This window comes from Natator depressus, chromosome 15 (genome assembly GCF_965152275.1).
Source record: "Natator depressus isolate rNatDep1 chromosome 15, rNatDep2.hap1, whole genome shotgun sequence".
Lineage (NCBI taxonomy): Eukaryota > Metazoa > Chordata > Testudines > Cheloniidae > Natator > Natator depressus.
This window is the reverse complement of record NC_134248.1, coordinates 1,516,401-1,659,780: the sequence shown is the minus strand read 5'-3', so window position 1 is coordinate 1,659,780 and position 143,380 is coordinate 1,516,401. Positions and strand designations below refer to the sequence as shown.

The window sequence follows — 143,380 nt, the reverse complement described above, 5'->3', positions numbered from 1 at the left end:
GGGGCATTTGAATATTGTTATGTACTGTGCTCACGACATGGTTGGTGATTGGTGATTTAAACCACATTGCAGCCATCCCAACACGTCTTTTCACTGCCTAAAGGTTCAATGATTAGTAACATACACTAACTTACCTATTAAAACAGTTAGTTACAGCGTTTACATGGAAACAAAATGACCTTTTTCGACGTTATAACCCGACAGCGGTTGTTTGGAAAGTAATCCCCTTCTTCATGGTTACCCGCTTGGAGTGTGACATCATCAGTCTATTAAGCATTAACGCTGTTACTTTTCTTTTATGGACCTTATTTATTATATGTGAACCAGTTATAACAAAGAAGAGTTCATAATTATACAGCCCGATAATAACGCTAAGGTTTAATAACGCTTAAAGATGCTCACATTTTGGATTTATAATGCTGAAAGACGTTATTCTTTATTCTTTGGCACCAAGAAACACAATTTTCCACAGTATTTGCTCGATTCTTAACCATCTACCTGCGACGTGTGTTAAAATGACCGTTTGACATGTATCGACTCAGGATATCTCCCCTCTACAGGAATTTGCGGCTGTGCGACCTTGAGGTATAGTTGAGTTAGGTGTCACTAGCATTGCAGCGCTTGCCGCTGGCGGACGTGTGTCACTGTGGCTGAGTTATTGCTTATCAAAATTGCGCAGTGGGTCATCTTGACCCTATGTCGCAAATTGAAAAAAAAATTCGCTAAAATATTATTTATTTTTGCAGTAAACAAAAGATTTGACATATTAATAAATTCTCAGAAATGCAGAGAAATGAATTATAATTAATATTGCCTCCGTACGAGCACGGGAATTGAAATAATGACATCTTCATTATTTTATTTGTATTTTTTTCCTTCTTTTTCATTTTTTTTTAATTTGATTTTTTTCCTCGAATTTGGTGCCCCATTTAACTTGGCACCTTAGGCGACCGCCTAGTTCGCCTATATGGATGGGCCACCCTTATGTGCCTACCTAGTTGTGATTCCCATTGTAGTGTGTGTGTATGAGGCTCAAAGTAGCCTGTGTGATCACCTTGGTAGCATGTTTGTGTGTATTATTATTGTTCATTATAGTCCAGTAGTGCCCAGAGGCCCCAGTCAGGATCAGGGACCCTTTGTCCCAGGTGCTGTGGTAATAGAGAACAGCTCAGGCCTTATACCCTAATTACGCCCAGAAAGCCTGAAGAAAGGGTAAAGTACACCAGTCTAGGTTCCCTTGGGGTAACTTTCAGTCTCCCGTGAATGGGGCCCAGTGTCTGCCTGACTCCCACCAGTACACTGCGAGCCCCAGATGGGCAGGAGGGGCCTGGTGACTGAGACATGCCATCAATATGCACACAGCTGCTGTTGTTCCCTGAGCCAGGCCAGGCCAGTGGTTCTCCATCCAGGACAGTGAGATCTCCCTAAACCTCTCAGTCAAATGAGGAGACGGCAGCTACCAGCCTTTCAGCCAGGGGCAGGGAAAGAAACTCTAGGATTTCCCTGCGCTGGGTAAAAGGGTCAGCTCAGGGCTTTTCTCACCCTGCCTAGAGAGCCCTTTACAGCCTGCCACCAGCACTGAGTCCAATCACCAGGACTCCCTTCTCAGGCTGGTCTCAGGGAAATGCTGAAATAGATTCTGGTGCCTCAGCTGTATCAGGTCTCAGAGTAGCAGCCGTGTTAGTCTGTATTCGCAAAAAGAACAGGAGGACTTGTGGCACCTTAGAAACTAACCCATTTATTTGAGCATAAGCTTTTGTGAGCTACAGCTCACGTCACTCAAATTTGTTAGTCTCTAAGGTGCCACAAGTCCTCCTTTTCTTTCAGCTGTATCAGACGGTCACTGATCTGAAGCAGCAGGGAGCAGTATCAAGCTTGCATTAGCCTTTTTCCATGCATCCCCTTTGAGTTTCCTCACCTGCCTTCTTTCAGACAGCGAGCAGGGACAAGTCAGCCTCCCTTGCTAGCACTGACTTTCTGCAGCTGTTGATCAGAGCACTCCTGCCCTGTATGCGCAACCGTGGAACAACCAGCTGAGGCCAGGGCCACCCTACAAACTTTTGCCAATCAGGGGTGTGGCTCCCTTAGCAGATTTTGCACTGACAAAAGCTCTAGCGGAGAGACAGTTATATCAGCAAGAGTAGCTCATTTCAGTCAAGGAACCGGTCTAAGCGCTACCAGCAAAAGCGCCAGTTGCAGCTGCATCTGCACAAGGAGGGTTTGCCAATACAGCACCAGCGCTATAGCTACCCTGGCTTTACTAGCGTAGAGAATAGACCTGAGTCACTGACAAGAAAGAGGTCAATCCCCCCATCTCTCCCCCCAGAAAGGGACCAGAACTGTAGCTTTAATAACAGACTTTTTGGTTCACCGACAATTCTGAAAAATCTGGAAGAAAATTCAGCAAATCAAAGTCAAAACATTTCTTGGTTCAGGTCAAACAAAACATTTTGTTTTGATTTAGGTCATTTTAATATCTTTGCATTTTAAAAAAGTAAAAGGCAAGTTTGGAAGAAAAAGTAATTTCAAACCAAAAAATCAAAATGTTTTGGTTTCAGTTTTTTTTTTTTTTTACATGAGCAACTGGGAGAAACCAACACGGATTTGCAAAACATTTTGGTGTCAACAAAATCTGCATCTTTTGGCAAAAAATGTTTTGGCTGAAAAATTTTGCCCAACTCTGATCAGAATCCCTCCCCAAACACGCCCTTGGAGAGGCAGGTCTGCCGGCAAGTGCTCTGGCGTGGACAAGCCCTCCCTGAAAATACTACCCCCTCCAGATTAAACTGGGGACTGTTAGACCCTTAGTTCAGCTCATCTGCTGGCAAAAATAAATGTGAGTATGAAGCGGGACCAGTAACAATGGGAATGTTTACCTTAGAGAGGAAAGGAATAAGAGGGGAGCTGCTACAGGCATTCAAAATAAAGAATGGGACACAGAAGGAAGATTGGGCAATAGAAGACCACAGTCACAGAACAAGGCACTCAATGAAACCGACAGGTGGCACAGTCAAAACTGAGCAAAGCATTTACTTTCTAACACAATGAGCCTGTGGAACTCACAGCCACAAGGTATCACTTGGGGCAAGAGCTTAGCTGGATTCAGAAAAAGGTCTGACATGTGTAACTCCTGTAGAGCTTTCCTTGGTTCCTGGGTGTCTCTGAGCTAGTAACTCTGGGAGAGGCACTGTCCCCAAGGTGTGGGGGGACATGGGCAGATTCAGGGTCTGCAAGGCAACCAAGAGGAAGAGAGGAGAGATGCTAGTTCGACCAATAGAGGCTCATGTCACTCTGCGGGAGACAGCAGATCGGGGGAGGTCCTGGACAATTGGAAAAAGGCAAATATAGTGTCTATCTTTCAAAAAGGGAAGGAGAATCCGGGGAAATACAGACCGGTCAGTCTCACCTCAGTCCCTGGAAGAACCATGGAGCAGGTCCTCAAGGAATCCTTTTTGAACCTCTTGGAGGAGAGAAAGGTGACCAGGAACAGCCAACATGGATTCACCAAGGGCAAGTCATGCCTGACCAACCTGATTGCCTGCTATGATGAGATAACTGGCTCTGTGGATGAGGTGAAAGCAGTGGACATGATATATCTTGACTTTAGCAAAGCTTTTGATACAGTCTCCCACAGTATTCTTGCCAGCAAGTTCAAAAGGGTATGGATTGGATGAATGGACTATAAGGTGGATAGAAAGCTGGCTAGATCATCGGGCTCAACAGGTAGTGATCAAAGGCTCGATGTCTAGTTGGCAGCCAGTATCAAGAGGAGTGCCCCAGGGGTTGGTCCTGGGGCCAGTTTTGTTAAACATCTTCATTAATGATCTGGATGCTGGGATGGATTGCACCCTCAGCAAATTCGTGCATGACACTAAGCTGGGGGGAGAGGTAGATATGCTGGAGGGTAGGGATAGGGTCCAGAGTGATCTAGACAAATTGTAGGATTGGACCAAAAGAAACCTGATGAGTTTCAACAAGGACAAGTGCAGAGTCCTGCACTTAGGATGGAAGAATCCCATGCACCGCTACAGACTGGGGACCAACTGGCTAAGTGGCAGTTCTGCAAAAAAGGACCTAGGGATTACAGTGGATGAGAAGCTGGATATGAGTCAGCAGTGTGCCCTTGTTGCCAAGAAGGCTAATGGCATATTGGGCTGCATTAGTAGGAGCACTGCCAGCAGATCGAGGGAAGTGATTATTCCCCTCTATTCGGCACTGGTGAGGCCACATCTGGAGTACTGCATCCAGTTTTGGGCCCCACACTACAGAAAGGATGTGGACAAATTGGAAAGTGTCCAGCAGAGGACAACAAAAATGATTAGGGGGCTGGAGCACATGACTTATGAGGAGAGGCTGAGGGAACTGGGCTTATTTAGTCTGCAGAAGAGAAGAGTGAGGGGGGATTTGATAGCAGCCTTCAACTACCTGACGGAGCTCAGCTGTTCTCAGTGGTGGCAGATGACAGAACAAGGAGCAGTGGTCTCAAGTTGCAGTGGGGTAGTGTGACATATGTTTTATGCAAATATGCTAATGAGTGTGACTATAATGTAACTGGAATATGCTTTACGCAAAAGGTCTCTTGTAAGGTATTATTACAAAGCTTATAATCTAGTGAGGGTGTTCATACTATTTTTATGTATGTATCATTCTTGTATCTAAAACTAGAAATATGAAGTACAACTCTGAAGTTCTATTGTAATTATGCAAAGCGAGGGCCATTAATGGTGGCTTGGAATCTTGATGTCTCCCATTGATTAGGACAATTGACTGTAGATGGCTCTGTTTACCTGCAAGCCTCCACTGTATATGTGCGGGCCAACCCTGGAAGAATGGAAGGGGGCTCAAAGGACATGTGAACATGTCACACGATACTGGAATTCATCTTTAACCTAGTGCTTTTCCATTTAGAAGGAGGGATGGGAAACTAGAGAGAGAAAAAGGATTCCCACCTTGTGCCAAAGCTATAAAAGGGGGTGGAAGAGAACAAAGGAAGCAGCCAGTCATGAGAAATCCCCTAGTTACCACCTGAGCTGAAACTAACAAGGACTGTACCAGGGGAAAGGATTGGGCCCAGACTAGGAAGGAGTCTACTCTGTGAAAGGTTTCAGAGTAGCAGCCGTGTTAGTCTATAGCCACAAAAAGAAAAGGAGTACTTGTAGCACCTTAGAGACTAACAAATTTATTTGAGCATGAGCTTTCGTGAGCTACAGCTCACTTCATCGGATGCATGCAGTGGAAAATACAGTGGGGAGATTTTATATACACAGAGAACACGAAACAAGGGTGTTACCATACACACTGTAACAAGAGTGATCAGGTAAGGTGAGCTGTTACCAGCAGGAGAGCCGGGGGGGAGGGAACCTTTTGTAGTGATAATCAAGGTGGGCCATTTCCAGGAAGTTGACAAGAATGTGTGAGGAACTGTAAGGGGGGGGGAGAAATAAACATGGGGAAATAGTTTTACTTTGTGTAATGACACATCCACTCCCAATCTTTATTCAAGCTTAAGTTAATTGTATCCAGTTTGCAAATTAATTCCAATTAACTGGATACAATTAACTTAGGCTTGAATAAAGACTGGGAGTGGATGTGTCATTACACAAAGTAAAACTATTTCCCCATGTTTATTCCCCTCCCCCCCGCCCCCCCCGCCAACTGTTCCTCACATGTTCTTGTCAACTGCTGGAAATGGCCCACCTTGATTATCGCTAAAAAAGGTTCCTCCCTCCCGCCCTCCTGCTGGTAATAGCTCACCTTAAGTGATCACTCTGGTTACAGTGTGTATGGCAACACCCATTGTTTCATGTTCTCTGTGTATATAAATCTCCCCACTGTATTTTCCACTGCATGCATCCAATGAAGTGAGCTGTAGCTCACGAAAGCTCATGCTCAAATAAATTTGTTAGTCTCTAAGGTGCCACAAGTACTCCTTTTCTTTTAGTCTGTGAAAGAAGTTTATTGGAACATATGTAAGGGTGAGATTTACCTGTGTTCAGTTTCTTAATGTATTAGGCTTAGACTTGCGTGTTTTTGTTTTATTTTGCTTAGTAACTTACTTTGTTCTGTCTGTTATTACTTGAAACCACTTAAATCCTACTTTTTATACATAATAAAATCACTTTTGTTTATTAATTAACCCAGAGTAAGTGATTAATTCCTGGGGAAACAAACAACTGTGAATATCTCTCTATCAGTGTTATAGAGGACAGATAATTTATGAGTTTACCCTATATAAGCTTTGTACAGAGCAAAACGGATTTATTTGGGGTTTGGATCCCATTGGGAACTGGGTGTCTGGGCTCTGGAGACTGGAGTACTTGCTGAGCTGTTTTCAGTAAAGTCTGCAGCTTTGGGGGCGTGGTTCATACCCTGAATCTGTGTTGCAGCAGGCTAGCATGTCTGGCTCAACAAGACAAGGTTCTGGAGTCCCAAGCTGGCAAAGAAAATGGTCTCAGAGGTAGTTTCAGCACATCAGGTGAGAGTCCCAAGGGAGTCTCTGTGACCAAACCCATCACAGGGAGGTCTAGATAGGATATTAGGAAACACTACTTCACTAGGTGGGTGGTAAAGCACTGGAACGGGTTACCTCGGGAGGTGGTGGAATCTCCATCCTTAGAGGTTTTTAAGGCCCAGCTTGACAAAGCCGTGGATGGGATGATTTAGTTGGGGTTGGTCCTACTTTGAGCAGGGGGTTGGACTAGATGACCTCCTGATGTCTCTTCCAATGCTAATCTTCTAGGATAGCAGGTGCCTGGATGGCCACCAGGCCAGCATGCCTGCTCAGAGGAGGAGCAGCGTCTGAGAGAAAGGGGGGGGGTTCCAAAATAGTTGACAATTAAAAGTCTGGAAAAGCAGAGTTAGTCTGATGGAGAAGGAAGGTCCTCATGAAATGCCCACCCCCTAGAGCATTCTGAGAGGGGAGAAGCCAGGCCTGTTTTGGGAGAGGCAGGAGCCAGCCATGGCAAGGCTAGGACATGCTGTGTGGTGAGTGTACGAGTCCCAGGTCTGCATGCAGGGTTCCCCCGAGAACTGGCCTCTGGTTGCTGGAAGCAAGATCCCTCTGCTTGGTCCTTCCCTGTTCATTTTATAGGATTGCATTGGGAAAACTCCCTACCCAGCCAGGCTGAGCTAGTCTGTCAGCTCCCTAGCCAAACCAGTCACCACCTGGCAAGTACTATCCCAGCCGCTAACTCGGAGCTGCCCATCTCCTGTGATTATATTGGAGCTCTAGATCTGGAGTTAGGGTTTTAGGAGAGTTATTGTAATTTGAATCTTATCCTGGCATCCCTTTATGGGGAGGGGTCATCTTGGGCACAGAAGCAGCCTGATGCCTGTAAGCTCAGATGCGTGCTGGCTGCAACTGTCAGACCTGCTGCAGTGGCTAAGGAGCCCAGATACAGCCCTGAACCTGAGGATCACTCGCGGAGTTGTGCGTACGCCCTCTGATAGTCAGGAATAGTTTGGGAAACGCCCTAGTCCCTGAACTGTGTCCTCAAGCTGGGGAATCTCATTACCTACTGCCTGTTAAATCTCCTGGATGGATTTACCCCCTCGCCCCACCTGTGAGGTTTTGGGGCTGTACTGAGCTCAGCCAGCCAAATTGCTTATTGCTGCTACAGATGATGTCATTGTCACAGGCCATCGAGGGCCCCTACAAAGTATGCATGCCACAGGACACTACATTGTACTCCTGCTATCAGGACACATGACTGGGACTTTTGGGGAAATTCATGGGTATATCAATGTGGGGAGGGCTCTGGTGACCCTGACAGTTTTGGTTTACTCTGTTATCTCATATTTACTTCCTGTTTCGTACAATTACTCTACTGAGTATATTGGGTGTGGTTGTGTTATTCCTTGGGAGTCTCCAATTAGCTGGCAAGTAACTCAGGGCTACCCTGTGGTTAGAATGTTCCTTCCAAGCTGCCATGCTGACCCTGCCAGGAGGGTGGAGGCACCACCAAGTAAATGTATCTGGGAAGAGAGTAAGGACATTACACCCTGCTGAGTTGGAGGCAGGATCCAGATGAACCTAGGCCTGTCCATCAAAACCCATAAGGAGACTGGCTTTAAAGGAGGTAAGAGGGTGGATGGGGTGCTATACGTCGATATTGAGCATATCCAGATTTATAACAGTAAATGCTAAAAACATTAAAAAATTAAAAGCTGACAAGCATTTTGGAAGGGATATTCACGATCATGCTTCAGGGCTTATGCTGTTGTCTGTCTATGGGGTGAGGAGGGAACTTCCCAGGGAGCAGATTATCCCATAGCTGTCCATTGCAGGGTTTCTTGCACCTTCCTTTAAGGGATCTGGGTACTGGTTACTCTCAGAGACAGATCACTGAACTTAGGTATTCCACTCATATGATCCACTATTAAAGTTCCTACACATTCCTAAGAACTAACTCAGACCAATTCAAACTCAATCTTTCCCTGCAGCTTTGAGACAGTGCAGGGAATACTAATAATTAATGAATGAAAAATCAATTCAGATTTAAAATGAAATCAAACCACCATTTCATCCTCATTTGTGCTGCTCTACTTTTACAAAGAATTCCGTTTCATTGCACAGTTCCTTCCACCCTTCCTGGTTCTGGCCAGACTGAAAATACCACCTGGAAATACTGTTCCTGGGATACTTCTGGCCGCGTTCTGAAGGGAGAAGTAGCAGCAATCTTCTTTGTTTGAGATATCTGCAGTTGCAAGCAGCTCCTATTGTGCTTGTGCGGTCTATAAAAACTTTGTAACTATCATGCCTTAATTTTCGGCATAGTGCGCCTTTATGGTCCCTGCTCTCTGCCTCTAAAACTGGTCAAGAATTTTCTGACAAAACTTTTTCTGAACAACCACTTTCAGTCCTTCTGGGGTTTTATCCACTATAAAGAAGCAAAAAAGGGTGCAACCCAATATATAGAACGTCCTTTGGCAGATCAACTTTAAGGTTCCAGAGGCAACATACATTTAATACAACTGAGCTCAAGCTGAAACTGTGCAAGCGGGCTGCATTGAGAGAGAGAGAATTTCAGTGCTTTTGAGTTCTCCAGAAACTCCACTCTGAAAGTTTCCTTACATTACAATCTTGGTATCCTCAGACTGGCAAACTCATTCACCGATCAGCCCCTGGAGCCAGGGCACTGCCAACAGCTGTTTCTGGAAGCTAGGGCTCTGCAGAAACAAACACTTAGCATGGAGGCCACCTATTTACACCACCCACCTCCATTGGTGTGATTCTGATGAGCCAAATTGCTGATCCAAGATGGGCACAAACCAGAATCCCTATCCAAATTCCCTTGAACTTTGCATCTGCAGCTGGATCCAAACTTGGCCACTCGGGCTCATCTATGTGAAATGGATTCTCACCAGGACATCACATCCACCCCTCTTTGGATCCAAGCTTCAGGACTCAAGCCCATGGTTCGTGCTTACCTGGCCCAGACCTCCAGCCCACACAAAGTTCCCAGGGTTGATTATTGGCAGGCCTCAGCAGACAGTGGCAGCCCTTTCTTAGCTACTGCTGGATACTATGCAGCCAGGGGTGTGGAAAGAAGACCAATGTCAAGCTGCAGTCTGGTGGCTTCTGGACCCTGTGATCAGAGGTCATCGAAGAGGCCAACCGGCACCAGCAGGGCAATTCACAGGTCTCTGCACATGCCCATCCCTCAGTTTCCTTTGTCAAGGACAAAGTAAATGTATTAATATGCACTGTATCTCACCCTGGCTGTGGGCACGTGCCTGTGTTTTCCCTTTCTGTCTCATTCTTTTTCTACCTGCTTGAGTTTCCTTGGAGGTTCCTTCCTTCCACCAGCTGAGGCTGCTCCCCAGCTCAGAAATGCAGGAGGGACTCAGTGTTAATTCATTTTGTATGGGCCTTATTATTATTTACACATTTCGATTACAGGAGCACCTGGAGATTCTGACCACGAGTGGGGTCCTTTGTGCCAGGTGCTGTGCAAACCCAGTCTTAGCTTCAGAGTGTAAGGGCAGAAGGGACCATTAGATCATCTATATCACAGGCCATTAACTTTCACCCAAATACCCCTACATTGAGCTCAAGGACTTTAGTAAGACTCAAATATTTCAGCCTTCAGAGTATCCAGGAATCAGAGTAACAGCTGTGTTAGTCTATATTCGCAAAAAGAAAAAGGAGGACTTGTGGCACCTTAGAGACTAACCAATTTATTTGAGCATGAGCTTTCGTGAGCTACAGCTCACTTGAGCTGTAGCTCACGAAAGCTCATGCTCAAATAAATTGGTTAGTCTCTAAGGTGCCACAAGTCCTCCTTTTCTTTCCAGGAAGGAACCCAGGTGGCTGTATCAGCCAGAGTCAGCAGGGTGACCTGCATTTATGAGCAGGCCAGTTCAAGGCACTCCTCAGTTGTCCACCAGCTGCAGTCTCTCTTCAATTAAAGAGGGGCAGGAAATTCTGAGAGTGAGAGATCCAGACCACAGTCCATAAGTTGAAGTCTGGGAAGACACCAGGGGTTAACGTTGCCCTTAAATTGTTGAAGACAGTGAGAGTATTGTTGTACATTGGCTGCATAGGCTCTTCCAGACCAGGGGGCATGCTAATATTGTCCCCTCCCCGGACATGTGTATGGACAAGCATTAATAGCAAAGACAAGAACTGTCCCCTCCAAAATTTCCATCTAAACCTTGAACAAACCCAGACTGAACCTTTGCTAAGGCTTCAAAACAACCAGGCCCAGAAGCAGGGAGGGGAAAAACTCACCAGACCAAATGTAGAAACCCCCACAAATTCTAGATGCATAAGGAAGCTGAGAACATTTGAGGTGTGAGCTGTTGGACTCTGGCAGGGTCTGCTGTGATGGGATTCTCTTTATTTGTAATTGAATTCCCAGGTCATGCTGTGAGCCAGGGAGAATGACTTGCAAACAGGAATCACAGCCCAGGTTCTCATTTAGCTAGAAACACATTGTTTTGCAAATTAAATTTCCCTTGAATAACAATGGTTTATAGAGGACTCTGTCTGGTTAAAAATAATATATGTTTTAAAAGTCTTCACCTCTCTTGGTAATAACACCTTGGATTACTACAGCTGAAGGGATTTTAAGAATCTAATTCCCTTCTCATTATTTGTTTTCTTCTCTCTTTTCTTCTCAGTTTGAACAATGAAAATAGACTAAGCAGCTGATTCTAGTTAGTATTTAGATACCATGGTAATGTGGTCTTGTAAAAAAAATAAGAGAAATATATAGAATGGTATGTATAGCGATTAGATAAAATGGATAAGAAAGTGTGTTGCCAACTCTTGGAAGTCTCACTATATTTGGGGTTTTTCGTACCTCTTGGAGTTATGTGAGATTAAAAAAAAAACAAACAAACAAACCTGAAACTCTCAAAGTAAGTTTTCAGCCCTCATGGCTGTGGAGAAAATCTTGAAAACGTGTCCCAAAGGTATCCTAAAGCAGCAGCTTTCAACCTTTCCAGACTACTGTATCCCTTTCAGGAGTCTGATTTGTCTTGTGTACCCCAAGTTTCACCTCATCTAAAGACTACTTGCTTACAAAATTAGAAATAAAAAATACAAAAAAGTATCACAGCACACTGTTACTGAAAAATTACTTACATTCTGTTTTTACATGGTAAAAAACAGAATCAATTGGAATATAAATATTGTACTTACATTTCACTATATTATATAGAGCAGTATTAAAAAGTCATTGTCTATATGAAATTTTAGTTTGTACTGACTTTGCTAGTGCTTTTAATGCAGCCTGTTGTAAAACTAGGCAAATATCTAGATGAGTTGACGTACCCCCTGGAAGATCTCTGCATACCTCTCGGGGTTGAGAGCCCTGTCCTAAAGGTTCAAACATGAGAAGGCAAATAAAAACCAAAAATGTATATTTTAATCTTGTGATTTTTAAATCAATCTTGGGATTTCAGGGAGCAGATTAATTATATTTGGATGTGTGGGATTGGCAGCAGATAGACTGACAGAGATAGATCTGCCTGGAGGTTGGTGATAGATTTGAGTGGTCAAGTTTTTTGTCAATTTCACCCTCTGTTTCTCCTGTGTTAACACAGTTTTAACATAAGAACAGCCAGACTGGGTCAGACCAAAGGTCCATCTAGCCCAGTATCTTGTCTTCCAACAGTGGCCAATGCCAGGTGTCCCAGAGGGAATGAACAAAGCAGGGAATCAAGTGATCCATCCCCTGTCCCATTCCCAGCTTCTGGCAGTGGCTAGGGACACCATCCCTGCCCATCCTGGCTAATAGCCATTGATGGACCTATCCCCCATGGACTTATCTAGTTCTTTTTTGAACCCTTTTGGCTTGTTTTTGTTACCTCTGTTCCCCTAAAAAACCAACCCAGGGTCACACTTGTATTAGTTTTATTACAATGCTGCTGTTATGTCAGACAAAAAAGGGAAGGAGCTTATTTATACACCGCTTTCATATTCACATTCATACCCCCATGTTCCCACACACTTACACAGGCAGAGAGTTACCGGAGACAGCATGGGAAGCCAAGAAGCCGAAGTGGTGGTAGATCTGGTGTGTCTGTCTACGGTCACAGATCTGGGCTGGTGAGCAGGTCAAGGAGCAGCAGCTTGTGTGCGTGGCTGCTTCCTGTTATTTTGGAACTGGATGCTCCTGTCATGTACACCAAGTTTTTCTTCTGTGTCCATCATGGAGAAGCATCCCCAGTCCCTGTTCCTTTCAGGCATCTTTTCTTTACACTACGGCACTCCATGATTGCCTTCTCAGGGCAGATTATATCAGACACCTGGCTCCGGGCTCTTTTCTCCTTGCAGTTCCTCTCCGCCCAGTCCCCCATACTCTCCCTCGTTCACACCCCCTTATCTTCCACACACACTCCCTTGTTCACACTCTCTCTGATTGCATGATGGGATATTACAAAGCTTGGCAGTTCATACAAGTGGTAACTTGAAATGGTTACAGAGCTTGCAAAGGTTACAAAACTTAAAAGGCTATGCTAGCAGTAACTGAAGCATCCGATGAAGTGAGCTGTACCTCACGAAAGCTTATGCTCAGATAAATTGGTTAGTCTCTGAGGTGCCACAAGTACTCCTTTTCTTTTTGTGAAGTTAAAGTCTGCAACAAGGTTGCAGAACTTAATGATGCAAGTTACAGATCTTACAATTGCATTTGAGTGGGGGCTTTACTCAACAGGTTTATGTTTGTATTTTTTTTTCCAAAAGCATTTCACAGAAATCTTCCTTTTAGTTTTTTAAAATCATGAATCTTCAAACATCTGCAGGTTGGAGCCAACCTGGCCTGAGTTTTGGATTAAGGAGGAAAATATATATCATAAAATTCAAATCACACACAAAAATACCAGCACAAAATCCAAATTGCCACCAGGTTCTCCTCTATGAGAAGGAAGCCTTAGCCATATCCCTCCCAGGACATGGGGAGCACACATTAGAGCTGCCAGCCAGCCTAGAATTTCTGGAGTATTGGTTGACCACAGGATGACTGAGCCGCCAATGTGATATGTCCGTGAAAAAAGCAAATGTGGTCTTGGGATGCATTAGGCGAGGTGTTTCCAGTAGAGATAAGGAGGTGTTAGTACCGTTATACAAGGCACTGGTGAGACCTCACCTGGAATACTGTGTGCAGTTCTGGTCTCCGATGTTTAAGAAGGATGAATTCAAACTGGAACAGGTACAGAGAAGGGCTACTAGGATGATCTGAGGAATGGAAAACCTGCCTTATGAAAGGAGACTCAAGGAGCTTGGCTTGTTTAGCCTAAGCTAAAGAAGGCTGAGGGGAGATATGATTGCTCTCTATAAATATATCAGAGGGATAAATACCAGAGAAGGAGAGGAATTATTTAAGCTCAGTATCAATGTGGACACAAGAACAAATGGATATAAACTGGCCATCAGGAAGTTTAGACTTGAAATTAGACCAAGGTTTCTAACCATCAGAGGAGTGAAGTTCTGGCACAGCCTTCCAAGGGAAGCAGTGGGGGCAAAAGACCTATCTGGCTTCAAGATTAAACTCGATAAATTTGTGGAGGAGATGGTATAACATGATTTTGGCAATTAGTTGACCTTTAACTATTCATGGTAAATAGGCCCAATGGCCTGTGATGGGATGTTAGATGGGGTGGGATCTGAGTTACTACAGAGAATTCTTTCCTGGGTATCTGGCTGGTGAATCTTGCCCATATGCTCAGGGTTCAGCTGATCGCCATATTTGGGGTTGGGAAGGACTTTTCCTCCAGGACAGATTGGAAGAGGCCCTGGGGGTTTTTTGCCTTCCTCTGCAGTGTGGGGCATGGTTCACTTGCTGGAGGATTCTCTGCACCTTGAAGTCTTTAAACCATGATTTGAGGACTTCAATAACTCAGACATAGGTGAAACGTTTATTGCAGGAGTGGGTGGGCGAGATTCTATGGCCTGCATTGTGCAGGAGGTCAGACTAGATGATCATAATGGTCCCTTCTGACCTTAATATCTATGAGTCTATGATCCTGATTTAATCTGGTTCTGATACTGGTTCTGGCACATTTATGAAACTCAAAATTATTTTGGGGACCAATGGGTTGGGATTTTCTTAGATTCACAGATTCCAAGGCCAGACGGGACCACTGTGATGATCTAATCTGAGCTCCTTCATCACACAGGCCAGAGACCTGCCCTGAAATCATTCCTGTTTGAACTGAAGCAGATCTGTTAGAAAAAGACATCCAGTTTTGATTTTTTAAATGGACAGTGATGGAGAATCCCCCACAACTCATCGTAAATTGCTCTAATGGTGGCTTAACCTCACTTTGCCACATTTTCCCCTTATTTCCAGTCTGAATTTGTCTAGCTTCAACTTCCAGCCATTGGCCTGTGTTAGACCTTTGTCTGGGAGACTGAAAAGCCCAATATTAAATATTTGTTCCCCATGTAGGTACTTACAGATCGGGATCAAGTCACCCCTTTGCCTGCTCTTTGTTAAGCTAAATAGCTTGAGCTCCTGGAGCCTATCCCTATAAGGCAAGTTTTCTGAGCCTTTAATTATTCGCATGGTTCAGAAGTGCTTAAGGGATTTGGGTGCCTGAATCCCACTGAATTCCAGTGGATTAGGCACCTCACTCTCTTAGGCACCTTTGCAAATCTCAGGCTTGGAGCATCGCTATATTGTACCACGCTGTCTGCAGCAGGATTCACCCCATGATCTGCATGGCAAATATAGCAGGATTTCCCCAGAGGAAGCCTGTTCCTTGCCTCACCTATGCTGGAAGCTTCCTATTCCTCGCATCAGGGAAGCCAGGTTGCCAGCTGCTAGATCTCCCCATTTAGGGGTCAAGAGCTGGCCCAATGCCTACTCTGTGATCGCCAGGATAAGCCACCTGGCATGGGGTACATCTGACAGACTCACAGTAGTGCCTGTCGGACTGGTTCATGGCGAGGGAAAGGGATGGTGTGTGTGGGGATGGGGGGGGAAGGTTTTATTCCTAACCAGAGCACTCACGCAGCTCCAGCCACCTCCCTCTGGACAACGCAGACCAGCTTGGGGCAGCCTTCTGTCTGAAACTCCTCAGCAATGTCCCTTGGCTGCTGACGACTGTCAGGCGCTGTCATGGCAAAGGGGATGTCCCCATGCTGACACCCCTCGAGCAGAGCTAGAGCCTTCAGAATAGCAGAGGGAGAAAGGCCAGCCCAGAATGGCTCTGCTTTGGGGAGAGTTGCTCTGTTCATATTATTTGGTGGCCAACAAGGAGATTCTGCTCCCAGGAACAAGAGCTCCAGTGCCTGAGAGCCCCGTACCGGACATGGGGATCTGGCCATGAGATGTCCCAAGCCATCATGGTGACCATGTGCAGAGCTGCCGCACCACCAGCCAACTTAATATGTGGGGGGAGGGGTGTTGTGGGGAAGTGAACTCTGTTCCCCTTGGGTAGGGCACAGGCATTATAGCCCCATGGTTACATCTGCCTGACTCCCCTTACCTTCAAGGCAGTAGTGCCTAATGGCCAAAGTCTATACAACCACCCAAACTCGTGGGGCCAGGTGGCCAACATCACTATGTCTGCCCTCTCCCTCCGGGCAGAGTGGTCCAATGGCCAGAGTCAGTATGGCTGCCCTTCTCCACAAGGCTGTGTGGCCTACTTGCCGGAGTCAACAAAGCTGCCCTTCTCTACAGGGCGGTGTTGCCTAGTGGCCAGTCAGAGAAGTGGGCCACCACCTGGGGGGCATGGCAGCTGGGCTAGGGGGACCTGGGCCCTCTCTATTGCACTGCATCCCAGCCCAGAGCCCTGGCAGTAGTGAGTGAGCTCCAGTCAGAGGGGCTGAAACACGCTGATGCCACCCTGCACAATGACTAGTCTCCCTGGGATACTTCCTACCCTGTCTCTGATGCAGTGGTCCGGGCATCTCCAGGGACTCTGGGCTCCTCGGTGTGTGCAGCTCCCAGCAGCTACAATCTTACCTGGACATCCATGGCTGCTTGCACATCTGCCTGGGTCACAGCACCTCTGGCTTCCAGGTCAGGGGCTTCTGCAGCTCCCAGACTGGAGCCTGCCAGATGCATCCTCCCTCCTCAGCAGTCCACCCAGACTGAACTGAGTCACTCCCTTTTATACCAGTGCTCCGGTTGGAGAGTGCCCAACCGAGGCGAGGGGGTGGGGCTTCCTCTCCACAGAGTGTGGGGTTAACCCCTTTTTGGCCAGTGGGGGACAAGTGCACCCCATCACAGGAGTTCAGAGGGGCAAGTGTATGCCAGTGCCACTCTAGGGGCTCACCCCACTTACACCAGGCCTCAGTCTGGCCCAGAGGAGACAAAGTCCTAGCTCTGTCCTCATATTTCAGACCACAGGAGCATCCCAAAGTGATCTGGAAATGAGTAAGTTTTAACCTCCTAGTTGCTAGGAGCCACTCATGCAGGCTGTTACGATTAAAAGAACTCAGGAATGAAGGGGCTAGCAAGGTAGGGTAGTGACTGTGCAAAGATAAAAGCCGCTGATAGTGTGAGCTCAAAGAAATGCACAACCCCAGACATCGAAGGAGAAATCAGGAGAATCAGACCCAGGGACTCTTGTACTGAGGGAGGTCATGCCATCCAGAACATCAGACTCAGCCCCAGATCTTTGCAGCGTCTAACAGGCTCTTGGGAGGACTGGGGCTAGAGCACTGGACTGGGAAAAAGAGAAATTCTACTTCTGGCTCTGTCGCTGACCTGCTGTGTGACGCTGGGCAAGCCACGGCCCCACTCTGTGCCTCAGTTTCCCCAACTGTGACATGGAGGAAGTTCTTTTATAAAGCTCTTTGAGAGCAGCATCTTCAAGTCCTGTGAAACAGAGGTCCCTGCTGCTCAGTTCTGCTGAGCTGGAAGATTAAATAGGAGTCATTGTGGAGTATTTTAAGTCTCCTACAAAGGATGACATCTTTAAGGGGGGCCAATGCTAGGAGATGCTGAGTGACCCTCAACTTCAAAGGGAGTTGAGGAGGATTAGCACAGGTCAGAGGGGCTCAGCACCTGGCAGCACCCAGTTCACACTGCAGAGTCAACACTAGAGATGAGCTCAGGTCACAGACCAGCTAATTCATGTTTGCAAGGCACTTTCCAGACAAGAAGCACTCACTTATTATTGTAAGGGCAGAACTTGAACACACCATCTCTTGGCCTGGCAGCTGGCATTCTCCTGACTGCACAGTGAAGAACAGGGGAGCAGGAGATTTAAGGGGAGACAAGGACCCTGGGCTGAAGACAGTGCAAGCTCTGGCTGGATGCATCTTCAGCTGGGGGTGTGGGCTGGGGCTGTTGGCTTCAGCTAGGGGTGGGGCCAAGGGGTTTGGAGTGTGGGAGGGGGCTCAGGGCTAGGATAGGGGGTTGTGGTTGGGGGAGGGGTGCAGGTTCTGGGAGGGGATTTGGATGTGGGAGGGGGTTCTGACCTGGGGCAGGGGGTTTAGGGTGTGGGCTCTGGGAGGGAATTAGGGTGTGGGAGGAGTTCTGACATGGGGCAGGAGGTTTGGGCTCTGGCTGGGTGGTACTTACCTCAGGCAACTCCTGGTTGGTGGCGCAGCGGGGCTAAAGCAGGCTCCCTGCCTGCCATGGCTCTACACGGCTCCCAGAAGCAGCCGACATGTCAGGGAATCTCCATTTATAGATCCTCAATGTCCTAATAAGGAGGAGAGGATGGAAAATGATAAAATACAGGGAGGATCTGATGAGAAACAGTCAAATGAAAAAAAGTCCCATTCAATTACGTCACGCAATAGGGCACAGCCAAAAAATGACAAGTTTTTAAAGTGTTTATATACCAGTGCTAGAAGTCTAAATAATAAGATGGGTGAACTAAAGTGCCTCGTATTAAATGAGGATATTGATATAACAGGCATCACAGAAACCTGGTGGAATGAGGATAATCAATGGGAGATAAAAAGAAAAGGAGTACTTGTGGCACCTTAGAGACTAACCAATTTATTTGAGCATAAGCTTTCGTGAGCTACAGCTCACTTCATTAGATGCATAAAGTGGAAAATGCAGTGAGGATGTTTTATACACACAGACCATGAAAAAATGGGTGTTTATCACTACAAAAGGTTCTCTCTCCCCCCACCCCACTCTCCTGCTGGTAATAGCTTATCTAAAGTGATCACTCTCCTTACAATGTGTATGATAATCAAGGTGGGCCATTTCCAGCACAAATCCAGGGTTTAACAAGAACGTCTGAGGACGGGGGGGGGGGGAGGATAGGAAAAAACAAGGGGAAATAGGTTACCTTGCATAATGACTTAGCCACTCCCAGTCTCTATTCAAGCCTAAGTTAATTGTATCCAATTCGCAAATGAATTCCAATTCAACGGTTTCTCGCTGGAGTCTGGATTTGAAGTTTTTTTGTTGTAATATCACAACTTTCATGTCTGTAATCGCATGACCAGAGAGATTGAAGTGTTCTCTGACTGGTTTATGAATGTTATAATTCTTGACAGCTGATTTGTGTCCATTTATTCTTTTATGTAGAGACTGTCCAGTTTGACCAATGTACATGGCAGGGGGCATAGTAATACCAAGGTACAAAATATTTTGGAAGGACAGAACAGGTCATGCTGGTTGGGGAGTGGCACTATATGTGAAAGTATAAAGTAAAAATCTTAAATGAACCAAACTGTACCATAGAATCTCCACAGATAGTAATTCCATGCTTGAAAAATAAGAATAAAGTAGTAGGGCTATATTGCTGACCACCTGACCAGGATGGTGATAGTGACTGAAATGCTCAGGGAGATTAGAGAGGCTATTAAATTAAAAAACTCAATACTAATAATGGGGGATTTCAGCTATCCCCATATTGACTGGGTACATATCACCTCAGGAAGGGATGCTGAGATAAAGTTTCTTGACACCTTAAATGGCTGCTTCTTGGAGCAGCTAGTCCTGGAACCCACCAGAGGAGAGGCAATTCTTGATTTAGTCCTAAGTGGAGCACAGGATCAGGTCCAAGAGGTGAATATAGCTGGACCGCTTGGTAATAGAGACCATAATCTAATTAAATTTAACATCCCTGTGGCGGGGAAAACACCACAGCGGCACAACACTGTAGCATTTAATTTCAGAAAGGGGAACTACCCAAAAATGAGGAGGTTAGTGAAACAGAAATTAAAAGGTACAGCGCCAAAAGTGAAATCCCTGCAAGCTGAGTGGAAACTTTTTAAAGACACCATAATAGAAGCTCAACTTAAATGTATACCACAATTTAAAAAACATAGTAGGAGAAGCAAAAAAGAGCCACAGTGGTTAAACAAAGTAAAAGAAGCAGTGAGAGGCAAAAAGGCATCCTTTAAGAAGTGGAAGATAAATCCTAATGAGGAAAATAGAAAAGAGCATAAACTCTGGCAAATGGAGTGTAAAAGTATAATTAGAAAGACCAAAAAAGAATTTGAAGAACAGCTAGCCAAAGTCTCCAAAAGTAATAGCAAATTTTTTTAAAAAAAATACATCAGAAGCATAAAGCCTGCTAAACAACCAATGGGGCCACTGGACGATTGAGATGCTAAAGGAGCAGTCAAAGACGATAAGGCCATTGCGGAGAAACTAAATGAATTCTTCGCATCGGTCTTCACTGTTGAGGAAGTGAGGGAGATTCCCACACCTGAGCCATTCTTTTTGGGTGACAGATCTGAGGAACTGTCCCAAATTGAGGTGTCATTAGAGGAGGTTTTGGAACAAATTGATAAACTAAACAATAATAAGTCTCCAGGACCAGATGGTATCACCCAAGAGTTCTGAAGGAACTCAGATGTGAAATTGCAGAACTACTAAGTGTCATCTGTAACCTATCATTTAAAACAGCTTCTGTACCAAATGACTGGAGGATAGCTAATTGACACCAATTTTTAAAAAGGGCTCCAGAGGTGACCCTGGCAACTACAGGCCAGTAAGCCTCACTTCAGTACTGGGCAAATTGGTTGAAACTATCATAAAGAACAAAATTGTCAGACACGTAAATGGACATAATTTGTTCATAATTTACAACAACATGTTTTTTGTAAAGGGAAATCATGCCTCACCAATCTATTAGAATTCTTTGAGGGGGTCAACAAGCATGTGGACAAAGGAGATCCAGTGGATATAGTGTATTTAGATTTTCAGAAAGCCTTTGACAAGGTCCCTCACCAAAGGCTCTTAAGCAAAATAAGCAGTCATGGGACAAGAGGGAAGGTTCTCTCATGGATTGGTAACCGGTTAAAAGATAGGAAACAAAGGGTAGGAATAAATGGACGGTTTTCAGAATGGAGAGAGGTAAATAGTGGTGTCCCACAGGGATCTGTTCTGGGCCCAGTCCTATTCAACATATTCATAAACGATCTGGGAAAAGGGGTAAATAGTGAGGTGGCAAAATTTGCAGATGATACAAAACTACTCAAGATAGTTAAGTCCCAGGCAGACTGCGAAGAGCTACAAAAAGGATCTCACAAAACTGTGTGAATGGGCAACAAAATGGCAGATGAAATTTAATGTTGATAAATGCAAATTAATGCACATTGGAAAACTCAATCCTCACTATACATATAAAATGATGGTGTCTAAATTTGCCATTACCACTCAAGAAAGATCTTGGAGTCATTGTGGATAGTTCTCTGAAATCATTCACTCAGTGTGCAGCGGCAGTCAAAAAAGCTAACAAAATGTTGGGAATCATCAAGAAAGGGATAGATAATAAGACAGAAAATATCATATTGCCTCTATATAAATCCATGGTACGGTCACACCTTGAATACTGTGTGCAGATGTGGTCTCCCCATCTCAAAAAAGATTTTTTGGAATTGGAAAAGGTTCAGAAAAGGGCAACAAAAATGATTAGGGGTATCGAACGGCTTCCATATGAGGAGAGATTAATAAGGCTGGAACTTTTCAGCTTGGAAAAGAGGCTCCTAGGCAGGGATATGATAGAGGTCTATAAAATCCTGAGTGGTATAGGGAAAGTAAACAAGGAAGTGTTATTTACTCCTTCTCATAATACAAGAACAAGGGGCCACCAAATGAAATTAATAGGTAGCAGGTTTAAAACAAACACAAAAAAGTATTTTTTCACGCAACACACTGTCAACCTCTGGACCTCCTTGCCAGGGGGTGTTGTGAAGGCCAAGACTATAACGGGGTTAAAAAGGGAGCTAGATAAATTCATGGAGGATAGGTCCATCAAAGGCTATTAGCCAGGATGGGCAGGAATGGTGTCCCTAGTGTCTGTTTGCCAGAAGCTGGGATTGGGTGACAGGGCATGGATCACTTTATGATAACCTGTCTGTTCATTCCTTTTGGGGAACCTGCCATTGGCCACTGTCAGAGGACAGGATACTGGGCTTGATGAACCTTTGGTCTGACCCAGTATGGCCGTTCTTATGACCCCTAGGTGGAGGTGCAGCCAGGTGCCTCTGCGTGGTGCGCGCACCCACAGGCGCTACCCCCGCAGCCAATGGGAGTTGCGGAGCCGGCACTCGGGGCAGGAGCAGCACGCGGCGCTTTCCTGGCCATCCCTGCACCTAGGGGCCGCAAAGACATGCCAGCTGCTTCTGAGCGCTGTGCAGACCCACGGCAGACAGGGAGCCTGCCTTAGCCCCAGCCCCTGCTGCACTGCCAACAGGACTTTTAATGGCCCAGTCGGTGGTGCTGACTGGAGCCGCCAGAGTCCCTTTTCAACCAGGCATTCCAGTTGAAAACCGGACACCTGGCAACTCTATACAGCCCCAAGGTTTCCCTCAGGTCTCCTGTCCTAACTGTGACCAGGCCAACTGTGGTTCGTGCATAAAAGCTATTGAGGTTGCTTCCCAAGGCTGTAGGCCACAGACCACACACATGCACAGCCACGTATAATGCCCTCTTCTGACCCTGCTCCCCAGCTCCCGCTGCCCCAGAGCAGCCATGTCTGCTGCTCCTGCCAGTGACTTGCCACTGGGAGCTGGTAGTGAGCTTCCTGACAGCAGTGCCGTGTCAGTGCCAGCTGGAGTTCTGTTGTTAGGAGCTTCCTCGTGGCTGTGCTGTGGGGTGCCCAGTGCTGAGTCTCCAAAGGAGATAAGCAAATCAGTTAATACAAATTAAAAAGAGGGCCAAATCTCAAACAGAACCCAGCTGGTGTCATGGGTTCCAATCAGCTCTGCAAACACCTCACCTGACTAAGAGCTCAGGATTTCTTGCTCCACACCAGCCTCTCCATACAACCCCCAGAGATCTCCCTTCCCCTGGAGGTTTCAGCAGGTCTGGCAGCTCTTCTCTGGGTCCTGCTTGGCCTCTGGAGCCTCCCTAGGGTCAGTCCAGTCTGAGGCACCTCTGACCTGGGAAGGCCCACAGCTGCTGAGATCCTGCATGGATTCAGAGCGTCAGCCAAGGTGGTCAAGGGAGGGGGATAGGACAGACTTTAGATGAGGAGGTAGAGAGAGGAGAAGGCAAAGAGACGCACTGTGTAGGGATGAGGCCAAGCCTGGAGAAATGCGATGCTTACACTGGGGAGAGGGGGGACAGGAGGCCAGGGAACTGTAGGCTGAGGAAGCCTGAATGGGATATGGGGAAAGGTGGAGAGGGAAAGAGAATCATTGACATCCCCTGGATCAGCATCACCATGTGTTCAAAAATGACAACTTCCCAGGTCTCTGGAGATTCCCCAAGCACAAGTCTCCAGCAACATGAGCTTCTACCCCGCAGTGCTCTGCCTATGTGGGGCCCAGAGCTCCCAGCAACAGGGGCGACACTGAGCCTCCAGCCACATGAGCTCCTACCCCACAGTGCACTGCCCATGCCAGCTGTAATACCAACAGCAGGCGCTTCTTCACGGCAGTGCCCTGCCTTCAGCATTGCCGCCATCAGCATGGCCAAGGGTTCGATGTTACGGGGGGAGCAGGAGTGAAAGTAACTTCAAAGACTTACCAGTATGCAGGGCCAGGGTCCTGAGCAGGGGGCGGGGCCTCAATGGGAAGGGGCGGGGCCTTTAAATCCCCAGGCCCTTTAAATAGCGATTTAAAAGGCCCAGTGCTCCGGCTGCGGTAGCGGCAGCCGGGATCCCCAGGCCCTTTAAATCGCTGCCAGAGTTTCAGGGCTCCTGGCTGCCGCCGCTACCCCAGGGCTCCAGAAGTGGGGTTCTGGCAGTGATTTAAAGGGCCCGGGGCTCTGGCTGCTACTCGGAGGACACTTAGGACAGAAGACTCCCATGCACTGCTACAGACTAGGGACTGAGTGGCTAGGCAGCAGTTCTGCAGAAAAGGACCTAGGGGTTACAGTGGATGAGAAGCTGGATATGAGTCAACAGTGTGCCCTTGTTGCCAAGAAGGCCAATGGCATTTTGGGATGTATAAGTCGGAGCCTTGCCAGCAGATCGAGGGATGTGATCATTCCCCTCTATTTGGCATTGGAGAGGCCTCATCTGGAGTACTGTGTCCAGTTTTGGGCCCCACACTACAAGAAGGATGTTAAAAATTTGGAAAGCGTCCAGCGGAGGGCAACAAAAATGATTAGGGGCCTGGAACACATGACTTATGAGGAGAGGCTGAGGGAACTGGGATTGTTTTGTCTGCAGAAGAGAAGAAGGAGGGAGGATTTGATAGCTGCTTTCACTACCTGAAAAGGGGTTCCAAAGAGGATGGCTCTAGACTGTTCTCAGTGGTAGCAGATGACAGAACAAGGAGTAATGGTCTCAAGTTGCAGTGGGGGAGGCTTAGGTTGGATATTAGGAAAAACTTTTTCACTAGGAAGTTGATGAAACACTGGAATGCGTTACCAAGGGCAGTGGTGCAATCTCCTTCCTTAGAGGTTTTTAAGGTCAGGCTTGACAGAGCCCTGGCTGGGATAATTTAGTTGGGGATTGGTCCTGCTTTGAGCAGGGGGTTGGACTAGATGACCTCCTGAGGTCCCTTCCAACCCTGATATTCTGTGATTAAGTAGGGGGGAACTGGGAGTGTTAGTACATCACCTATATTATTACTTAACTAGCATCGTAGAGACTTGGTTGGATAAATCTCATGACTGGAATATTGGCATAGAGGCTACAGTTTGTTCAGAGGACAGGCAGAGAAAAAAGGGGGATGAGTTGCATTATACATCAAAAATGTAAACACTTCTTCTGAGGGCAAGAGACAAACCAGTTGAAAGTCTCTGGGTAAAGATAAAAAGGGCAAAAAATAGGGGGGAGAGCATAGTACAGGTCTACTGTAGACCACCAAATCAGCAAGAGGAGGTAGATGAAGTATTTCTAGACTAAATAACAGAAATATCTAAAAGACAAGATCTGGTAGAGATGTGGGACTTTAACTACTGTGGCAGAGTTCTGACCTTGTCCCCAAGGGGACCACACTTCCAGGCAGTTTATGCCAGCTTCAGAGGCTCACTGCAACCCTCCACATAGCCCTTCTCTCTCTAGGGATAGGGACTACTGAGCCTTTTTCCATCATAAGCCAGCAATGGAGGTTGGTGAGAGAATTCTCACAGTCTCTGTTGCTCCTATGGCCTTATGCCAAAACAGTTTAGCCTCCTGTCCTGGCAGGGGCCTGTTTTCCCCTCCCAAGAGATGTTTCTGTAGTGGTGGGTTGGGGGGAACCCAGGCCCACCCTCTACCCTGGGTTCCGGCCCAGAGACCCTAATGGGTAGCAGCTGTTAGCAGCTAACCTTTCACTGCCAGAGTTGCTACATTTCCCTGGTCCACTTCCCTACAGCTCTCCTGCTTCTCCCTTACCTTAGGGCTCCCTTACCAATAATTTGAGGGTGTCTTCATTAACCAGCCCTTCAGCCTCACTTGCTCCTCTCTGCCTGAGAGGAGTGAGCCCTTTTATAGTATCAGAGGGGCCTTAATTAGACTCAGGTGGTCACATTAGCTTAATGGCCTCACCTGACTCTTTGCTGGTTAATTGGAGTCAGATGTTCTCATTAGCCTGGAGCAGCCCCTGCCCTGGTCAGTCAGGGAACAGAACCTTGTTCATCCAGTGGCCAGGAGACCCGTCTTTGGCTTCTCTGCTGTCCCCGGCTGGCCTGGAGGGAGACGGCTGCTCCTGCTGCTGCGGGGCTTGGGCCCTTGCTGCTACCGCCACTGCCCTGCTCCAGCTGCTCCCCTGGCTGGGCTGGACGCCACCCACCCCCCTTCTCCCCTACCTGGTTGCTGGACTCCCCCACCCACCCACAGGTGCTGCTGTTACTGCTCCAACTACAGCCCCTTTGGGGGGGGGGAGTGAGGGACCCCTACCCCAGCTGTTGCTGCTACCGCTGCTGTGAACACCACCACCACCATCAACACCACGTGTGAGGGGTCCTCTCTGCCTGCCTGGCCACCGGGCTGCTGCCTGGAGCTGCTGCTGCTGCCTTTGCTGCTGCCTGGGAGCTGCCGGACCCCGAAGGAGGAGGGGACGAGGCCATGGGCTGCTGGGGGAGCACACAGGGACTCTGCAGACCACTGTGGAGAGGGCTTGAAAGCTGAGTAACTTTCGGACTGTGCTCTTGTGGTGGTGGTCCTGACTGTGTTTGAGGGGACACAGGGGGTGTGGCGTGGAGCCTGCCCCCTAGTCCATCAGTGTGTCCCCCCCCCAACCCCCACCACCACCAGCGCTGCCCCCTCCACCACCCCCAGTGGACATTTACCATCTGCCTCAACCTCCTGCTTCTGGGACTCTGCCGCTTGCTTGGCCTGCTGCCCCCTTTCACCACCTTTTGGGCCTGCAGCAGCAGCCAGCCCGCACTGACTCTTTTGCAGGCGCACGTGCCCCCCATCCCATCCTGGACTGACCCCCTTCAGCACCCCCCAGCTTTGTCCCTGGCTCCCTGCCCCATTTTTCCCCTTGCAGCCTTTTTGCCCTCCCCTTTACCCCAGCACTTCGCTGGCTTCAGTTTGTTTGCCTGCCCCGCCCTTCTCCCTCTGCAGCCTTTGCTTGTTTGCCCCGCCCTTGCCTCTGAAGTCAGCCCCTAGGTTCCCTGTCCTGCCTCCAGCCTGGCTCCCCCCCTCCCCATGTGATACCCCTGCCCTGATTGACCCCTTATTCAGTGCGCCCGTGCCCCCTCCCATGCGCTTGTGCCCTTCCCATGTTTCAGTTTGCCCCTATCTCACTGCACTCCCCGAATGTTGTTATGACCCCCCTCCCCTAGTGCAGCTAGAGGAGCCGGTTTCCTATCCTGAGTCGGTGACTGTCCCCCACAAGCCCTCGAAAGCCCCCCTGTCCAGCCCATCCCCTTTGGTGCCCTCCTCCCCTGCCTGTAGCCTAGCGGGGAGGAGTGGTTGACCTGTCTCCCCTTTCCCCTCCTCTTTCTGGTGTCCTTCCCTCCCTCCCTCCCTGCTCATTATGGCGGGGGACATGACGGGTGGGGCCCCTCCAGCAGCCCTAGATACCCCTCCCCCGCCTGCCCCTCCGTCACCCCCCCAAGCCTCTACCTCAGCCGCCGCTGCCAAACCACCTGTCACCGCCCCCGCCGGGGCGCCGGCAGCGGCGGGCACCGGGGTGACCTCCGTTGCTGCCACGTTCCTCCCCGCCTTAGATTCTGGGGGAGCCCCCTCAGCCGGCGGGAAGGGCCAGGGTAGGAAGAAGGGGAAGGGCCCTGCAAAAAAGTCCAGGCCCTCCATGGCAGGGACTCCCCTCATTGCCGCAGCCCCGCCACCGGCCGCGGCCTCCCACCCCGCTGCTCCCTCCACCAGCTCTGCGGGTGTCCCTCCCCCGGCCCCCAGGGCGTACGCCCAGGTGGCGGCAGCCTCCCCGCCTACCGTTACGTCATCTCTCCCGCCCGCCGCCTCCGCTACCAGCTATAGCGGCCGGGGCCCCTTTCCCACCATGACCAGGAAGCATGGCGTCCATTGCCTCCTGGTGCCTGCCTCGCCCCATGTGGAGACCTACATGCGGGCGTTGGCGAGGGCAGTGGGGCCCACGGCCATTGTGGCGGCCTCCAAAATGTACGGGAAGGTGGTCTTCTTCCTGGCATCGGAGGCCGCCGCCCAGGAGGCGGTTGAGAAGGGCCTGGCGGTGGGGGGCGTGTTCGTCCCCCTGGAGCCGCTGGGCGTCCGCCTGGTCCTGACTTCCGTCCCTCCCTTCCTTCCCAGTGCCGCCCTGTTACCTGCCCTCTCTACCCTGGGGAAGCCCATTTCTGTTTTGAGCCCTCTCCCCTTGGGCTGCAAGGACCCCGCCCTCCGTCACGTCCTCTCGTTCCACCGGCAAGTGCAGCTGCAACTGCCACCGGCGGCGCGGGACGGAGAGGCGCTTGAGGGGTCCTTTTTGATCCCCTACCAGGGGGCCCACTACCGGCTGCATTACTCCACGGGGGAGGCCCGGTGCTACCTCTGCCGGGCGATGGGGCACGTCCGGAGGGACTGCCCCTTGGCCCGGCAAGGAGAGGCATCCGGGACCCCCGAGCCCCGGCAGGGCGCTGGCCCCGTCATCGTCTGCGCCCCTGGCTGCCCGGTGCCCGAAGCCGCCCCTCCTCCCACTCAGTCCATCACTGCTCCCGCTCGGGCCCAAGGGGCGCTCCCCCCAGCGGGCCCAGATGAGCGGGAGAGCCCCGCCTCTGCTGCCTGCAACTCGGCAGGGTCCCTAGAGGAGGGTGCAGCAGGGATGCCGCCAAGCGTGGGAGAGGGCCCGCCCCAGCGGGACTCTTCCCTCCCTTATTCCACCCCACCGCTGCCTCCCACTGTCCCTGAGCCATCGTCCTTGCCCCCCGACCCGGCCCCTGTCAGCCGGCCCCCCGATGATGCCATGGAGGGCTGGGCCCTAGTCCAGGGGAAGCGGGGCAAATGGAAGGCTTGAGCTCCACTCCTTTCTACCGATGCGGAAGCCTCCCGGAAGACCAGAAGGGGGGGTGCCGATGCTGAGCCCTCTGCCTTGCCCGCGGGCGCATACCATCCCCTGGTGCCGGCTGGGGAAAACGTGGCAGCACGGGAGGGCAGTACCGTCCCTCCCTTGGAGTCCCTTCCCTCCAAGGACCCCGATGTAGCCCCACCTGCCCCGTTACCATCTGGAGCCCCCGTGAGCCTCAGGGCGAGTGTCACTTCGGGCACTAGCGGGGAGACCTCCGGGGTGGCGGAAGGAGAGCTCCCGTCCATTTACGAGGAGATCGAGGCCCTGAGTCTGACCCCAGTCACCCAGGGGGAGGACGACCCTCTGCTAGCGGGCCTCGATCTGAGCGACCTCACCCCGGCCCCGCCTGTCCCATGTCCCCTTCCCCTAACCGCTACCTTTGCTCCTGCCTCCGAGGGTTCCCAAGGCTCCTCCATCTGCCCGGCCGTGGGTGGCACCCCGCTGTCAGCCGCCAAGTCCACTGAGGCAACCGCTGGTGCACTGCGGCTGGGACCCGAGCCCCACGGGCTGCCCCTCGAGGGCGTGGGGAGACTGACCTCCTTCCCGGGTGGGGACCCCACTGATGGTGCTGTGACTACTATGCCGGCCGTGGTGCCAGAGCCCAGCATCATGGAGGGCACCCTGCCCCACCCCCACCTCTCAGAGCCTGATCGAGAGGGGCCATTTTCCAACGGCTTGGCTCCTGGGGCCAAGGATCCTGCCTTTGCCCCTCTCCCTGGCTCTGCACCCAACCCCTGCCTTGCCCCTACTCTGGATCCCTGCCCTGCCCCTGATGTCAACCCCGCCCCTGTCCCCCCCACCTCCCATGCTATCATTGCCGCCCCTGGGGCCATCATCCCCTAGAGGCTTCTGTATTCTCCAGTCCCGACTCACTAGGGGCTGCTACCTTCCCTCCACCGCCCCCAATCGAGCCAGGGTTTGAGGGGGGCTGCGTGGCGCCAGCCCATCGGGCGCCACGTCGGGGGTCTGCCCCTTGCCTGCCCATTTTGGTGGGCCACTGGGCTGTGTCAGTAGTCCCTCCGGAGGACAGCCGGGGGCTAGTGGCCCCGGCCCCCCATATGCTGCGGGAGGAGCTGCGGGAGTTCCTTGAGGACGTCCGGGGCTCCTGTAATAAGGTGCAGCTCACCCTGCAGTGATGTGGGGATTTCCATCTCCTCCTCCGGGCCGCAAGGGCCCTTATGGGGGAGGGTAAAAGGACCGGGAGGCAGGCCGCCACGACTTACCAGCGGGTCCGCCTCTTCCGTGACTCCCTAATTACCTATGGGGTAGGTCATGGATTGTTGCGCGGCCCGTTGGGAACCGCGAGCATCCCTGCCGGCGAGGATCCCCCCCAGCCCTCCTCATGGCACCTCTTACCATCATCACGTTAAACACCCGGGGCTGTAGGATGGGTCTCCACAGGTGCCAGGTGCTCTCCTTCCTTCGGGAGGGGGGGTACTCTGTGATTTTCCTGCAGGAGACCCATACAGATCCTGCCGCCGAAGCTAGCTGGCGGCTGGAATGGGGGGACAGGGTCTACTTTAGCCATCTCACAGTTCACACGGCTGGAGTGGTGACCCTGTTCTCACCCGACCTACGGCCCGAGGTGCTGGGGGTCGCCGAGGCTGTGCCGGGCCACCTGCTGCACCTCTGGGTCCGTTTGGAGGGGCTCGTGGTCAATCTTGTCAACGTCTATGCCCTGATATCGGGCCCGGAGCGGCTGCGTTTCTTTCAGCAGGCATCCGCCTTCCTCGGCACTTTGGATCCTCACGAGTGCCTGGTCCTGGGCGGGGACTTTAATATGACCCTCGAGGATCAGGACTGCTCGGGGACCAAGCAGTGCCCGGCCGCCGCGGATGTCCTCCGGGAGATAGTCAACCATCACTCCCTGGTGGACGTCTGGCACGATCACCACCCAGACGACGTCTCGACGTTCACCTTTGTCCGGGTGGAGGCCTGTCGGTCACGCTACTCCCAGTTGGATCGCATCTATTTATCACATTTCCATCTTTCACAGGCCCACTCCTCCAGCATCCGGCTGGCCCCATTCTCCGATCATCATCTGGCCACCGTGACGGTCTCTCTCTGTGCAGAGAGGCCGGGGCCGGCCTATTGGCATTTTAATAACAGCTTGTTGGAGGATGTGGGCTTCGTGGCGTCCTTCCGGGAGTTCTGGTTGGCCTGGCGAGAGCAGTGGCGTGCCTTTCCCTTGGCGCGGCAGTGGTGGGACCTAGGGAAGATGCACGCCCGGCTCTTCTGCCGTGACTACACCCGGGGCGCCAGCCGACGGAGGGATGCGGCGATAAGACAGTTGGAACAGGAGGTCTTAGAGCTGGAGAGATGTCTGGCCGCCAGCCCCGAGGATCCATCCCTCTGCAGGGCGTGCCGGGAGAAGCGGGAGGAGCTCTGGGCCCTCGAGGACCATCGGGCCCAGGGTGCTTTTGTTCGATCCCGCATCCGCCTTCTTCGGGAGATGGATCGCGGCTCCCGCTTCTTCTACGCCCTGGAGAAAAAGAGGGGGGCCAAGAAGCACGTCACCTGCCTCCTCGCAGAGGACGGCACCCCCCTCACGGATCCAGCGGAGATCTGCGAGTGGGCCAGGGCCTTCTACGCCGGCCTTTTCTCCCCGGATCCGACCGATCCTAACGCTTGCAGAGTGCTCTGGGACGAACTCCCGATGGTCAGCGCGGGCGACCGAGACCGGCTAGAACTGCCTCTCACTCTGGCCGAGTTCTCGGAAGCCCTCCGCCGCATGCCCACCAATAAATCTCCGGGCATGGACGGGCTGACCGTGGAGTTCTACCGCGCGTTCTGGGACGTCCTCAGCCCAGACTTAGTCACCGTCTGGGCCGAGTCTTTGCAGAGCGGGGTCCTCCCTCTTTCGTGCAGGCGAGCCGTGCTCACCTTATTGCCGAAGAAGGGGGACCTCCGCGATTTACGAAATTGGTATCCCGTCTCGCTCCTCAGCACGGACTACAAGGTCGTAGCGAAAGCCATCTCACTGCGGCTAGGGTCCGTCCCTGGAGGAGGGAGGGCAGGGCCTGAAGTGTCTCCGCACTCAGGTCCATGTCTTCCGCCTCCAGGCCTTGCAGAGGCTCCTTTATGGTGCAGGTAGTCCGGTGTGGAGCATATTGGCGCACGCCTTCCTGCGCCGCCTCCGAGGGCTCCGATATGACCGGCAGCTCCTTTATCTCCATCTGAGGGGTCTTCCGCGAGACCTCTCCGGGCTGCCGGTCTTCTACCAGGACCTCCTCCAGACCTGGAAACTGTTCGCAGCGACCAGGTCCGTGGCGGCCTCCGTGGGGGAAGATCTCCTCGCGGAGCCCCTGCTACACAACCCCCCAGCTCCGTGTGCAGGTGGCGGAGTCCCCCTCGGTGCACCAGAGGTTGGTCCTGGCAGAAGTCACCAGAGTCAGAGACCTCCTGGACTACGACCGGGGAGACTGGCTGGATCCCCTGACGCTCGCTCAGCGCATGGGGCTCTCCAGACCTCGTACTCCCCTGCATGTACTTCAGGAGGTGAGGGCCGCTTTGCCGCCCGCTGCTCGGGTTTACCTCGACCGGGTCCTGCAAGAGGGCGCGCCCCGCCCACCCTCCACCCCAGGCCCTCCAGACCTTTTCATCGGGCCCCTGCCCCGTGGACCCGACCGACCCCCCCCCCCCTTCACCATGAGCCGGCTATGCGAGCTGCAGCCTGTCCGGTTCCAGACCGCTCCAAAACAACATCTCTACATGCTCATGCTCCACACCCTTCATGTCCTCACCCTCGCGTCCCACCCTGACACACAGTGTCGGGACCTCCTGCCACCTCTAGAGGGTGAGGAGCCCTGGTGGGCCGGCCTCTATTCCACCTTCGTCCCGAAGCCTGCCGGGGATATCAGTTGGCGGCTCCTTCACGGGGCCACGAGCACGGGCGTGTACTTGGCGCGGTTCACCCCAATCCCGGACACCTGCCCCTTTTGCGGTGTGAGGAAAACCCTGGCGCACGTCTATCTGGAGTGCGCCAGGTTGCAGCCCCTGTTCCGGCTCCTCACGAATAGGGATCCTTTGCCCGCCCACTTCCTGGATCCCAATAAGGCTCCTCTGCTGTACCCAGCTGGCCTGGGTCTAGCACACTACCCAGGCTTCTGTTGGAAAAGAAATATGGCAAAACACAAAATTTCCATTAAGTTCTTGGAATGTATTCGGGACAGCTGTTTGTTTCTGAGAGTGGGGGCAGTGGCCTGGAGACAGCCATTTTAGACTTGATGCTGACTAAGAGGGAGGAATTAGTTGTAAATCTGAAGGTTGAAGGCAACCTGAGTGAAAGTGATCGTGAAATGATCGATTTCATGGATCCTAAGGAAAAGAACGAGTGACAGCACCAGAATAAGGACAATGGACTAGAAAGAAGCAGACTTTAACAGACTCAGAGAACTGGTAGGCTAGGTTTCATGGGAAGAAAATCTAAGGCATAAAGGAGTTCATGAGAGCTGGCAGTTTCTCCAGGAGACAATATTAGGCCTTGTCTACACTGCAGAGTTTTGGCGGCAAAAGGCAGCTTTTGGCAGAAAAACAGTGGAGGTGTACACACTGCAATGTCACTTTTGGCGACAAAATAAAAATCATCTCGACAATAGACATAGGGCTTTTTGCGCAAAAGTTTTGTCAACAAAGTGCCAGTGTAGACCACGCTTGATTTTATCACTTTAATTGGCCTCCAGGAGGTGTCCCACAATGCACATCCTGACCGCTCTGGTCAGCAGTTCCAACTCTGCTGCCTGGTAGCCAGGTAAACAACCATCCACCCCTTCCCCTTTAAAGGCCCAGGAATGTTTGAAATTCCACTTCCTGATTGCTCAGCGTGGAGAGCTCATATCATGTCTTCCCAGCTGCCCATGGCAGCTCCACGCAGCAAAGGCTGTCCTGCTTGGTCCCAGCTGTGCTCCAGCCATAGGCATTTCGATACCTACAGGCAGATTTCATGCAGCTTGTGCAAAAAGGGCTATGAGTGGGACATGGTGCAGAGCAGAGCAAAGATCAAGGAGCTGAGGCAGAGAGCAAGGGAGGCAAACCATCGCTCTGGTTGTGACAGGTCTGGCTGTGCCGAAGACCTGCAAATTCTATAAGAAGTTGAATGTTATGCTCAGTGGCGACCCCCCCCTCCACTGCCAAGAGCCCTGTGGATACCTTGGTGAGGCTGGAGCTGGCAGAATGTGGACCTACCTCAGAAGATGAAGTCATTGACAAAGAGGTGGAGATAGACAATGATGTGGAGCCCACGGCAGGGTCACCCGGTGGAGCATCCAGTCAGGAGTTGTTCTCCATTCCAGAGGTGTCTAGCCAGTCTCATAAGTTGCACTCTGGCGAGCAAGAGAGAAGACCCCTGGAAAGTAGTTTTGCTTTGTGAAGTGTAGAGGTGGGTTAAGGGCATAGAAATGTACAGGGCTGGCTGTGTTTCTGTGTGCTGGACATTCCCCTGTGCAGCTAAGTAGTGTGGTGGAACACACACACCAAGATTTCATGGGAATCCTCCACAGAGATCTCTAGGAAACTTTCCTGGAGATACTCGCCAATCCTCTGCCGAAGGTTCCTTGGCAGAGTGTGGTGTTTAGATGTTGCTTGTAATTATTAGAATTGGGAGCGCTGGCTGTTGGGAGCCTGAAAGGACAGGAAACAGGAAGGAGGGGGGAGGAGTTGAGAGGCTGGGAGAAAGCTACAGAGGGTGCAGCAGCAGCTTGGTAAAGAGGTTTCCACTTTGAAAATAAAGTCCTGTTGAAGCTCGTTAGTACCTTGCCTGGTTGATACAAAATTTTGGCGACGAGGATGGATCTTCTGCCTCTGAACCCACCTGCATCCTTTCTGCAAAGCCCAGGTGAGCCTCCAATTGCTTTGACTATCTGGATCCATATGTTTGAGACTTATCCGCTTGCAATCAGTGCTACAGAGATTTCTAAAGTAAGAAAGCATGCTCTGCTAATCCACTGCCTTGGAGCAGAAGGGCAGCCTATATTTTACACTTTTCCCCTTGCAGATGATAAATATGAGACTGCACTCACTGCATTAAAGAATTTTTTGTGCCAAAAGTGAATGTAGTAGCTAATTGCTACAGATTTCGCCAGCGTGAGCGGAAACAAGGGGAAACTACAATGTACTATATTGCTTCCCTGAGGAGTCTGACTGTAATTTGTGACTTTGGGAATATGGCAGATGAGATGATTAGAGACCAGCTCATTGAGAAAACAACCATGCTTCATGTAAGAGAACACTTACTTCTAGAACCACAACTTACACTAGAAAAAGCAATAACCATTGCTACTCAGATTGAGTCAGCTACAGCTGAAGCCAAAATAATGAGCATGGATATAGGAGGCATAGTCCAGGCTGTGACTCCTTTGCAGAAAAGTTCACTACCACTGCAGACACACAACTGCAAGAGGAAAACTAATGAAAAACCACTGAATCAGCAAATTCAAAATACAGTAAAAGCATGTTTTCGCTGTGGATCCCCACAACACCTTGCAAGCTACACAGGATGTCCAGCAAAAGTAGCTCAGTGCAATCCTTGCAAAAAGATTTGGACATTTTGCTAAAGTATGTCGCAGTAGCCAGTTCAATCAACAGGCGCATGCAGTTACAATACCAGATGTTACTGTGCTGACCGTGGACAAAATCACTACTGCACATATTCCAGAACAGATAAAGTGCACTGGAAACGTTTCCGCCATACCCTCAGGCAAACCACACTCTATTCAGCTAATGTTGGAACCTGGCTCAGCAGTATCTATACTACCTGATTCCATCTATCTGCATTACTTTAAAGATGTGCCTCTTACTCAACCCAAACTTCACTTGGTGTGCTATTTGAAAAACCATATTCCAGTACATGGCTGCCTGCCAGTAATAGTTACTTTTGGTGATTTGCTGTGTAACTGCAGAGTTCTACATTGTCCACAAAGGCACTCCTATCCTTGGCAGAGATTTACTGGCTCCTTTAAATCTCAGGGTAGTTAATGGACAAATTGATCTTCCCCAGCAAAGCACTCCTGTGGTACACACACCAGTTTCAGCTGGGACCCAACACCAGGTTGAGGAGAAACTCGGCTGTGCTTATGGGTTTCTGCATCAAGTTAAAATGCGGAATAATGTGATGCCTGTACGACAGAAGTGACAGCGCTTACCATTTTCAGTCAGGGAAGCTGTTTCAGAGGAACTTAGAAAACTTATTCAAAAGGACATTATTGAAGAGGTTGACTCCTCGGAATGGGTTTCACCTATAGTAGTGACGCAGAAGAAGGGTGGAGGCGTTCGCCTTCATGTGGACTTTAAGGGAGCCAAATAAAGCTTTTGTGATTGACAGCCATCCTCTTCCTCACATAGAAGAAGTATTTGCAGAACTCCATGGAGCAAAGATGCTTTCTACTCTTGATTTGCAGAGTGCATACCACCAGGTTATGTTGCATGAAGATAGCAGAGACCTCACAGCATTTATTACATGAGGGACTCTTTCGTTTTAAACGTGTTCCATATGGTCTTGCATCTGCCCCAAGTGCCTTTCAAAAAATGATGTCATTGATTCTGAAGAATCAGCATGGAGTTCAGTGCTAACTGGATGATAGTCTCGTGTTTGGAAATACTTCTGAGGAGCATGACAATAACCTGCAGTCTGTACTAAACTGCATCAGCACAGCAGGCCTCCAGCTCAATAGGTCCAAATGCAAATTTTGACAAACTGAACTCTCCTTTCTGGGGCACACAATTTCACAGGCTGGATTAAAACCTGATGCAGATCATATCCTGGCAATTTCAAATGCTCCTCCTCCAACAGATTTGCAAACCTTACGTTTCTTATTCGGTCTTACCTCCTGGTATGCAAAATGCATTCCCAATTATGCTTCTGTCATTGAACTGTTATGGGAATTACTAGGGAGAAGTTCAACCTTAGTGTGGATAACGGATGCACAAGCTAGTTTCGAAACGGTGAAAGACTTGATGGTAGATAGTCCAGTACTTGCACTATTCAGTCCTTCATTGCCCACAGTTGTAACTACTGATGCTTCTGATTATGGCCTTGGGGCTGTTCTCACACAACTGCGAGAGGACAACACAGAGAGGACGGTTGCATTTGCTTCAAGGACACTAAGTAATGCTGAGAGGAAATATTCTACAGTCGAAAAAGAAGCACTAGCTTGTGTCTGGGCTACTGAAAAATGGAGAACTTACCATGGGGCCGCATGTTCAAGTTGCGCACAGACCACAGCCCTTTGACGACGTTGCTCACCACGCAAGGACTGGGCAGAGCAGGATACCGTATTGCTCGATGGTCAGCAAGACTACTCTCTTTCAATTATGAACTGGAATATAAGCCTGGAAACCAAAACGTGGTTGCCGATTGCCTTTCTCGCCTGCCTTTGCCTTCACCAGATGCTCCACCAGAGGATGAGGATGTCGTGGTTGCGCTTATTACAAGCGCTCTCGCTGCAGTTACAAGAGAACAATTTCAAGCTGCTTGTTCAGCGTCTCCAATTCAACAAAAACTACAGGAATTTCTGACAAAGATGGCCCAGTCACCCTAAAAACCTTGACCCAGTTTTGCTGCCTTATTTTAGAGTTCCAGATGAACTTTCTTTGTTTGATGGTTGTGTGCTACGACGTACACAGCGGCTCCTTGTGCCAGAAGAATTACAGTCAAGACTCATACACCTGGCACATGATACTCATCCAGGAATTGTCTGAACCAAACAACGACTACGGGATCTGTATTGGTGGCCAGGGATGGACTCTCAAACTGAAGCACTCATAAAATCCTGTGTCACTTGCCAAATGCATGATAAGACAGCAGTGACATGTGCCCCTCCATTACAGCCTGTTCCTCTTCCTGAATCTGCATGGGAAAAAGTGGCGATTTGACATTGTCGGACCCTTTGATACTGCTCCAACTGACTGCCATTATGCCATCACTTTAATAGACTATTTCAGTAAATGGCCTGAGGTAGCATTTAGCAAATCTCTTCTACTACAGTAATTAAGTTCCTCTCTTCATTTTTTAGCAGGAAAGGTAACCCCAGAGAACTGGTTTCAGATAATGGTAGTCAATTTACTTCCCTGGAGTTTGAAACTTTTCTAGCACAGAGGATCATTTTACCCAGAAGGTCATCCCTATATTACCCTCAAGCCAATGGGGAAATCGAACAATTTAACAGAAGTTTGAAAGAGAGTTTGCAAATGGCTAAACTGAAAGGGCGATTGTGGATACCCTTCACTACTGATTTCTTGCAAGCACACCAGGCTACACGACATGCCACAATGCAAAGATCACCTGCAGAGTTACTGCCTGGGAAACAGATGAATGCTAAACTGAACATTGCTGGATTGTTAAAGGCACGACCTGATGCCCCAAATGAGGATGATATGAGAAAAACAGTTGAACAGAACCAAGCAAAGTCTCAGGCTTTCACAGACAAGCAGCAGGGTGCTAAGGAACCAAAGTTTGAGTGTGGTTCCTTCATTAGAATACAACAACCTGGAATTTTATGCAAAGGGGACCATAAATCCACAACTCCTCTTAAAATCCTAGAGAAGAAGGGACCTTACACTTATCGACTTTCTGATGGGCGGGTATGGAATGCTTCTTATCTTGCACCTGCCTATGCACCAAGAGGAGATTATACCAACACCCGGTCTGCATTGGATGACTTCACCATAGTACCAACACAACAAGACACTGCACTAAAACCGGGGCTTGAGAGACGGCCTGTCAGACCCAGACAACCACCTGTCTGGACTAGAGACTGTGTTATATACTATCTACAGTGTTTTCAGTGTCATATTTCTGCCAACAGTATTGTGTCTTGTTTCATATTTGTTCCTGTGGTTAGAACAATAATGTTTATTTTAATTAGGAGAGTTTCTTAAGAGAGGAGGGAATGTGGTGTTTAGATGTTGCTTATAATTATTAGAACTGGGGAGCACTGGCTGTTGGGAGCCTGGAAGGACAGGAAACAGGAAGAACTGGAGAGGCTGGGAGAAAGCTACGGAGGGTGCAGCAGCAGCTTGGTAAAGAGGTTTCCATTTTGAAAATAAAGTCCTGTTGAAGCTTGTTAGTACCTTGCCTGGTTGATACAACACAGAGCTGCTTTGTTCCTTCCCCCATTGAGGGACACTTTCCCATGCCATTCTGCAATCACTTGCGCAAGGACCAAAGCGGCACACAGGCGAGCAGCATAAGGACCGGGTCAGAAGCTGCAAGCATGCAGTAAATGCACCCTTGCTTCCTTGCTTACTCTCAGGAGTAACCTAGCTGCTACAATGACCCCTGCCTGTGGAAAAGGGTGGGAAATTTTAGAATATTGTCACTAGTCAAGTGCATTATGACCCTTTCATATTGCTTTTCTCTCCATGTACAATGCCCCCCACCCTGAGGTAAACTCCCCATGCTTGGGGTGTTCACCGACATGTGTGCTAGTCAAGAGTCAGTGAGAACGTGATTGGTATATTATTAGAAGTGTATTTTACTCTACTGTTTCAATGCTGTGTGTGTATTTAACAATCATGCTTCTGTGTATTGCTCCTTGTGCTTCGGCAGATGGGGCCTTCAGAGGCATCCCTGACACACTGGTGGAGCACCTCTGCCAGATAAGAAAGCACCCAGGACGGAGCAAGGAGGACATGTTCCAAGAGCTGCTGCAATACTCAGATGCAGAAAAGAGGGAACGCATGGAGTGGAGGGAAATCGAAAGGCAGGACAGAAAAGAAAATGAGGCCTTCATTAAGGATGCTACTGAGAGGATTATTAAAGTTATGGAGGAGCAAAATGAGATGCTGAAATCCCTCATTGAAGGGTTCATGTTTAGTCCATCCACCTGGAAACAGTCAGGGCACACCCTGACCGTTGTGTAGGAGCAACACATTGCTCCATCCAAGGACGAGGACCAGATATGAACCCTGGGAAGTTAATTAAAGGACAGTAATCGTGGGAAGCTTCCTTGGCCTGGCCTCAAGGCCTGAGAATTAGGATTGTAGTAGATAGAGGCTGGAAAATAAGAATATTAATCAAAGTCATGTATTCCTTTGTTGTGTCTTTTTGCGGTGGAAGTAGGTAATGCGCAGGGGGGAGAAATATAATAAAAGGGAAGGTGGAAAGCTGACAGGCAGCAGCCCTTTTCAGCTAACCAGCTTGCTTGCTTGGATAAACCTGTGTTCTGTCTCATCATTGAACCGCCACAACTGGCGCCCAAACGTGGGGCCCTCAGCACTCACCTCGCCCGGCAAGGGTTTCAGACGCGTCACTCATCCGCTTCGCGGATCCCGGTGAGTATTTTTCATTGTGGTAAGTATGGGAAGCTCCGTCTCTGCTTTGCAAGTGCAACACCGCAATGAGCTACAGTATCTGCTGCGTAAGGCTCAGCATGACTGCCCCGCTCGAGAACTCACTCTCCTGCTACAGGAGGTGAGTGCCCAGTGCCCGTGGTACCCTGAAGCCGGAACCCTTAAGCTAGCGGACTGGGAGCGGTTGGGCCAGACATTGCATGAAGAGCCTCGGGCGCCCGTGCAGGCTTTACATGCCTGGCACCTCTGCCGCGATGCGATACAGCGTGTTGCCTCGGACAGGCCCTCCCTCACGAGGCTGGTGATCTCGCCACGCCCGTCGGCTCCTGCAGCCACCCCCCCTCCTACCGATGCAACACAGTGTGTCGCTTCGGAAGAACCCTCTCCCGCACCAACAGAGGGGCTGCCGATTTCGCCACCGCCGTCAGCTCCTGCAGCCATCCCTCTCCCTGCTTCGCCCCCAGTGCCTTTATTACCACCGCCTCCCTTACCTTCCCCGCCAGAGCCGGTCTGTGATTACCATCCCCCCCTGAAACCCCATGCTTCGGGGCCCCCCAGGGGGTCGTCTGCATCTGCTCAGAGGCTTTCGCTGGTGCAACAAATGGTGCACGCAGCGAAGGCTCGCTCAGATCTTACAGCAGAGGAGCTGGCTGAGCTGGTCTCGGTTTGTCCGGTGACCTGGCAGAACGATGGCCAGGGCAACCCGGTTGGAACCTGGGTCAGTTTGCCTTACTCGGTGATTAGAGAGGTAAAGAAAGCAATTCGCGAGTTCGGTCTGACTAGCACGTTTGTGCGTGGTCTCATTGAAGGGCTAGGTAGTGGATACTCCCTGATCCCTGAAGATTGGAAGGCGCTGTTGCGCATGATGCTGTCACCCAGTCAATATGTTATTTGGATTAGTGAGTATCGGCAGGAGGCGGAACGCCAGGCCCAGATTCATAGAGCGGAAGGTATTATTTTTGAACACTTGGCAGGGGAGGGACCGTTTGCTACCGTTGAGATGCAAACTCAACTCCCTCAGGCCCTCTTCCCCCTTATTTCCACCTGCGCCCAGCATGCTTTCCGGAAGGTCCCGGATTCAGGCAAGCCTACTAAAAGCTTTGTTAGTATCCGTCAGGGTGCATCAGAGTCCTTTCTGGATTTTACCAACAGATTGCAGGAGGCTATCCTCCGACAGGTGGATAACGCTGCGGCAGCTCAGGAGATCCTGTTAAAAATGGCCGTTGAAAATGCAAATGAGGATTGCCGCCGCGCTCTCCAGACGGCGCAAGCCTCTGGCATTTTAGAGTTCTCAGACATGCTACGGGCGTGCCAAAACATCGGAACCCAAGCACATAAAGCTGGAGTTCTGGCTGCCGCCCTAAAAAGAACCGGGAAAGAGGGGAAGCGTTGTTACCGCTGTGGCAAGGAGGGTCACTTCCAGCGGGAGTGCCGCTCATCAAAGGCACCCGCCCGACCCTCCAAAAAGTGCCCCAAGTGTCAAAAGGGCTATCACTGGGCTAATCAGTGTCGTAGCGGGCCGGGAAACCGCGCGGCGGGTCCCCCCCGAACCCAGGGCCAAACGGGGGTGTTTCCCACTCAGACAACCGTTCCTCTGCCTTAAAATCCATAGACTCTATGAGGGCGGCGACTGCTGGAAGTGCAGGGCTTGATTTGATCATGCAGGAGGACACTGATTTTCGGCTGCCAGGGGAGGTCTGCGCCATACCTACCCAGGTGACGGGACCTCTCCCTGCCGGCTTTGTGGGTCTCGTTCTCCCTCGCTCTCATGCTGGGAAACAGGGCTTTTTTGTCATCCCCGGGGTCATTGATGCCGATTACACCGGCATTATTAAGGTTCAGGTGTGGACTCATCTTCCACAGTCGCTCCCGCGTGGACGATCAATTGCACAATTGATTTTAGTCCCCTATCAGGTGCCAGCTGCCGAGGATCGAACTCGGGGCGGAGGCGGCTTTGGATCAACGTTGTCTCACTCGCCGTCTCACAGCACGTCCTCTCCACTTGTTGCTCTGACAATGTCAGTCCGCCCCTCGAAACCTCAGTTAACACTTCTCTTAAATGATGTTCCTTTCACAGGGCTGGTGGACACTGGAGCTGACGTTACGGTGATTCGTGATCCAGAGTGGCCGGTTAGTTGGCCTACGGTTCCTTCTAAAGAGTTGTGGGGGATCGGGGGTAGTAAACCCGGGCGACAGAGTTTGTCTTGGGTCACAGTCTCTACACCGGGAGGCCGTACCCTTGCTACTATCCGCCCTTTTGTGCTCCCTGTCCACCTCAATATTTGGGGCCGTGATTTACTTACAAAGCTGGACACCACCCTCGATATTAATATCTGATGGCTCAAAATCCTCCCTCACCCACATTGCCCTCCGCATTGCCCTTGGTATGGCAATCCTTAGAGCCCGTCTGGATTGACCAGTGGCCCCTCCCTCTAGAAAAGCTAAAAGCGCTTCAATCGCTTGTGCAGCAGCATTTGCTGGCACAGCGCTTGGAAAGCTTTACTAGTCCCTGGAACACCCCGGTGTTCGTTATTAAGAAAAAATCCGGTGCATGGCGGCTGTTGCATGACTTAAGGGAAATAAATAAATGCATCCAACCTATGGGCCCCTTGCAATATGGATTACCAAATCCAAATTTAATTCCTCAAACCGATCAGCTCTGTGTGTTAGATTTAAAAGATTGTTTTTTCACCATCCCCCTTTGCCCACAAGATCGCGAAAAATTCGCGTTCACGGTGCCACAATATAATAATCAGCAACCCTCTCAAAGGTATCAGTGGAAGGTCTTACCCCAGGGAATGCAAAATAGTCCAACCTTGTGTCAGCTTTTTGTGGATCGGGCCCTCACCCCTTTTCGTGCCCGGTACCCTACGCTAAAGGTCTACCATTATATGGATGACATTTTGCTTAGTGGTCCCCAGGTCACGGAACAACAGATTGAATCCTTGTCTCAAATCCTCGGCCAAAATGGCCTGTTGGTGGCACCAGAAAAAATCCAACGCTCTTATCCCTACCACTACCTCGGCCATAAGGTTTTACAAACCTATGCTGCTCCGGTTCGTCCGGCACTAACTCTACCTCAACCCCTAACCCTTGTTAAATTACAACAAATTTTGGGTCATTTAAATTGGATTCGGCCCTATTTTCGTCTCCCCACCTCAATGCTGCAGCCGTTGTTCGAGCTCCTACGTGGAGCCCGAGCACCGGGTGCAGTTATTGCCATCACTGAAGAGCACATTGCCTGCATTCGACAAATTAATGCAGCATTAAGTCAGCAGTTTGTGGACAGACCCCCTGAGGTCCGTCCCCTACGGCTGATTCTTCTTGCCACCCCTCATACGCCCACTGCGGCTCTGTTTGTACCCCGTACGAATACAGCCGTCTCTATCATAGAGTGGCTGTACCTCTCCTCCACTCCTCCTCGGAATATTTACCCATATCTAGATGCCCTGTCTGATCTTGTTCGTAAAGCCCGCCACCGTGCAGTGCAACTTACTGGCACTGATTTAGTTGATATTGTGTTCCCCTTGTCCCGTAGTGAATTTGATTCCTTGTGCCACACCTCTTTGGCTTGGCAGGTTGCTCTTTGTGATTATGTGGGAGAAATTTCTTATAATCCCCCAAAAGATCCTCGGTTGGTAATTACCCAAAAGGTGCCTCTAATTGTTCATCGTCTTAGCCGCTCTCAACCCATTGTTTCTGCTGTTACTCTTTTTACTGATGGCTCTCCACATCGAGGTGTAGTCACCTATCAATCAGGTGACCCCCCTCGTTGGCGTTCTCGTTTTACACTGCCTCAGCGTTCCGCGCAGCGTTCAGAACTGGCTGCTGTTATTTTAGCCTTTCAACTTTTGGCTGATTGTCCCTTTAATTTAATTGTGGACACCCATTATGTTTATCAAGTGATTGATCATTTACCCCTTGCCCTCATTACCCCTCAGGTCGATGCGGACCTCCTTCGCCTATTTTTGTCTTTGCAATATCTTATTTCCACTCGTAATTTCCCTTATTTTGTTGCTCATATTCGCAGTCATACCCCTTTGCCTGGGTCACTCACTGAGGGCAATGCACGCGCTGATCGCGCGTTACGTGGTCAGGTAAATTCCCTCTTTTCTGACCCCATTGAAAGCCATGCCTTTTTCCATCAGTCTGCCTCTGTTTTGGCTCGGCAGTTTCACATTCCTGCTGATCATGCACGTTCCATTGTTCGTTCCTGCCCCCACTGTGCCGCTGCTGCTCCTACTTTTTCTTATGCCGTTAACCCCAGAGGTACCGCAGCAAATCAGCTATGGCAAATGGATGTCACTCATGTGCCACAGTTCCGCCCCTATTCCTTTTTACATGTTTCTGTTGATACTTATTCGGGATTTCTGTGGGCAACCCCACAGCGTGGGGAAGCCACTGCTAAAGTTATTCACCATTTGCTAGCCTGTTTTTCTGTTATGGGTCGCCCAAGCCAAATTAAAACGGATAATGCCCCAGCTTACTGCTCCACAGCCCTCTCCACTTTTTGCGCCCAATGGAACGTCCGTCTTAAACACGGCATCCCTTATAATTCCACGGGCCAAGCCATTGTTGAACGTGCCAATCGCACGCTCAAAACCTTGCTTGACAAACAATTAAAACAAGGGGAGCTGCGTCTCCGAACCTTAGGAGACATTCAACAACAAATGCATATCCTTTTGTTTACTTTAAATAATTTAACGCTGAACGCAGATCAGCAGACCCCCGCGGATCGCCATTTTCACAAATCTGAGGTACTGGAAAGACCGCGTGTCTTTTACCGTCAGCTGCCCGATCCGCAGTGGCTGGGCCCAGTACCTCTAATCACTTGGGGTCGGGGATATGCTGCTGTGTCTCTCCCTGCAGGACCGTTGTGGGTTCCAGCCCGGTGTGTGCGACCGGCACTGAAACAGCATGGCGTGGCGCCAGGGGCTGTCGAACCCCATACCGGAGTTTCAGCTGACCTTGGAGGAGAACGTGGTGCCTCCCGGGTCGACAACGGCGGGACGGAAACGGAAGAGGCGTAGCGTCCCAAGCCAGCCCGTGACATGGGGAGCAGTAAAAGCATTGGTCGCGGCGGCTCAACGAAGACTGGCAGCAAATCAACAGCCAGAGACTCCTGAGACTTTGTTTGTGGCGATTCTCGCCCAAATCACTGCTAATTCTGTGCTGATTGTATGCCTTTTGTGCCTGCTATTTCCTGTAGGGGTTGGCTCGGGAGCGCTTCCCCCGTTACGGGCCCGAATGACATATAACATATGGGATAGATTGGCTTCAATAGCAAATGTTACCCACTTTTGTTTGTCTGATTCTGTAGCAGCCGGAGAATTGTTAGGTACATGCCTTATACCAGTATGTCATCACCCTGAGGAAATAGGGAATGAGACGATGCTCGCTGCTTACGCGAATCTCTCTTCCCAGTACTCTGGCATGGCTAATTGGGGCCCGGCCAACTATACCTTGCCTCACACGGCTATATCCCTCCACACACCGTACCCGGCCGGGGCCAACAATGTCACCTGTGCGCATGTGGTTAACTGCACTAGTACAAAGGTGCCCTTGGGCTGTCGGCAAATTCCTCAACCCCTTTTAAATTGTTCCCACGCCGTGAATGTCTCATACAATTATGGCCATATCATCCTACCATCAGGGTGGTTTTTTACCTGTGGCTCACGCACCTTTAGTTATATTCCTGCAAATTTAAGTGATGGCACCCTTTGCTGTCTTAGTAGAATGACGCTTAGATTGCCTTTTGCCAGCCAAAGGCACAGTAAAAGAAGTATACCCCTTTCAGATAATTGTGTTGCAGATGTTGAGCTTTTTAGTCGCGCTGAGCATACTGCTTTAGCGGCCTCCATTGTTGGGGTCCCCGGGCTTGCCACTTATACAGCCAGAAACCTAAATGCCCTGGCGTGCTTTGCAGCGAAGGCAATTAACACAACATCCAAGGCAATTGCCCTACTTAACGCAGAGCAATACGAATTAAGGGATGCAATCTTGGATAACAGAGCAGCCATTGATTTTCTGCTCTTAAAACATCACCTAGGCTGTTCCACGTTTCGGCATATGTGTTGTTTTAATTTAACTGATAATAGTCGTTCCATAGAATCTAGACTGGCCGAGTTGGCCAATCTTACGGCACACATACGTCAAGATGTGGGGTTTGAGGGCTTTTGGAATTGGCTTACAGGTTGGCTGCCATCTCTAGGATGGCTGCGACAACTTTTCGGTTATACTGTGTTTGTGATCACTGGGCTTATTTTTTGTTGCTGCTGCGTACAATGTATTCCCTCTTTGCTAAGGCTTTGTAGAGATTCGCCCTGGCAAGCTCCCCGAGTTATGTCCTTGTCAGTCTGGGAGTTAAATTGCTTGCAAAAGCAAATTGACGGCTACCATGAGATGGCCGAGTATAATTAAACAAAAATCGGGGGAATGAAGGGTTCATGTTTAGTCCATCCACCTGGAAACAGTCAGGGCACACCCTGACCGTTGTGTAGGAGCAACACATTGCTCCATCCAAGGACGAGGACCAGATATGAACCCTGGGAAGTTAATTAAAGGACAGTAATCGTGGGAAGCTTCCTTGGCCTGGCCTCAAGGCCTGAGAATTAGGATTGTAGTAGATAGAGGCTGGAAAATAAGAATATTAATCAAAGTCATGTATTCCTTTGTTGTGTCTTTTTGCGGTGGAAGTAGGTAATGCGCAGGGGGGAGAAATATGATAAAAGGGAAGGTGGAAAGCTGACAGGCAGCAGCCCTTTTCAGCTAACCAGCTTGCTTGCTTGGATAAACCTGTGTTCTGTCTCATCATTGAACCGCCACACCTCATAATGCTCCAGACTGAGCAGATGTGTGCCTGCCCTCCCCTTCAGCACATTCAGAACTCTTTCCCATGCCCTCCCAAAACTCCACTCGTGCATTCCTTTCCGCTTTTTGGGACTTCTCGCTTTCCCAGTCACTCCATGCCTGTGGACACCTTTTCAAATGATAGCTGGACTTATGCACAGCTCTGAAAGTCAGCTCTTCACTGGTACCTCCTTTTCCACCGAGAGAGAGAGTGTGTGTGTGTGTGTGTTTCCTACAAACTGTGATAACAGGTGGCAGCAAGACACACACAAGCAGTTTAATCATTTGCTTACTGGAATCCTTGGTACCTCCCCTGAAGCTCCCATTGGCTGGGAACAGGGAAACATTCATGGCCCTGCATGCAATTTCCCCACCCAGATGTGGCCCAACGTTTGCCCACCCCGATCTAGCGGCAGAAGGGGACGAGCTGAACTGTGGGATAGCTACCTACACTGCTCTCGCTGTCGATGCTAGTGCCCCAAGCGTGGGTGCCCTCTGCCAACAGAGGGAGTGTAATGTGAACATGCAATATTGATTTTCTTGCAGCGCTTTTTGATTGTCAACAAAGCTTTTGCTGACAAAACGCTGTAGTGTAGACAAGGCCTTGACTGCACAACAGCAAACTATCTTGATGCAAAGGAAGAAAAAGGAAGGGGCAGGACTGTTTAAACTGTACCCTTCAGAAGAATAGTAAGAGACCAATATGACTCCATCAGGAGCTCTTTAATGACCTGACAACCAAAAAGGAATCTACAAAAGTGGAAACATGGATGAGTTGTGAAGAAGGAGTACAAAAGAATAGCACAAGCATGTAGGGACAAAATCAGACAGACTAAGGCACAAAATGTGTTACATCTAGCCAGGGACATAAAAGGCAATAATAGGTTCTTTAAATACATTAGGAGCAAGAGAAAGATGAAGGCAAGTGTAAATCTTCAGCTCTTCTAAGGAGAGCTAATAAATGATGACAAGAAGGCTGAGGTGTATAATGCCTATTTTGCTTCAGTCTTTACTAAAAGGGTTAATGGTGACCAGATAATCAACACAAGTATTATTAATAACGAGGGGGAAGGAATGTAAGCCAAAATAGGGAAAGAACCAGTTAAAGAATCTTTAGATAAGATGTATTCAAGTCAGCAGGGCTTGATGAAATTCATTTATGGTACATAAGGAACTAACTGAAGCAATCTCAGAATTGTTAGCAAAAAATCTTTGAGAACTCCCCGGGGACGGGAGAAGGGCTAATATAGCATCTATCTTTAAAAGAGGGCATAATGAGGACCTGGGAAATTATAGACCAGTCAGCCTAACTTCGATACCTGGAAAAATACTGGAACAGATTATGAAACAATCAATTTTAAGCACCTAGAGGGTAAAAGGGTTATAAGGAATAGCCAGCATGGATTGGTCAAGAACAATCATACCAAACCAACCTAATTCCCTTCTTTGACAGGGTTACTGGCCTGGTGGAAAGAGGGAAAGCAGTAGGCATGCTAGATCATGATTTTAGTAATGCTTCTGACACAGTCCCACATAACTTTCTCATAAGTAAAAGAGGGAAATGTGATCTAGATGAAATTACTATAAGGAGAGTGCAAAACTGGTTGAAAGATCTTAGAGTAGTTATCAATGGTTCACTGTCAAACTGGGGGGGGTTTATCTAGTGGGGTCCCTCAGAGTTCAGTCCTAGGTCTGGTATGATTCAATATCTTCATTAATGACTTGGACAGTGGAGTGGAGAGGAAGCTTATAAAATCTGCAAATGACACCAAGATGGGAGAGGTTGCGAGCACTTTGGAGGACAGGGTTAGAATTCAAAACGGCCTTGACAAATTAGAGTATCGGTCTGAAATCAAAAAGAAAGACAAGTGCAAAGTGCTTCACTTAGGAAGGAAACATTAAATGCACAATTACAAAATGGGGAATAACTGGCTATGCAGTACTACTGCTGAGAAGGATCTGGGGGTTAGAGTGGATCACAAATTGATTGTGAGTCCCCAGTGTGATGCAGTTGTGAAAAAGGCTAATATAATTCTGGGCTGTATTAACAGGAGTGTCGTATGTAAGACATGGGAGGTAACTGTCCTGTTCTATTCGGCACTGGTGAGGCCTCAGCTGCAGTATTGTGTCCAATTCTGGGTGCCACACTTAAGGAAAGATGTGGATAAATTGGAGAGAGTCCAGAAGAGAGCAACAGCAATGATAAACGGTTTAGAAAACTGCCCTATGAAAAAAGGTTTAAAAACTGAGGATGTTTACTCTTGAGAAAAGAAGACCAAAGGGGGACCTGATAGTCCTTAAAAATTAAAGGGGTTGTTATAAATAGGCCAGGCAGTGACCAATTGTTCTCCATGACCACTGAAGGAAGGACAAGAAGTAATGGGCTTAATCTGCAGCAAGGAAGATTTAGGTCTGATATTAGGAAAACCTCCATTAGAGTAGTTAAGTACAGGAGCAGGCTTCCAAGGGACGCTGTGGAATCCCCATCCCTGGAAGTTTTTAAGAACAAGCTAGACAAACCCCTGTCAGGACTGGTCTAGGTTTATTTGGTCCTGCCTCCTCGCAGCTGTCTGAAATAGATGACCTCTCAAGGTCCCTTCCAGCCCTACACATCTATGGTTTTATACTTCCACGAAGCAGTGTGCATCCACACCAAAGTGAGAAGCCAGTGGCACGAGCTTCCTCACAGCAGTGTCCTGCCAAAACTCCCCCCATGTCTCCATAGCAGAGTATCTGATAGGTCGCCTCTCCTGTTAAGCAAGCAGCGCTGTGATTCATCAGTGACAAAGTGAGAAATAAGTTGCAAAATGTAATCAGTGCTTTGGAGGGAGAAAGGAATAATTGAAAAGCATTTCTGTGCTGGGATGGCTTTAATCAGTAGCTCCTTTTTGCTGCTGTGGGCTATTTTTCCACTGAAGATTACTGATTTTTACACAGATGCAGATTGGATACGCAGGGCTCAGACGATGCACCCCAAACTCAGGGGGACGAGAGGAGGGAGAACCATCCTGCAAATGGATGTCTTTATTCTGGGGTCTTTTTGATATTCATAATGAAGGATTGGACAGAATTCTTCTCTCCCTTCCACCATGGCCAATAGCTCCAGCAAAAGCCAGAGAATGGCACTGGTGTCACTTCACAGTGAGAGCAGAACCAGGCCTCTTGTTAGCACCCAGCCCCACACCCAGCACGGATTATCCTGAAGGCAAAGCACCAGGCCTTCCTGGGTGCTAGTTACAGGGGTTTGGAGTGGAGTTGGGATTTAGGACACAGCAGTTGAGGAATGACTTGGAGTAGTTAGCTTGGAAGGAGGAGTTAAGGACTGATCTTGCCAACTACTTAGCACCTTCAGTTCCCAGTGAAGTTAGCAGGAGATGAGGGTGCTCAGCTCCACACAGGGTCAGGCCTTTCCAAGGGACTTGACTAAATTATCCCAGACTAAGACCCTGACTAAGGGGTTGTCACTGAAGTCAATGGCAAAGCAGCCATTGAGTGCAGCTGGACTGGGTCAGGCCGTGTGAAGGGCACAGTTTAAACAGACCTGCCCTCTTCCTTTTGTGCCCTGTGCTGTGATACAAGATGGGGGGTGGGGTCACTCAATGAAATCAAAGGGCAGGACACTTAAACCAATACAAAAAGATTCTCCTTCACATGGGGTGGAATCGACCTGCAGAACTCTCTGCTGCAGGAGGGCTAGATACCATGGCTGGATCTACAAAGGACCGGAAAATCCCACTGCCCCCCCGTCCAGCCAAGGGCCATTAAACCCCTTGACCAGAAATGCAATGGAAGCTTGTTTGTCCGAGACGGACCATTGCCAGAACCAGGACAACGGACACAGCTGGGCTTATGGTCTTACCTAGTAGGGCAGAAGGTGAGGTTAGCGGATGAGGTGGCTGGACGGTCTGATCCAGTACAGCTGGAGCTGGGATACCCTGTTGAATGGAGGAGTGGGCTGACCCAGCATGGAAGGAAGGCAAATCACCACTGATCAGATCTATTTCAGTAGGAGGGGAGAGACCAGAAGGACCAAGCAGACCAGTGGCTTGATCTGGTGTTGCAAATTCAGAGTACAAACCCTTCAGTCACAAACCACATATGCCTAGTGGTTGGAGCTGGAACAGTAAGGCCTCTTGGTCAGAGCCAGAGTCAGAAGCCAAGGGCGGGGTTGGAATGAAGCTGGAGCAGGCTGAGTCTTGGGGAGTCTGTTGCCACCATCAGGCCGGAGTGAGCTCCAAACCCTGGAGTGACAGACTGAGTGGCTGGTCCACCTGTGAGGCTTATATACCTGGTGTGGGAATCGCACAACCAGTTCCTGGCTTGTGGATTGGCTGACGCCTAGCACTGGAGTCACTCATCACCTTACACCTTCTGTTGCAGAACTATGGATGAACCCAAACTGTCCTGCACTAGGGAAAGCTCCAGTAGGTGATGCTGCATGGGCCCTGCACCGGTCAGGTTGCCTGGGAGAGGAGCCAGGAGTGGTCTGTTTGCTGCATTGACCCCTACAGTCCCCATACATCAGGCTATGTTTTTACTCACTGCCTGCCAAAGCTGCACACTCTCGTCAGTGACGGTGGGCACAGGGTGGCTTGCTGGAAAACATTCCGCATTAAGAAGGCCTGGGAGGCTGCTGTTGATCGTTCAATTCTACTGCCTAGAGCCCGAGAATGCATCCCGCTACCTGCTGCCAGGGGGTAAGGCCAATTCCCTTGGATGAGTTCTGCCCCGTTGGCAGTTTGATGTGTCATCTGCGGCCACCAGCAGCACCAGCAGTGGCTGGTGTTACCCGTTGTGGGTGTCCTTGGCTCATTGTAGTTACGCTGTAACACAGCCCCTGGCCACTAAAGCCATAGCAGCTGCTAGCAACAAAGGAGGAGCTTGTGGCTAAAGCTGAAATGTGGGAGTCAGGAGGCTTAGGCTCAACCCTGTGACCTTGGGCAAGCTGTGTCTGCTCCCTGTGCCTTGATTTCCTCTTACACACAGTGGGGGCACTGATACTGATCCAACCATGCAGGCAGGGAGGGGCCGTGTGAGGTTTGGGGAATGTTTGTAAAGTGCTTTGAGCACCTCAGCCAGAAAGTGGTTAGAAAAGGACAACAGGATCATGGTGAAAGCCGTGCCCATAAATACAGAGCGTAAGCCAACACATCCCCTGTGAGAAACCATTTAACAGCCAACGTGCCGGGGAAAGGTGGCCACCAGTTTAAATTCCTCTGCGGCTCTGCGCAAGCAGTGGCCATGAGCCAGGGAGTGGTTAGGAGTGTGCCATGGCACTTCACAGGCAGATATGGGGTTGGAGTCTCCACCTGGAGAAGCCCACAATCTGAACAGGCCAGACTTGAATCCCAGTCCACACACATAGTGCCCCGCCCATGTGCTGCTCTTCTCACTGCTTGGATGAGACGGGAACACAGGTTCCATGACTTAGACTCACAGACTTTAAGGCCAGAAGGGCCATCATGACCATCTGGTCTGAGCTTCTGCACACTGCAGGCCACTGAACCCCACCCACCCACTCCTGTAACAGACCATAACCTTTGGCTGAGTTACTGAAGTCCTCAAATCCTGATTTAAAGACTCCATATTACAGAGAATCACTCCTTACTAGTTGAAACCTGCAAGTGACCCATGCCCCATGCTGCAGAGAAGGGACATTATTCAATCCCTGTTCTGTCTGTTGGGACAGCCCACAAGGGAAGGGGCCATTTGTGGTGGTAGCTATTACAATATGGACCCACCTGGGGCTGGACTGAGATCCAGCAAACTCGTTTCACACCACCACCCAGTTCCTATCAGGTGGTAACAACGTGCAGTTACTGCTTCAGTGCATCTCCTCTGCAACATCGCACCTGTCCTCTGCTCCCTACACCCGCTTCCCATTGAATATTGAACTGAGTTCAGGGTCTCAGTCCTGATCTTCAAGGTGCTCCACAGCCTGGGAACAGGGCACATAAAAGTCCTATAGCTCCAAGATGGACTGTGGAATGAACTCCCCAGGAACTAAGAGCCACCCCAAACCTACCTCACTACCTTCCACTCTAAGGGCAGGACACGTTTCGTTGACCATGTCGTCCTGCACATGCTTGTCCCCCTGGTGGAAGGACTGATGTTACTCACGTTGCTTAACGCCGGACTGGGAGATGCTCTGATACTACGGTGATGAGCGCAGCATAAGCTCCTGTTAGAACAGAACAGAACTGCGCAGGCTCTGTCTCCCATTGCCGGGCCCCTGGAGCCATCCAGTCCCTGGCAAGCCCATGAGACTGATCTGACTGAAATATCTTCATGCACATTCCACAATGTCCCATTTCTCACCACTTCCTCCAAAGCAGCTGGGACCTACCTATGTTCATAGAATCATATAATATCAGGGTTGGAAGGGACCTCAGGAGGTCATCTAGTCCAACCCCCTGCTCAAAGCAGGACCAATCCCCAATTAAATCATCCCAGCCAGGGCTTTGTCAAGCCTAACCTTAAAAACTTCAAAGGAAGGAGATTCCACCACCTCCCTAGGTAACCCATTCCAGTGCTTCACCACCCTCCTAGTGAAAAAGTTTTTGCTAATATCCAACCTAAACCTCCCCCACTGCAACTTGAGACCATTACTTCTTGTTCTGTCATCAGCTACCACTGAGAACAGTCTAGATCAATCCTCCTTGGAATCCCCCTTTCAGGTAGTTGAAAGCAGCTGTCAAATCCCCCCTCATTCTTCTCTTCTGCAGACTAAACAATCCCAGCTCCCTCAGCCTCTCCTCATAACTCATGTGTTTCAGTCCCCTAATCATTTTTGTTGCCCTCCGCTGGACTCGTTCCAATTTTTCCACATCCTTCTTGTAGTGTGGGTCCCAAAGCTGGACACAGTACTCCAGATGAGGCCTCACCAATGTCAAATAGAGAGGAACGATCACGTCCCTCGATCTGCTGTCAATGCCCCTACATATACAGCCCAAAATGCCATTGGCCTTCTTGGCAACAAGGGCACACTGTTGACTCCTATCCAGCTTCTCGTCCACTGTAACCCCCAGGTCCTTTTCTGCAGAACTGCTGCCAAGCCATTCGGTCCCTAAAAAGAAAAGGAGTACTTGTGGCACCTTAGAGACTAACCGATTTATTTGAGCATAAGCTTTCGTGAGCTACAGCTCACTTCATCAGATGCATACTGTGGAAAGTGTAGAAGATCTTTTTATATACACACAAAGCATGAAAAAATACCTCCTCCCACCCCACTCTCCTGCTGCTAATAGCTTATCTAAAGTGATCACTCTCCTTACAATGTGTATGATAATCAAGGTGGGCCATTTCCAGCACAAATCCAGGGTTTAACAAGAACGTCTGAGGACGGGGGGGAGGATAGGAAAAAACAAGGGGAAATAGGTTACCTTGCATAATGACTTAGCCACTCCCAGTCTCTATTCAAGCCTAAGTTAATTGTATCAAATTTGCAAATGAATTCCAATTCAACAGTTTCTCGCTGGAGTCTGGATTTGAAGATTTTTTGTTGTAATATCACAACTTTCATGTCTGTAATCGCGTGACCAGAGAGATTGAAGTGTTCTCCGACTGGTTTATGAATGTTATAATTCTTGACATCTGATTTGTGTCCATTTATTCTTTTACGTAGAGACTGTCCAGTTTGACCAATGTACATGGCAGAGGGGCATTGCTGCCACATGATGGCATCTATCACATTGGTGGATGTGCAGGTGAACGAGCCTCTGATAGTGTGGCTGATGTTGTTAGGCCCTATGATGGTGTCCCCTGAATAGATATGTGGGCACAGTTGGCAACGGGCTTTGTTGCAAGGATAGGTCCCTGGGTTAGTGGTTCTGTTGTGCGGTATGTGGTTGCTGGTGAGTATTTGCTTCAGGTTGGCGGGCTGTCTGTAAGCAAGGACTGGCCTGTCTCCCAAGATTTGTGAGAGTGTTGGATCATCCTTCAGGATTGGTTGTAGATCCTTAATAATGCTTTGGAGGGGTTTTAGTTGGGGGCTGAAGGTGACGGCTAGTGGCATTCTGTTATTTTCTTTGTTAGGCCTGTCCTGTAGTAGGTGACTTCTGGGAACTCTTCTGGCTCTATCAATCTGTTTCTTCACTTCCGCAGGTGGGTATTGTAGTTGTAAGAATGCTTGATAGAGATCTTGTAGGTGTTTGTCTCTTTCTGAGGGGTTGGAGCAAATGCGGTTGTATCGCAGAGCTTGGCTGTAGACGATGGATCATGTGGTGTGGTCAGGGTGAAAGCTGGAGGCATGTAGGTAGGAATAGCGGTCAGTAGGTTTCCGGTATAGGGTGATGTTTATGTGACCATCGTTTATTAGCACTGTAGTGTCCAGGAAGTGGATGTCTTGTGTGGACTGGACCAGGCTGAGGTTGATGGTGGGATGGAAATTGTTAAAATCATGGTGGAATTCCTCAAGGGCTTCTTTTCCATGGGTCCAGATGATGAAGATGTCATCAATATAGCGCAAGTAGAGTAGGGGCATTAGGGGACGAGAGCTGAGGAAGCGTTGTTCTAAGTCAGCCATAAAAATGTTGGCATCCTGTGGGGCCGTGCGGGTACCCATAGCAGTGCCGCTGATCTGAAGGTATACATTGTCCCCAAATGTGAAATAGTTATGGGTAAGGACAAAGTCACAAAGTTCAGCCACCAGGTTAGCGGTGACATTATCGGGGATAGTGTTCTTGACGGCTTGTAGTCCATCTTTGTGTGGAATGTTGGTGTAGAGGGCTTCTACATCCATAGTGGCCAGGATGGTGTTATCAGGAAGATCAGCGATGGATTGTAGTTTCCTCAGGAAGTCAATGGTGTCTCGAAGGTAGCTGGGAGTGCTGGTAGCGTAGGGCCTGCGGAGGGAGTCTACATAGCCAGACAATCCAGACAATTCGGTCCCTAGTCTGTTGGAGACAGGAGACTGGGCTAGATGGTCTGATCCCGTAAACCTCCTCATTGTACAACTTGTTCACATTCACGGTGCGATGGGGGTCCTAGCACCCATCTCCTGCATACTTTACATGTGTGTGACCTAGTTGGCTGGTGAGAACCTGGGGGAAACATTGCCAGTAGGATGAGACTGAGATGGCCCTGCTTGGCACAGGAGCACCTGCTGGCATGTATTTGCCTTCCCCATACATCCCTGCACAATGCGCAGCGGGCCGCCCAGCTGTGCACTCCTGACCCACAGGCCTCTCCCACAAAGCTGGCAGGCGCTCTCCAGCAGTGCCCGGGGCAGAGTGCTGAGCCTCCTTTGCTGCCTCCCTGGCTCCCGGCAACTAATGGTAGGATCCAGGGGCCCTCTCACAGGCCATCTGCCGCCCTGCGGCACTGCACAAGAAACCCCCTTTCTGCTCCAGCTGCAGAGCCGGGCAAAGGGATAAAGACAGAGGCAGGCAACCTGGTTTCCGCCCCGGGACAAGGGGGCACCTAGGCCTTGTGGGAACTGCCCTGAGCACGGAGTCTAGGAAGCCAAGGCCAGGGAGCACTAGCCAGTGATGGGAGCAGGCTGGGGCAGCTCCTCTCCAGGGGTGGAGTCAGCCTGAGCCCGGTGTGAGAGAGAGGCCGATGGCCCTGGCCCTCCTCCCGCTCCCTGCAGGCGGGTTCAGGGCTTGGTTCCACGGTGGCCGCTCAGATGCTCACTTGCCTGGCGGTGGGGGGAGCATGTGCCGCCGTGAGCCAGCCAGAGGCAGGCACCGCACAGAGCGGAGCGGGAGGTTGCCAGAGCTAGTCTGGTGCTGAACTCCGGCTGGGGAACTTAGCGCACGGGGGTGGGGGCAGCCCATGCTGCCCCCGCGGCACCTGGCCCGAAGCCATGCCAGGCCCCCAGAGGCCTCTGGGCAGTGGCTAGGTGGGGTCCCTGCTTCTGAGACTCGCCGGGTGAAACACTAGGGAGGATGCCCAGCCGTGTCCTGCCGCCTGCCTGAGCCGCGCGGAGCAGCCGAGGCCGGCGCTGCCGGGATGGGGAGCTGGGTTTGACTGGCCCGAGCCGCCGGCGGGACCCTTTTGCCCCTGCGGTATTGCTGGGGGCCCCGAGACGTGCGTGTGGAGGGGCGCAGGGAGGCCAGCGAGGCTCTCACCTCCCCCGCCGCCAGCCCGAGCCGCCCGCCCGCCTGCCCCAGCCTTTGCCGGAGCGGGGCCGCTCTCGCTCCCCGGGGGCAGGAGGACCCGCGGGCCGGCGCGTGCGGGGGGAGCCCTCTCTCCGGCCCCGCCAGGGCGCCTCGGATGAGAGCGGGGGCTCCAGCGGGGGCTCCGGGCCGCTCCCACCATGCCGTTCCACCCGGTGACCGCGGCGCTCATGTACCGGGGCATCTACACCGTCCCCAACATCCTCGAGCAGCACCCCGTCGAGATCCCCGAGGACGAGCTGGAGGGTGAGTGACCGCCGGGCGGCGGGGCTGCCTGGGAGGGGGGCTGCAGAGGGCTCGCGGGGGGGCTGCATCTCGGGGCTCCCTCCCTTTGCTGGGTCCCTTCGCCCGGCAGCCCCTCGGGGGGGGGGCACCTGTTTCCTGGGAGCGGGTCGCGGCCGGAGTTTGGCAGCGGTCAGTGGCGGGGGCAGGGACGTGCCCGCTGCGATCGCCAGAGCCAGCCCTGCGGAGCGCGGCCGGGGCTCCGGAGCATTGATGGCTACCGGGGGGCGTGGATGGGCCGTGGGGCGAGCCAAGCGAGCTGCCCAGCAGGCGGGGGAGGGAGGGACGTGCCCGCGGCGGAGCAGGAGCTGGGGGGGGGCAGACAAGCGTGCCAAGAGGGCTGGAGAGGGGGAGCGGGGCAGGCTAGGGGCCGGGGGGAACAGCTCCGGTGCGGAGGAACGGGGAGCAACGGGCGGGGACCAAGCGCTGGAGCAGAGGGGACCTCCCACCCCGGGGGGGGGACTTTCCTGTCAGGGCAGGGCCCTGCTCAGGGCCGGGGAATCAGCCCCCGCCCCAGGGCTGCTCTGCGGCTCCGACTTGAACCTTCCCTAGCCGCCGTCCCTGTGCCGGTGCGGCAGCGGGATGAGCCGCGGCTGGCAGGGAAGCCCTGCAGCCCCGGGCGCCGGCTGCCAGCCACCGCCATTGGCATTCCGCTCGCGTCGGCCCCGGGCGATCCGCGCAGGGCTCACGCCTGCCAAGCAGCCCGCAGGCTCGCAGGCGCCCGGCTGCCGGACAGGGCGGGCTGCGGGGCCAGCGCTGTCAAGGCAGGGGCGCAAACCGGGAAGGGCGGGGGAGCCGGGCACTCGGTGTGGGGGTGCCGCATGCAACAAGCGATTGATCCGCGGCCACAAAGGCATCGTGACGGGGCACGGCCGACCCTCGCCGTCCCAGCGCGGCGTGGGTCACACTCACAGGGCCCGGCCGACCCTCAGCGTCCCAGCGCGGCGTGGGTCACGCTCACGGGGCCCGGCCGATCTTCGGCGTCCCAGCGCGGCGTGGGTCACACTCACGGGGCCCGGCCGATCTTCGGCGTCCCAGCGCGGCGTGGGTCACACTCACGGGGCCCGGCCGACCCTCAGCGTCCCAGCGCGGCGTGGGTCACGCTCACGGGGCCCGGCCGATCTTCGGCGTCCCAGCACGGCGTGGGTCACGCTCACGGGGCCCGGCCGATCCTCAGCGTCCCAGCGCGGCGTGGGTCACGCTCACGGGGCCCGGCCGATCCTCAGCGTCCCAGCGCGGCGTGGGTCACGCTCACGGGGCCCGGCCGATCCTCAGCGTCCCAGCGCGGCGTGGGTCACGCTCACTGGGCCCGGCCGATCCTCAGCGTCCCAGCGCGGCGTGGGTCACGCTCACGGGGCCCGGCCGACCCTCGGCGTCCCAGCGCGGCGTGGGTCACGCTCACGGGGCCCGGCCGACCCTCGGCGTCCCAGCGCGGCGTGGGTCACGCTCACGGGGCCCGGCCGACCCTCGGCGTCCCAGCGCGGCGTGGGTCACGCTCACGGGGCCCGGCCGACCCTCGGCGTCCCAGCGCGGCGTGGGTCACGCTCACGGGGCCCGGCCGACCCTCGGCGTCCCAGCGCGGCGTGGGTCACGCTCACGGGGCCCGGCCGACCCTCGGCGTCCCAGCGCGGCGTGGGTCACGCTCACGGGGCCCGGCCGACCCTCGGCGTCCCAGCGCGGCGTGGGTCACGCTCACGGGGCCCGGCCGATCCTCGGCGTCCCAGCGCGGCGTGGGTCACGCTCACGGGGCCCGGCCGATCCTCGGCGTCCCAGCGCGGCGTGGGTCACGCTCACGGGGCCCGGCCGATCCTCGGCGTCCAAGCGTGGCGTGGGTCACGCTCACGGGGCCCGGCCGATCCTCGGCGTCCCAGCACGGCGTGGGTCACGCTCACGGGGCCCGGCCGACCCTCGGCGTCCCAGCGCGGCGTGGGTCACGCTCACAGGGCCCGGCCGACCCTCAGCGTCCCAGCGCGGCGTGGGTCACGCTCACGGGGCCCGGCCGACCCTCGGCGTCCCAGCGCGGCGTGGGTCACGCTCACGGGGCCCGGCCGACCCTCGGCGTCCCAGCGCGGCGTGGGTCACGCTCACGGGGCCCGGCCGACCCTCGGCGTCCCAGCGCGGCGTGGGTCACGCTCACGGGGCCCGGCCGACCCTCGGCGTCCCAGCGCGGCGTGGGTCACGCTCACGGGGCCCGGCCGACCCTCGGCGTCCCAGCGCGGCGTGGGTCACGCTCACGGGGCCCGGCCGACCCTCGGCGTCCCAGGGCGGCGTGGGTCACGCTCACGGGGCCCGGCCGACCCTCGGCGTCCCAGCGCGGCGTGGGTCACGCTCACGGGGCCCGGCCGACCCTCGGCGTCCCAGCGCGGCGTGGGTCACGCTCACGGGGCCCGGCCGACCCTCGGCGTCCCAGCGCGGCGTGGGTCACGCTCACGGGGCCCGGCCGACCCTCGGCGTCCCAGCGCGGCGTGGGTCACGCTCACGGGGCCCGGCCGACCCTCGGCGTCCCAGCGCGGCGTGGGTCACGCTCACGGGGCCCGGCCGACCCTCGCCGTCCCAGCGTGGCGTGGGTCACGCTCATGGGGCATTAGCCATTGCTGCAGGCCTAGCACAGCGTATCACAATCGCAGAGCATGGGAGGTTGGCGCGGCCTGAGCGCATTATGTCACAATCTTATGACATGGGCGATCATTACTTTTAAACAAAGGGAACCCCACCGCGCCAGAAGCAACTTTCACCTTCCTATCCCCCGCGAGCAGGGGGCTTGTTCCGTGGAGCAGGGCCACGGGGCGGTCACGAGCAGCTAGGGCTTTTACATCCCCACGTATTTCGACCAGACTAAGACGTGAGTGTTGCTTGTGTTGCTTTTCTAGAGCAGCACAAGCCAGGGAGCTGCCTTTGTGTACCGTTGTGTCACACGAGCACACTGACCAGCTGTTGTGATGATCGCAAGCGGGGCGGCGGGGCTGTTCCTTCTCCGCCGTGTGGCGCGGCCAGCCCCGGGTGTCTCCGGGGGCAGGATACGATGTGAGCGGGGTTTGCCTTTCTTTAACTGGTCGCACGAGGCCGGGGCTGTGTGGCCTGGGCGCCTCTCGCGGTCCCCTTGCAATGTGGCGTGGCTGCCGCTCCCGGTCGCAGCGGGTCGGGCTCCGAAGGGAGCGACTCCTGCTGGCCTGTCCTGAGAACAGCCGAGTCGCAGGGGCCGCTTCCGTCGCTCTCCCCCGTTAACCCCAGCGGGGAATCTCTTCTTCCACTTTCCAGAGCGGACACAGGAGGGAGCCAGCCACAAGCATAGGGGCCCCGTACAGCTTTCTCCCTCCCTCACCCCCGCCGGCATCCCCTTCACCGCCTCTGCCAGGTGGTGGTCTGCAGGCAACCTGGCAGCAGGTGGCAAACCACCCTCCCCTCTGCCTCTCCTCCCTGCCGCTTGAACCCAGCCTGCCCAGAAAGGCCTGGCAGCCCGTGGTGCTTCTGCCCCTGCAGTCCCTGCTGTGCCCACACAGCTGGCATTGCGACGTCCCCTCGGGCTGTCTTCCCTGCAGCGAGTTGCGGGGAATCTCAGTCCGACGCCTGGTGAACAGATGTGTCCCCAGCTCCTTGCAGCCAGACTGAGCAGAGAGGCCAAGGACCGACAGGATCACAGAGACTGAGGTGCCCGAGAATGGGCAGCGTAGGCTTGAGGCACAGGTGTGAGGCTGGGGGCAGAGAAGTTGGCCCTGCCGTTGTCTCTGTCCTGTGGCTGGAGAGAGGCCCCCACCCCAGCCCCAAAGCACCTCCCCGGGGCAAAATCACAGGGCTGGTCCTTGACATAAGGCGCATCGCCACTGCGTTCCCCAGGCAGCCTGGTCTCAGGACAGGTTTGGAGGGGAAGCTTCCTGCGGCCCCGAGAGAGGAAGAGAGCAGGCAGAATGGACAGCGAGTGCTTTTCAAGTGCAGAAAAGACCTTTCAACACAAATCCGCTGCGCGAAACCATTGGGCAGGTTTTGGTTTCATCCCCATGTGGAACGGGCACAAGTCTTGAAACCAGCAACGCTGGCACAGAATGGGATGGCCGTGCCCTGGCCAGGTCCACAGGCTGCATGGAGGGTGGCCACGCTGGCTGCCGGGTGGCTGCCGCACCCCAGCTAGCTCCCTAAAAAGCAGCAGTTTAGCCAGGATGGCACAGGCCGCTGCCCCGTACAATCCCGCCTGCGAGCCTAGGTACATATTTGGGCACCTCACCCATGCCACCACCTGAGCCACCATGGCTACCCTGCTCACTCGGGCAGGCCTGCCCGTGCTGGCCTGATTGCAGCATAGGCAGACCCGAAAGGAGAAAACATCGCAGCCGAGAGCAAGATTCCTCCGGGCTCTTTGATGTCACTCAGGGAAGCAATGGGGCAGGTGACACCAACGAAGCTCGCTCCCTGCTCTGTCCCTGCCAGGCTGCTGGCATGCTTGGCATAGGAGGATTCCTGAGCATCTGGATCACCATAGGAACGCCAGGGCCTGGAGTGCCAGGAAATTCAAAGCCCCTCTCCCTTTTCCCTCATGAATATGGTCCTCCTCTCCACCTTCTAAAGTCTCCCCCTGCTCTTTTGTGGATATGGTACAACTTGCCCATTCCCTCCCTGAATCATGGGTGTTGAGGAACATAGGAACTGCATGGCACAGATCATTGGACCCTCTAGAGCAGTGTCCCTCTCTCGGCTGTACTGGACCAGACCCATGGTCCATGCACTCCAACCAGCTGATGGCTCCGTCCTTTTGGTGTGAAGTCTCCAGGGCTGTTCGATGCCCGACGCGAGCCCCAGAGCCCATCTCGCTGGACGACGTGGGGCTGCCGTGCGCTCTTCGCTGCGCTCCCGGCCGGCCCCACCTGCTGCACAGCGGTAGATGGGGAATGATGCTCGATTAGTTCGGAGCTCGTGATCTTTGCAGGAAGTCGGGGGCTTCCCTGGTTCTTGGGAGGCCTGGGTCTTTCGGTGTCACTTTAACCTGGTGATTCGGGTTTTGTAGAAACCGTGTTTCACTCTGAAGGGAGCCTGCGCTCTCGGGTAGAGGTAGCGGAGCCAAGACGGGCGGGCACCCGGGTATGACAGCCGGGCTGCTGCTCCTGCGCTCACACTGTCTGGTTCTTGCTTCCTGCTCACCCGCCTTTCTTTCTCCCCCTCCATCTCTGCCCTTTTCGTTCCCAGTCTCCCTCTTTAAAGGGAGCAGGAGCCCAACAACCCAGGAATACAACCCAGGAATACCCAAATGCCTCCCTGCTAGAAGCCTGCTGAAGCCAGTGGGCTTCCCTGAGGAAGAGTTTGGTGCAGGGTCTCGGAATTAGACTGCGAGGAAGGATGATCCCATAGTTAAGGCTCCCGGCTGGGACTCAGGAGATCTGGAGTCAATTCTCTGCCACTGACTCCCTGTATGACCTTGGATAAGTCTCTTAGCCTCCTTGCCTCTTGCGATGTTCCCTGTCTCTTGTGTATTTAGACCAGGGGTGGCCAACCCGTGGCTCCTTGTCTAGGCACCGACTCCGGGGCTGGAGCTACAAGCGCCAGCTTTCCAGTGTGCCGGGGGCTGCTCACTGCTCAGCCCCTGGCTCTGCCACAGGCCCTGCCCCCACTCCACCTCTTCCTGCCCCCACTCCACCCCTTCCTGCCCCCTCCCCTGAGCCTGCCGGGCCCTCGCTCCTCCCTGCCCCCTGATCCTCCTGCACACCACAAAACAGCTGATCGGGAGGTGCGGGGAGGGAGGGGCAGGTGCTGCATCCGGGCTGCCGGTGGGTGGAAGGCGCTGGGAGCGGGGTGGGTGAGCTCATGGGGGGCTCCTGACTTATTACTGGGGCTCTTTGGCAATGTACATTGGTCAATTCTGGCTCCTTCTCAGGCTCCGGTTGGCCACCCCGATTTGGACTGTAACTTCTCCAGGCCAAGGACTGGATCTAACTGCACAGTGCTCAGCACAGTGGGGCCTGCATCATGGCTGAGGTCTCTAGCTGCCACTGTAATACTGAGGAGTTAACCCAGCCCTACCCATCAGTATTCAAAGCATCTCTGCATAGATTAATGCCTAACCCTGGGGCCGTCTCCCAACCTCAGGGAGTTCCCCAAGTCAGTCACACATACATTTCCTTTTCTCTGTCCCCAGGGGATGGGGTGGCCAGGTGCTCTCAGCCAGACGTGTCTCTGCCATTACTCATTATTGGGCCCACTGTCCTGTCTCCTCCTCCTCTCTGCCTTTCCTACCTAACCAGCCTTGTCTCCTCAGACATATCCCCCTCACCCCGGCTCACCACTGTCCCAGATAGCTGACCATTTCCACTGCAGCATCTTCTCTGTTCATCCTTCTGGAGTGGAGGGGCCAGGCTGAACGTAGCAGCCAAGGTGAGGCTGAACCATTGCTTCAGAGCAGCTCCCTGCACCTCTCAGGATGCTCCTGCATGCAGTGGGCCCTTCCAGCCAGCCCCTCCCTCAGCCCCCTCCCAGGCCCCTGTTCTTCTTCCCCACACTCTGCTCCAAGCCCCCTCCTGTCTCATACCAGCTGCCCCGTCTAAGCCCTCCCATATGCAACAGAGCCTCACTCCCTGGTCCCACGCCCCCTCCCCTCATGCATGCAGTACACCCCCGGTCCCTGCCTTGACCCTCTCCCTTTGAGTATGAACTATGTCCCCCATTCCCTGCTCTGCCCCCTTTTCAGTACAGCCTCCCTTCCCCACCTGTGCCCCTCTGGAGCCCTGCACTGGGCAGAAAGCTTTCAGACCAGCCCATCCAGGCAGGAGTGTGGCTGGTCAGATCCAAAATTGCCTACCTCAGAGCCCTTCCTTTGCTGTCCCCTGATCTTTCTTTATGGCTGAATCCCATGACTACTCCATGCTGCCCTGCCTCACCCCCGCACCCCCCCATGCACTTTTACGGGTAAGCTTTCTGACTAGCCACCCAGGTACTCCTGGTCCTTGTCATGAGGGTTGTGTGCTAAAGCCCCTGGTTGGTTTCCTCAAATGTAATCCGTCATTTCCAAAGCCTGGTGGGATCATAAACCAAGCCTCCCCTGTGAGGGCAGTAAGTGTCATTATCCCTGTGTTACAGATTGGGAAACTGAGGCACAGGATGCGAAGTGACTTGCCCAAGGTCACCCAGCAGGCCATTGACAGAACTAGGAAAGGAACCCTGGTGTTTTGGGCAAATAGCTCCCCCCATCCCCCAGTGCTCAGCCTACTAGATAGCGCTGCCCATCAGATCTTTCCCTCTTAAATCAGCAATGAAAGGAGCCACCCCAGCCATCTCAAACCAGGGCACTGATTAAATTCTTCCTCCTAATAGGGCCCCAGATCAGGGTATTTATCTTAGAAGAGATTGTAAAACTGAAATCATTTCCTTTAGACAGGACAGGAATAAGAGGGGACCAGAGTCTATGTAATAGTGACTGGGCTAGAGAAGGGAGATTCAGCACTTCTGTTCTCTTTCCTAACACAAGAACAAGGGGACAAACAATGAGATGTAGGGGGCACAAAACCAAGCAATTTTCACACAATGCACAATCAGACTGTGGAACTCACTGCCACTGGAAGCTGCCACAAGAATTTATAGCACGAGTCAAAAAGGGATTAGACATGTATATGGACGTTGAAAATATGCAGTTATCCTAACTTTTAATAACAATTGTGGAAGAAAGATAAAACCTGGTGCTTCAGGGCTTAAGCTGATCTGTCACTATTACAGACCAGGGTCAAATCTAATATGGGGTCAGATTATCTCATACCTGCTACTACTGGGTTCTTACACCTTCTGCTGAAACACATGGTGCTGGCCACTGATGAGAGAAAACAGGACTCGGTAGACCTGCCTATGTTCCTAAGCGAACCAAATGCCAGGGTATTGGAAGGTGTAGGCGTTTATCAGACAAGAGCTTGGTGGTGGCTGCTGGGGTGCCCTGAGCTGGAGGAGGGGGGAACATTGCCAGTTCCCTGGTGTTTCTCTGCCACACAGGTGAGAGCATGTCCAGGCAATCTATCAGTGTTTGGGTGGGATGCCCCTTTCTTTGGGGGTACTCGATCCTTAGCTCAGTGGTAGCAGGACATCCTAGGGCTCTGCTGGGATGGAAGGTGCCAGCACAGAAGACAATGGGCTGCTCAGGGCAGTGTTTTCATGGAATCAGGACATTCCATCCACTGAGGGGTCCCTTGGCACAACACATCAGCTCCTTAGAACCATGTTATGAAGGACAATGTTTGTGTTTAACCAGACTCACCCCATGGATCCTGAGTTAGCAGGGATTCCAAGGGTGGGAAAACTACAGCTCATGGGCCAGATCCAGCCTGCCAGCCACTTTAATCTGGCCCTTGAGCTCCCACTGGGGAGTGGGATCTGGGGCTGGCCCTGCTCCAGCGCGCCAACCAGGAAGCGGGGTCAGGGGCCACTCCACACAGCTCCCAGAAGCAGCAGCATGGCCCCCCCTTCAGCTCCTACGCTTAGGGGCAGCCAGGGGCCTCTGCTCTGCATGCTGTCCCCAGCCCAAGTGCAGTCTCTGCAGCTCCTATTGGCCGGGAACCACAGCCAATGGGAGCTGCAGGGGCGGTGCCTGTGGACTGGCAGCACACAGAACTGCCGGGCTGCACCTAGTGTAGAAGCCAGAGAAGGGACATGCCGCTGCTTCTGGGAGCTGCTTGAGGTAAGCGCTGACCGGAGCCTGCACCCTGGAGCCACCCCCAAGCCCCACCCTGATCCCTCTTCCTCCCTCTGAACCCCTCAATCCCAGCCCAGACCATCCTCCTGCACCCCAAACTCCTGATCCCCAGCCCCACCCCAGAGCCCACACCCCAGCACCCTCATCTCCCCTGCACCCCAATCCGGAGCCCCCTCCCACACGCTGAACTCCTCATTTCTGGCCCCACCCCAGTGCCCACACCCCCAACCAGAGCCCTCACCCCCTCCCACACCCCAACCCCAATTTTGGGAGCATTCATGGTCCGCCATAAATTTCTATTCCCAGAAGTGGTCCTTGGGCCAAAAAGTTTTCTCACCCCTGGATTAGACCCTCTCCCTGGCCAGGGAATCTTGTCCTGACAGTTACAGGTCCAGATCCCAGCACAGGGCACTTTGACAATGACCCCAGGGAGGGGTCATCTGAGGAAACTGAATCTAGGACCTCTCCATCTAAAAGCATGAGCCTCGACTGCTAGATCTAAAGGAGCAGCCCCAGTGATTTGGCAGCAGTAGCCGACACCTAGAACACGATGTGTCCAGCCCCTAGCAGGGGAACACAGATCTGTACTGTGGTGATTTCCCTTTGCCAGATGTTTTCCAACCCTCCTGGAGGGTAACAGAGGAGAATTTCTGTTCTAGTCTGGTTCTTATACAGCCCTCATCACCATAGCACATGGGGAAGAAGCAGGTAATCCATGGACACGCCCGCCTGCCTGGTCTCGCTGTTTGACTTTGTGTTTTGTAGCAGCCATTTGTTGATATAAATAAATCAGCAGGATCAATTCAATTAGGCCTCGGCTCCTTGGCATCCGCAAACTGTTGCATATGGATGAGTTAGGAGCGGGCATGGAGGCAGAGGGTCCAGGACGCACAATACAAATCAGTGACAGGACGAATGGGACAGAGACGGTGCCTTCCCTTATGTCTAAGTGCCAGGCACACCAGCAGCACAAAGGAAATGATCATTCATTTTAATGAAGCTCAGATCATTAGCTGATGTCTGTAAGTACCTTGAAGATGCCAAGTGTAATTAATCCTCACAACCCCCAGGGAGGTGGGGGAATTATTAGCACCATATTTCAGATGGGCGAAATTGAGGCACACAGGAGTCAAAGCCAACATTTCAAACCTAAAGTTAGGTCCCAATTCTGAAAGTTCGGGCTACATCCGTGGTTACTGGGAGCTTCTTAAAGCAAGGCTGTGGGACAGCAGAGAAAGGCACAGTCCTCGGGGTCTGCGCTGCAAGGACACCCACCCAGTGCTGACTGAGGTCTTGTTCACACACACAAGTAGCCCTGGTTGCTCATTTAGCTAAATTGGTGCCAACCCTGGCCTGGCCTCTGATCTCAGTTTAGAACTGGTTACGCTGGCTTAGCTCCTGCCCACTCACCGCTGCCGGAAATATAAGCAGAAATAAACCCAGTTAAATGCAATTTAAGAGTGTCCACACAGCAGCTTTGCACCAGGTTAGTTAAAGCCATGCAACTTTGTGTTTAGAGACCAGGCTGGAAAGCCCAAAGCCCCACCCCAGTATGCAAGAGGCTCAGTGTAAGAGTCTCTGGGCAGTTCCCAAATCCTGGTCAGGAGCTTGGAGGGGATGCCCTAGGGCCCTGCAGTTTGTATTGGCAGCCAAGCTTTTGGGTATGTATCCATATGGAATGGCTAAGCCCTCCGAGGCCGGCCTGCCTGCCTTTTTATACCATGACAACCACCCTTTCTTTGGCAAGACACCTTCACCCCACCTCCTGCACCCATCCTGCTCCCAAGTCTCTGCCTTTTGAGCACTTCCTCAGCAACATCCCACAGTGAAAGCCTGACCTCAGTGAAGCCAATGGGAGATTTACCATTGACGTCCATGGAGCCAGGATTTTGCCCCAGCACGGACCACACCTTTTACACAGGGTGGATCTGTTCAGAGCAGGGTCTGATGAGCAGTAGCAGCCCCTGCAGCAAGAGGTGTGAGTGGAAGCAAACAGAAGCAAGGTGATGGCCAGACAGAAGGGCAGGCAGCTGTCTCCTGCTTCCTGCTCATCCTGGATCCTGACACGAGACCTGGGAAAACTTGGCCCCAATTTCACAGCTGTGTCCTGAATGCCAAGTTCTAATCAATCCATGGTGCAGTGATGGAGAGCCATCCGAGAGCTGCTTAGCAGCACCGGGGCAGTGAGTGGTGGGTTTGGCCCAGTTTCCAGCAGACAGGTATCCATGTCTCAAAAACCATCACCACCAGAACTAACTGGCAGTCTCAGCAGAGGGCTGGGTGGTGAATTCCCTCTGCCAACTACGAGCATGTCTACACAGGACACTCTAGGAAATTAATCTGAATTAACTAAAGGTGTGCATTTAAACGGCATTATTAGTTAGATCGCATTAAACCCCTGTGTGGACACTCTTTCCAAATTAAGGTAACCTTAATTCGCTTTAAATTTAATTCACTTCCAAAGTTAATTTGGATCAACTTTCCAGAGCATCTCACTTATAGAGAAGCCCTGAGAGGTGCCCCCTCCAGGGCAGAGCTGGGGAAGCCTGCCCAGCTCTGAATCATTCCAGCAGCAGAGCAAACCAGGAGGGGAGCTTACTTGCTTTGGTGGATGTCATTGTAATGCACAAGTGGAGAATAGGGGCCTTTGTTGCCCTCTGAGTGGCTGGGCCACATAGGTGGCTAACAAGGCTGATGCTGCAGCTGGCTAAAAGGGTTCTTGCTTTAGCTCACGTGGGAGACTCAGCTTTTAGCACTGTGAGTCGAGGGTTCAAGGTTGCATCAGTGCGTGGAGCCAGAATGCAGCTGGGGAAGTGCGTGGGGGACAAAAGACAGGATCTGAAAGGCCTGCAGGCCCAGAGCAGCGCGTGCATGCACATGGCTGTAGCTGTGCACGGGCACTTCCCCCAAGCTAGCCCCAGCAGGAGGCACTGGACTGATGGGGGAAACCAGAGTGCGGGACTTTCAAGCACAGTCTGGAGGCCTGGTACGGCATCCAGGCAGATGGATTTTCAGACTAAAGGTTGATTTTATGGAGAAAAAAACCCACATGATATGTACCAGGTTTTACCAGGGGGCTTAACTGAACTCTCCAGAGGCACCTGGGCCCTTAGAAAAGGAATCAACAGCTGTACCCAGAGCCAGTGGGGCCAGACTAACCCCCACTGTGTCTTCCCATCTCCCCAGGGAGGCTACCCAAGCTCTCTTCAGAGGGGAGGAGGCAAATGGGGGGCTCCCAGCTGGGGCACCTCTGCTTCTGCCTCTCCCAGTGACAGAACCCCAGTTGGGTATCTGCTGCTCCCATGTCAGTATGCCCTGCCTGGGGAGCATGCTGTCACCATAGGAGGGGGCTGAGGGCATACAGGGAGGGAGGGGGGACAAACACACACACACACCCTTGCAGGGCAGCCAACTCAGCATCTTTCCTCTGCACTAACTGTGCCAACCTGGCCCTGAATCCTCCCTCCCCCACCCAGCTGGAAGATGCTTGGATCTGGGGATCTTGGTTTTAAAATGTCCTTTGTTCAACTCAAGCCATTTGTGGTGCGTTTTCCTGAGTTCCAGTGCTGGGCTCTGCAGGAGCCACAGGGAGAACAGAGGCCATTAAATGACAGCTAAGCAAACACAGCTCCAGCAAGGGCTGCTACAAGCTAGAGACACAAGGGGGACCTGGGCATCCCATCTCCCAGCCCTGCCACTCACTTCAGTTCACACTCTCCTGGGAGGGGACTTTGCCCAGACACCCACAACAATCATTGTCTAGCTGGGCAGAGCGGTGAGAGCCCCGAGGGAGGGCCCAGAGCCACCCACCATTCTCTCCCGCCCTTGCTGTGTATTGGCCCTGCCCGCAGGCATCCTTCCAGCCCGGATGCCTGCGGGGAGCAGGGAGAGGAAGCACACACATGCCAGTGCTAACCCGCTGTCTGCTACAGACTAGCAATTGGAGGGGCCTCAGAGGAGAGCAGCACAAGAATTGCTGGGCCCAGCCCTGGGAATCGCGAAGGCAGTGTGGCTAGGGGCCAGTAGCCCCTGGGCTGTATTCACTCACAGGCATATGGCTAGCACCCACAGAGGCTAATGGGAGCTGCCGCCCCAGGGCGGGTCCTTCAGCCCCAAGCTGAGCTCTTTGTGATTCATTATTAATAACTAGCATTTCAGTGGGGACACCATTAGACTCAGTGCTGCACCAGCCCCTTGGCAACTCACCATGTAGGGCCCTGATTCGGGTCCCCTTGCTCTTGCCATGGAGCCCCTCCCCCCATGAGGGGACCCACTGATGTCAAGGGGGGTGCTCAGGAAGTCAGGTGCCATCCAGCCCAAGGAAGGGTGAAAGCTGAGCCTAAGTAGATGGAGCCCAGACCAGAGGCGGAGAGCAAGAGGGTGGGGCTAGCGCTGGCTGCTGCTGACAGAGCTAGGTTGTGGCATGCGCCAGCATGGGCTCCATTCCTAATCCTCACCCTGCCATCAGAGCCCTGAGTTATCGGAGACCAGGCGGCTCTTTGGGCACCTTTAAAAACCCTGACCTTTGGAGCTCTGCAGTGCACAGCGCACTGACTGCATGAAGCCTTGGGAAAGCAGCCCTCTTTCATCCAATGTCCAAAACAACCCCTTGGTTTTGGGTGCTCAACTTGGGGCATCGCCTGGTTTTTAGTCCCACCCCCCATGACTCCCATTGGCTCCCACTGTTATTTCCATTGCTCCCAGGAAAGATCTTGCTGCCAGTAGGGGGCCCCCTTTGCACACACTCCAGTAGCAGAACAACAAGTCTTCCTGCCTCAGTTTCCCCACAAAAGGAACCCTCTCTCATTGTCCATTCAAAGCCCCTTCTCTGTGCATAATCTATTCAGGTACACCAGGGCCATATTTCCACAACCCTTGTAATGAAGCCATTCTTGACATACCACCATAAACATACAAAGGTACAACTGCTTTTCCATTGTCTCTGCAGGGACACTACCTCCAGATCACCCTGAGAGCCAACAGCAGCACTGAGTTCCTCATTCCTTTCACCCCTGATGCAGGGCCCCCACTCTCCAGACCCCCCCCCCCATCTGAGAGCAACCAGTCTCCACAACCCCAGGAGAGCTCCCCAATGTCCCACTCCCCAGGCAGGGAGTCCTACCCCTGCTTACGGCATGTCCCTCCCAAGTCCACTCTCTTGCATCTGAGCTCTGCTTCTCCTGACTGAACTGGATCTGCCCCTTTTGCCACAGCCCCAGCCTGCTGCTGAGCAGTGCTCCCCAGCTGTTCCACCATAGCTCAGATCTCCTGTAGTGCTCTCCCAAGCAACCCTTGTCAGTGCTCTCCTACTGCTTCCTACTCCTGGCACCCCTCAGACAGCTCTTATCTACCCATCTCCTCCCTCTGTAGCCAAGCCCAGGTGTCCTCTTTTAAACCTTGGGGGGGGGGGGTAGCTGACCAGTCACAGGTGCACTGGGCTCTTCCCTCTTAAAGGGCTAGTGACACTCCTGTCTCCAGCTTAGGAACTAAATGGGCTACTGGCCATCGTGACCATACAGTCCCCATCTGGCTGTGTAGCTAAGGGCTGCAGACGCTGGCAGGCCCAGGCTGCTAAGGGGACTGGGACTGGGACTGGGACTGCGACTGCTAACAAACCCGGGCTGGTGGTACCTAGATGCCAGTTGTGACAGAAGTGGAGCCGAGATGTAATAATCTGCAATCATTTTATGAACAGTGTGTGACCTGGCCAGCAAAGGGAAGCTATTTTATAGTGGGTTATAAGGCTTTCTGGTGTGAATCTGATCCACCTTATACCAGGACTGTGGGAAGAACAGATGGTCCTTGTGGTCCCTTCTAACCCTATGATTCTAACAACCAGGGAAGTAACTCAATGGCTTGCCAGCTAAGAACATTTAGGTACACATTAGGAAGATGATGGGGTCCAACTACTAGCTTCAAAGATCCTGCGTCTTGTCTCCAACACCTGGTTTTGCAGTCCCACCGGAACAAGGCTCATGAACTCCCATCATCCCAAATCTGCCTCCAGACCAGCCTCTGGTTCCAGCAGATCCACCATCCTTTGCCAGGTAACTTCCCCATCAGAAGCTGTGTGACTGACCAGCTGGTTGGGCATCAGAACAGTCCGGGAACTCCCTGGAGGAGCAGGTCTCTTCCAGACAAACCAGCCAAAGGCTGCAGCCACCTTGCCAGAAAAAGGAGGAAAGATCAATCTCTCTCTCTCTCTTTCTTTAGGAAAAGTAAGCAAAGCAGTTGTAATACTAGAGCAGGAATTGGGCTGTAACAAACCTGCATCAAAAGGCACGCCCGTGCAGACTGACCTTTTATGCTCACATCCAAGTTACTTGCTTGATACACACGCGCACCGGGGAAAGCACTTTTCAATTCCGAGCAGACCCGACGTGCTCTGCTCCACTTTCGAGAGGTAGGAGTTCAAGCATTGTGTGTTCTTAATTCAATCACAGACAGTTACCTTGTTTTTTCAGGTGTCTTGCATTAGTAAAGGTATTCTCACAGCACCAGATTTAAGCAGGGAAGTTCCTGGCTGAGCTGTACATCAAGGTAGAACTGAATTATAAGGCCATTCCTCCCCCACCTTACACGTTATCAGTCACAGACTTTGGTCATGTGCATTATGATACTGCTATTTGCCAACAGCAAACAGTGTCTAGCACCCCCCCAAGCCAGATGTTCATGAGCAAGACCTGGGCAGCTCAGCTATAAATCAAGTAAACTATTTCCCCATTTCTCTCCTTTCTTCTCTCCTTTACAGACAGCTAGCTGAGCCCGCAGGCCTCCTTAAATCTCAGGGGAATCTGACATTAGGCAGTAGCTTCCAAATCAATCTGAGAATGTTGTGTTGTCACCCCACTGCAGGGGCACAGTTAAGGTTGTTGAGGTTATTTGAGTGTGATTGTGTTGTGTTATGGCAGAGCAACCTTAACTCTGAATTAGAGTTGCCAACTTTCCAATTTCAGAAAACTGGACACCCCTACCCTTTCCCCGCCCCTGTGACCCCACCTCCTGCTCCCTCCCCCAAGATCCCACCCTCCGCTCACGCCTCTTTGCCCCCCACACCCTGCGCCCAGCTCGGGGACCACCACACTCTCCCCATCCCACCAGTTATATGCAGGGGGGGAGGCTCTCTCCATAAGCCACTCACTCAAGTCACAAGAAGTCTGTGGAGAAGCTGGGAATAGAACCCAGGAGTCCTGGCTTCCAGCTCCTCCTGCCTCATTGTAACCACAAAATACCATTCTCCTCTCTAAGCCAGGAGTCCTGACTCCCAGCTCTCCCACTCCAGCTGCTCCAGGTCCCCCAACACCGAGGCAAGGGACGGTCCCAAACATGCCCATCTGGGTCCGTGGAACTGGGAGCAGGGAGCTGCTTGCTTCCATCTGGGGAACTTGCCCCATTGTTTGTAGCTGCCCCCCTGGCAGCCACAACCGACTCTCCCTGGCTGGCTCCAGAAAACGTACACAGAAATATTGGTTCTGGGGTCTCCCCACTTCTCCCAAGGGGTTTAATGAGCCTCCTGTTTCCTCCGCACCCCACGGTGAGGGGCTCTTGGGACACCAGCTCCTGGGCTACCTCGGCTCTGGCTGGGGCAGGCTGACTGTAAAGGCCCCGAGCCTGCCAAGTTCTGCTGCCCGGAGTGAGCAGGCACCCAAGTTCCCAGGGATTGGCGCTGGGGGATGGCCAGCCTCCTACCTGGGTGGTGATTGCGTCGTGCATGGAGCCAGGATTGGCAGCCCAGCCCGGCCCAGCCCTTCAGGGGAAGTGGCCCTGCACAGCACGCCAAGCCCGGATCCCTCTGCAGCTTTCCAAACAGCCCCTCTCCCAACATCCGTGCCCCACAGGTAGTGGGCTGCCCCCTTCCTTCTTGCAGCCTCACTGGCATGCTCAGAGCTTGCCCTCTCCTTGTCCGCTCTGCTTGCAGCTCCAGTGCGAACATGTGGTGTCCACCCTTCCCCAGGCTAGGCCCTCCTCCGCCAGAGCCTCCTCCCCAGGCTGCGAGGGGCCCTGTAGCCACTGCTGAGGCTTTCCGCGAGCAGCTGAGCAGCTGCTGATCTTCCCGCCCTCTTGGAGGGGAGGCTGGTTGTGGTTACTCTGGTAACCGGACAATGCCAGGTCCCCTTTTCAACCGGACTTTCTGGGCAAAAACCGGACACCTGGCAATTCAGAGTCTGAATTTTAATGCTAATGCCCTTGAAAGGTGATATGCAGACAGCACTCTGCCATGTGCTTGCATCTTGATGCCATCTGCGCACCTTGGAAGAGTAATGCTAGACTGCAGCCAGGGCCAGCTCTTCCGCATAGGCGATTCACAGACAAAGACAATCGTTGCACTGGAGGAGGGTACCAACACAATAAGGAAGGAAAGGCAATCTCTATTACCCACCCCTCCTGTCACCCCTCCCCACATAGACTCTCCCATGTGGGTGGGGTGAGAGTGGGGCCAGCCTGCCCTGGGCACATGAAGGGGGACCATGTGGGGAGGAGCTGGGAGCTCAGGCTGCCCTGGGCACATGAGGGGGGACCATGTGGGGAGGAGCTGGGAGCTCAGGCTGCCCTGGGCATGGGGTGGGGGTGGAGAAGGGGACAGAGCATGTGGGGAGGAGCTGGGACCTCAGGCTGTCACTCGTCTCAGGTACAGTGACACAGCACCAAGCCGTTTGCTCTCAGCCCTGGTCTACCCGACAGGATTAGGTCCAATTTAGCCGCATGAGGTCGATTTTAAGATGACTGCGTCTACGTGACCAACCCCCTTCCGTCCGCCTAAAGGGCTCCTAAAATCGACTTCTCTTCTCCCTGGTGAGGGGAGTAGCACTAAAATCAACCTCGCTGGATCAAATTTGGGGTAGTGCGGACACAATTTGATGGCATTGGCCTCCAGGAGCTATCCCAGAGTGCTCCATTGTGACCGCTCTGGGCAGCTCTTTGAACTCCGATGCTCTAGCCAGGTACACAGGGAAAGCCCCCGGGAAAGTCTGAATTTCATTTCCTGTTGGTCAGTGTGGCAAGCTCAGCAGCACAGGGGACCCTGCAGTCCCCCCAGAATCGCAAACAAGCTCCAGCATGGAGCAAACGGGAGACACTGGATCTGATCCCTGTGTGGGGAGAAGAATCTGTGCAGGCCGAACTCCAATCCAAAAGAAGAAATGCAAATATATATATATATATGCATGCCAAAATCGCACAGGGCATGGTGGAGAGAGGCTACAACAGGGACACACAACCATGCCACGTGAAAGTCAAGGAGCTCAGGCAAACTTACCAAAAGACAAAGGAGGCAAACGGTCACTCCGGGTCAGAGCCCCAGACATGCCACTTCTATGATGAGCTGCATGGCATTCTAGGGGGGGACCCTACCACTACCCCACCCCTGTCCGTGGACACCTGCAAGGGGGGAGTCTCACACAACAGGGAGGAGGATTTTGTGGATGAGGAAGAGGAGGAGGAGGAGGAGAATGCACAGCAGGCAAGCGGTGAATTCGTTCTCCCCGGCAGCCAGGACCTTTTCATCACCCTGGAGCCAATACCCTCCCAAGGCGGGATCCCCGATGCTGAAGCTGGAGAAGGCAGCTCTGGTGAGTGCACATTTGTAACTACAGTACAGCGTTTAAAAGCAAGAGTGTTTAATGTTTGATTTGCCCTGAAGAATTGGGATGCATTCGGGGCCAGTACAGCTACTGAAAAATTCTGTTAATGTGTCTGGGGATGGAGCGGGAATCCTTCAGGGACATCTCCATGAAGCTCTCCTGGAGGTACTCTGAAAGCCTTTGCAGAAGGTTTCTGGGGAGGGCTGCCTTATTTCGTCCTCCATGGTAGGGCACTTTACCACGCCAAGCCAGTAGCAAGTAGTCTGCAATCATTGCAGCACAAAGCATGGCAGCGAATGGTCCTGGGTTTTGGTCGCATTCAAGCAACATTCGGTCTTTATCTTTTTGTGTTAGCCTCAGGAGAGTGATGTCATTCATGGTCACCTGGTTGAAATAGGGGAATTTTTGTAAGGGAACAGTAAAAGGACCCCGTTCATGCTGGGTTGTTTGCGCTTGGCTAAAAGGGATTATCCCAGAGAATAGCCATGTGGTGGGGTGGAGGGAGGTGTGTGCTGCACATCCACCCGAAAACCGCAGCCCCTCCTTTTAAATGTGAAACCCAACCGGCATTGCTTGCTATGGGAAAGGATGGCACTGCAGTTTGAAACCATTCCCACATGTTATGAAGGCGGAAAAAGACAACCCCACATACCAAAAGGCTTAGCATGGTTGCCTGGAAACCGAATTCTGTTGCCCAGCCGTGTGTGATGTGTCACCATACCGGCAGGTGCTCAATATAAAAGGCAAAATGCGACCTTGTACCTAAAGCACATGTGCTATTTGTTGTGAATTTGTTGATTTACTGTGAAAGAGTCTCCCTTTTTCTCAGAAATGTATCATCTTAATTTTAACTCTCCCTTTTTATCTACCCCCAGGTGCAAATGTTTCTATGCTCCCCCTATCATCTCCATCCCTGACGTTATCACAGATTAGAAGGTGAAAAAACGCACTCGCAATGACATGTTTTCTGAGCTCATGCAGTCCTCCCGCACTGATAGGGCACAGCTTAATGCATGGAGGCATTCAGTGGCAGAGGCCAGGAAAGCATAAAGTGAGCATGAAGAGCAGAGGCAGGAGGCGATGCTGAGGCTAATGGGGGAGCAAATGGACATGATGAAGCATCTGTTGGAGCTGCAGGAAAGCCAACAAGAGCACAGACCCCCACTGCATCCATTGTATAACCGACTGCCCTCCTCCCCAAGTTCCACATCCTCCTCACCCAGAAGCCCAAGAACGCGGGGGCAGCAGGGAGAGGCTCCAGGCACCCAGCCACTCCACTCCAGTGCGCCTAACTGTGCTCGTCTAATCACCCTGGTGTCCGGATGCTCAAAATAGGCCTCCAGTTGATTTGCCTCAACCTCCCACCCCGCCATAAACGTCTCCCCCTTTCTCTCACAGATATTATGGAGCACACAGCAAGCAGCAATAACAATGGGAATGTTGATTGTGCTGAGGTCTCACCTAGTCAGCAAACAGCGCCAGCGAGCTTTTAAACATCCAAAGGCACATTCTACCACCATTCTGCACTTGCTCAGCCTACAGTTGAACTGCTCCTTAGTACTGTCCAGGCTGCCTATGTACGGCTTCATGAGCCATGGGAGCAAGGGGTAGGCTGGGTCACCAAGGATAACTATTGGCATTTCAACATCCCCAATGGTAATTTTCTGGTCTGGGAAGTAAGTCCCTTCTTGCAACTGCTCGAACAGCCCTGAATTCCTAAAGATGCGAGCGTCATGCACCTTTCCTGGCCATCCCAAGTTGATGTCGGTGAAATGTCCCTTGTGATCCACCAGTGCTTGCAGCACCATTGAGAAGTACCCCTTGTGGTTTATGTACTGGTTGGCAAGGTGGTCTGGTGCCAAGATAGGGATATGCGTTCCGTCTATCGCCCCACCACAGTTAGGGAACCCCATTGCAGCAAAGCCATCCACTATGACCTGCACATTTCACAGAGTCACTACCCTTGATAGCAGAATGTCAGTGATAGCATTGGCTACTTGGATCACAGCAGCCCCCACAGTAGACTTGCCCACTCCAAATTGATTCCCGATTGACCAGTAGCAGTCAGGCGTTGCAAGCTTCCACAGGGCTATCGCCACTCGCTTCTCAGCTGTCAGGGCAGCTCTCATCTTGGTATTCCTGTGCTTCAGGGAAGGGGAAAGCAACTCACAAAGTTCAAGGAAAGTGGCCTTACGCATGAGAAAGTTTCGCAGCCACTGTGAATCATCCCATACCTGCAACACTATGTGGTCCCACCAGTCTGTGCTGTTTGCGAGGCCCAAAATCAGTGTTCCACTGTATCAACCAGCCCCACTGCCGCCATGATGTCCCAATTGCCACAGCCCATGCTTTCAGGAACGTCTGTGTCCATGTCCTCATCACAATCATCCTCGTGCTGGTGTCTCTTAGCCCAGTTCTGCACATACTCAAGGATAATGTGCAAGGTATTTACAATGTTCACAACAGCAGCAGTGAGCTGAGCAGGCTCCATGCTTGCCATGGTATGGCGTCTGCATGGGTAACCCAGGAAAAAAGGTGTGAAACGATTGTCTGACGTTGCTTTCACGGAGGGAGGGAGGAAGGGGCGATTGACGACATGTACCCAGAACCACCCGCGACAATGTTTTTGCCCCATCAGGCATTGGGAGCTTAACCTAGAATTCCAATGGGCAGCAGAGACTGTGGGAACTGTGGGATAGCTACCCACAGTGCACCGCTCCGTAAGTCAATGCTAGCCATGGTATTGAGGACACACGCCACTGACTTAATGCTCTTAATGGGGACATACACAATTGACTGTATAAAATCGATTTCTAAAAATCAACTTCTATAAAATTGACCTAATTTCATAGTGTAGACATACCATTAGGGAGGGCAGGCCAGATATTACAAGTACATTCCCCTAGAGGGGGGCAGGAAGCAAAGACAGAGAAAGAAGGGATGGAGAAAGGAGATGGAAAGACAGAGGGGAATGGTGGGAGTGATAGGAAGAGAGGAGGGTGGAGGGGGGAATGGTGGGCTATAAAGTGGAGGGAGAAATGGAGGGACAGGAAAGGGAGAGCAGGGAAATGTGGAAATGAATGACAAGGGAATGGAGGGAAAGAGAAAGCAGGAGATGGAACATGGGAGACTTGGGAAAGGAGAGAGAGGAAGGAATGAGAGATGCAAACAGGAGAGAAAAGGGGGAAATCAGTCTGATAAAGGATGAGTTGTGGTATAGAGATTACAGAGTCAGAGTGAATGGATGTAGATCGATTAAAAAGCAGGACTGTGTGTGGCAGACACACCCCCATGAGAGAGGGAGGGAGGGAGTGTAAAGGGAGCCCCCATCATGGGGCGTATTTGTACGTGCGTGAGATCCCAACGGAAGCTAACTTTCTTCTTTCCAGCTGGGTGTTCCACCCTGCTCTGCCACAAGGCCCAGCCCCCATTCCACCCCTCCCCCAAGGCCCCACCCGTACTCTGACCCCACTCCACCCCTCCCCTGAAGCCCCACCCCACCTCTTCCAGCCCTGCCCCTGCCCATGCTCCTCCCATCCACCACCAAGCTGGTAATCAGCGGGGCTGGTGGGTGCTGAGCGCCCACCATTGTTTTCCATGCTCCAGCACCCACAGAGTAGACACCCATGGGAGTGTGTCCCTGTGCATGTGATTGAAAGATCCCCGTCTATAAAACATAAGGACTTGCTGTCACCCCATTCTCTCAGGCACTGTAACACCACCGTGACGGGTTCATCATGTTTTAAGCTTATCTGACATAAAAACAGTAAAGACCTTGCTGTCTGATGTCAACGTGGAGATGTCTCTCTACTTGCCTTGCGTGCACGCAATAGGCGCATTTCTGTTCTTTGTCTTGATGGCATTATCGGCATGAGCAGCGCGCCAGGCCCCGCTCCGCCCACCCCTCCAGCCAACACGCCAGGCCCCGCTCCGCCCACCCCTCCAGCCAGCGCGCCGGGCCCCGCTCCGCCCACCCCTCCAGCCAGCGCGCCGGGCCCCGCTCCGCCCACCCCTCCAGCCAGCGCGCCGGGCCCCGCTCCGCCCGCCCCTCCAGCCAGCGCGCCGGGCCCCGCTCCGCCCACCCCTCCAGGCAGTGCGCCGGGCCCCGCTCCGCCCACCCCTCCAGGCAGTGCGCCGGGCCCCGCTCCGCCCGCCCCTCCAGCCAGCGCGCCGGGCCCCGCTCCGCCCGCCCCTCCAGCCAGCACGCCGGGCCCCGCTCCGCCCACCCCTCCAGCCAGCGCGCCGGGCCCCGCTCCGCCCACCCCTCCAGGCAGTGCGCCGGGCCCCGCTCCGCCCGCCCCTCCAGCCAGCGCGCCGGGCCCCGCTCCGCCCGCCCCTCCAGCCAGCACGCCGGGCCCCGCTCCGCCCGCCCCTCCAGCCAGCGCGCTGGGCCCTGCTCCGCCCGCCCCTCCAGCCAGCGCGTCGGGCCCCGCTCCGCCCACCCCTCCAGGCAGTGCACCGGGCCCCGCTCCGCCCACCCCTCCAGCCAGCGCGCCGGGCCCCGCTCCACCCACCTCTCCAGCCAGAGCGCCAGGCCCCGCCCTCCCCAACCCTTGCCCGCAAGGCAGCACACTGATACAGCATACCTGGTATCTGGTATTTCAAGCTGGATTCTTTGGACATTGCAGATAGGGTTATCGCCTGGCTGCTTTTTGACCGGCCTAGCTAGTTTTTTTATGGATTTGTCAGTTGCCAGAAAAATAATTTCAGCTGAGTCTGCGGGGTTTTTTATATGGGGCTAAAGATTTGCATTGTTCTCCCAAATGCTCATGGTAAAAGTTTCTGTGTCTAGCTAAAGATGCTGCAGTGTTTCCACTTCCGCAGTTTAAGTGATAACAGATCAACCCTGCTGAAAATACAGCAGCTATCTGCAAGGGCAGGGCGCAGGTGTGTGAGAGAGGGGTTGAGTCACATGAGAGTGAGGAGCCGTGCGATGGTATCCGGCTGAGCTGTCTGTGTTCTCTCACTAGACCCTGTAAGTAGCAGTTGAAGGGGGGGTTTTGGAGTTGCCTTGTGGTTGGGGTTGCGGTGGGCTTGCCGTGCCGGGGGATGGGTGCCGGGGCTTTTGCATTTCACAGGTGGTAACCCTAATTGCAGAGTGAGGGCTGATGTTACTGGAGCCTGATCCTCCTTCCGTTGAATTAATGGGACTTTTCCATTTAGCCTCTGCGGGATCAGGATTATGCCCACAATGTTACCTAGGCCTGGTTCCTCCCGTGGCCTGCATGGCCCTGCTGGGACTCTAGCCCACAGCTGGGGGCTGCACCATATTTCTCTGCATATTTCTCCCTCCTCCATTGTCCCATCCTCTCCCACTGAGACCATTTCTCTGCACTGTGTCTCCCTTTGGGGTGGGATCCACCAAATCTTCCTGGTGTGGAAAACAAGCTGTGGCCTCCTTGTCTGTTGTCTCCATAGTGGTCATTGGTGGCTGGCAATGGAGAAGCGTCCAATCAGAACCTTGAATCCAGGAACTCCCTTACCTTAGGGTGTAGAATCCAGATTCAAAAGCGGATCTGGATTCAAATTTTACAGCTCATGCCTCTCTCTGTAATTGGAGATACACCCCAAGGCACAGATACCCCCAAGCTGCTAGAGACAGATGGCTTCAAAATAACCATGCTTTGCCCTAAGAAGCTGCTTTTCATCTATAGAGCAGAACGCTCTCTGCAAAGGAGGGGCAGTAGCATTAGCTCCATTCTAGAGATGGAGAAACTGAGGTAAGGAGAAAACATGACTTGCCTGGGATCATGCCTTGAGTCAGCAGCAGAACTGGGAGTGGAACCCAGCTGTCCTGACTCCCAGGCCTTTGCTTTGTCCATTAGGACACAGCAGGACCCAATCTGCCCTACAAATCCGGATGTGGATCCAAACTTTGCCTCTCCAGCTCCATCTGTCTTCAAATGTGCACCCTCCTGGTGCCTTTACTTTAATAATAATGAGGAGTCCGGTGGCACCTTAAAGACTAACAGAGAAGGGGTGGGGTCTCAGAGGAGGGGCAGGGCAGAGGGTGGAGCAAGGGTGCTTGGTTTGGGGCGAGTAGAAAGCTGGCAACCCTATGCTGGGGTGTGAAGCTGTTTCCTACTGTTGTGGTTCCTGGGCTTATGATTGCTTCAGAAGAGAGACCTGATGGCGAGGAAGATCAGATCCAGGCGCTGGAGGCAGGGACCCTCCAGGGCAGAATGAGGACACTCCATGGCCAGCAGCCCAGGGAAAGTAGGGAGGCGAAGGTGTGAGTCATTGCTCAGGGTCCCCTCCTTATCTGGGCTGGTGTTTGTCAGCTCCCTGTCTGTCCTATCTCAGCTCCTCACATCTGTCCTAGTTCCAGCAAATACAAGCCCGAGCCCAGCCAGACTCCAGCCCAGGGATAAATGGACACAGAAATCCTGCTCTCCTCCCAGACTCTGGGTGCACAGACACACCAGAGCAGACAGCTCAGAAACTGGACATGCAGACACACCGGGCTTTGCCCCCCAGGCACTGGCAGGACTCCAAGTGCCACATTGAGCAGCTGGCCCAGCTACCTAGGCCATGGGGTGCTGCTGAAAATCAGAGAGTAAATAACACAAGATTGCTAACTATGTTTGTTTCCCCTTCACTATTTGTTTGGTTCATTTACCGAGATTAGACTTACCAGCTGGGACTTGCCAGAATCTCTCTCCTTCCCTTCCTTCTCTTCTCTAATCACCCAGCACCTTCCAGTTCTCCAAACCTATATAGAAATAACTGCCCAGGGCCTGAGCCCAACCCTGTATCTGAGGGAGGCCAGAGTTCCCACCTTCCCTCTGGGTGTCCTGCAGGTCTCCAAGCCTGCCCTTTGTCCCTGGGGTTCCTGGGACTCTGAGAAGAGACAAAGGCTGCCCCCCTTTGCAAGCTGCCCCTGAGTTGCGGATCGCTGTCAGCAAGCTGGGGGTGATGGAGTGCTGGGAATCACCCACTGAGCCAGCGCTGTGGGCACTGTTAACCAATTAGCCCACTCTCTGGGAGAGGGCCTAAAGAAGGAGAGGGGCTCCGGATGACCAGATCAGAGTGGGGCTGGGTACCTAACGAGCTAATGATCACATTTCAGTGCCCAGCCCTGGGAAAAGGGGTAGTCCAGCAGAGGCTGTGTGAATAAAAGCGGTGCAGGAGTCTGTAGAAGCACTGTGACTACACTCCGGGGGGAGTCTCTGGGCTCTGTGTGAGAGTGGAGAAGATGGGAGCAGAGGGTGGCTCCCCTGCTGGAAGGGTACAGCCATTGCTTTGCTCCGGAGCTGGTCCCAAAGTCATCACTGGTGGATCTGGGCTCATCCACTCAGGAGAGGGAGAGACACCACTGTCTGATGCTGTCTGATGGACACCAGTGGGAATTAACACTCCACCATCACTGCAGGAACCTAGTGGTCCCGCACAGGAGATCTCACGCCCTCCAGGAACCCTCCATTCTCCCCACATGGCTGGAGGGGACAGGACTGTTCCCCAGGAGATGAGCTGGTCTCTGCTGCAGTCATTCCCTCCCCAGCAATGAGAGCAGCAGAGGAGAGAGGAAGGGGGTCTCTGCCACCCACCTCTCTCAGAAGAGTTAGACACGGCATGGATGGACGAGGGATGTGGGGCTTCCCCTGTGACTGCTCAGCTCAGCAAGCACACGAAGACAGGCGCCAGGAGGAAAGACACAGACTGGTTTTGACTGAACAAACATGACATCTGGAAGGCAGTGAGTGAGCGACTGATTTACCATGGGGATCTCCCAGAATAAATCACTTTGTGGGATTGAAATGCTTGCAGCAGGGCCTGGAGACTTTAAGGAAGGAAAGAGCTTTTTTTGCAAAAGAAATTTACATTAGGGGCCTTTGTTCTTTGGGCAAAATTCCCATGTACAAATGGGCTCTTCATTAAGGTGAAAACAAATGAGCCTGGGTTCTTGCGGACCATTGGTTCAGATCGGGCAACATCATCATCACCATGTTCCCATTACACCCTGGCGCTTAGGGTGGTGACGAAGCTCCTCCACTCCTGTCTGTTTCTGGCAAGTCTTTCAATGGTTCCCCAGCTGTGCCCCAGGTTTTACAGCTCGGCTTCCACAGCTCTTTGCCGTGTTGTTTTCGGGCGGCCTCATTTTCGCTTGCCTTCAGGTGTCCATCTAATTGTTATTCTGATGATAGGATCAGTTTCCATCCAAAGCACATGGCCAATCCATCTCCAGTGCCTCCTGGTGATGATGGTGCTCAGATCCTCTTGGCTGCACTGTGTGAATAGATCTTGGTTCAAGATTGTTCTGGGCCAAAAGAGTGGACAAGAGTGTGGCTTAAAGGGTTAACATGACTGTGACAATGTGATGCAGCAGGGAGGGGGGAGTGTTGACCTGGGAATGTGCCCTGGGGGTGGGAGACCTGAGAGCCTGTCACCTGAGCCAGGAGGGGGAGGGGGAGGTGACACCTCTGCCCAGGAATGTGAACAGAGGCTGCAGAAGGGAGCCTGCTGGGGGTGGGGTGGGGGGGGTTAGTTTTCAGTTTGGAGCTGGGTGGAGGAATGCAGGAAACCCCAGGGCTGGGGTCTAAGCTCCCTGCTCCCCCAGAAGGACTTGACTGAGGAGTCCTGGTTGTACCCACAAGCTCTGTTTTGGACTGTGTTCCTGTTGTCCAATAAACCTTCTGTTTTACTGGCTGGCTGAGAGTCTCAGTGAATCCCAGGAAGAGGGGTGCAGGGCCTGGACTCCCCCACACTCCGTGACAATGACACACACCTATGCATGCACACAGCTCTGCTGTGCTATCCTGATCGCCCTCATTGCATGGTTTGCTTTGGGGGTCAGAGTCTCCCCAAATGAAAGGGATGTAAAGACAATTGAACCAGCATCTCCAGGAGGCAAAAACTAGAAAGGTGTTCGGGAGGGTGACTGGAGCGATGAAAGGGTTAACAAGGAGGGAGGCTGAAGAAACTGGCACTGTCCTGTGATGTATTTTGGTGCCCTGCACCCCCTGCAGGGCCAAACCCAAGCAGTGCTGTGACTGCTATGCACTAATTTTGACCCTATGTTTTCCCCCTCCCCCGTGATGGAGGGGCTGCAGGGCTAAACCCGGGCAGCACTGCCAGAGCTCAGGTTGGCCCCCACCCCCGCCGATTGGGCCTAGGCTGCCTTGGCCTTAGTACCCTGCCAGTGGTATGTAACAGGCGTACGAAAGTCGAACAGAACTTAACCAGGTTGCAGCCTCCAGCCTAAGGCCAGACTTGCTGTGTGTGCAGCCTGCATTGTAATCAGAGTCTGGGCTCAAACCAGTGCGCGCCTAGTCCGTAGGCAGGGAGCCCCCAAGCCACTAGGGGCCATGCTTGGCTGATGCAGATGGAAGCTGCTCTGGGCAGCTCGGAGGCTCTGACTGACAGGGACTGGGAGCCATGGAGAGGCTCTTGGAACTCAGGCAGATAAGGAGGTTTGGAAGGATCAGACTTTTATCAGGAAATGTCGATTTCACAACACACACGCAAATCAGTGCAAAGATGTTTCCATCAATAATAACTGAGATTTACAGAGAGGCACAGTAAGAAGGGCTGCTCGAGAACTTCTTAGGGCTTGATTTGAGGAGACTGACGTTGTGTATTTTGCGTGTGATGTTGACAATTTGTGCTGTACGGTTATAAAGCTTTCGCTTTCTGAATCTCAGCATCTACTGGCATTAAATAATTGTCTGACCCACACTATAGTCTGACCTCTCCCCACAATTTCCTCACCAGTGAACATTTACACTGACTTAAATACAAAAGCTTAAAAATAAACATGGACAGAATCCATCTAAATTATACAAAAAGAAAGCTCCCATCCTGCCCCGTCTACATGTGAGGAGCCAGCAGAGGATGAAAACCAGCTGCTGTTTGCTAGGCTTGCATTGAGCTGAGTCAAGCCTCCCAGGAGATGCTGATGCGGTAGAAGTAGGGGTTCAGGGACCTGTCTTCTGTGTCTGTCGGTCTGTCTGCGTGTGGTGGGCAGGATCAGGCCAGTGATGCAAGTTGGCAAAATCCAACTGACCCCAAAGCAGGGGCTGAAAAGCCTGCTCCTGCTCCGCCCCAATGACACAGCATGGCCAGAGTCTGAGACCAGTGTCAGTGCGGGCACTGCATGGTCTGCCAGTGTGGGGCACAACAGAGGAGAAGCCAGTGGTGGAGTCCACACACAACACGCTGTGTCTGCAGATACTGGAGCACCTCAGTGCTCGTTCCTGGGCTCCATAGCAAGTTGTCTTGGTCACATCTGCATTGCATAGGCATCCAGCCCACACTGTCTAAAAAACAACCTCCTCCTGTCCCAGTGTGCATGGGGCTCAGTGCAGCCCTGGAATGGATTCTCTTGGTCACTGGAGCAGGTGGCGGGGGCATAGTCTCTTCTTGGTTTGTCTTGAAGTTTTGGTGTGGTCAGTAATCTGGTGGGGATGGCCACAGGATACTGCAAACCAGGGCCCAGCTCCCATGGGAGTTAGGTGTCTAGATGCCTTTGCAGCTCTTGGCCCAGAAGCCTAACTTTGCACGTCAGGGCTTGTTCCCCTTAACACACCTTCTGCAGGGAGCTTTAGTGCCCTGAGGTGCAGTGATTGCTCAAAGCCAGGTTAGACAAAGAGCAGCAGTGTTGCTTGGTATCCCTGAAATGGGCTGAGTGAGCAAGCAGCCATTTGCTCTGGCAATAAGCAGTGGGAATTCATTTGTCTGCAAAGTCTGCACAGACCTGATCTCTGTAACAGCCAAGACACAGCACCGATAAATTACTTAGTCTCTAAGGTGCCACTAGTACTCCTTTTCTTTCAGCAAGATTCTAGCGGGTGGTCTGTGGTTGGAGACGTGTCTAGCTAAACTATCGAAAAGTTTGTTCACTGTCTCACATATGTATTAAAGATGCAAAACAGGCAAGAGATATAGAGTTACAGTCTCAAAGGGCATAAAGTACCCGGTACTTAATGATTATTGTTCATTAATTGTTATTATTCTTACTATTCAACAGTTACACTGCACTTGCACCAGACAACTACAGCTAGGTTGGCACGTCAGTGTGCTCGGTGGAGTACAGACAAATCATAGAATCATAGAATCATAGAATATCAGGGTTGGAAGGGACCCCAGAAGGTCATCTAGTCCAACCCCCTGCTCGAAGCAGGACCAATTCCCAGTTAAATCATCCCAGCCAGGGCTTTGTCAAGCCTGGCCTTAAAAACCTCTAAGGAAGGAGATTCTACCACCTCCCTAGGTAACGCATTCCAGTGTTTCACCACCCTCTTAGTGAAAAAGTTTTTCCTAATATCCAATCTAAACCTCCCCCATTGCAACTTGAGACCATTACTCCTCGTTCTGTCATCTGCTACCATTGAGAACAGTCTAGAGCCATCCTCTTTGGAACCCCCTTTCAGGTAGTTGAAAGCAGCTATCAAATCCCCCCTCATTCTTCTCTTCTGCAGACTAAACAATCCCAGCTCCCTCAGCCTCTCCTCATAAGTCATGTGCTCTAGACCCCTAATCATTTTTGTTGCCCTTCGCTGGACTCTCTCCAATTTATCCACATCCTTCTTGTAGTGTGGGGCCCAAAACTGGACACAGTACTCCAGATGAGGCCTCACCAGTGTCGAATAGAGGGGAACGATCACATCCCTCGATCTGCTGGCTATGCCCCTACTTATACATCCCAAAATGCCATTGGCCTTCTTGGCAACAAGGGCACACTGTTGAATCATATCCAGCTTCTCGTCCACTGTCACCCCTAGGTCCTTTTCCGCAGAACTGCTGCCTAGCCATTCAGTTCCTAGTCTGTAGCGGTGCATTGGATTCTTCCATCCTAAGTGCAGGACCCTGCACTTATCCTTATTGAACCTCATCAGATTTCTTTTGGCCCAATCCTCCAATTTGTCTAGGTCCTTCTGTATCCTATCCCTCCCCTCCAGCGTATCTACCACTCCTCCCAGTTTAGTATCATCTGCAAATTTGCTGAGAGTGCAATCCACACCATCCTCCAGATCATTTATGAAGATATTGAACAAAAATACTCAATGCCCATTTCCGGCTCAAAGTCTCGGAGTCTAACCCTGGAGCTATGCCGCTGCGTACCAGCTAAGAGTTAGGAATTGTCTATTTGTATTACTGCAGTGTTGAGGGGTCCCAGCCGGGGGCCACGGCCTGGCTGGGGGCATTCTGCACTCTTTGGTGAATTAGAGAGCGCATTTTATTTTAAATGTACAGCCTTTATTATCTTCTTTAAAAGAAGAAGAAGCCCTCATACTCTCTTTCTATTGCCCACTCATCAAACACTGCAGCCCTCCAGTAGCCAGAAATTACGTTGAAATTCCTGCTTCACCTCTCCCAAGTGTTATAGCCTAGTGAAGAAAGGACCTACCTTGTATTTCAAAGTGCCTGAGTGCAAGCCCTCTTGAAAGTTGTTCCCTTTATTAACGTTGCTATTAACTCGTTTCGTATCCCTGCTAAACTGATTCTAGATTCATTCGTTGAAAAGAGAGCTGATGAAACCATTTCATGCAGGGCAAGAGCCAAATTGCAGCAAGAACAGATCAGCCACTCAGTGACAGACAGGGGGGCTGGAGCAATTTGTATAGTGGGGGTGCTGGGAGCCATTGAACCAAATTGTAAACCCTGGATATGATGGAAACCACTTCAAGCCAGGGGGTGCGGCAGCCCCCCTTGTTCCAGCACCTATGGTGACAGGCAGTGAAGTGTAGTGGTTAGGGCACCAGACTGCATGTCAGGGGGCCTGTGTGCTACTCCGCATTTGACCACTAATCTGCTGTGTGACCTTGAGGAAAACACTTCTCCATCTACCTTGTCTGCTTGGATTCTAAGCTCTTCAAGCCAGGGATTGTCTCTTACTATGTGTCTGTACAACCCTTTGCACAATGGGGCCCTGAACTCACTCAGGACTCTAAGTGCTACCATAATACAAATAATTATTAATAATGGTGTGGGCTGAATTAAACCTCACTGACACTGGGGGTGCAAACTGCCACCCTTCCCTTAAGGGAGCTGTAAGAAGCCATTCAGCTCCTTTATGGAACCAGGTAGCTGAAACAATAGAAGCCTCCCCCCACAACAAAGGCACTTACGAGGTCGCTCAGCACTTTGAACTGTGTGGACAGAGCGGCTCCACTGGGTATTGTTTTAGCAGAGAGCGTGTGAGAGAGAGAAGCAGGAGAAACACCGCAGCAAGTGACAGCAAAATCAGCAAGGAAGCACCAGACACAGCCACAGAAGCACTGGCCGTGTGAGCCTGAGAGAAAGCTAAAGGAGAGAGCTTTGGGGCAGAGCGCTGGCTAAAATAGGCATGGATCTATGAGCAGAGAAACTGTCTGCTACTGTTTGATTCCTCCTGCGATGAGGGAAACAGGACTTTGTACATTCTCTGGGAAAAGGATTGCATCAAAAACATAACTGATTCCATCTCCAATTTCTCCACCTAATGGACACAACCTGCAGGAGCCCAAATTTTGGCTGACCAATTGGGTCAAAAACAGATCATAATAATTAATAATTAATAAGCAGTCATGGTAGAAAAAGGATGGACTATGCAAATAGTCTCTGAATCCCAGCTGTTAGAGAGGGGAAAACAAAGTGGGTCATCTGGCCCATCACACTACCAGGGCAGTGTGCCTGCAGTCTGCCCTGGTGATGTAAAGAAGGAAATTATCTTCACCAGAACAGGACACCCTCAAGACTAGATGGGCTCGATCCCTCCCAAGCTCAGAGCTCATGGGTTTCTGGCCAGCAAAGCCACCACTGTTAATGCGTGACCTTTTGCCATACACAAAGAGCAAATGGGTATTTTCAGCCTGTAATCTTTATTTTACAGGCCGTGGTGGAAAATAACTAAGCTTGGAAGGATTACGTTTTTATTGGTAAATGTTGGTCAACATGGATTTCATCACACATGCACAAACTGACAAAAAATATTGTTACTGATAATAGGCAAAATGTACAGCTAGGCAAGGAGCGAAAAATGCTGTTTGAGAACTTCTTAGGGTTTGATGTAAGGCTATTTACTTTGTATCTATTGACATGTGATGTTGACAATTTGTGTTTCAATGGTTATAAAGCTTTCACTTTCTGAATCTCAACATCTATTGTCATAAAATAATTGTCTGACCTACCCCATTGTCGGATGTCCCCATGGTTTCCTACAACCGTGAAAATTCAAATCAATAAAAATCGGGGGGAGGGGGCGGAATGCTTTAAAATAAGTATTGATATTATCTGTCAACATTATAAAAACCTCAAAAGTAAATTCTGCCACACTGAGAAATAGCAGCAAGAAGGAACAAAAGTGAAGACTCCTTGGCTGGTGTGTAAGATGCTGCATGGTCTCTGCCCCATAAAATGCCCTGATTGGCAGTCTCCTCAGGACTTCAAAGGCATAGTATAGAGAAAATAAAGCTCTGACAGCTCCATAGCGACATACACCACAGGGTATGACAACATTCACCTTTGAAATGGGGCCTTGTCACATTCTAGAGCCAATCCCCTTCTGTCCTGCTCAGCAAATCCCTTAATAGTTTCATTCCCTCCCTTTTTCTCTTCCACGCAGCCCCCTCTATCTCTCCTACCATTCCCTCTCCTCTGCCCTGACTCAGCCTGGGCTTCCCTTCCCCACGGCGTGGCTGCCAAACTCTATGGTAGGCGCCTGCCACACCGTAAAATCAACGCCTCCCCCTCCTGCCCTCCTCAGTGGTTTCTGGCTCTTGGTGTTTAATTTACACCCTGCCATTTGCAGCTGGTGAGGTCTGGACAGATGGGAACCTCAGAGTGAGCTAAATACATCAGACAGGGACACCAGCTGCCTCCACACCACACAGCTGCACAGAAGGAGAGAGCAGGGAAAGTCGGGGAGCTGATACACTGCAAGCTACAAGCACAAGGCACATGCAACACATACAGAGTTTCAGAGGAGCAGCCAGGTTAGTCTGTATCCACAAAAAGAACAGGAGGACTTGTGGCACCTTAGAGACTAACCAATTTATTTGAGCATAAGCTTTCTTGAGCTACAGCTCACTTTGTTGGATGCATTCTGAGCTATAGCTCACGAAGGCTTATGCTCAAATAAATTGGTTAGTCTCTAAGGTGCCACAAGTCCTCCTGTTCTTTTTGCGGATATAGAGTGTTATTGACCAGAGGTGAGCAAGCGTGTTCAGTGCAGGACTAACCAGGCTTTCCACAAGACTGTGTTCAGTAAACCCAGCCTGCCAGAACCCAGCTGATATTGAGACAGACAGACAGACAGATAGAGTTCAATGCATGGGGCAGCATAATGATACATGCTCAAAGAGACAGCACGATAGGCCCAGGGTGAGATTTTTTCAAAAGCACCAAAGTTAGAGCTAGTCCAAAAATCCCGATTATTTGTCAAGGGACATTTTTTAAAGATTGGGCTGGTTTCTGAATTCCCTGTGTAATTCTTTCCTTTATTCAATCAAAAACTGAGACGGAAAGGCAAATGACATTTTTTTCACTTTTCAAAAACTCTTTTTGCTTTTGGGTAAAAACCTAATGATCTGTTTCCTAAACCTCAGAGTCAAAAATGTTTACCAACAACCGAACCTTTTGCCAAAATCCAAAAAATGTTACAATAAACAATTCTGTTTCCAGCTTGTCACTGGGAAAATGGACAATTTCAGCCACCGTGGAATGTTCTGCAAAAATGTTCATTTTGGTTGAGAAACATTTTTTGTCAGACAATGTGTTCTGCTCCCAGATCTGCCACTTTGTAGCCCTGGACAAGTCACCCCCGGCCCCCATCTCCAAAACTGCAGTAACGCTACCTACAGTCTTGTTAAACACTGCGAGCTCTGTGGAAAAGAAGTGCTATCTATGTGCAAATATTCTCTAGATAGCTGAGTCTCTGTCTCTCATATACACACAGTTACACACCCCTACTATTATATGTAGCTTACATATAATAACACCTGCTTACATCATTGAGTGCTTTCATCTTGCAATTAGTTTATTAATCACTTTATAGCAGGGTGAATTGGGAACCTCAGATCAAAGACCTGCTGCCTGTAAGCTCAGTGTATTCTTTGCAATACAGTAGAGTATTCCAGTCAGAAACTGACAGGGAAAAACCCACTGGGACAGAAACATCAGCAGCAAACACTCGGGGGTGGAAGGAGGGGAGGACTGCACTCAGACATAAGCCTTACTGAGCTATGGGGCTGCATACATTCGAGTGTAAGCAGAATCTGAATGAGCTCTCCCCTGACATCTAGTGATGAGCTGTGGAAGAGGGCTTCAGGAACTGATCTCGTTTGCATGGACACACCTACCCTGCCTAGGTGCTCAGCATGATGGGATTGCTTGCCCAAATGATCACTTCTGCCTGGTGTTGGATCCTCCCCCTCCACCACCATCTCCCTGTTATTGGGGCAGGAGTAATAAAGGATTGTTATCCTTGTTGTGTGACTCAAGGGCAGCAGAACTGTACTTGGTGTAGCCCAATGGAGGGACTCACCCTCAACTAAATGGCACTCACAAGGCAGGGGACATGGGGTCCAAAGGCCAATGAATTAAGAAGGGGGTGGTGATAGGTATTTGTAGCTGGTGGTGTAGGCTTTGTGCAGTTTTGGTGAGTATTCTTTGGGCCTTCTTTCTGCTGTGTACTAACAGAGCTAATTTAAGTATCAAAGGGGTAGTTGTGTTAGTCTGGATCTGTAAAAGTGGTAAAGCGTCCTGGGTCCCCTATAGACTAACAGATGTATTGGAGCATAAGCTTTTTTGGGTGAATACCTGCTTTGTTGGATACATGTCAGTTAGTTTAGAGCTAACTTAATCTCAATTAGGAGTTGTGTTATATAGCTGAAATTGCTGATATTTAGGTATAAATGTCAATTTGCTTTGACACAGTATCTCTGATGTAAGAGACTGCCCCCTGTGCCCTAGCAGTGAGGTTCCCCCACTAACAGCTGTAATCACTGAGGGGACCTGTAGACATCCAAGTGGATCAGTAATCAGGTTGCTAGACTGGCAAAGGAGGGTGGCTAGTGGGGAGGTGTAGTGATTAGGCAGCCAGCAAAGAGGAGTGGAGAGTGAGTGCCTGGGCAGTGGAGCGAGTAAAGTGCTGTCTTACCACCATCCCCCTCAATGCAGAGCAGAAGGTGAACTCTGCAGATACACCTCTGGACTCTGGGTCTGCACTGACCAAGGGCAACAATTGTAGAGAAGGGATGGGTACATTAAAGGGACTTTTGGTTGCTGGACTTAAGAACCTGACAGAAAAGGACACTGTCCAGCTTACTTGGGGGTGGGTCTTTTGCTTATGGTTTATGCCTATGAACCCTGTTTGTGGTGGTTCCCCAAATTAATGCTAGGTTACTTTCCTCCTTTTATTAAAAGTTTCTTTTCTGCACTCAGACTCTGTGCTTGTGAGAGGGGAAGCATTGCCTCTCCAAGGCACTCAGGGGGTGCTGTGTAATTGGCCCAGGTTACTGCGTGGGGGCTTGGGCTGGTTTTGTGTGGTATTGTTGAAGAGAAACCCCTAGATATTTATTCTGGCCCTTGTTGCTGCCAATTCTAATGGGCAGAAGGGTTATACAAGGATATAATCATAACAACAGCTGTGTGGCTTGGTTCAGTGGCTTTCACTGTCTGGACTTGGATATATAGGACCTGGCTGCTGGTAGCCCTGCATACATCTGTACACATGTCTGGAGACACACTTTACGGTCACCTTGGGCAGGTTTCCATTAATCCTGTCTGATGCTCATGGAAAGTTGCAGCACAAGCCATTTGAGCAGCCCTTCTTTTCCATTCGTACCTGCACCGGCCCATGGGTGGAGCCTGGCCCTGAGCGCTGGGGAGCATGCTGCCCTGGGCTTGCTCAGAGCATGGCCGTGTGCCTCGGTGCTGGGATTTGCACTCCTTTTCACTGCTGCAGCTTGTGCCTTTCTTTGCATGAGTGCAGCGATGTTGGGGCCCCTGGGGTAGCAGGCTGGCCAGGAGGGGCCGGCATGAGAGACACGGGCAGCCCAGGACATATGTGAGCACAGAGACGTGCACACAGCTCCTGATTTATCAAGACCTTTCTCAGCCCTGTGGCTCGGTGCACCAAAGATTTATCCATCTCTCAGCATTTATCGGGACCTTCCTGTTGATGTTTCCCCTTTCCAGTAGGCAGGGCATAAATCACACCCATACACACAATGCTTGGATTCGCCAATCCCAAGGAAACAGCTCTCCCTCCCCCTCCCCCTTCTTGGGACTTGTGCATTGTACACAGTGTTGATTCCCATGCTTGCCTGCTTCGGAAGGCAAGGGCCTGCCGCTGGGTGATCTCCTGGGAAGGGGAAAAGAGATTTGCCGAAGAGGAAAAGATTTTAAAGAGTGCTCTGTTCCTCGGGGGGATTGTTGCAGAATTGTGAGCTCCGATCCAGTAATGTTGCATCAAAAAGATGCTCCATCCATCCATTCCAGTTCTCATATGAAACCCACCAGTGTTCCCTCTAACTTTTTATGTGTACCAATATGGAGGCGATGTGGGGCTGAGGGGTTTGGACTGTGGGAGGGGGCTCAGGGCTGGGGCAGAGGGTTGGGTGTGGGGGGGTGAGGGCTTCAGCTGAGGGCTCTGGGGTGTGTCCGGGGATGAGGGGTTTGGGGTGCAGGCTGCCCCAGGGCTGTGGCTGGGAGAGAGCACTCCCCCCAGCCCTCTCTCGATGCAGCAGCTTGGGGCCAGGAGAGAGGTGCGTCTTCCCAGCTGTAGCAGCTCCGGCTGGGCTGGGCTGGGGGAGGGGCTCCTCTCCCCATGGCCACGTAGCTTAGAGGGAACTTAGCCCACCACTGTAGGATCTGAGTGCCTCTCAGCCATTAACAAATAGACATAAACACTGACAGTCTCTCATCCATTCCTTCCCAGCCTCTAGGAAAAATGCCTTGATTGGCTTATAGGACTGTTTGCTTGTTGGGCATGCGTGAGTGTGTGACTGGGCATGCTGGTTGTCTATGTGGGGAATTCATGGAGGGTTAGCTCAGAAAAAATTAGCTCTGCAGTGAGTGGGGCGGCCCGTGGTCTCTTTCTTGTGGCAGTGAGTTCCATAGCCTAGGCCCAGCTCCCATGAGAGTTCTGTCTCCTGCATTCATGAACCTCCCCCTTCGGAGACAGTGTCAGGGACCCGAAGGCACATAGCTGTCGTGGGACATGGAGCTCGCAGAGGGAGAGGCGTCTCTCGGGCAGCTGGGCCTGTCCCATTGAGGGCTGATACAGCAGGGTCCTGTGCTGGTCTCTGTTCAATGGGGTGATGTGCTCAGGGCACAAGCGTGCTGTAAGCGGACAGGCTGCTGTGCATGGCACCAGCTGGCGTATGCCCAGGGTGTGCAGCTCCATCCTGGCAGCTGAGCCGCCCTAATGGAGCTGGGTGGTCCCGAATGTCCTCACCGTGGTCAGATCTGTGTCAGGACAGGGCACAATCGTCTGGCCGGGCACAGCCGGGGGGGGCAGTTTGTGCTGCCCGGGCTATTTGGGCAGCCAGTATCCCCAAGGGGCAGGTGTCCTCGATCGAGGGGGAAGCTATGGAAGAGGAGAGAGCTTCATGGCACTTCCCTCTTCATAGCAGCATCACCTCTGCCTCACCTGGGTGCGGCGTTCACCAGCTGCTCTTTGTCCAGGGGCTGGTCACATCTGCCAGAGTGGAGACAGAGCTGTCTACAGCTGGCAGTGCAGCCCAGATGGCCTCACCAGCTCCCAGGGACTTCCTGCAGATGCTGAAGAGCGTGGGGAGAGGGCTGAGGCTTGGGAGAGGGTTGAGGCTCAGGTGAGGGCTCTGGAGGGGGAGGAACAGTTGCCCAGAGCAGCCCCCTGGGTTTGGTCGGAGGGGAAAGACCCAAGTCATTTCAGGGCTGGGAGTGTGCCATGGATGTTTCTGGAGAGCAAAAGAAAACCATAAGAAGGAACACATCAGACTAGACCAATGGGCCGTCAAGTCCCAGGGATCACAAACAAGTGTCAGAGGATCATGACACCCCCACCCATCCCATAATGCCAATATTGTGATTAACCATTGGAATGACTTCCCAAGCTACGGATGTGGTGGATTCTCCATCACATGACGTCTTTCTAACAGACACGCTGCAGCTGAGCCAGAAGTTATGGGCTTGATTCTAGAATCACTGGGTGAATTCTCTGGCCTGTGTTATGCAGAAGATCAGATGAGATGACGTGGCCTTAAAATATATGAATCCAAACTAGGATCCTGTGTCTGATAGTGGACAATACCAGATGCTTCAGAGAAAGCTGTAAATCCCCATAAATCATCTCAGTGGGGAATAGTTACTCCATGGGGAATTTCCTCCTGATTATATCTGGTGCTGTGCCTATGCTGTGAACACAAGGGTTAAGATCCCTTGTCTTTTCATCCTATCCAGTGTAAGTGAAAGTGCCATTCCCATTCACAGATGGGCCTAGTCTATTTTGTAATAACATACAAGTTATCTGCTTCCATAATACCCTCCATGGTGCGAGATTTGACTAACTCAATGTGCAGGGAGATATTCAATTTTTGGTTTGATTAGACACAATGGGCCAAACTCAGAGGTGAATCCAATTGACGTAGGGGTAATTGGGTGAAATTTAAAGCCCTGTGATATACAGGAGGTCAGATTAGATAATCTAATGGTCTCTTCTGGCCTAGAACCCTGTGATTCCGGGAATGGATTATTATATGATAATGAACTGCAGCTGATCAAAATTTTTCATTCAGACATTTTGTTCTGACAAAGTGGTCTTTTCTTTCAACAAAATGCTTCGAGAAAAAATTGTTTCTTTCAAAATGTTCAGGGTTTTTTTTGTATGAAAAAAAAAATACCAAAAATGTTGCAGGTTTTTAAAACTAAAAACCATTAAAAACTGACACATTTTCAGGTTTCTGCCTTCTGTCAGAAAACCTGAGAGAGAAGTTCAGGGGGGGAAATGAAAGATGTTGCATTTCATTTGAAATGTGTTGCAGAAGATACTGCCCACTTGCCAACCAGCTCGGAATGGACTCTAAAACACCATCCTTCGTATCTTCTCCCAGTCCCTTCAGTGTGGAACTTACACCGATTGAGACAGCCCTCTGAATTTGGCTCATTGAACATTAAACACTCAAGTGCCGCTGTATCAAGGAACAGCAAAGACCAAGTGCTAATCCGACTGCTCAACCCGGGTAGGGGAAGTACAAATCCTTCATCCCTAGAGCTTCTGTTTATATGCAGAGTGGGAATGATTCCCTGGCCCAGAGCTGTATCATACTTGAAACATGTTGTCTACTCCCTTTTTCCAGATCATTCACAAAGGTGTTAAAGAAGACCAGCCCCTGCACTGATCTCTGTCAGTACCCCACCCCACCCCTCTCCACAGCTCTAAACAATGCCATTTACTTTTTGCCTGCAGTCCTTCTGCCAAGTTTCTAATCCGTGTTCCCAGACAAGCCAAATGACCTTAATTTTATGAATAAGATTTCATGAGCCACTGTATAAAACACTTCACTAAAACCCTGCTGTATTATATGCACTGCATTCTTGTCATCAGCTAATTTTACAATTCTAGTTAAAAAAACAATCAAGCTTACATGGCGAGATTTATTTCTTTATAACCCGTGCGGCTTAATTGCTCATAGCTCTTCTTTACTCAGTCTTTTGTGATTTCTCTTTTTGTCTGCATATTTGCACCATTTATTTTACTTGTGATTGCCGTGAGACTGGCCATTGCAATCTAGTAATTGTCAGGATCATTCTTTGTTCACCAGAATGAAGACCAGTACCATGTTGGCTTTTCTCCGAACTTCTCGTACTGGTCCAGTTTTCTAGGGCTCTTCAAAGAATTAGTGTCAGTGATGGAGTAACTCTTTGAACTAATTCACTTAGCACTAGCGGCTGCCTATTATAAGGGGATGCTGAATTATGTATTCATGATGCCCTTCCATCCCTAGGTTTAGTCCTTCCAAGTCACGGTTGTGTGGCACACTGATGGTGGGAAAATTGCCCCATCATTGTCCAGACTGTATCATTCTGTGACTAAAGAGATTTCAGGTCTGTCAATCTGGTATCATTTGCCAGCTCTAAATTCACTTGAAAGAGGGAGAGCTAAAAAACCTCGCATTACATGATTTCTAATTCATGTTCAATGTTCCTATTTATTTCAAATGGCCAATTTCTCACCTGATGTATCTGTTCTGTTCTTTTCCTTCCTTACATTTTTCTTCTCTCTATGAAAAGGCTACACAGTGAGAGAAATGAAATAGAGGAAGGCTGATCTGGGGCAAAGGAGCTGGCCTGGGGCTCTGGAAATCTGGGTTCCTTCCTGTCTGCTGCAGACTGGATGACCACGGGCAAGTCTCTAAGGGCTTCATTTTCCACCTGTAAAATTGGGCTAATAGTTTCCTTTTCCTATGGTGTAGTCATGTCTCCGTGGGTTCTCGGGTGCTGTGCTGTGATCTAGCATTGGGAGGCAGTTGTGACTCGGTGTTGGGGGCCCAGGTGCTGTGATATAGCAGCGGGATAGATTTGTGTCTGTGTGCGGAGGATTCCCTGGGGTCATGCTGTGATATAGCAGAGTAGATGCAGTCGTGTCTCCGTGCTGCAGGATCCTGGATGCTGTGATATAGCAGAGGGAACGTAGTCATCGTTCAGTGCTGGGGGTTCCGGGGGGCCATGCTGTGATATAGCAGAGAGGATGCAGGGTTGTCTCAGTGCTGGGAGTTCCTGGGTACAGTGCCGTGATATAGCAGAGTGGGCGCAGTCGTGTCTCAGTGTCAGGGGAGCCCAGATTCTCTGTTGTAATCCAGAGCTGAAGGAGTTAACACAAAGACCTTGCAGTGTAGGTTGGTTTCAGAAGCTCTTTGCCTGAGAACCTGGTACAATTCTTCTTATCGACATTTATAGTTATGGAACCAATAATGGAGGGGAATTTATAGCTGCACGTGTGCACTGGCCTTGCCGGCATGTGCCTGGGGTTCTAAGCAACCAGCAGAGAAGCTTCTCCAAAGGGAGATCCTCAGGATGAGGCTCCTGGTAGCCCTGGAGAGTCGCTGCCTCCTTCGCCAAGGTCCCCTTCCTACAGGGGGTGTTTCGCTATGGAGGGAGCCGGGCACGAGAGTGTGGAGAAGCAGCCAGTGGCCCTTGAGCTGTGGGCCTGGTGCAGGGGCTGAGGCATGTGAAGAACCCACGTTCTGGATGCCAGTGCTGCCAGGTGACCGAGAGGCCAAGCGGGCCAGCCTCTGCTCAGCTCAGTGTGAGGAGGAGGAGGAGCTGGGGCTTGGCTGCAGGGTGGGGCAGGGAGAGAGGGCTTTGGGAAGGGGAGAGCGGGTGCGAAGAGAGGGGATGGAGGCAGGACCAGTAGGGATGGGGGGAAGGTGAGATAGGAGTGTGCAGGTGACAGCAGGAGGTAACGAGGGCAGGGATCAGAGAAAGGGGAAAGTTAAGGAGAGTAGGGAGGGATGGAAAGGAAGGAAGATCCTGGGAGGGCTGGAGGCGTGAAGGGGGACATGGAGTGAGAGGCAGTGAAGGTAGGATCAGCACATCAGAGGGCTCAGGTGGGGGAGCCGCATACAGGAAGGGGGTGGTAGCAGCTGGGGGTCATGTGAAAACTAGCCCCTTGAGGACCCACAAATCACCAGATCTTCTCAAGAACGCCCCCAGAATGGCAGGTGGCTGCAGCCTGCCCAGTCTAGAGGAGTCAGCGTAGCCAGAACAGAATAGCCGTAATCGGACATACTGAGACGGGAAAGGGGTCGCATGTATCTGCAGTGATCAGCCCCTGTGGGATTGGCCTGGGTGCAGTGTCAGGGGGTTGGCTGGAGGGAGGCATGTAGGGAGCCAATGCAGTATGTGACCAGCCCTTTCATTGCTTACCCACACGCGCACAGAGCAGCTCAGCAGTCCCTGCTCTCTAGCAGATTCCCTGGCAATGGTTTGGGCAGGTCCCTGCTGTAGACAAGGAAGTGATGACGGTGATTAATTTACAGAACGGTGATGCGAAGCAGAGACACAATTACAGGCAAATGCCCAGAGAGCGGCTGGTGCGATGGTGAGGCGGATAGTTAAGTAAAGACACAGATGCCTACAGACTTAATTGCCTGCATGGCAGCGGGGGGGGGGTGTCATGCTCACCCTTCAGATTAGAGGAAGCTGGCATTTAACTGCAGCAAGCTGCCACTGTGAACTCTTGCCTGCGACATTGCTTGTTGGAATGATGGGTCCTGCTGGACCTGGGTCTCTCACAGGAGACAGGACAGCCTTGCTGCTGTCTTTGGCTATTGCTACACTACAGTTTAAGTCCATATAAGTTATGTCGCTCAGGGGTGTGACTTAGCCACCCCCATGAGTGACGTAACTTATGCCGGTGTGAACAGTGCTGTCAGAGGGAGAGCTTCTCCTGCCGCTCGCTGTGGATGGAGTCATTAAGCCAACGGGAGAGCTCTCTCCCCTCGGTTTAGAGCGGCTACACAGAGCGCTTCCAGCCACATCAGTGCAACTGCACTCCTGTAAGCTCACTAGTGTAGCCATGGCCTGAGGCCCTGCTCACAATACAGAATAGACCCTGTTACACAGCCCTGTCTAAAACCCGAGGACTAGGCATAAAAATGCTGTGGTCCAGGGCTTGACCTCGTGTCATGAGGACTCAGTTCAATTCCTAGGTCTGCCACTACCTTAGGCCTGCTCCACACTTAAAAGTTAAGTCAAGATGGTTATGGTGCCCAGGGGTGTGAAGCACGACAGTTAAGCCAACTTAACCCCTAGTATAGATGTGGCTTGGTTGATGAATTCTCTTGTTGACCCAGCTACCACCGCTTGGGAAGGTGCATTAACTACATTGATAGAAAAACCCCTTCCATCACTGCAGGAAGCATCTACACTACAGTGCTGCTGAGTGTAGACATGGCTGTACTGAGAGACCTTGGGCAAGTCACCTCCCCTCTGTGTCTGTTTCCCCATCTGTAGAATGAGGATAATGCCACTGATGTCGCTGTTTAAAAGAATTTTTTAATCTCTAGATTAGGGACCCAATCTAAAGCACAGTGCTGTTGAGGGGTCAGACCCAAGAAGCCCTCTGTACATTCTAAGTATTATGCAATCCAGTTCCCATCCCAGGCTTGGCTGGGATGATTTATTTGGTGTTGGTCCTGCTTTGAGCAGGGGGTTGGACTAGATGACCTCCTGAGGTCCCTTCCAACCCTGATCTTCTATGATTCTATGATAAACCCTGTTTTCACACACATCCCCTCTAAAATCAACAAATCGTAGAATATTCTCCCCAGACCCATGGGAGTTTTGACACAGTCTCCACGTGATGTTCTGATAGGTAAGCTGGAGAAATGTAGGCTCAGCAGAGCTACCATTAAGTGGGTACATAACTGGTTAACCAATCGCAAACAGAGAGTAACTATTCATGGAATGATGTCGGATTGGACAGAGGTCGCATATGGGGTTCCATAGAGATCTGTTCTGGGCCTGGTGTTTAACCTCTTCATTAATGCCATGGATGTAGGACTAGAGGGCAGACTGACCCAGTGTACAGATGACACACAGCTTTGGAGGATTGCCAGTGCTTTGGAGGATAGAGCTAAGATTCAGCGGGATCTTGACAAATTGGAGAACTGGGCTATACAACAAAGACAAATGTAAGGTACTAAGTAGTATAAGGGCCCTAACGTCAATCAAGCCCTAACCCCGCCCCTTGACCCCTTAGCCCCGCCCCGAGCTCAGGGGGGCCCTACCATCGATCAAACCCTAACCCCTGCCCCTTGACCCCGCCCCCTTGACCGGAAGTCCCGCCCCCATCTGGGGTATTACTTCCAGGGTCAAGGCTGCCACGTGACCGGAAGCAAGGTATGTCATGTGACCGCTCTAACAACTTCTCCCACTGCCCTCTACCAATCAGGAGAGGTTTCGCCCCTGTAGGACTTCCCCTCAAGAGGAGATTTGACCAATCAGGGTGAGTTCTGGGGTGGGGTGTCCTCTCCGGAAGTGACCACCGACCTCTACCAATCAGGCCATCCGGAGACCAGATTTGACCAAAATAGGGCACGTTCGGACATGGGGTGAACCGCCCAGAAGAGGGGCGTGTGACCTCTCTGCCAATCAGAGTGCAGCACTATCACCCCATAAGTCCCAGCATCGGGCGGAAGAGGTTGTCTTTTACCAAGAGCACATGTTTTACAAATCGTGGAAACATGGACTCCTTCACCACCCCCGTGAGAACTTCGGACTTTGTTTTAGCCCCAAGGACCTTTGCACTTGTGTGGAGAAAGCGCTACTTCAGCGAGAGTTCTTTGGCCCAGCCGTTGATGGACACACCGGAAACCGACCCCGAAACCCGGCTGCTTGTGAGGCACCGCGATGAGCGTGACGGCCTCTTGTTTTCCAACCCCGCTGGAGGTGGAAGGTGATCATGGCTTGGGGGAGTTACGGGCGGACAAGGTGAATGCAAAAGACGTGGCTCAGGTAAATGAATGTTTAAGAAGTGACGGTCGGCGGTGTGTAATGGGGGCGGGGCGGGGGGGCTAGGAACCAGGGATTGTGTAAATCGAAAACCAAGCATTGGGGTGCTTACGCTGTTTCTTTTTTTGAAAAAATCTCTCGACAGCTCGATGATGCCTTTCTGGAGGCCTTTGAGAACTTACACATCGGTAACCCTGTGGGAGTAAATGTATCATGCATCCGCTGTTTTTGCTCATGTCTGAGACACAGATCTCAAGAGGAAAAGGACAAAATGGAAGAATGAACCAGCACAGACACCCTCATGTTAGGACTCATGGTGTCCATTTTTACAGGCAGTTGTAAAAGGTTGTGTTAAACCAGGCGATTAATAAAACTTATTTAAATGTGTTCATATGAATGTTGTCCCTCTCCACACTGGTGTTAGTAAAAGATGGTACCGGTAACAGTCATGTCTCCACAGGCGTCTCTGTTAAAGAAAATATATTACACCCCCGGGGAAGTTGGGAGCTTTGGCGGGGTGAACCCTCTTTTTCAAGTGGCCAAAAAGCATAGTAAAACTTTAAATAGAAGACAAGTAACAGCTTGGCTTTCAGACCAGGATGCTTATACTTTACACAAACTGGCTCAAATACGTTTTAAAAGAAACAAGACCATTGTTTCGGATGTGGATGCGCAATGGCAGGCAGATTTGGTGGATATGCAGCGGTTCTCCAAACATAACAGCAATTTTAAGTACATCTTAACAGTGGTAGACATTCTATCCAAATATGCCTGGGCCTTAGGCCTAAGGCCCAAGACGAGCGGGGAGGTTGGCCTTTAAAGCTATTTTTAGCGAAGGACGCGTGCCTCAAAAATTACAAACCAATCGGGGGAAAGAATTTTTAAACAAACCCTTAAGCAGATTGTTAAAGCGGCATGGCGTTCACCATTTTGTTACTAATAATGAAGTCAAAGCAGGGGTCGTGGAGCGATTTAACAGAACTTTAAAAACTAGGATGTGGAGATATTTTACAGCCCATAACACCTTTCGCTACATCGATGTGTTACCTGACTTTATAAAGAGTTACAACCAGAGCTTTCACAGAACTATACATACCAGACCTGCTGATGTTAACCCTTCAAATTCTCTGAAGGTATGGAAAATGGTTTATGGAGATGGTTTTAAAATAAAACCAGTTGTTGCCCCTTTTCGAAAAGGCGACCACGTGAGACTATCTAAAACCAAAGGAGCTTTTGAAAAAGGTTATTAACAAATGTTTACCGATGAGATATTCATAGTGGATGAAGCCTTAACCAGGGGCCAGAGACTTGTATACTGATTAAAAGATTACAAGGGTGAGACTGCTACTGGATCTTTTTACCCTGAAGAATTACAAAAAGTAAACCCCAAACGAGACAGGATTTACAGGATTGAAAAAGTTCTAGCGGAGAAAGGAAAAGGGAGAAAAAAGCAACTACTGGTGAAATGGTTGGGGTGGCCTGATAAGTTTAACAGCTGGGTGAAAGCTTCTCAACTCTATGACATTTAGACGCAAACAAACAAAAGTTATTCCTCCCCGCAAAGACAGAGAAGATGAGCAACGGCGGGTTTTACATTACTTTGCCCAGCAACGCCAGCTCTGCAGTTTTTCCCCAAAACACCAGCTCGAACTTTACAATACGGCTAATGAAGCCCTTGGATCTCCGGGGTGCCTGGGAGGTGGGGTTAGTGGAAATACAATACCCGCACAGCTGGAACTCTATCAACGAAGACACCCCTTTTGAAGTCACCTTTGGTGATATGGCGTGGAGTTTCATCCTAAGACAAGGTTATTACGCGTCCATACCCCAATTACTGGATCATATGAACAGTATCATAGCTCGTCACCCCGGACCGCCTGAGATGGTCATGAACTACAAACCTGTGGGTAGAAAAATTAGACTTAAATCCGCCGCTTTTACTTATATGTTTTCTACCAGCGGGGAGCTAGCTAACATTCTGGGCTTGGGCACCAAACACAGCGTCCAAAAATTCCCTTTCTCGGCAGACATTACAGGGGGTTTTAATTCCTTGTATCTGTACACGGATATCGTAGAACATCAGTTTGTGGGGGACTTTTCTGTTCCCCTGTTACGTTGTGTCCCCGTCCAAGGAAGGAACAACGAGTTTGTCACCATCACCTACAATAAACTTCATTACGTCCCTATCAGTAAACACCACATCGACACCATTACCATTGAAATAAAGACAGATCAGAACAAAAGCGTCTCATTTCGCTTTGGCAAGGTGATCATCAAGCTACACCTGCACCCCCGGAGAGAGAGAGTTTTCTAAAAAAGCAAAACAGTATTATGGCCATCCTAAAAAATTACGGCGACCGCAACGTCTACAGAAACTATTTCAAAGCCCAGGTGGGATACGCCCTTCCCGGATATCATGGGGCCCCCGTGATGTATGGGGCAGGCGTGGGTGGAATATTCCATAGCCTCTTTCAAAAAGCTGTACCGCTTTTGAGGAGGGGGCTAGAGATTATTAAACCCCATGTAAAAACCGCCGCTCAAAACATAGCTAAAGACGTGGTAGGTCACGTCTCCCGCGCTGTTCTGGAGAAGGTGGGGAACACAGCTTCACAGGAAGGATCAGGGCTGATGTACATTAAAAGGAGGAAGAAGAGAAAGAGAAATGCGTCATACCCGCGACGCACAGGTCCCCCGAAACCCTTTAAAAGAAGGGCTTTGACCCGCAGGGTCAGCCATAAGCGAAAGTCCAAGAGGAAGCCTGGGCGAAAGAGGAAACACTCGCCGGCTGATACGAGAGATATATTTTAATCAACATGGCTTTCGTTCACTGCGGGTCTGAAGAATGCACCAAATCCGAACTAGACTCGTTCCAAACAGCCCCTCCACAGACCAGCATTGAGAAAAGCATCTACATCAAGGTGCCACCTCTGTCGGCCGTTACGGAGTCTGCCCCCATTGACTTTTTTATAGCAGGGAATGGCGTAGATTATATGGATTTAAACAACACACTGCTGTACCTGTGTTGCAAGATTGTAAAAGGAGACGGAACTGAGCTCGCCGCGGACGCCGAGGTGGGCCTGGTGAATTACCCAGTGGCCTCTATTTTTAGTCAGCTGGATGTCACGCTCGGAGACCGCCTTGTAAGCCAAAGCAACTGTTACCCTTACAGGGCCTTTATAGAATCGGTGCTCAATTACAGCAACAACACCCTCGCCACGCAATTTTCCGCTGGCCTCTTTTACAAAGACACTGCCGGAGAACAGGAAGACACAGACTTGGATGGCGAGAATCTAGGGTTTGTGAGGCATGCAAACTGACCACTCGAAGCAGAACAGTAGAGATTCTGGGTCATCTACACAGCGACCTGTTTTTTCAAGAAAAACTATTGTTGAACGGAGTGGATGTGAAAATTAAACTGATGCGCAGTAAAGATCCTTTCTGTTTAATGGGCAGCAGAACCGAAGGCTTTAAACTGCGCATTCTATCAGCATCCCTTTTTGTGAAGAAAGTACAGGTGGCCCCGAGCATTCATCTGGGGCATGCCGAGGCCCCGATTACCGCTAATGCCAAATACCCCGTGGACCGTGTGGGAATGAAAGTGTTTAGCATCCCTGCGGGCAGCAGGGTCAGTAACCAGGAGAACCTGTTCTTGGGACAGTTACCCAAAATGCTTGTCCTGGGGTTCGTGGATAACGATGCCTTTAGCGGAAGTTATGCTAAAAATCCCTTTCATTTTAAGCATTACGATATTAATTTTGTGGCCTTGTATGTGGACGGTGAGCAGATACCGACCAAGCCTCTGCAACCAGACTTCGAGGCAGGACTCTGCGTGAGAGAATACATGAATCTGGTACAGACGGCTGGTAAACACATGAAAGATCGTTCTCTGTTAATTGACCGTGAGGAGTTTGCACAGGGTTACACCATGTTTGCCTTTGTCCTGTCCCCCGACCAGGAATGCGCCGATCACTATTCCCCGATTAAAACCGGGAACCTGAGAGCAGAAATTTGTTTTGGGAAGGCTTTAACCATTACCGTCAATATGATCGTGTATGGGATTTTTGACAACGTCATAGAGATAAATCAGAGGAGAAATGTTCTGTTTGACTACATGTGAACATGGACACCGTGCAGCTCTCACGTGTCTTATCAACGGACCCTTATACAAAAAAGAATTTCTTAGATGTGTTTCCCTGCAATTGGCTCCCTGATGGCAAGCTGTCTCAGAGACCCCTAGGTTTGGTGGTCAACACGCATCCACACAACCGACCGGGTGAACACTGGCTTGCCGTGTATCTGGTGGAGCGTAACCTTGGAGAGTTTTTTGACTCATACGGGCATCCCCCAAACAGTGTGTTCTTTCCTAAAAGCATTATGAAATTTTTAAACAAAAATGCCACAGATATTGTGTTTCACAACAGACAATTACAAGACCCCAGCTCTGTCGCCTGTGGCTATCACTGCGTGCTTTTCTTACACCATCGTAGCAAGGGTTTATCTTTTGACCGGATTTTAAAATTGTATTCTAATGACTTAGTGCAAAACGACCGGATGGTGATGAATTTTGTAAAAAATAAATTTAAATACTTGGCCATGCCTAGCCTTGCTCAAAGCATGTTTCAACAAGCCCAGACATGCGTATCGTGCAACGCTTTTCATAGTCATGTTACCCAATAAAGAACCCCAGGTGAGGGGTTTAAAGACAATCGATGTTTGGCGTGGTTTTTTTTTAAAAAAACAAAACACAATGACCCAATTCAGAAATGTTTTATTTAAAGCAAAATATTACCAGTTTAAAAAAAAAATAGAACATGAAAAAGATCACAAACTGAGCCATTCGGCTCTTTTAGCCAATTTTCGTTTTTTAGATGGCAAAAAAGGGGTCACTGTTTCTTGGTCCACACCGGTGTCGGCGATCGAGGCCTTGAGGCGTTCCAAAAGATCTCTGTTGGTCGCGTTGCCCATGACGGAAGATGGTATGTTCAGTTCCGCCATGGCATTCATAAACACATCCCATCCTTTAGGTATATGTCTGCTAGGAACAGAGCACGTCTGGGTGACGGCCCTGACTAAGTCGAGCATGTTAGAACCATTAACCACAGAGCCTTTGTACACAAAAGACCCTTTATCGGTCCATGAAGAAATGTTTTTATCTTGGCCCAGCTTATTTAGCAATACTGATGCATTTTTCTTATAACGCTTATTCACGTTATCCAACACCTCCTGAGTAACAGAGTCTGAGGTCTTTGGTGTTTCGGAGGGTTTGGCAGTCACACTCTGTTCCTGTGCTGAGAGAAACAGACTTATTTTTCCTTTGTCCACATCGCTCTGCTTCACGTACGTTAGGTAACTTTGAAGCACGGTGCTGTAAAGTTTAGCCTTTTAATATTCAAATAAGTCAGTTCTTTGAAGAACAGATTTCTTTTCAGCATCCAGTAAGCGTGTTGCGGTCGTTCTGATATTTTCCTCTGCCGGAGGGAGAGCGCTTAATTGCTCCAACTGCCGGCTGGGCACCAGGTACATTTTTTCTGCATACTCCATTATCAATTAGTTAAAAGCCCCGTTATCAGAGGGATAGCAAAACTTAACAGGGGTCCGATAAACCCCCAGACTGCTTCACCAGGTGCTTCTTTCTTTTAAGTGAAACCCTTTTATTACACAAAGTTTTTATAAGCGTGTGTTTCTTTTTCAGCACACGCACATGCTTCTGTGTTAAAGGTACGTTTCCTTTTAAGGTGTTGAGCGCTATTTCTGAGATGGCTGCTACTAGATCGTCAGAGGCGGAGCACAGTATAGCCCTCCTTTGCTGCGGGGATGATTTGCTAAATAATTTTAAAAGGCCCAGGTTTCTTTTCACGCAGCTAGACATGTTTTCAGTCAGCAACCCTGGCTGTTAAAAAGGGCCTGCCAATAATTCATCTCTTTTTATACCGGGCTGTTGTTCTTTTTAAAGTATAAACTGCCGGCCAGTCTGGAGGGAAAAGACCAGTTCTTAGCCTATAAGCTTCTAGTGTGGAAGCATTTAAATCCACCACCAGGTAGCCATAAGGCCTTTTGGTAGCATCCTCAAAAGCTTCAAGAAAGAACTGAGCTTTGCCGGGGTACATTTGCCGAGCGAGTGTAGCAATTTGTAATCTGTCCCTGGGGTTTTTGAACAGAACCATGTACTTTGTGTTTAGGTTAATAGTGCGACTCTTTTTTCCCTGGCAAAATATGTTCTGAACTATATACATAATGCTCAGGTTCCTGTGATGCACGTACTTGGTAAAGGCTTTCTCTATTTCATCGCTTTCACAAGCGGAGTTCATCAGATCGACTATGATAATCATGTTCACTTTATTGGTAGGAAACAAACAGTCATCGTCAAAGCATCAGGCAGACCCTCCACAACATTGAGAAAGGCGTATTTACAGAGCAGTTCTTTATACAGAGGTTGCCAACAGCTGTAACACCACACAATATTCTCAGTCGTAACAGACAATGTTTGTTTGGCGTTATACAATACATTTTTTATAAAGTAACTTTTCCCACAGTTGCTAGGCCCCACGAGAATTGCAGAAAAGAGGTGTTTCCACCTCGTATCCATTTTTCAAAAGCCGTAGGGCAGCGTTTTAAACCCTTCTCCTAGGACCCTCTTGTTGTAAATGACTTTCTGTGGTTTTTTTTAAGGGTTTTTGTCTCTATTTGCCACTGATTTTTGTTTCTTACAACAGAGGGTTGCTGCACCTCTATCTTTTTTGAGGGGTTCTCTCGCAGACCCGTGCAATAGTCCAGGACTAGATCTTTCAAACTGTCAAAGTCGATCTTTTCACAGTTTGCTACGTTCAGGGTAATACCTTTGACCTTCATACAGGCCTTTCCTCCCGACAGTTTATACCCGTATGTTTTTGGGCCTGCCGACACAAACTCGGTGATGTGTTGATCTGGTGGGATCTCGCTCGTGAGGTCCCCTAAATAATCCCCCAGAGGGGGATTCCAGGCCCCCTCCCTTTTCACAAACATCACCAAGTCAGGGTCGTGGTACAGGCACCGCTCTTGCAATCCGTCTAGGAGGTTGTATAGTTCTAAGCGGGCATAAGCGGTGGGGAAACAGTCTATGAAAACATTGGTATTGCCAGAGACAGAATAACGGTCCTTTGCATGCTTCCAAGATACGCATGCTGTTTAATCGTCGATAAAATCACAGGATGAAACCTCGTAGTTGGGGGAAAATAGATACTGAAAGAGTTCGTCGGGGTCTCTCACGATGCTGATATTGGGTAGGTTGGTTCTTTGGCCAAATTTACCCCACAGAGAATTTAAAAACAGTTTAGCAATTTGGCGTTTAGCGGGGTTTAGCCTGATCTCATGTCGGCGTAAAAGCATGCCTTCTTTCTGGTAGAAATCGTTAACATACTTATTTTGTTTGTCTTCGTCTGTGCACCAGCTGGGATACCCTGAAGCCTCTTGTTTCTGGCGGAGGTGTAATTTTATGTATTCCGAAAAGAGTTCATCAGATTTTTCATTAAAATGCCAGATTTCATAGATCATAGAATCATAGAATATCAGGGTTGGAAGGGACCTCAGGAGGTCATCTAGTCCAACCCCCTGCTCAAAGCAGGACCAATCCCCAATTAAATCATCCCAGCCAGGGCTTTGTCAAGCCTGACCTTAAAAACTTCTAAGGAAGGAGATTCTACCACCTCCCTAGGTAACGCATTCCAGTGTTTCACCACCCTCCTAGTGAAAAAGTTTTTCCTAATATCCAACCTAAACCTCCCCCACTGCAACTTGAGACCATTACTCCTTGTCCTGTCATCTTCTACCACTGAGAATAGTCTAGAACCATCCTCTTTGGAACCACCTCTCAGGTAGTTGAAAGCAGCTATCAAATCCCCCCTCATTCTTCTCTTCTGCAGACTAAACAATCCCAGTTCCCTCAGCCTCTCCTCATAAGTCATGTGTTCCAGACCCCTAATCATTTTTGTTGCCCTTCGCTGGACTCTCTCCAATTTATCCACATCCTTCTTGTAGTGTGGGGCCCAAAACTGGACACAGTACTCCAGATGAGGCCTCACCAATGTCGAATAGAGGGGAACGATCACGTCCCTCGATCTGCTGGCTATGCCCCTACTTATACATCCCAAAATGCCATTGGCCTTCTTGGCAACAAGGGCACACTGCTGACTCATATCCAGCTTCTCGTCCACTGTAACCCCTAGGTCCTTTTCCGCAGAACTGCTGCCTAGCCATTCGGTCCCTAGTCTGTAGCTGTGCATTGGGTTCTTCCGTCCTAAGTGCAGGACCCTGCATTTATCCTTATTGAACCTCATCAGGTTTCTTTTGGCCCAATCCTCCAATTTGTCTAGGTCCCTCTGTATCCTATCTCTGCCCTCCAACGTATCTACCACTCCTCCCAGTTTAGTATCATCCGCAAATTTGCTAAGAGTGCAATCCACACTATCCTCCAGATCATTTATGAAGATATTGAACAAAACCGGCCCCAGGACCGACCCCTGGGGCACTCCACTCCACGGCTGCCAACTAGACATGGAGCCATTGATCACTACCCGTTGAGCCCGACAATCTAGCCAACTTTCTACCCACCTTATAGTCCATTCATCCAGCCCATACTTCTTTAACTTGCTGACAAGAATACTGTGGGAGACCATGTCAAAAGCTTTGCTAAAGTCAAGAAACAATACATCCACTGCTTTCCCTTCATCCACAGAATCAGTAATCTCATCATAGAAGGCGATTAGATTAGTCAGGCATGACCTTCCCTTGGTGAATCCATGCTGACTGTTCCTGATCACTTTACTCTCGTGTAAGTGCTTCAGGATTGATTCCTTGAGGACCTGCTCCATGATTTTTCCGGGGACTGAGGTGAGGCTGACCGGCCTGTAGTTCCCAGGATCCTCCTTCTTCCCTTTTTTAAAGATTGGCACTACATTAGCCTTTTTCCAGTCATCTGGGACTTCCCCCGTTCGCCACGAGTTTTCAAAGATAATGGCCAATGGCTCTGCAATCACATCCGCCAATTCCTTTAGCACTCTCGGATGCAACTCGTCCGGCCCCATGGACTTGTGCACGTCCAGCTTTTCTAAATAGTCCCTAACCACCTCTTTCTCCACAGAGGGCTGGCCATCTGCTCCCCATGTTGCGATGCCCAGCGCAGCAGTCTGGGAGCTGTCCTTGTTAGTGAAGACAGAGGCAAAAAAAGCATTGAGCACATTAGCTTTTTCCACATCCTCTGTCACTAGGTTGCCTCCCTCATTCAGTAAGGGGCCCACACTTTCCTTGGCTTTCTTCTTGATGCCAACATACCTGAAGAAACCCTTCTTGTTACTCTTGACATCTCTTGCTAGCTGCAGCTCCAGGTGCGATTTGGCCCTCCTGATTTCATTCCTACATGCCCGAGCAATATTTTTATACTCTTCCCTGGTCATATGTCCAACCTTCCACTTCTTGTAAGCTTCTTTTTTATGTTTAAGATCCGCTAGGATTTCACCATTAAGCCAAGCTGGTCGCCTGCCATATTTACTATTCTTTCGACTCATCGGGATGGTTTGTCCCTGTAACCTCAACAGGGATTCCTTGAAATACAGCCAGCTCTCCTGGACTCCTTTCCCCTTCATGTTAGTCCCCCAGGGGATCTTACCCATCTGCTCCCTGAGGGAGTCAAAGTCTGCTTTCCTGAAGTCCAGGGTCCGTATCCTGCTGCTTACCACGTACCCCTTCGCTATGGCTGCGTTCAATTCCACCATGCACCAAGTCCCCAGGATGGCCCTCTCCTCGTCAGTGTGGGTGCACATCTCCTGCTGCTCGGTTTCCGCGCAGGTTTGGCATAGCGGGAACATAAGCTTGCCGCCCACTCTGACAGGTAACAATGGGAAAAAGAGGCCTCGTGGGGGGTACACTTTAACTTTTGCAATTCCAAAATAATTTGCAAGGGGTCCAAATTTGTCATAAACTATATCGGGGTGCCCAATAGGGTAGTCTTTGGTTTTGTTTACAAAAGGGTACAAGCTGGTAAAATCATAATAGTGGATTTCTTCGCCGGGCTTAGGTTTATAATATAGACGGATGGCGTTCGTCCTCCCCCCAAAAAGAGCATCCCTAGGCATGAGAGGCTGGGGTAACTGGGCTCGGTTTAAAAAGCTCGCAAGCTCCCTGTCTGTTTCTTTCATCACCACCCACTCATGCTCCCAAAGAGTCCTCACTACAAAACCAAGCCGTTTTAGAGAGTCGGTCTTGAGCTGCGTCTTGTAATAAAGAAACCCAAAAGTTGTACCCATCATAGGGTTTTGTGCTTTTTCACAATGACAGACGACACAGCTTTGAAAAAAACACCCATTAAACTCAAAGGCTGTGTGTACCCCGTCAATATTGGCATAACCGTCTAAAAAGTAGGGGCCTACCTGTAGTTTCCCCCCCTGTAAAGCGTGCCGTATTTGTATATTTTCTTCTTGAGAGAGATACAACAGCCACTGGATAGATGGGGTCGAATATCTCTTTTTCTGTCTGTGATAGTTGTCTGGAGGGAGAAGAGCTATCGTGTTAGGCTCCAAAAACATAAACTTGTACATAGCCATGCAGATGGATGCCAGCGTTATGTACCGGAACGGATCTATACACAGTTTTACCTCGGTGAATTTACCGGGTTCTCTCTCTACTAGATCGACCTTCTCCATCATATTCATAATTTCTTTTCTGTATAGGATACAAGCCTGTCTCAAAATTTTTACATCCTGCTGGCAGTAATATGCAAGCTCTTTCTGCAGGTCAAAAGTCTCAGAGCTGTGGTCTTGATACCAGTCGAGAAACTCTGCTTTTTCACTGGGCATCATGCTTTCTACACCGTAGTGCTCCACACCAGGCATAGGCCCCACATAATTTTGGTTTTCTAATTTTTTAAAAATTGTGGAAAATACCCTTTGCAACCTTCAAACCCCATCGCCTGCGGGAGCTTGCTAAGCTTCATGGGCAAGAAGTTTAAAGAGTCTATAAAACGAATGCCAAGGGCCTTAACTTCCACGCACATTAATTTACTACCCTGAGAGATCAATTCTATGCACATCTTTTCCTTCAGTAACTGTCTAACGCAGAAATACGCATCATAACCTTTGGAATTGTGTGCTAGGAACGTGTAGTCCCAGAACTCTTTGCCAATAAAGGTCTTAACAAACATAGAAAGACATTCGTCACCCTTAAATTCCCAGGATTTTTCCGGCTTTAGGGACATCGCAAAAATGTAATTGGGAGTGTGCAACCCAGTCTCCTGCATGCATTCAAAATCATAAAAAATATATTTTTCTGATGATTCGGGCTTTCTAAGGCTGCCCATAAAACAGAGGTGAACGTCTACATCTCCAACGATCAAACCCTGACACTGCTTACAGCGCCTCCCTTTACACCTGTGCTGCTTGTCCACGTACGCCTGACACTTACAGCACAAAGTTTTAGACAGGCATTCAACTTGGTTTTTTGACGCACAGTTGACATGTCTGTCTAAACACTCTTTGGACCAACAGTACAGTTTACAGCTAGGACACCTCTGCTGCACACCCATGTTGTCAGAGCACGTTGTGCTCAAGCAGAGACGGCAACGATACCTGCAAGAATGGTCGTGACTGTACACCGTGTGGCAAAACTCTCAGTAATTTTTTGCTCCGAACAACTTTTTCACATCCAGAACCCCAAAGTAATGTTCATCGTGCAACAGGATAAAATAAGTCTTAGGGTACATGGGGGCCCCCCTTTTAAAAAAAACCCCAGCCACCTTTCACCGCATACAGCACCTGTATGTTAACTCCTAAATGCTGTTCAAACTTTGCTACGTCACTGAGCAGAACCTTTTTTTGATCTGACCACCCCAGTTTCTCGTGCAACTTTCTCGCCTCTGCTAACAATTCCGCATCCGTAGGTTTATGACCGGCCATGACAGCCAAGAGCCCTCCCGCAAAACATAGATTGGTACCGGTGTAAGTCAGGTCTACTAAACATTGTCTCTTTTTATGAATAATCTGACTACTAAGGATAGAATTTAAAACTCTTCGAGCGCCCCCACCCCTATTTTTTACAACTGTCACAACGAGGCGCAACGTACCATCGAAATGCAATTCTCTATTGCTCTGAAGCAGCTTTGAGGTCTGATTTAAGAAATCCTCAGCGGACAGCTCATCCCTAGTTCTTCTGACCGAAAACAAAGGGTTAGTTAAACGACAGCTCTCTAAACGTAACTGTATGTAATCATCAGGGCCTACCCTACCATTAATGTCATCAAGAATTAGCTGTATCCCTCTGTGTATGGCTTCAACAGCCTGTTGAGCTGAATTTATTTGCTCAAGATGGACAAAACAAAACTCCTCACAATACACCGACCCCCCCAAATCTAGGTAATTCACGTTGCCAACTTCTCACTCTCTCCATATACACCTCTGCATTTTCAGGGTTACTTGGGGGTTCCTCTATGGAACCATCAATGGCATCTTCTACATCAGATACTAATTGAGAGTCAGACTCTGAGACGCCCCCGTGAGGGTCATTGGGAGTAGATGGGACCTCGTCTAGAGAGCCCTCTGGGGAATTTTCTAAACCAGAGTCTGATTTCGCCTCCCCATTTTCAGACATGCCAGTTTGAGAGCCTCTGGTAGGGGGCATCTCTTTTTGTTTTTTTTCCCTCGTTACCTCTTTAGCCCTTTTTAAAATTTTTACAGCGACCCTGGCCTGGAATTTTTTGGCAGCCATCTGTTTATCCCCCAAGCGCCGTCCGTCCTTTTGTTTACACACGAGCTGATGTGCACCCTTGAGGGTACCCCTTTCCACACCTAGTCATGCCTGATCAGAGCCACCCTTTCCAGCCCCCCTTTCTTTTAGGCCCCCTGAGGATTCAGAATCCATCAGTTTTCTGAACAAAGCGTCGTATTTTTTCCAAATCTTTTTAGAATGCCGTAGTTTTAGACCCCCCGAGGATACAGCGTCCACCAGTTTTCTGAATGAAGCATCAAACTCTTCCCAAATACTAGAATATGGGGGATCTGTGACAAGCTTATGGTTTTGGGAGAATGGCTTGTCAGTCCTTAGTTTTTTATTCACAACCCCTAGAGCGCCTGCTCCGGGTTTGTGAATGTGGGCATTTTTGCTCACAGTTTTCTCAGGGCTTGGCATGGCGGTGGCCGCTGAGGAACTGGAGTTGTGTTTGCATGGATGTTTTTTACCAGAGTGTTTTGTTTTGTCCTTGGGTTTGACGTAAATGAGGTTTGGACTGGGCTGATGCTTCATCTGCACTCTTGTGCTGTTTTGCGTTGTTAAAGGTCTCAAAGCAGATTCCTGGTTCTTTGGTGGTTCTCGGGGAGGGGTCCTTGTAGCTCCCACTACAGCCTTGTCAGAAGGGCTGCATATGCCTGCTTGGGGCAGGGGGGAAAAAAAAAGCATTTTACAAAAACGTAACTTTGCCAGCTTTCTCACCCACACCTATGTATGTACTTAAAATACAAAACCTCATAAATTAACCAGACTAATAAGCAAAATATATTTACCCGGCTTCATCCATCCATCTGTCACTGATACTTGTGAATTTTTCTTTTCAGTTGTCTCTTTCCTTTTTCTTTTGAGCATTTTTACCCGCTCATGTTTTGACCGTGCTGTAAAGCAAACAACATTCTAATAAAACACATGAAACTGTCTAGTAAACTTTAAAATAAAATAAAAAATATCCATTAGGGTGTTTTTTCTATTTAAAAAAGTCATAGCTTTAAAACAAAATAATCCATTTCAGGCTGTACAACAAACACAGGTTTTGAGTTTATTTCTACCACTTTGAAAACAACCCCCACAAATATTTTTTTTAAAAAATACATCTCATTTTGCAAAGTAAAAACCCTGTTAATTGGAAACACACCATCACCATCAGTTTGTACACATATACTTTTTAAAAACCACCTATGTTTTACACACACACACACACAGAGTTTAAAACACTGTTTGCAACAAAATACTTTTCAATAAACCCACATGCTTTTAAAAAGATCCCTGGTTGTTCTGTCCCCAGCCCTGCCCCAGCCATGTGTGCTTGGGGTCTTTGGGGTAAGAAAAACAAGCCAAAATGTTAGTTAGTATTAGCTCCCAAATCCCTATTCAACCTATGTAATACCTGAAGTTATTAAGCACAACTACAGTTAAAAATGGTTTTTACCTTGGCCTGGTGATGAACTGCAACTTAAAGTTACTGGCTCCATGCTAAACAGATCACACTGCAATACAGATATGCACCATTATTTACCAAGACAGCATGGCCAAAGAATGGCATTATATATAATATATATATATTTTCAGAGTTTTAAAAAAACAGGGAACATACCTCCACTTGCAGCCCAGCAGCAATTCAAGAGAGTTTCTGTTGAAAGAGACAGTCTCCAAGCTACCTGAGGTTTTTTGGTTTTTTTTTTTTTACACCATCCTAACTCTTTTGTTTCAAAATAGTTAGCAGGTTGATTGGATCACCCCTCCCTAACATTCCCTTTTGTGATCGGGGGTGGGGAATAAGTTTTCTGCACAATTGGGCTGCTTTTCTTTTTTTTCTTTTTTAAGTTCAAATACTTTGCTTTTTCCCCCCGTAGGGCCTTCTTACAGTAACCATTTCAAGTGAGGGGCCCTTTGCAGATATCAATGAATGTCTTGGGGCTTGTTTTTGTTTTTAAAAACATGTTTCTTTCATGCTTAAAGTTTGGTGGGGCGGGGGTGCTTTCTACAAAAAGTGCCCCGTGGCCTTCAACCAACTCCTGGGCCATATTTAAACTGTCCTATAGCGTTCCACCAACTCCAGGGGTTATATTTAAACTGTCCAATTAGCATCTGCGAACTCCTGAGGTTTTATTTCATTTCATATTAATCAGAACTCACCATCTTCACCCACCCACCTCCCTTACTATGGGTGCACCCCCATCAAAATTAACCCTATGGCAACAAGGGTGAGCAATCACAGTCACCCTGGCTATTCAGTGAAGGGGGGGGGGGTGGTTAAACCCATTCAGTTCAACAGAATAAGTCAGCTCTATTGTACTCAACCACATGACTGAACCATCCCTGTTTGTTTTATTGTAAACACATTTTTAGGATATTTTTCCCCCTCCCACAACATACATTTCAGCTTTTTTTTTTTTTTTTTTTTTTGCTGTAAATGGGTCTCTTATACAAGACACAAGAGCTAGGTGCTCACAAACAATTTTTTTTTTATTTAAAAGACATACAGCTCCTTGAAAACAAACCAAGATGCTCCATTAAAAAAAGAAACAAAGAAAAAAAAACTTTAAGCTCCCTTAAAGGCCAGAGACCTTTTAACAGAAATACAGATCGTCACAAAGCCCTTTTCAATAGATTTTTTTTTTTAAATTTACAGCTACCAAGTTTTATATCGCATGTTTGGCCCCTCACCATTTTCTAACTTAATCCTTTTAGATTTCTTACAAATAGCCTTTTTCTTAAGCAGGGTTCTGTAACTTTTTGTGCGGACCAGACGGTCAATATAACGCTCTAAGCAGGCATCTTCCGGTTTGGTCATTTTCTTTAAAACATGGTCAGGGTCTCCACTGAATTGCACAGCATTTATCAAGGTCACCCCTTGTGCTAAATGTTCTTGGGTTAGGCACAGACATTGCATAGCATAACCTATGGCAATAACAGTGTTTAAGAAGCTTTCCAAGCACAGCTCAGCACACAGGCCCCGGAGCTTGCAGTTTATATCCACTGAAGTCCAAGTCACACAGTCATGGTGCCGCTGGCCTGGTGCATCTATGACACAGCCCTCACAATCTTCAAAAAGCTTTTCCCTAAGACAGTGATTAAGAACAGAATAAACAGCAACGCGTACAATAGTCCGCATGACTTTTTTACGCTCACGACATGGCACTGGCTCAGTCAGTTCCATGCCAAGCCTCCTCCTAAACTCCTCATAGCCGTCATCCTCGGAGTCCTCTTCAACATTTTGTATCAGCGTTGAGCAGAAACAAGGTGGGCCCGGTTCATCTTCGCTGCTTGGTGCAACGCTGTCCAGGGTCTCTGGGTCCTCTAGAAACACATCGTCGAACTGTCGAGAGATTTTTTTTTTAAGAAAAGAAACAGCGTAAGCACCCCACTACTTGGTTTTTGATTTACACAATCCCTGGTTCCTAGCCCCATTACACCCCCAACCTCGACCGTCACCTCTTAAGCATTCATTTACCTGAGCATTGTCTCTTCCGTTCATCTTGTCCACTAGTGACTTCCCCGAGCTGCGATCACCTTCCTCCTCCCGGGGGGGTGGACAGCAAGAGGTCATCACGCTCATTGCGGGGCCCCACAAGCGGCCGGGTTTCAGGGTCTGGGGTATCCATCAATGGCTGGGCCAAAGGGCTCCCCTCAATCGCCCCCTCCTCCTCCTCGGAACTGTCGCTGATGTAGCACTTTCTCCGCAGTTTGTCGAAGGCCCTCGGGGCTAAAACAAAGTCCGAAGTTCTCACGGGGGTGGTGAAGGAGTCCATGTTTCCACGATTTGTAAAACATGCGCTCTTGGTAAAAGACAGCCTCTTCCGCCCGACGCTGGGACTTATGGGGTGATGGTGCTGCACTCTGATTGGCAGAGGGGTCACAAGCCCCTCTTCTGGGCAGTCCACCCCATCCCCGAACGTGCCCTATTTAGGTCAAATCTGGTCTTCGGGCGGCCTGATTGGTAGAGGTCGGTGGGAGGAGTCGTTAGAAGGGTCACACGCGAATCGTTTCCGATTGGGTCACCCCACCCCGGAACTCATCCTGATTGGTAAAATCTCCTCTTGGGGAGGTCCTACGGGGTGAAACCCCTCTTGATTGGTAGAGGGTTGGGAGCGGAGTTGTTAGAGGGGTCACAAGACGCACTTCCGGATGGGTCACCCCTGCCCCGGAACTCACCTGATTGGTCAAAGCTCCTCTTGGGGGAAGTCCTACAAGGGCGAAACCCATCCTGATTGGGAGAGGGTTGGGAGCGGAGTTGTTAGAGGGGTCACAAGACCCACTTCCGGATGGGTCACCCCTGCCCCGGAACTCACCTGATTGGTCAAAGCTCCTCTTGGGGGAAGTCCTACAAGGGCGAAACCCATCCTGATTGGTAGAGGGTGGGGGGAGGAGTTGTTAGAGGGTCACAAGACCCACTTCCGGAGAGGACACCCCGTCCCAGAACTCACCCTGATTGGTCAAATCTCCTCTTGAGGGGAAGTCCTACAGGGGCAAAACCTCTCCTGATTGGTAGAGGGCAGTGGGAGGAGTTGTTAGAGGGGTCACATGACATACCTTGCTTCCGGTCACACGGCAGCCTTGACCCTGGAAGTAATACCCCAGATGGGGGTGGGATTTCCGATCAAGGGGGCAGGGTCAAGGGGCGGGGTGAAGGGGTCAAGGGGCGGGGTTAGGGTTTGATTGCTTCCAGCCACGTGGTGGCCTTGACCCCGGAAGTAATACCCTTGATGGGGGTGGGACTTCTGGTCAAGGGGCGGGGTCAAGGTGCGAGGTCACGGGGTCAAGGGGCGGGGTTAGGGTTTGATTGATGGTATGACCCCCTTTAGCTGGGGGCGGGGCTAAGCGGTCAAGGGGTCAAGGGGCGGGGTTAGGGTTTGATTGACGGTAGGGCCCTTATACTACTGTGCTACACTTAGGAAGAAAAACTGGCTTGGCAGCAGCACTACTGAGAAGTATCTGGGAGCTCTGGTGGATCAAGTCCTCAACGTGAGTCAACAGTGCGAAGCTGTTGCCAAAAAAAGCAAATGCAGTGTCAGGTTGCATTAGCAGAGGCACAGCATGCAAGACACAGGCACTACTCGGCACTGGGTAGGCCTCCACTGGAGGCCTGTGTCGATTTTGGTCACTAGTGTATGGAAAGCCTGTCGAGAAACTGGAAAGGAACCAGAGGTGAACAACAAAGATGATCAAAGGGATGGAATGCAGGCTATATGAGCTAAGGCTGAAGGAACTGGATATGTTTATGTAATCCTTCTGCCAGGTGGAGTCAGCAGCAACCAGGGCCAGGTTTGATATCTAGGGGTTTCTTTCCCAGTAACCTGGGAAAATTACACACCACCCCTCGGTGCCTCTGAGAGGCAATACTTCCCCTCTCACAAGCATAGAGTCTGAGTGTAAAAAAGAAACTTTTAATGAAAGGAGGGAAGTCACCCGACATTAGTTAGGGAAAATGCCACAAGCAGGATTTATAATCATAAAGCTGTGAGCAGGACACCCACCCCAGAGTGCATGGGGCAGAGCCTTCTGCCTGATCTTGAGTCCAACAACCAAAAGTTCCTTTTCTGTGCCCCTCTCTGCTCCCTCACCACACCCCACTCACAGGGGTTGCCCTTGGTCAGAGAGGACCCCCAGGGTTCAGAGGTGCATCTGTGTGAGTTCACCTCCCACCCAGGGAAGAAGGCACCTGGCTTGCTTCAGCAGCTGAGCACTTGCTTTGGCTGGCTGCCCTGCCAGCTGCAGTTCCTCTCCCCTGGCTGTCCTGCCAGCCCCGGCTCCTCACTGCCTCACCAGCCACTCATTCACCAGCTGACTGTGAGTCCACTTCTGCTGCTACTTGCCTTTCTGCTGCGACCTCTGCACATCAGTCTCTTAATAATTTTGAGCTCTTTGCAGACTGGAAAGAAACTGCCTCACCTCAAGTGATTTTGTTCAGATTGAATATTTAAAACAATAAAGAGGTTTCTAATGAAGCCTATATAGCTCTTTATTTGAACAGTGGGGAGGAACAGATTAAACCAGTCTGGAAAGGACCACACACCTCCTGGCTAGAACACCTGTCCCCCACCCCTCTCACTTCCACAGGCCTCTGGCATTCGAGCCCCTGGCTTAACGAGGTCCTTTCAGCTGAGGGTGACCCCCTCATTTGGGACAGGTTAAGCACAGTTCTGCTCCCCTATATTCACAATAACACCAAAATTGGTAACAGCATTTCACTACCCCTGCATTCAGTACTAAGGTGATTTGTAACCCAACACCAGCCAAAGTTGATCACTTTGAGCAACACACCGCTCTATCTGCTGGATAACTAAGCAGAGTAGGTATGTTCATGTAAATACAGTTTGCTCTTGAAGTCTCTCCCCCTCCCAGCTAGTTGTCAGGGAAGAATTCAGCAGACCCTGCTTACATTTAGTTTGGAAAAGAGAAGATTAAGGGGGGACATTATAGCAGTCCTCAAATACTTGAAAGGCTGCCATAAAAAAGATGGAGAAAAGTTGTCCTCTCTTGCCACAGAGGGCAGGACAAGAGGCAATGGATTCAAACTACAGCAGAGCAGATTTAGAAGAAATCTCAGGGAAAACTCTGTACCTGTAAGAACAGCAGGACAATGGAACAGACTGCCTAGGAAGGTCGTGGAAGCTCCTTCCCTGAAGGTTTTCAAGAGGAGGCTGGAGCCATCTGTCTTGGGTGGTTTAGATACAACTCTTGCATCTTGGCAGGGGATTAGACTAGATGACCCTTGTGGACCCTCCTAACCCTATGATTCTAAATTGGTAGAATTTTTCTACCTTGTTCCCTGCAACTCAAGCAGGTGGGTCTGGAGTGAGAGGTTCCTCCCAAACCTAGGGGGTGTGTGATGCTCACAGTTGGAACATTCACATAACCCTTTTTTAGACATGCACTCACTCAGAACTCAGTAAATACCCAGGGTGCAAACACAACAGGGATGACTCCGCTCCATGGTTATAAGAAATGAATCCACTGAACAGCAACAAAATGCTTTCAAAGGGCTGCAGCCAGTGGGCTGGAGCTGGCAGTTGACATGGTGTAGTGAACACGCTGAAACACCAGGGAATGAGCCACTCTCCAGACATCACTGTAACAACGTCATTAGGCCAGAGCCAGTGAGATTGTGCCTGCAAAAGCTATTTTTAAGATTGGTTATTTAGGTGTTTAGGCACCTAACTCCTATTAATCACCATGGAAATTAGGCATCTAAATACCTTAGAGGCTCTGGGCTTTGGTCTTTCTGCCTCAGTTTCTCATCTGTGCTCTGGGGATAATAGCTCTACTCTGCCTCCTGGGAACATGTGAGGACAAACCTGTTAGAGATCGTGAGGTGCTCAGGGACTGGTGCCGGAAAAAGACTCTCGACAGATAATGCTGTGAATTTAAGCAGCACATTTCCAGCTGAAGATTCCATCCCTACAAGACAGCAGACATTCCCAGTGAGAGTCACTGCCATGCCGAGGGGGTGGGGCGAATAGGACCCCTGTCTGTACCACCCCCTGGGAGTCAAATCCCCAGGGCTCAGGTGGGTGATGGGGCAACCTGGCTGCCAGGCTCACTCACTCCCCTCCCTCTCCACAGAGATCCGGGAAGCCTTCAAAGTGTTTGACCGGGATGGGAATGGCTTCATCTCTAAGCAGGAGCTGGGCACAGCCATGCGCTCTCTGGGCTACATGCCCAATGAGGTGGAGCTGGAGGTCATCATCCAGCGGCTGGACATGGATGGTAAGTCTCACCTCTCCTGTCTCTTCTGCCCCTGGGTGTGGCACTGCCCCTCAGACCCTAGGACTTTCCTGGGACCCACCCCTGTGACAGGCCTGCCCCTCATTCCCTTGAGACTTCTCTCACATTCCTTCCTACTCCATCCTCTCTCCCTCTTTCAGCCCCGTCCCCTGTTCTCTTTGGAGGGCAATGTCTCTGGTCCTTAGCACCCCTGTTCTTAGTACATGGAGATGGCAGGGCCAGGAAAGCCCTCCTGGGTAGCCCATTCTGATTCCCTATCCAGGCAGGACGTCTCACTGCCTCGCTGGGGTCTGGGTACCTGCAGCATCTCAGCCAGCAGGGAGAGTCACAGACCACAGAAATGGAGTCATAGGTGCTGGAACTAGGGATTCTGGGGAGGCTGCTGCACTTCCTGGCTTGCAGTGGTTTCCATTATATCAGGGTTTACAGTTTGGTTCCAGGGCTCTCAGCCCCCCTCTATACAAATTGTTCCAGCCCCCCCGTGTGGGATCGTAATCTACCCAGCTCAGCCTGCTCCCCATGCCCCCATACTATCACAATCACATTACCCCGAGCAAACCCCACTCTGCCAGAGTGTCCCTTTGCTCTCTCCACTGAATTCCTCACTCCCTCTCCTACCATTGCTGTCGTCTCTCTCCGGCTAGCTTTCTTTCACATTGTCATTCTCATTTTGGGTTTCTCTCCAGCTCCCTCTCCCACCACCTCTTCATCTTTCACTTTCTCTCAGCCCCCTTCCCCCCTTCCCCCATTCACTGGCTCCATCTCTCTTGGCTCCCTGGCCACCTCTCAGGGTCCCTCATACCCTCCCCCGCCAAGTAACTCTCATTGACACATACCCTGCAGCGGGTAATCGTACCCCTTATCATTCTCCTCCTCCTTTATCTCTCTCCCTCTCTCCTGTGCTGCTCCATTCTGTCTTCCTGCACTCCGCTGTCTCAATGGTGTGACTCTGATGCAAGCCACACTGCCAAAGCGATCACAGATTTGATGTCGCCAGCTAAAGAGAATATTTTCTTTGGGAATGGATCTAATCTCTCTGCTGTAAAAGGCGACAGCTCAATGAAATATGCTCAGGTGTGTGAGTGTGACTGCAACTGTCCGAGTATGGGATGGATATGCTGCCAGAGCTGCCTTCCTCCGTAGCCCCTCACGCTGCCTCTGCCCTCTGCCGCAGCAGAGATGGAGCTATGCTGTCAGCTCGCCAGCTCCTGTCTTGGAGGACCTGGGCCAGTGGGAAAGGAAATGCAGCTGATCCACTTTCCAGGGGCTGCTCCTTTTCTCTAGTTAGTTTCCATTTTTGCTGCCATCTCCTCATTGCAAGCACCTGATCCTTCTTGCCCTGTTACATTTTAAACATTTGTTAAAAAGGTGGACGGCAGCTGGTTATAGGCCCAGTATTTAGATTTGTGTGAGATGTGGAAATGTGTGTACCGCAGTGCCTTCCGGGACGTGCCCATCGCAGGAAAAGTAGCCTACTACTGCTACCAGGTGACGATATCACTCCTTTAGTTCAAGCGACGGAGCGCTGATCTGAAGGCCTAGGGTTCAAACCCCCTGCTGAGCCCTGTACAGGGCTCTTCCGTCTGTAGGAATTTTTTTTACTGAAAGCAGTTTTAAATGACACCTTCCCCTGCAGCATGGGGAACAAAAACATCACAGTGCTATGGTCAGCCCCAGAGCCCGGAAGTGAAATTGACCAGCCGACAGTCGTTTCGCTGTCAAAGCTGAGTGCAGTGAAAAAATAAGCAACATGAACAGTGAACAATAAATTAGATTTCAATAAACCCTTTCAGGTTTAATCATCTAAAGTGCTCTTGGTAACAAGGATATGAGGAAAATGCAAATATCTGTGTGCGTGCACGTGGACGGTGCCCATTTAGGGAGTCAGCCAGCGTAACATTGGAACCAGAGTGCATTTTGATCTCGGTTTCCTGTGACATCATCTCTCCCTCCCACACCTCTCAAACTGGACCCGGAGTGGAGTCAGCAGTCCCTCCTGTGACAGGAGTGTCCAGGCCAGGACATCGGGAGACCCTGTGTGGCGACCCTGGGCAGTGTGGGCTGGGAGCTGCAGAACCAGAGAGAACTCCAGTGGGTGTCTGTGCCCAGCAGCCTTGTAAAAGAATTCCCTTGAACTCATTACAGTTAAGTCCTGTCTCTTCTTCCATGAAGGATCCATCACTTTCCCTTATCTAACTGGTTGTTATCAGAACCCCTGGCACCAGACAGCACTGTGTCATGAGTCTGGGCTTGTTTTATGGATGAGCCTTTGCCCTCCCTCCCAGTTTCACTGTGACCTCCTCCCCTCCAGACTATTCACCATGCTGCCTCTCAGGCCACCTTCATCCTTCCCAGAAACCCTCATCAGCTCCCTTTAGTGCAACAGGTTCAGCGTCTCCCAAGCCCTGTGGCATCTCCTACATCTCTGACCTTGTCTTCTGCTTTCCCAGCCACTCCCAGGTCTCCTCCTAATCCCCTCGCCTTCCTGCCCACCTTCCACCCTGCTGCCCTGTAACCTTGGCAGGGCCTCTCACCATGAACCTCTCACCTACTTCAAGTCTCCCCCTAAAACCCACCTCTTCCAAAAATACTTCCCCCTCCCTCTCCTCCTGGGCCATTGCTTCTCTCGTCTGTGTTAGGAGGGGTAGAGAATATCTCTGCCTTTGTAAGGAGCTGCGTACCTCTACAATGCACTATAAATACTTAGTATAAATATGCATCATCATCATCATGTCGGCTGTGATGATATGTGAGCTTTGTTTAGTGGAATTTAACGAGCTGGTGTGACTACTAATTTGCAGCCTGTTTCTCAAAGGCTGGGAAGAGCTAGGTGTCAAGGCCCCAGCCCAGCTCTGCTGCACTGGCTTTGATCGGCTCTGCTTCTGTCAGTGCAGCCTCGTGGGCAGCGGTATGATCGCAGATGGTATCATGTAGCCCAGTGAGAGCTGGAGGGGATCAGAGAGCCTTAGGCCTGAGATCCAGAACTGCTGGATTTGTTTCCTTGCAACAGATGATAATGTTACCAAGACCAACAGCAACATAAAGACTGCAGGGCACATGCTGCCAGCCAGATGTATGCCTGTTGCATAGATACCACACCCTGGCAAGTAAATAAAGGAGGGACTTGGGGTGAGAGTCTGTGCTGGGCCTTCAGAAGGGGCATCCAAGATGGCTTTGAGGTTCTGGGCTGCTCCAGGGGCTCTGTGGCCCCCATCAGAAATTAGAGCAGCCCAAGGGGTGCTCTAATTTATGGAACCCTCCCAAGTGCTGCCTATGCAGTGCCTGCAGCAGAGCAGAATCCTTATGGAGGGGTGAGCTATGGAGATGCTCCCTCCATGCCAGGGCTTGCAATGGGCACTGCATAAGGCTGGGTATGGCAACTATGCACCATCCCTGCATTGCAGGCCTCCTCCCCCAGCCCCTTGCTGCACAGTTTCATCCCCTATGCATCAGCACAGCAGCATTTAGACACTGGGGCAAGGGACCGAATCAGTCCCTTTGTTTTTCCACAAAATGGGCTGGACTCTGGTCTCGCTGACATGGGTATAATCTGGAGCAGCTCCACAGAGTGATGGAGATCAGCGGTGGGTCTACAGTCATTTGATCACTTTAAAATCTGCACCTTTTGCTCTTTTACTGATCTCGGACCTTAAACAGCATGTTAATTTATTGGACGGTGGGGGGTTCCTAACTTTTAAAAGCCCTTCAGGCAAGGCTGCCAGGTCACCATCTCCCTCCATCATTAATTTTTAGTGCCAGCACTGGAGACCAAAGTTCTCTTTATTCACAGGACAGGTACAGAACAGACAAATCCAGGGCAAGCACCCCTCTGCCCTACCCCACCAATGTGGGTCAGCCCTGCCCTGTAGGCGTCCAGTCCTGGGAGAGAAGGAAGTTCAGTCTCCAAACATCATTCTCTCCCTGCTCAGAATGCCATCAACAAGGCCAATTAAGCCAGTTGTGGAGGTGGTTTTGTGAGATCCCAACTCTTTTCACACAGGCCCCCTCCAAAGGCCCCCCCCAAAGCCAGCCACCCTGCCCCCCATCCACAAGGTCTTTGTCCAGTGGGACAGACTTGTCACAAAGCTTTGTTTGTGGTGATGCATGGCCCCTTGAGCACTGGAGAGCTAGGCCTGCTGGTATAGAACAGACACCTGATTCCAGAGAGGGCAGCAGCTCCATTTCCAACACCCCCCAGCCTCTTTAAAGGCTTCCCGACCATGTGGAAGAGGACCACGCTCAGGAAGCGTGGCACTGGTCTGCCATGCCTGATTCCTGCCCCCCCCGCCCCCCCGCCCCACACACACACACAACCTGGGAATGTTCCTGGCCCCCTAAGATAGGTTTGGAAATAGAACTCCCTGCATTTGGGGTGTTCTGTTTCCAGCCTCATCGGGCTTGTACAGGGATTGAGAGGTTCCCTTCACACTGGCTCTTTACTAAGAGGATGATTTAGAAAGAGCATTTCAGCCATGTGCACACAGACTGACTTTGTGGGGCATCCACACTCTTCCCTCCTGCACTCTGTGCTCCTCCCTCCAAGTTCCATGCAGGTTGCTACAATGGGGAGGGGATAGTTTTAAACACTGCTCTGTTCCTAGAAGACTCGGCCTCATTAGCTAACATCTTTCCTTTCTGGACTGGTTAAACGTACAGGTGTTCCAGCTTCCCATCCCCTTCTAGTAGCACTCCTCCTGCAGCATCCCTAGAGCTCGGCTGTCCCATCTTCCCTGGTAACCCCTCCCCAGGTTCTGATCCCCAGCTCACCACCGGCACTGTCACAGGAGCACGCCATCTGCTCCAGGCTCTGCTCTCCAGCTCAGCCCTTTCCTTGTGTCTCAGAACCTCAGCAATGAGGTGGGATCAGAGTTTCTTGTTGACCTTTGCTGGCAACAGTTCAGGGAGCCCTTCAATCTTTGGGTTTTTGTCTGAGTGTCCTCTTAGGGTCTGACCCTGCTGGCGGGCTGCAGTTCTGGGGAGGGCCCTGCTCTCAGTGACAGCTGAAGGAAGCTATCCGTATAAAGGAGAGAATTAATGCTGGCATCCCCTAATAATTTCCCAGAGGCTGCCAGCTCTGCTGGCACAGGCCCCAGATCTCTGGGATGGATATTAACGAGTCCCGGAAGGAGGCTGTAGCCCTGTCTTGCTGCCCACAAGTCTCCAGGATATTGGCCTTCCTGCTGCGTGAGCCCACAAGCACATTCCCCTAATGGGACCTCCATACCTGCTTGCTCTGTGGCATCGGGGGGAGAGCCAGTCAGAGGCTTTTGCACAGTTACTGTGACTCTGAGACTCTAAGGCCAGAAGGAACCATCATGATCACCTAAATCTGACCTCCTGCATATCACAGGCCACAGAGCCCCACCCTCCCACTGCTGTAACAGACCCCTAACCTCTGGCTGAGTTACTGATGTCCTCAAATCATGATTTAAAGACTTCACATTACAGAGAGTTCACCATTTACACTGGTTTTAAACCTGCAAGTGACCCATGCCCCAGAGGAAGGCGAAAAAACATCAGGGTCTCTGCCAATCTGATCCAGTGCCTGTGTCCTGGGGACATGTCTAAAGTACAGGCAGGAAGGAGAGCTACAGAAATGATCAAAGGTTTAGAAAACCTGACATGTGAGCGAAGGTTTAAAAACGGGCTGTGTTTAGTCTGGAGAAAAGAGGACTGAGGAGGGACCTGATAACATTCTTCAAATATGTTAAGGGCTGTTAAAAAGAGGATAAGCTATTACCAGCAGGAGAGTGAGGTGGGGGGAGGTATTTTTTCATGCTTTGTGTGTATAAAAAGATCTTCTACACTTTCCACAGTATGCATCCGATGAAGTGAGCTGTAGCTCACGAAAGCTTACGCTCAAATAAATTGGTTAGTTTCTAAGATGCCACAAGTACTCCTTTTCTTTTTGCGAATACAGACTAACACAGCTGTTACTCTAAAAAGAGGATGGCGATCAAGTGTTCTCACAAGATGAGCAGAGGGTCATCTCCGGCTGAGATCATTCCCTATCTCCTCTGCTCATGTCGCTCTCACTTGGGTTGTTCTCTCTTCCTTTTTCTCTGTCCTCTTTATCTCGCTCTCTCTCTCCTTCACCCCATTCTGTTTCCCTCCCATCTTTCTGCCTGTCATCTCTTAACATCTCCTCTGCATCATGCTCTCTCCTTCTCGTTTACCCTTCGAGCCACATGATAGGCAAGAGCTCATGCTCACACGAACTCACCAGGTGCCGAGGGCTTAATCCATAGTGCCTGTGTGGCTCACACTATCCCTGCCTCTGTCCCCCAGGTCACCTGCCCCTTCCAGCTGCCACAGATCTTGCTATGCAATGGCATGGATGCTCTGTGCTGTGCTGATCAGTGGGGGACTCCCTAGCACCAGCCCAGAGACTGTATCTGGCCCGTTAACAGGGCTGCATTTGGAAATCAGTGTTTGGCCCAAGCAGCCCACCCTGCTGGGTGAACCGTGCAAGAGAGCATTCCCACGCACCGCGTCCTCTGAGCCGGGCGACAGGGGGCACAAAAGCCACTGGGCAGAGTTCCGGCCCGTCAGAACTTCAGAGCTGTTTGAAGGGTTCAAGACTGACCCATTTTTCATCTATGCAAAATGTTGTATTTATTTTAAATTGAATATTGAAAACACCACAGACATGGTTATCAAAAAATTAATCTTTGGTAAAACATTTCGACCCAAAATATCGGGGAGGAGGGATGGGCAGGAGCTTTTTTGAAAACAAACCCCAGAAGATTTACTTCCGATTGTAAGCGCTTGGGGCAGGGACTGCCCTTTGCTCTGGGTCTGACCAACGCTTCGCGCAATGGGGGCCAGGCCAGGGCCAGGGCTCTGAGGTGCTACCTCAACACAAATAATATTTTGACAGTGTCAATAATTTTTCTTGAAAAAACGACTCAGTCCGGGGAAAGTGCCAGTTTTTCATTGAAAATGAACCTTTCCGTTCAAACCGTGCCAACCTCTCGCCCGCCCAAATCTCACTGCCCTTGTCTCCGGCTGTGCTCCTGCCTCGCAGCCCCCGGGCTGCCCCCGCAGAGTGCTTGTTGGCTGTTGAGCCCTGAGCTCCTCGCTCTTTCATCCAAGTTCAGCATATTTTCTTTAGGACACACGATCTGCTGCCTTTCTGCAAGTCCCCGTCTCCACTGCTCCCAGCCCTGATTCTCACCAACACCAGCACCGAGTGGGTGGGAAAAGCTACTCAGTCTGACCGGGAGCATTTCATGCCCCTTTGCACAGGTCTAGGTGTTGAGCAATGTAAATCAGGCCCTCGTTTCCACGTACCCCAGCATCTCTCTCTGCTCAGGACCAGCCTCCCCTGCCCCCACACCTGATTCTCTTGCAAGTTCCTTTTATCCCATTCTCCCTTTACCACCCTCTGTCTCTCTCCTCTTCAATCCCTCATCCATAGCTATTGGGTCCCATAGGACTTGTGGTGGGGGAGGGGCTAGGGAGGGATTTGGCCTGTTCCCATTTTCCCACAGGCCTCTAGTGCTGGTGCCCCCTGCTGGTGGTTCATGGGAAGAGAGAGCACTGAGGGGGCAGGGGTGGATCTCTCCATCGAGGCCTGGGGAACGGGCAGGATGCCCCCCAGCGAATCACACTGGCCATGTCCCCATGCCAGAGATGGAGCCCCTGGATCAGCAGCCCCAGGAGGTCTGTGATTGCCACCCCCCAGGGCAAACCATTAGCATGGGTCAGAAAACAGGGGACCCCTCCCCCTCTACCCTACCCCCCGACAGTTTGACAACATGGGAAAATCGTTTTGTCGATGTTCTCAGTGGGAAATTCAACTTTTAATTGAAAACAATGTTCCAGTTTGGGCTGAAATCAGTTTGGGTTTGGCTGGAAAATGTACACACACGGCACCAAAGGGGGAGAGAAGACAGAGCTCCAACGAGTGTCCCACCTGCACCAGGGGAGGTAACTTGTGCCTCTTTCTTTCCCAGGGGACGGGCAGGTGGATTTTGAGGAGTTTGTGACGTTACTGGGGCCCAAGCTCTCCACCTCGGGGATCCCTGAGAAGTTCCATGGCACAGACTTCGACACCGTCTTCTGGAAGGTAGCTGGTGCCCCATCCATGGTCCTCTCCACACCCTGCCTTCGCCCTGACGCCTCCACTTAGATCCCCAAACCTGGGCTGGGAGAATCAGGGACACAGAGGGAGAGCAGATCCCAAAGTTACTCCAGGCCTAGAAGTACAGACTGCTCCCTGTTCTCCCCCCAGGTCCCTGGAGATCTGCCATGGAAGGAGCAGCCAGTGCTGGGGAGGGGGCAGATGCACCTTACATAGGAGAGGCCCTGGTAGGACAGCACCCATGGAAGTTCCTCATTTGCGGGGGCCCCAGCAAACAGCCACTGCCTGTACCAGCCACAGCAGGCTCCGGTGTGGACCCTCTATTCCAAAGAGCCCCGCGGGGCAGCTGAGGGGGTCCGTGCGATCAGGGAGGCAGACAGCCCGAGGGGGCGAGGAGAGGAGGGATAAAGGGAACGCGGCCGGAGGCAGGACGTGCCCAAGGAATGCTCATGGGCCTCCCTGGGGAACCGACGCTGACCCCGCTGCTCCTACCCGGCCTGTGGTGCCAGCAGCACGGACACGCCGCAGCCTTGGGCCCCACAAGGTGTGTGACTGCCCTGGCCCCTCGGCTCCATGCACCTGGACCCCCAACAGCCAGCTCCCCAGTGCACACGCCAGCCGCTGGTGGCCAGCGTCAGCGCATCGTCCACACCCCGGACGCGCCCTGTTACGGCAGCGTGCTCCGCAGACTCCCGTCCACGCCTGGTCGTAGGGAGCCCCTAGGGGTGACACGGGGCGGCACAGGTTGTGTTTCGCTGCACTGACAACTGCCATAAGCCCAGCCAGAGAGCCCCACAAAGAGCACTGACCCCCACCCCACGCCCCCCACCCATGAGCCCACCCCCACCCACCCCAGCACCTGTGTCTGCTGCAAACCCCACTTGCTGTTCTTGGAAGGGATCCTGGGAGTGGGAGAGAGTTGGCCTTGACCATGCCTCCTTTCTGTAACCAGAGAAGTGAAGGAGCAAGCCCTGGGACCGCCTCACGCCCACTCCTCCCTTGCTCAGGAGAGAAGCATCTTAGGGGCAGGGCCGGTCCAGGCACCGGGGTTCCAAGCGGGTGCATGGGGTGGCAGTCAGGAAGGGGCGGCAGAGTTTCCGCGGCCGAGGCAATTCGGCGGCAGCTTCTCTCTCTCCTGCCGGCCGTGGCAGCAACAGGCATTTTCACTGCTTGGGGCGGCAAAAACGGTAGAGCCGGCCCTGCTTAGGGGAGCCTCTTCTTTAATGTCGCTCAGCTTTGTTTTGACATGAGCAGCTGTCACTTGCTGCCTCTGGATCAACCCCACCTTTGGCCCAGCCCCGTTGGTCTCAGGGGGGTTACGGAAGGGTACATCCTGGCCTCTTTCTGATTTGCACTGTTCCCCAGGAGCCCAATTCGCCCATCTTTAGCATCTCCAGGAGCCTCTCCTCGGGGTGGCTCATCAGCTCTCCTTGGACACATCACGCCTGGTGCACGCTCACACTGCAGAACCCAGGGCAAGGGTTAGTTTGCATTTTCCTGGTTGGAGGGTTTCCTCTTTGTGCTGCTTTAACTCCTAAAAAGGGGAGAGTCAGGGCCCAGATGGGAAAACTGGACTCAGGGCCCCTGACTCCAGCCCTATAGGAGCAAAGAGCTCCTGGTGTCAGTGTGACTAGGGGCAGGTGGGGTGCGCTCTACGGCACAACAGTCCAGTCTTTGCTCCATCCTGCACTCTGGCAGGGCAGCTGCCGATCTGTGACATTGCCATCATGCTTGTCAACCACACTGTGGGCCTCCCCTGGCTCCCCTTCCGCCCCACTCCCCGCATGGGACTCAATGTGTCCGTGTCCTCAATGGTGAGGTCACATGACAGCCATGACACCACACATGCTGTATGGCGGCCAGGTTTTGGGGACCATGGCGCCAGGCCTGTGCTCTCTGGGTGCGACTGGCAACGTGCCAGTCCCGTGCCCCGTGTGAGATCAGCGGCTGCTGCGCTGAGGCCATGCTCCCTGCATGACCAGAGGCCTGTGGTGGTGACTGAGCAGTGACAGCCATGCCATGCGCTGCTCCCCATGGCACACAGCCGGAAATCCCATGATGCCCAGGGGAGATCACAGAACATGGCGCGGTTCCTGCAATCCCCCCCTGAGGGGTCCGTGTGCTGCTTCCCCTCGCCACAGTGCGACATGCAGAAGCTGACCGTGGATGAGCTGAAGCGGTTGCTCTATGACACCTTCTGCGAACACCTGTCCATGAGGGACATTGAGAACATCATCATGACGGAGGAGGAAAGCCACATGGGCAATGCAGAGGAGTGCGCCGTCGACGTGGAGCGTAAGTGACTCTCCCCCAGCCCTGGCAGCTCCAGGCTGCCGCTCACTATTGGTCCCATAGTGCCTAGGAGCATGGCCCAAGCCCCATGGTGCTAGATTCCAAACAGACACGGAACTTGACATGCCCCAAGGAGCTTACAATCAGCATCCAGGGGCTTGCTGTCCATCTCTGGTGCTGCCTGGAGCAGCCAGACCATGGTAAGGAGCGAACCATACTTCAGTCCCTGATCCCCCGTCATCTGCCCTCATCAGCCACCTTGCCCCTGCAGAGTTGTCTGAGGAAGCGGGGAGCAGGCGGGTGGGCTTGTTGAGATGCATCACGTGCGAATACAGGACACTGGGCTGTTCCTCTCCCCGCTGCCCGGCTCTGCCCCTCCGGTCAGGGGGCGACCCAGGAGCATGAGACGGTCAGGCCCTGCGTGGGTGTGCAGTCTGAGTTGAGTGGCCTTTTCACATCCGCCCTCAGGACCAGGACCAGGACCAGCCCCACCAGGGCAGAGGGGATGTTTACCTCCCCAAACACTCTTCAAGGGACCCCAAACTGTTGCTAGGAAGGCAGAGATAGATCCCAGGTTAACCCATACTAAGCAGAGCAAAGCAGCATCCTTTATAGAAATCACAGCAAAATACTGACAGAACCCACATTTTACTTCTTTAAAACTCTTAAAATCCAAGATTTTCCAGGGGCCTGTCTAGCCCCCAATTCCTAGAAGTCTGTTTGGCTTTTAAATAGCGCCATCAAGGGGCCCCACAATACCCCCTTCAAACACCTTCCACTGCCTCCCTGGTCTCCTTGCTGCCATAACCCTCTCCCCCAGCACCTCTCTGGGATCTTTGTAATACTGAGCACCACCCAGTGCTTCTTCCCAGAGGTCCAGTGCCTGCCTTTGGGTCAGGGCTGGCCACAAGGGCTTGCTCCAGACCTATGTCTTCCAGGTTCCCTTCCCCAGGCTTCCCCATCAGCCTGAAGGAGCTATCCTATTCCCCACAGGTCTCACCACTCTCTGGTCCCAGACTGCCAAGTTCCTTTCCCTCTTTCTCTACAGCCCTTCCCCACTGCTGCAGGCTTCCTGTCTTTATAATCATCCCCAGCTCCTTCCCCAGCTGGGCTTCACCCTTAATAAGGCCTGGCCCACCCTCCAGGTGCAGCCAGGTTAATTAATTGGTCTCCCAGGCCCACATTCCCCCTTTCAGAACCAGGACGAGGTATACAACCTGTCAGCCCAGGGAATAACAAAAATTATTGCAGCCCTGGAGAAAATCCCATACAAGGAGCGATTGAAAGGATCTTGGGCTGTTTAGTTTAGAGAAGAGACAAATAAGCGGGGCCTGGCAGAAGCTAATGTCTAGAAGGACAGCTGATCTGTTCCACCCCAGAGATGGCTGCATTTTGATAATGGTAAGGTAAGGTCTTATCATGCAGCAATGTAATTGCCTAAGGGAATCAAAGTGCACTTACTGATTTCTAACTGTACACTCCTCTCTCGTTAGGGGATTCCCTGCACTCTGACTGGCTGAGGAGTTCTGAGTTGTATGAGTGTAGAGTTATTTATCAGTCACAGTACAGTATGCAAATCCCAGTGTTCTGATTGCCTAACAATGCTGTGATTGTCAGCCAATAACCGCATAGGGCTTTGTACTTTCTTGAGTAGATATATTACAATTATGCAAATATATCTGCTCTGATTGGCTGCAATAAATCCCTCTGCATTGATTGGCTACTGCTCTCAATGTGAGGCCCTCAAATATGGCTGATTAATATGTGGCTCACCCGTCCGCACCCTATTCACCAGCACACCCAAGAGAATGTCAAGTCCTCACATTCTGGACATGTACACATGGAAGCTTCTGAGCTCCCCGTATTCTATACACATCTCATGGAGGTCACCACCTTCTGCCCATATATACTTCATGTTTCTGACATGTCACCCTGGCTAGTCACGTGTACACCACCGAGGTCACAATTCCATACAGAATCCACACACGGTGGAGGTCACTGCATTCTATGCACATGTGGCTGGTGGAGATCATTGTGTTCTGTGCACATGTGGCTGGTGGAGATCACCATGTTCCGTGTCACTGTGTTTCACACCCACATGAACTGTGGATGTTGCTGCTCCACTAAGGCTGATTCAGTGAAAGCAGCACAGTCTCTAGGCTCATCCACTGCAGAGACCATTGGGATCTTTGTGCATCTAGAACATAGTGACTTTTGCGAGTACCCAACATCACAGGCCTTCTGGGCGAGAAAAGGCGCCTACATGCTGCCCGATGCCTCTCCCTGAGGAGCCAGCGACTGCACCAGCCGGAGAGACTGAGCCCTATTACTCCCTTTTTTAAAAATGTTAATTAAGAAAGTGACTGTTCTACTCTGGCTCTGGGCTGCTCAGAATGTTAATGCAGCAGGAGGCCACTTGGGTGCTTCGCGGGCCAGCTGCCGCTCTGCATCCCAAGTGGCAGAGCACCATGCCAGGGCTTCGCAGCACAGCCACCTGGCATCAAGGAGGGAGCCTTCACTGGGACTCCCGCACCTGCAGGATCCCAGGTAGGGGGTGCCAGGGACTTCCTAGCAGGCAGGACTGCAAGCAGGGAGAGCAAATGGAAGGAAGCAGAAGGCTGCCTGAAGTCAGTGTGTGTGAAGGGTGCGGATGAATCTTTGAGATGAGCCTGGGACTGGGGGGTGACAGAGGACACCAAACTAACCTGCATCTCCCCTTCCTCCCTCTCCCTCTCTCCTCTCCTTTCCACCTGTAGCCTGCTCAAACCAGCAAATCCGACAGACGTGCGTCCGGAAGAGCCTCATCTGCGCCTTCGCCATCGCTTTCATCATCAGCGTCATGCTGATCGCCGCCAATCAGGTGCTGAGGAGCGGGATGAAGTAGCCCAGACAGACAGACTGCTTAGCAGAAGAACAAAGACAGACAGACATATATAAATAAATATGTATATATATATATATTATAGAATATATACACAAAGGGGGGAGGAAAAAAACAAACTATTCCTCCATGGAACGTGTCCTGTGCACACCCACCAACTCCTCACCCACATCCGCCCTTCCCCGAAATGGGGCCATCGTGTCTGCTGAGCACATGGGTTCCCCTGGGGCGGCTCCCACTCGCCTCGGGGAAGAGAGGTCGCTTGGACGCGCATGGCTGTTTGCAGAACGTTTAGACTAAAACAAGTGCATGCACCGTGCATGGAGCCCCCCCCGCATCTGAGTGATGCAATAGCGTGTGCTTTTATAACCGGAGATTAGAGTCCTATCAGATATATAATATATTCTATATCTCTATATTTATGATAAACCAAAACATCCCGTAAGCAATACACACTCATCGAGATTTTCTATTTGAGATTCGGGCATTGCATGGACCTCAGTAACAAGGGCTGGATTCCACCATCTCCCCATAACCACCTCCACAGGTCCCAGAAACCACACACTTTTCACCCCAGCTGTGCGGCTGTTGTCGTCAGGAAGTCTGTTGTATATGGCCCTGGGTGTGAGGGCATGGGCAAAGACAGGCTGCAGGAATCGTCAGGTTTTACACTCAGTCTGTGCTGTAGCTCAGGCCCTGTTACCATCGGAAAATCCACATGTGAGACATTCCCTAGCTGCTCATGCCAGGACGTGGCTAAAGCTTCCTGTTGGAAAGGGGCATCCAGGCTCGCTGAGGGAGCTCACACTGGCCGTGACTCATGGGGGGGATTTGATTTGATAGCTGCTTTCAACTACCTGAAAGGGGGTTCCAAAGAGGATGGCTCTAGACTGTTCTCAATGGTAGCAGATGACAGAACGAGGAGTAATGGTCTCAAGTTGCAATGGGGGAGGTTTAGATTGGATATTAGGAAAAACTTTTTCACTAAGAGGGTGGTGAAACACTGGAATGCGTTACCTAGGGAGGTGGTAGAATCTCCTTCCTTAGAGGTTTTTAAGGTCAGGCTTGACAAAGCCCTGGCTGGGATGATTTAACTGGGAATTGGTCCTGCTTCGAGCAGGGGGTTGGACTAGATGACCTTCTGGGGTCCCTTCCAACCCTGATATTCTATGATTCTATGATTCTATGATCTGCTTTTGGCCTGTTCGACCCCCTCTGGGACTGTCCTACAGACTGCGCCCAATTGCCCCCCTGTTCCAGTTTGGCCTAGTGGACAGACCAGTGGGCTGGGACTTGGGTTCTAGTCCCAGCTATACCACGGGCCTACTGGATGACCTTAGGTAAGTCTCTGTGCCTCAGTTTCCCCAGCTGTAAAATGGAGATAATGATACTTACCCTGATTAAAAGTGCTGTATAACAGCTGGGTTATTAGCCCAGTAACCCTCTGGGCCTCACAGATAGTCATCCATTGTGGAATGTAGCTGGCCATAGTCTGTCTTTGATCACATCACCACCCCACTTTGAGAGGGGGCTGCCTCAGCTCTCAGCCCCTCTGGCTTGGTAAGTGAGTGTTCTGCCTGGAGAGCCACTTCTGAACTGCCTTCCTGACACAGCCCTCTCATCCCATGTCACCTCCATGTGCTCCCTCCCTGTGTCCGTCCCTGACCACCAGACACACTCATGCCCCTACAGCCTGGATGTAGCATCAGACCAGTGTGGGTTTGGGTTTCTTTTTTTTTAATTTTATTTTCAATCCAAATAAAAATGGAATTTATGAACTGATCTGGGCATGACCGAGTCCAACTGTGATTGGGAGCGATCCTGGCCTGGGGAAAATCCTGCAGGGTGCTGAGGGGGGAATGGACCCACAGCACCCCGGCGGCCTTTCTATGGGACACAAGCGGGGCATGCACAGCTCCAGGTGAGAGAAGGGCAGAGGGGCTGGGAAATGAGGACAGCTGGTGCTGGAGCTTTAGGTGGGAGTCGTGAGTGCATCGGGGGTACAAGGGTGTGTTGGGTGGGGGGTGAGGAGTAGGTCAAGTCTGAGTGGTTACAAAGGGAAGTTGGTGGAGCTGAGGGGTGTGTTGGAGGTGACTGCAAAGGGAGGTGGGTGGGGCATGGGGTGAATGGGGTAAGGGGCAAGGTTGGGTTCAGAGGGAGGCAGGTGGGGCATGGGGTGAATGGGTAAAGGCATGGCTGGGTTCAGAGGGAGGTAGGGGCATGGGTGTGCCGGGAGGTGGGTGTACCCCGGGTGGGTAGGCTGGAGTTAGCTGTGGCTCTGTGTAACTGGCAGGTGTCTTTAGAGACACCACCTTTGAAAACAATGTTCCCTTAAGACAAACTCTTCAGGCAGCACCAGAGAGCCTGGTGTCCGCTCGTGCCCAGCCCAGTGGCACCCAGTGCCATGCCATGGCATATATGGCTGTCGTTTCACAGACAACCTTCAAAGCTGCCCTGGCCACACTGTGCTCTTCTCATTACCACTCCCAACAGGCCCATGGACCCGGGTTCCTGACCCACATGGGCTTGGTGTGTGCAGATCTGGGGGCTGGCAGCAAAATACAACCCAGACCACAGCATCAGCTGGAAACTGGGAGCAGCTTCCGTTCTGCCCAGGCGAGTTATGGCTAATGGTGGCAGCAGCCAAGTAACTTAGATTCAGAGATTCCAAGGCCAGAAGGGCCCATTGTGATCATCCAGTCTGACCTGTGTAGCACCGGCCAGAGACCTGCCCCACCCTAATTCCTAGAACCGAGCCTTTAGAGCAACGTCCTGATTTTAGAATTGCCAGCACTGGAGAATCCACCCGACCCTCAGGGAATTAGTCCGGTAGTTAATTACCCTCGCTGTTAACAAGCCTAGCTTTATTTCCAGTCTGAATTTGCCTAGCTTCAACTTTGGGCCATTGTGATTGGAACAGCAGGGATCTTCCTAGAGGTGCTGCAATGTTTTCCTTCTGAGGCGCAAAAGAGAGAAAGACACCCTCTGGGATACACAACCTTCCCCCCACACATGGTCTCCTTGTCCAGAACCACAGAACAAGCCCCACAGACTGTCACTGGCCCATGCACATAGGAATAGCCAGACTGGGTCAGACCAAAGGTCCATCCAGACCAGCATCCCATCCTCCGACAGTGGCCAGTGCCAGGTGCTTCAGAGGGAATGAACAGAGCAGGTAGTCATCCAGTGATCCATCCCCTGTCACCCATTCCCAGCTTCTGGCAAACAGGCTAGGGACACCATCCCTGCCCATCCTGGCTAATAGCCATTGATGGATCTATCCTCCAGTAACTTATCTCGTTCTTTTTAGAACCCTGTTCTAGTCTTGGCCTTCACAACATCCTCTGGCAAAGAGTTCCACAGACTGACTGTGCGTTGTGTGAAGAAATACTTCCTTTTGTTTGTTTTAATTTCATTTGGTGACCCCTAGTTCTTGTGTTAGGAAAAGGAGTAAATAACACTTCCTCATTTAATTTCTCCACAGCAGTCATGATTTTATAGACCTCTATCATATCCCCTCCTTAGTCATCTCTTTTCCAAGCTGAAAAGTCCCAGCCTTATTGATCTCTCCTCGTATGGAAGCTGTTCCATACCCCTAATCATTTTTGTTGCCCTTTTCTGAACCTTTTCCAATTCCAATATATCTTTTTTGAGTTGGGGTGACCAGACCTGCATGCAGTATTCAAGATGTGACCGTACCATGGATTTACACAGGGGCAATATGATATTTTCTGTCTTATTATCTATCCCTTTCTTAATGATTCCCAACATTCTGTTGGCTTTTTTGACTGCAGCCGTGCATTGAGTGAATGATTTCAGAGAACTATCCACAATGACTCCAAGATCTTGGTAACAGCTAATTTAGACCCCATCATTTTATATGTATAGTTGGGATTTATGTTTTCCAATGTGCATTACTTTGCATATATCAACATTGAATTTCATTTGCCAATGTTTTGCCCAGTCACCCAGTTTTGTGAGAACCCTTTGTAACTCTTTACAGTCTGCTTTGGACTTAACTATCTTGAGAAGTTTTGTATCATCTGCAAATGTTGCCATCTCACTGTTTACCCCTTTTTCCAGATCATTTACGAATATGTTGAATAGGACTGGTCCCAGTACAGACCCCTGGGGGACACCACTATTTACCTCTCTCCATTCTGAAAACTGACCATTTATTCCTAACCTTTTTTCCCCTATCTTTTAACCAGTTACTGATCCATGAGAGGACCTTCCCTCTTATCCCATGACAGCTAACTTTGCTTAAGAGCCTTTGGTGAAGGACCTTGTCAAAGGCTTTCTGAAAATCTAAGTACACTATATCTGCTGGATCCCCCTTGTCCACATGCTTGTTGAGCCCCTCAAAGAATTCTAGTGCATTGGTGAGACATGATTTCCCTTTACAAAAACCATGTTGACTCTTCCTCAACAAATTATGTTCATCTATGTGTCTGATAATTCTTTTCTTTACTATAGTTTCAACCAGTTTGCTCAGTACTGAAGTTTGGCTTATTGGCCTGTATTTGCCGGGATCACCTCTGGAGCCCTTTTTAAAAATTGGTGTCACATTAGCGCTCCGCCAGTCATTTGGTACAGAGGATAATTTAAATGATAGGTTACAGATCACAGTTAGTAGTTCTGCAGTTTCACATTTGAGTTCCTTCAGAACTCTTGGGTGATACCGTCTGGTCCTGGTGACTTATTAACTGTTTAATTTATCAGTTTGTTCCAAAACCTCCTCTAATGACACCTCAATCTGGGACAGTTCCTCAGATTGTCACCAGAAAAGAATGGTTTGGAAATCTCCCTCACATCCTCAGCCATGAAGACCGATGCAAAGAATTCATTCAGTTTCTCCGCAATTGTCTTATCTTCCTTGAGTAGCATCTTGATTGTCCAGTGGCCCCATTGGTTGTTTAGCAGGCTTTCTGCTTCTGATGTTATTTTTTGAGTCTTTGGCTAGCTGTTCTTCAAATTCTTTTTTGGCCCTCCTAATTATATTTTTACACTTTATTTGCCAGAGTTTATGCTCCTTTCTATTTTCCTCAATAGCATTTAACTCCCACTTTTTACATGATGCCTTTTTAAATTATGCCTTTTTTCTCTCACTGTTTCTTTTACTTTGTTGTTTAGCCATGGTGGCACTTTTTTGGTTCTCTTACTATGTTTTACATGCACTATTGTGGTTGGTTGGGTCTTTAGCTTCCCCGGTCGGGGCTGGGTCCTGACAGGGAGCGTGATGTGAACACTGATCCATGCCCCCACCCAGACTCCCTGTGTGTCCTGGGACAATTCACTTAATCGCTCTGGCCTCTGTTACCCAGGAATAGACTGGGGAGACTTCCCTCCCTCACATGATGTTGCAAGGGTAAGCACAGCAAAGAGTCTGAGACACTCAGGTATTATGGGAGTGTGATGGGGTGCCTGCCTCACACTGGGATCTCAAGGGTTAATAGAGCCCTAAGGAGGCTGCGTAAGAGGCAGCCAATCACAGAAGGACTAAAAGGAGCTGCCAGTCAGGGCTGGGCTGGCCGGTATAAGAAGAGCTCCAGTACAGAGCAGTATCAGTCACTCCCTGGAGCTTGAGAAGGTGGGGGAGGACTGGCTGCCAAGGAGGGGGCAGCGGCGAGCACCCTGGACAGACCAGTGCTGCAGGCTGAGACTCAGGGAGCTAAAGGCAGCTCCTGCCCCCTGTAGGGATCTGCAAGCTGAAGCCCTGAGGCAAGGGCAAAGAAGGTGCTGGGGAAGTGGCCAGGGAGATCTACAGAGGAGTTGGAGGAGACACAGCAAGTGGGATTAGTGGGTGGGCCCAGATCACCCCCACTTGCCACTGAGGAAGTGGCTGAACTGAGGGACTGTGATACTGTCCCCCGGAAGGGGGGAACATGGAGTATGGCACAGCTGGAAGGCTGTTCTGGGAGTGACATGGGTCCCTGGAGCAGAAGTGCCGGTGGCTAGATGCCACCAGAGGAGGGCACACTAGCATACAGAGCTAATCCCCAGGACAACCAGCAGGAGGCACTGCAGTGGTGAGTCAAACCCATCACAGGGAGTAGAGGCCATATAAGTACCATAGTTGGATTCCAGGACCATTCTTGCAACAGGCTTTCAGGGGTGCTATTCCCCCTTGATCTTCCCCAGGGAAGACAGCAGTCTGTAGCCCTCTAGTTAGCTATTCTCTTGATGTGCAGCATCCCAGCCATGCGGTTCATCAGGCCTTGCTAATTTTCCCTCCAACTGCCAATTTTACCCTTACATAGAAAATTGGCTCAGCTTCACCATAAGAAAGAGAGGAAGCAAGAAATGGTTTCCAAAAGCAGAAGAGCCTGAACTATAAAAAGCACCAGGTGATTCCAAGGGTCAGAGTTTGGCTGTAGCTGCAAAATTCCTCGACTCAGCCCATCAAGGGCACTTTGGGTTGTTTAGGAACTAGCTGAAGGCATCATGGAAATTCTCCTTTTTTCAGTGGTGTAAGGAGGAGATGGGTAGCTCAGTGAGCCAGGTCTTGGCGACAGGAAGCTTTACACTGTCTGATTCCAAGCAGATGATCAGTGAGCAAAAACTGAGCTATCCACTATCCGAGCAACTGGGTGAGACAAGCTTGTCGGTCTCAGACTAGCTCACTCCATCACAACAGGCAGCAGAAAGCCCAAGGGTCACAGAGGCTGAACTCCCCTCTCATTCCTCCTGTTGTACTGCTCCAGCTCAGGGATGAGGTGTGTTTGTGGGGGATGGTGTGTGGGAATCCTGCATTGCTGCATTGATGACGACAAATGCTGGCAGGGCTATTAAAGCTGGTGCTTCAGGATCAATCTCTAATTAACAGGGACCAGGGTGACACCTAACGTGGGGGCAGATTGTCCAACATCTGCTGCGCCTGCAGGGAGTTTGCACCTTCTTCTGAAGCACTTTCCTACAGAGGCTTAGGATCTGTATCCCTGCATGACTTTGAAATCCTCAGACAGATGGGGCTAGATGAAGGGAAGGATTATCATCTGATCATTGAGGCTGTAAGAAAATTGTGGGACAAAATTTTGTTGCAGAAGCTGAAAATTTTAACAGACACCATAACTTTTATAGCTACCGCAATTTGAGTGGCACCCTGACACTGTGCGCCAGATCAAATGTGGCCTGACTGCCCTCCATCGTGACACAGTGAATGCCATTCTGATTGGTGCACAGGGTCACAATACCACTCAAATCTGGGCTGAGATTACCGAACCAAGTGATCACCTGCATGCTGTTTGCCCACCGCTGTTCAAGGACTGGTGTATTTCCTGTAAATACACAAATTGCTCTAAGAATAGAACCAGACTCCACAGCACTGATTGCTTCTCTGTAGGGAATCTGACCTGCAAGGCCTTGATATCAGGCTATAATATTCTGGGCATAATATTCCAGCACAACTGCAGCTAGGATCTGGAAATTCATCATACTAGTGAAGTAATGGAGTTGCTCTGAGACAGACCCATCTGCCCCAAACTGCTTCTGCGAGAGCCACTGGTTGGCTCTGCGGCTTAAGAAGGCAGCTCTGAATGACACTAATAAAGTCAAAAGAACCTGTCACAGTGGAACAGATAATTCCCTTCACAGGCCTCTTATCAACTTCTGGAAAATAATAATATCTTTAAAAAAGACAAATGGAAATGTTCTAGCCAGAGAAATCACTGAGGCCTGGCTCTGTGAGTGGAGCAGGAATAAGGTACTAAGGAGACTCGGCTGCCTGTCGGGGCTGTTAACTGGGAAATAAAGAAATAAACATATTGATTTTTTAAAAGCGAGAAAGGGAAGGAGGGAGGGAAAGCAAGGTTAAATAAATGGAAAATACAAACCTACTGGATATTGTGAAGGATCGCTCGAATCCCCAGTTGGCTTAACATCGAGATAGCCCATTCTATGCCAGCCTTGTCCCAGCCACCAGGGGCAAAAGGTAGGCGATGCTGTATTCCCTCTGTATTCCAGCCATTTCCTGCTGAAATGGCCCCTTGGGTCAGCTGGGCATAACTTAGAGCAGTCCTGATGCTGCTCTAAGTTACACCAGGGACCAGTACAGCATCTCTCAGAGCTGTGCCAAGCTCACCTTTGTTTGCAGCTGAGGATCAAGCCCAATTAAGTTACCCCAGAACTAGGCCCCAATCCAGCAAAGCACCTAAGCCTGTGCTTAATTTTACGCACAGAAGCATCCTCATCTCTATTTGGAAAAACACTCAAGCACA

At 51.0% G+C, this 143,380-nt stretch overlaps 1 protein-coding gene and 1 long non-coding RNA gene across 2 annotated transcripts; both read left to right on the top strand.

Moving 5' to 3' along the window:
* Positions 1 to 39,370: 39,370 nt before the first annotated feature.
* Positions 39,371 to 44,849, top strand: LOC141999315 (uncharacterized). Its single transcript, XR_012641993.1, has 3 exons — positions 39,371 to 39,508; positions 41,604 to 41,656; positions 44,396 to 44,849. It is a non-coding gene; the product is annotated as an uncharacterized LOC141999315 (long non-coding RNA).
* Positions 44,850 to 56,534: 11,685 nt separating this feature from the next.
* On the top strand, positions 56,535 to 136,885 carry CABP7 (calcium binding protein 7). The gene is made up of 5 exons (XM_074972392.1): positions 56,535 to 56,739; positions 121,744 to 121,887; positions 129,864 to 129,976; positions 132,133 to 132,286; positions 135,040 to 136,885. The coding sequence occupies exons 1-5, from the start codon at positions 56,634 to 56,636 to the stop codon at positions 135,165 to 135,167; spliced, it is 645 nt and encodes a 214-aa protein (XP_074828493.1). The 5' UTR covers positions 56,535 to 56,633; the 3' UTR covers positions 135,168 to 136,885.
* The last annotated feature ends 6,495 nt before the right edge of the window (positions 136,886 to 143,380 follow it).

Coding starts and splice junctions, on each gene's coding strand:
- CABP7 (XM_074972392.1), top strand. CDS start 56,634: ATGCCGTTCCACCCGGTGACCGCGGCGCTCATGTACCGGGGCATCTAC. Junction 56,740..121,743: donor CCCCGAGGACGAGCTGGAGG/GTGAGTGACCGC, acceptor CCCTCTCCACAG/AGATCCGGGAAGCCTTCAAA. Junction 121,888..129,863: donor CCAGCGGCTGGACATGGATG/GTAAGTCTCACC, acceptor TTTCTTTCCCAG/GGGACGGGCAGGTGGATTTT.